Raw genomic sequence first — 134,502 nt, forward strand, 5'->3', positions numbered from 1 at the left:
AAGTTAGCTCGCATATTGTTTAAGTCTTGTGACGTTGCTATCACTGTAAAAAATGTTGTTGGTTTAACTTAAAAAAGTAAGTAACCTGGTTGCCTTAAAATTTTAAATTGATTGAACTGGAAAAAGTGAGTTAATACAGTGAAGGAGATTGATTTAATCATCAGAAATTCAAAATAATAAGTTACCTCAACTAAATAAATTATTTAAGTTGATTTGACAAAAGAAAAAAATGTTGTGATAACAAATCTTGAAAATATATTTTTTTACAGTGTATTGAAACAATGATTATCTTACAGATTGGGCCCCTTCACTTCCATTGTAAGAGGCTTAATGCAACCTACATTTTTTGGGGGATATCATTTATTTTTAGTCAAAATAATCAACATATGCCACAAATGCGTTCGAATTAGCTTAGCTTGTACTGAACCCAGAATATTTCTTTAAAACGCTAATTTCGTCACAGTTCCGACACATTTTGGATTTTGTATCCAACATTTTCATATAGTCAAAATCAATCTGTGATTAGAAAAATCAACTTTGTTCAATGCATATGCAACGGCAAACTGTCACATTTGTGCACACTTTAATAAAATGTACTTGGATGCGTGTATCTTTTTCAAATGATTCTTGGAGTTAAGGCCATAGAGCTGTATTGTTGAGTCATGTCCCGTCGGTCACATGTTTGTCAGAGGGCTAAAGGAGGAAACTTAATCGAGGGGGGAGGGACAGCTATCAGTGGGTGCCTCAAGGTTGGAAGTGAACGGCATGTGTGTGTAACAGATAGAGAGAGAGGAACAGAGAGAGGTTAGGTAGAAAGTGTAGTGTGTTTCTACTTCCAGAACAGCTTTTCTGTTCTCCAATCACTGCCTTTTTTCACCTCCTGTCCCTCCTCCTCTGTGTCTTTTTCTTTCTTTCGGTGGCTGTTTGGCTTCAGTGGGTCTTTGCCATCACACTACAATGACTGCTGTAGCTGTTGTCTGCCTGCAGTGAGCATTCTGAGGTAAGTCTGTCTCTCTGTGTTTCTCTGTTAGCACAGCTTTTCTTCTCTGTAACAAGGTCTAGTAAAGAGATAGTTCACCCCAAAATTAAAATTAGTTTTATCCTTATGCACACCTTCATCTTCTTCTAAACCTGTACGACTTTTTTTTTTCCCCACCGGGGAAAAACCAAAGAAGATACTTTGAAGAATGTTGGTAACCAAACCATTTAGGTGTCTGTTGACTTTCATTGTATGGACAAAAAAAAGATGCTCTCCAAAATATCTTCTTAAATGGTCCACAGGAAAAAAGGTAGCCATTGGTTTGATGTCTTTGATTTTCTGTTGGATATTCATTTTATAGAAAGTGTACTGTATGTTCATATTTTTATAGAACAGCCTCATAAAGTGTTTGCAGTTGCATTTAGCTACAAATGTAACTACAGCCCTCCCTGTCTTACAAAGTGTTTCCTGCTGGAATTTTTCAATTTCGCACACACTATCAGGGAGAGAGGAATGATACACTTGGAAATATGCTTGAAGGAATCGTAGTGATGTTTTTGCCTGTTTTTGTTGTTGTAATTGGACTGTGATTGTCTGGAATCCGGCACTTTCTCGCTTTCTCTTTGGCCTCTCATCCTCTGTATCCAGCCTAGTGGAGATGAGGATCTAGAGTTACTCTTGGTATCAGAGCAACAATGACTTTGGCCCAGATTAAGATCATTAGATGACTCAGTGATTTTCTAATGGACTGAAATATTGAGGGATTTAGTCTGACAAACCTTTTCTCAACAACAAATCTGCTCTATTTAATGCTCCTATCAAATAGTTGCTAGTAGTAACATACAAATTTTGGCTTTGATTTCTAGTGAATGCATGGACTGATAAAATATATTAGCTTCAGCTTGAATGGATAATAAATCACTTTTCCAAGTAAATACATGTAAATGCAAATGAATCTGAAGATAGTGCTATGTAATGCAATGTTAAGTGTCTACATGGCTCTGACTTTTTTCTATTTCTGACTGTCTAGTGTCATCAGGCCAATGGCACAAATAGCATAGCAATAGGCAATGTTATTGTGATAATTGCATGCTGTAAAGAAACTGCACTATTGTACTGTTTGAGAAACTATAATTTATATCACATACTTCTGTATTTAACGTTTACATGGTGGTATTTGAGCAGCATAAGAATAAGCCTCAGTGTGGATGTTCAAATAGTCTCTGGGGAGCATCTTTGCTGAATCACTATCCTCAGTCACCTTTAGAGTACAAACACACAGTGCCACCCAAAACTCTGCAGATACATTGGAAATCTGGGCTTTTTTTTTGTTGAAATCTAAATGAAAAGAAACGTTTGGCACTAATATAAAACAACAACAAAAAATTGGACACAAAGAAAACAAAGAAAAGTTAAGAGAAACGATGCATTATACTTTTAGGACACATTGCAAATCTTTTTTTTTTTAAATTTAACTCTGCACATAAAGTAAAGGTTTTGAATTTTCAATTAAAAAACTAAATTAAGCAAAGAAATGCTGTAAAATATTTGAGATTGTACAATATTTCTGGGTGACTAAATGAGCAAATTTATGACATTGACCATCCTTTGTATTAAAGGTCAGATTTTCTTGTTGGATCATTCTCAAATCATTTGCATTTTACAGTTACATTTTATATTTACAAAACATGCTGGACAATATGATCATCAGTTTTTACTCAAACATGTGGAGTTAAAAGTAGGGTTGGTTATTTTTGGAGAGGCTAGCATAGCAAGCTAATTTGAAAGCATAAGATCCCACCCTCCCTTCATAGGGTCTCCAAAGCCACACCTCCTCCAAAACATGCATACAGCAGGGAGCAAACAAAAGCGTAACGAGAGAAGGCGTTGTGCTTGTGTCTCCAAGCAGATAACATTACAATAATAATGAACATAAACAACTTAAAGTCCCCATGAAAACAAAATTGAACCTATTTACTTTGTTAGCGCATATTACTAGTCTTGTGGTGAACAATTAATCCGTGCAAGTGAATATATATTAAAAAAATGTTTTACCTTAGTAATCTTTAATCAAAATCTGAAAAGTTACTTCCGGTCTGGAACGGTTTCTTTTTCTGATGACGTAGGTTTCACAGTTTGGGTGGGGAAACGCTTAACCACTCCCCTCAAACCGTTAGTTTGCTATGGGCGAGAGATGGAGAGGAGGAGCGCTAGAGTAAAACCCTGCCCTCTGTTCAATATTCCGTTTCACTTGGAAATACGTCACAGCACTGGAGAAAAATCGTTTGCAACTTCCGGTTCACGGGGACTTTAAAGAAATTAATATTAAGTCATTAATTACTTACCCCCATGCTGTACCAACCCCGTAAGACCTTTGTTCATCTTCGGAACACAAATGAAGATATTTTGCTGTTTTGCTGTATTTTGCTACATAGGCATGCGTCGTGGAAATCTCTTGAACTCTCGTCTCAGGCCCACAAGGAAGAAAAGGAATAGTCGAATAAAGTCGCTATTTTTGTTTGTTTTTCGCACAAAAAGTATTCTCGTCGCTTGATAAACTTATACTTTAGCCACTGTTGTCACATGGAATATTTAAACATTTTCTTCATTGACTTTCTGGGCCGTCAAGTTTCGATCCCTTAGGCAGCCTATGTAGCAAAATATCTTCATTTGTAGTCAGAAGACGAACGAAGGTCTTACGGGGTTGGTACAGCATGGGGGTGATTAAATGTCTGGGATTCGGCTTTGCATTCTACAGTCACCATTCATTGTGTGGCAAGCAGGACGAGGATAGGGTGGGAGAGGTTGGTGCCGTGATTAACAATGAGCGACACCTTTGAGACGCATCGGTCTCGTATCTCTCACGGAGGAGTGGGGATTTTTTTTTACAATGTTAAAACGCACATCAATCGATCACTTGTTTAGCTTTCATGTTAACACTACATTCAGATTCACCAATCGGAATGAATTCAGTTAGATTGAAACAAAAGCTGTGCATGTAAACAATGAATGGCGTCTGCAGAAAGCAAAAGCTGAATCCCGGACATCGACGGCGAAGAGGATGGTAACCCTACTACTCGGCTTTCTCCACAGAACAAGAGCCTGCTAGCTTAGCTTCCAAAAAAAGATGTGTTTATGTGTACATTCTGTGAGTGAAATCCCACCCTCTATGGGCGGGTTGAGAACATGCGGAACAGCCCCTACCACTGACTGTAGTCTTTAGCCTCTGGCCAAAAAACCCTCCGATGATGCAAAATGACGATTTTTGCGTCACGGAGGATTTTTTCCAAACAAAAAAATGCATAGATCTCTCGTCTCAGGGGGATATGAGGGTGCAAAGCATGTTAATTAGACAATACTACAGGTTTTCTAATACAAAGCTCAATGCTAAATCCTGAAATATCCCTTTAAGAATTAAGCATTGTTTGTGAAACCAGGAAATGAAGAATACGTACACGAACAGGGCACCTTAACCAAAATGTGGTCATATCATTTAACACATGGCTCTGAACAATATCATTGCACAGTTTAAAATGGTACGTTGATGCAAATAACATTTGTAAAACTTTTTCGTGATAAAGCTTTGAAGACACTTTATATCCTAATAATAAAGGAAACAGTGCACATGAACTCTAGCTATTATAACTACTGAGCCTTGAAAAGAGTGTTCTCTGTTTAGGCAAGTGCATGCTTCACCAACGTCACACACATTATATAACTTTTGAATGGAGGGTGCCACAGGAAACTTTAAGAAAGAGTCAGGGGAAGTAGATAAGCAGAGACTGCTGCAGCAATGTTTTCTCATACTTAGGCCTTCACAGGTATGAATTATTATTTTGAAGTTGTTTGTATTCCATAGTTTCTCTCTCTCTCTTAAATGTAATGGCTTGGTGTTAAGCTGTAAGTGGAATATTTCAAAAAGTGCTGATGGTTCTGTAGGAAGAAATGCATTATTTGACCTTTCACATACTGCGATCTTACACCTACATCTTTATCGATTCGAATTAGGATGTGACTTCTATTTTTGGTGTTTTCCATTGAGTAATGTTGCAGAATTTCCTGTGATCTGCCCAATTTATATAAAATGCTGTTACTGTGATATTGTATCTGAGCTTTGACCTTGTTGTTGACTGATGCTCAGACAGTGTCTGAATATCTCTCTAACGGAGTGTACAAACATCAAGTTGAAGATTAAATATAGGATTGAAAAGCACGTCTTCAGTTTTCTTGAAAACTCAAGGATGGGGAAATGCCTTTCATGGAAGTATGATTTATATTTCACAATTGAGAATGTATTTTTAAACTTGACAATGTGCATATGTTGCAATTGTTTATTTTATTATGTGGTTTACTCTCATCATAATGTAATGAAATGCCATATGAGAAAAATATAGTTCTGCTGGGTCTTTAAAAGCCTTCCAGCAATATGCATTTACAGCTATTCACAGAATTGATCATTTATGTTACTATTTAACTCTATGGATCTTTACTTTAGGGCTTTAAAGCCATTAATGGACAGGCTTTAATGGCCATTAAAGCCTAGCAATCTCTTTAGAATTGAGAGCTTTCTCAGTGCTGAATTTCTAAATAAACTACAAAAACAATCTCGTGGAGGAAAAAAAAATTAAGGTTGTCTGTAAGACATTGCTGCATGTCATTGTTGAGTTTATATATATATTATATATTATCCATTTTCATGGAACTTTTAACCATTTTCTGTGTGTCACATCAGGTTATGCTGCCCGAAAGTTCCCAGTTGAGTCTGAATGAAAGAGAAAAGGGCTAAAGCCAGCGCACTTTACAGCATCACCCACAAACCTGACCATAAGCAATGAGTGACCCTCAGGACGCCAGTGACGTCACTTCTGCCGCAGGCTTGACAAGACATTTGGTAAGTAATCTTTAACTTGTTCATGTTTTAATTTTTAGATTTGATTCACGAGTTTTCATCCATCTTACACACTAAATGTTAGTAAATCTGGCAAGTTTACAATGACCTTGATTACTTTTTTAAGGCATATTCCTGCTGTAAATTATACAGGGAAGTGTTTCAGACTGATTAATATGGGTAAATTGTCTTTTTGAACTATTCATATAAGAACTGCATCATAAAGAGTCATTCTGTTCGAGAATCGGACTACACTGGTTGCGGTGTATGTTTTTAAACATACAGACTCATAAGAGTCCTTTGCTTGTGAATCTAATTACACTGGTCCGTTGAGTTTTTGGCATGAAGCCCTCAAGTACAGCTCAATAGAAAGACATGTTGTGGTTGCAAAGTTTTGTACCCACTGTAAAAAAATAAAATAAAATGGAAAATGTATTGGTAATCTTCTACAAGGACATTATCTGGTAATTTTATGGACAATTTAAGGCATAGTGATGTTTAGGGACATCATTAGGTATCTGTTTTGCTGATTTGTGGAGACTCAAGCAGTTGTCAGATCACTTATTGAAACAATTGCCACTTATCCTCCTGGGGTCTGATTCACTATGATTTAGAAACAATCAGTGTAGCCCTGGAGACAGAGCCATCCTAATGTGCCGTACCCAGAAATCAATTTACATCTGAGGAACATCTTGTGCTTGTTGTGCTATTATACAGCTGTGATGAAGACTTGCTGTGCCGATTGTGTCTTGGTTTTTAAATATTTTTATATAAGTCCCTGAGAAACTGTAGTGTTTAATTAGCCTTTATTTGGGTGGTTTTCTGTTCCTCGTGGCTTAATGGACTTCCTCCTTACGCTCAAGGTGGGTACAGGGGCTCTCAGCAGTGACATTAGAGAATTTAAACCTATAAACAAAACTGTTGTTGATCAAGGCTCATATTGATGACTTCAGAGTGAATAATGTTGCATAATAGCTCCTTAAATAGGCTAATAATCTCAACTGGAGTAAGACTTTAATTACTTTAACTTACTAGACTGTTGTAAGTTAACAGTAAGACTGTAATTTACTTTAGTCCCAGACTAAATGCATGTTTGAGCTGAGTTTTAACTAAAAGCAACTTGCTCTGGCATCTTAAAATATGTCAGTGCCATTGTTTTGTATCAAGATGCACAACAGTAATGTTTTTTTTTTCTAAGGCACATTTAAAAAGCTACTTAAATGTCCTAATTGAACTAAGGCCTTGACATGACTTAATCTAATCCTTGTCTGTGAAACCAGGCCTAACTGTCTTCTAATTTAGGTTATATATCAGTGTTACAGTGAAAATTGCATTAAGATGCAGAGAAACAAGGGTTGCAAACAAGATACCCACACTGCAAATATAATTTTTGTCTTGTTTAATAGACAAATCTTTAAACAAGATACATTTGCATCAGAAGCAAATTTTTTAACATATTGGCCTGGTTTCACAGACAGGGTTTAGATTAATCCAGGATTAGGCCTTAGTTCAATTAGGACATGTAAAACTCCAGTCCGTAAAAAGTGAATGAACTATTAACTGACAGCCTCACAGTCTCCTCAAACAATATGTTCATTCGCACTGTGCCGTGCCGAGGTACAACTCGCGTAAAGTTGATAATTCTGCGAATAACTGAAATTGCAGATTTCGAACAGAGATGGCGACAAAGACGAAAAACTCTGAACTGCAGCTTTAAGTAGCTTTTAAAAACATGCTTAGAAAAAAACATTATTTGGTGTGCAAAAAATGGCACTGACATATTTTAAGATATTTCAGTAGAAGTTGCTTTCAGTTAAAACAGCTTAAACATGTATTTTAGTCTGGGACTAGACATAAGTCTTGTCTGTGAAACCGGACAATTAATACTTATTTTCAGAAAACCCTGAATTGATTATACTTTTAATAACCCAGTGACATTTTTCTAGGCATAAACCTAAATAATGTATTTAAAAAATATGTAATTCATTCATAAAATAAATATTTTCCTAATTTAAATTATTTACTTGAGTACATAAAATATAGAAATAATGTTTCATTATAATAAGTGAAGTGTAGTCAAAAAAATGACTGACAAAAATGATTACATTATTTAATGTAAAACCAGACAAAATTCCTAAACAATGAAAAAATTCAGTGCAGTTGATTAACAGTCTTTAAAAGATGATGGGATGATGTCAGTTCATTATATCATTTCAGACATAAAGTGGAAATTGTTACATGAAATGGCTCTTAAAATAAAGATCTCCTCAAAGTGGATGGAACAGAACATCCTGAAACGTAATTTTAATTCCTGATTAGATGGTGTTTAAACATTATGCAGAAGATTAGGGTTTTTTTGTGTGATGAGATAAAAGAGCTAAACAAATGTCAATCAGCGGATTCTGTGTGAAGTCATTCTCTTTCTGGTAAAACGATCATGTAATTCTGCAGGATCGTAGCTCATTCATTCATTGTTCCAGAAATTAAAACGGTGCTCAGATCGCACAGAGGCAATTTCACTTCTGTGGGAAAATGTAAGTCAGTATGAGTCTCTTACTGTGTAAATGGAGTGATGAAAGTGAAGTAATAGGAGCATCATATTTCATCCTTTGTAAAGAAAATAGAGAAATCCTGTGTAGAGAATTCAGTATTCAGGAACACAATACTTTGAGTTATATCACAAATATTTGAGTCAGGTGTCCATAAGAGACCAAAACAGAGAGGTGGAATGTGTGTGTTTACAGGGGCCTCATGCGCCTGAGGAACCAGTAGCAGTAAGAAGTAAGTACACATACTCTTTACCTCGCCCAAGGGACCAAGTTGGTTCCCCAGGTGCATGAGGTTCTAACCAGGGGGTCACAACAAGATTCCAGGGACATATTTTCATACAACTTTAGGGATTTAGGGATTTGAGATAATATACGATTAAGCGTATACACAATCAGTCCCATCATCCATGTTTGAGATTTAATATAAATGAGGAGTGGTCTAATATGATTTTAGTGTAGACGGAGCTCCATGACAAAATCTAGTATCACTTGTCCTGTCAAAAGTTTTTTTGGGTTGCCATTGATTAGGATATGATGCAGGACATACTGTATAAGGGGCCATTAACACTGAATGTTTTTTGTGTTAAAACGCAAGATGCAGGGCAGTGGAATGGAAAAAAAATCGTCAATCTTGGGCATGTTTGCATAGAAAAGTAAAAATCATAGCAAAAACATTCTGTGTGAACAGGTCAGAATAGGATTAAAGGGGATCTGGGTTCAAATCCCAATCTATGTACTGTATGTGTTTGCCTATTAATACCAACTTTACTTGATAAACAGCGAAATTTTGTTGTTTTGAGAAAAGCAGCTTTGATATTTTGACTTCTTTTATGTTCCAAAATATTATGCAAATGACTTGTGGGAGGTGAAATGTCTTTGGATGGCCTAAATTTAGACGTGTGAATGGCTGGTTTCAGTCACAGTATTTATTTCCTAAGAACCGGTAACTAGTTCTTCAAATAGGAAAAAGACGACACGACACATGGAAGGGATCAGGATTTGACCATAGATATGGTAGATGATGTCATAGGCTGGGGGTGTAGATAAGTGTCTGATTACTTCATGCTGCTTCCTTTACTTGACAGCTATCTAGTATGTGGTTGCCATGGTTATATACTGCAGATACCTTTCGGTGTCCTGACTGTCAGCTGGTCACTGTGTGTGTTTTCTGGTTCACAGCATTGGGTATTTGGTATTCTGATGTCTTACCAGGCTTCTTAACAAGGCCCAACAGTTTTACAAGTAAGACAATACTTCATCTGTGTCCTCGACACGTTTAGCATCCCGAACTTGACTTCATGTTCTACTTGAGCAACAGCTTCTGTGAGTGGCTGTAGGAGTGCTGACTCACTCTCTGTGGCATAGGGGGAATGAACTACATGAAGCTGTTTCTTGGTTGTGTGTGCGTGCCAGAGCCTGGTATCTGTGGGCATGTTAGTTTTACCCGGACAGGGCCCCCCCCCTGTCAAAACACTGAATTAAATTGAGCACAAGATCACAAGCCTCAGTTTATCCTCAGGATAGCATACCACAGACAGCGGGGGGGAAGAAACGGAATGAGAGAATGAGTGTAGAGAGGGCAAAAAAAAAAAAAAGAATGGATGTCCATAAACCTACAGATATGAAATTTACTGTGTAGTACCTGAAGAAAGCATCCATTTGCATTCACTTTTATTTTATTAGGTGGCACAAGACCCTGGAAGTGTGTGATTTGGAATCCGACTTCTTTATGAGGGCTCAGTTCTGCATCCAGGTTTTATTTTTTACCAGTCACCTATGACTGATCATTTGGCTGATGACACTGATTCACTGAAGGCAAAAGTACATTTCATTGTTTCTTGTGGTGGACGAGGTCGAGGGACGTGAGAGGACAGCACTGGTCGAGACTTCCTCTCACGTCCCTCGACCTCATTCCTGCATGCTCACCACAACCCTTAAAAACCTAGACCATTTTTGGAGCACCTGCTCTGCCTGTTCTTTTCTTTGTTTTTCTAAGAGTTCACCCAAAAATGAAAATTCTGTCAGTATTTACTCACCCTCAAGTTGTTCCAAACCTCTATGTGTTTATTTGTTCTGCTGAACACAAAGGAAGATATTTGGAAGAATGTTTTAATCAAACCGATCTCATTCCCCATTGACTACCATAGTATGTATTTTTTCCTACTATGGTAGTCAATGGGGAATGAGATCTGTTTGATTAAAACATTCTTCCAAATATCTTCCTTTGTGTATAGCAGAACAAATAAACACATAGAGGTTTGGAACAACATGAGGTAAATAACATGAGTAAATACTGACAGAATTTTCATTTTTGGGTGAACTAACTATCTCAAGTCTATCTAAGTCTGTATCATTTAAATAATCCAATTTTTTTCCAATAAAATTTTACAATTTTACTGTTTTACTGTATTTTGAATCAAATAAATGCTGCTTTGGTGAGCATAAGACGTCCCAAACTTTTCAACGGCAGTATTTTCTTCTTTTTTCTCCTTATTTGTGTTAAAAACATTTTAAATAACTTTAACTAAATAACTTTAACTTTAACTAAATAATTTTATGTAAAGCACTCTGAATTACCATGGTGTGTTAAATTTGCTATAAAACCAAACTCATCTCACCTGGCAATAATAAAAAAAAATTGAAGAACCTGAGAATCCATGTCTGTTAATATTTTCTCTTTTGTTATGTGTAGCCTGTTGCAGTGCATTCTCCCCCCCAGCGATGTGACGATGATGACGAAGGGGACTTGAACAAGACACTGGGAGTGCAGCGCTTCCAGCAGATCCTCACTCCCGCCCCGCGCGTGCCCATCGAACAACACCGCACATTTAATGAGGAGGACTTTGAGTGTGAGAGCTTGACTCCTCATGCATTTGATCTATTGCCTCAATATAGAGAATGTTATCATAAACCATTATATTAAATGAGAATGCATATTTATGTGACTGTTCACAGTGTTTATGCAGTGTTTAAATTAAAAATGTAGATATTTATCTCCAAATGTGAACTTTAAAGACAGTGATAGAAACAAAATTAGATGGGAGGGAAAAATGTATTTCAAGTATAATATGAATTGTGTTCCCCTGAGAAACTTTGCTATCAAAAAAACATTTTGCATTCTCTCCCAAAACTATTGTGTTTCCACTTTCCAGAGAATCTTTGCATTCACTCTCAAAGCCCTGAAATATAGTTTTTCATCCTACCTCATATTATTTCCATCACAAAGTTTTCTGAGGAAACTGAGAAGTTTTGTGAGAGAACACAATATTTCCTCCCATCTATTTTTTTTACCATCACCATGTCCCTTAAGGGGCTCCATAGTAAGGGTTTTTCTAAATCTGTGATGTTTGTGGTATTTGTAGATCACCGTCACACCTCTCTACACGTTCACCACCCTCTGTCTAAACATCTCCCAGAGGGCCGGAGGAAAAAGCCCGGGCGGAAACGGAAGGACTCAGGACGGAGTAGGAGTTCATCCATGGGAGCAGCTCCCCCGATTGATGAGGATGATGAGGATGAAGAGGTGGATGAAGATTCCTGCAGCCAGCAGGAAAGGGAGGAAAATGTCACCACTACACCTACACCGGACACAGACACAGAGGTCATAGAGCGGGCAGAGGTAATCAAGGGTCACATCATGCACATACACACACAACATATCATGACCTTGCTAACCTTTTTCTCTTCGGCCTGCAGTTTTTTGTATCACAAGATGACCCCAACTCCACTGTAAAAAAGAACGGTAAAGCCTCGGCTCATCGAAAACTGTCAATCATACCCCATTCTACACTTCACACCAGTATCAGCATCCCAGAAGATGTTGCAACAACTGTGTAAGTTAACACGCACGCACAGATAGATTACCTGCATGTTTGTGCTCACCCTAACCTTGTTCTGTTAATTTTGCAGGGGCAGAAATTGGGTTCGTAATCTACCCAATGGCAGACGAGTGTCCGCGCCATGTTTGTTTCCAAGTTCTCCAGACGGCAGCTCTAAGTCCGGTCACAGCTATGATCTGCAGGAGCGCCGCCGCACGGGCAACATGACGGGCACTGCGCTGGCACACTACCAACACATGCCCACTGATGAGAGCGAAGCACAGACGCTCGCCACGGTTGACCTGGATGGCATTAAGAGTGAGTATGTTTGGGTAAAATCTGACATAAACTTGACAATGTAAGACCACTGGAGAGTTGTATCATTTATTTATATTTAAATATATATTATATTTTATTAAACTATGCAATGCCCCTCTAAAAATTGGGGACCTGAAGAAGTCTCTTTTCACCAAGGCTTCATTCGATAAAATATACAGTAACAACAGTAATAGTATGAAATATTTGTTTTTGGTTTAATATATTTTTAAAAAAAAATCCTGTAATGGCAAAGCTAAATTTTCAGCATCATTACTCATCTTCAGTGTTTTACATGATCCTAATATGCACAATCATTCTAATACGGTGATTTGACATTCCATTGATTTCTTAAAATCAATGTTGAATATTTATATGAAAACTGTGATAATTTTTTTTATGAATAAAAAAAAAATACAAAAGAACAGTATTTATTTGAAATATATATTTTTTGTAACAAAAGTCTTTCTTTCAAATAAAATCCTACTGACCCCAAACTTTTGAACGGTAGTGTATATTTTTATATATATTAATGTCTGTATGGAAATGCACAGCCAGCTGTGTGGGCTTTAGTACATCAGTGTGAGCACAGATACTAGTAATAACAATGATTAGAAGAAGAAGAATGATGATGATGATTATTATTAAATAGACAATGATATACGGTTTCTCAAAAAATAATATAGACAATTCATAATAAAATACAACCTATAAAATATTTCCAAAATACCCCTGAAACCTGTTTAAATGCCTTCTAGGCCTAGGGTATATAATATAATAATAATATAATATAATATAATATAATATAATATAATATAATATAATATAATATAATATAATATAATATAATATAATATAATATAATATTATATTATATTAGTTTTTAGTTAGATTGTTTTTCAGTATTAAGTAATATGCCTTGTCAGTTGATCTTAGATCATCAATGACGTGTTTTGAGACCAGGAAAATGTATTTGTTTCCCCAGCTTCTTTTCTTTTCTGTTTTTTTTTTTTTTTTTTCCTAAGGTTACAAAGGACTTCTTTATTTACCTTTCTGTTCTCATTCTTCTGAGAATAAATCATGTTTTCAGTCTGTACATCTAACCATCTATGGCTGTGATTCAGGAATGTGGACATTCTCAAAGGGTACAGAGCTTCCCACTACAACTGTGCCTTTGACGTCTCTTTTGTATCCGTGTGTGTGTGTGTGTGTGCTGAATATACAGACAATTTGACCAAACAATAGATCATTTTGATACATAAAATTGAGTCATGTTCTAGTGACGGCTCAGTGGAGTTTTTCAGTTTGTGTCTCTGTGTTTGGATACTGAGTATTGTGTGTAATGAAGCCAGTATTGTCGAGGAAAGGTAAGCACTAAGTAACAGATACTCACAGACCTTCTGGTGTTTTACAATGGATTCAGTGTTGTACTGACTTGATTGTTGTTTTCAACTCTTGGTTTAGTATTTAAACATTGTCTTGCTGTCTTTCTCGCAGGTCACCGATTTGAAGATGTTCCTGGTGTGCGGCGACACCTGGTTAAGAAGAGCGCTAAAGGTCAGGTGGTTCACATCGGCAAGGACCACAAAGAACCCAGCAGTCGTATCCGTACTAAGCTGGATCGAACCCCACATGAGGTGAGACGGCAGCCAAATAGATAATCTTTATCCTGTCCACTTGGAGCTGTTTTCTAGGTGTTGCGTGTTTGATGTAGTAAATACAAATATTTGCATATGATGTCATCAGTATCACCTTAAAGCTGAAGTGTGTAGTTTATATAGTGTCACTAAATGGAATTGTAAAAATATGATTATTAAAATCTTAAAGGTGCCATCTGGGAAAAAAAATCAATTCATACACCATATTCCATACCAGATGGAGGCAGTATACCTCCAGAAAAATACCTCCGCGGCCGCGCGCAGCCGCGCACTCATGTCTTCAAACAACACGGGCGAGCGGGTCTCCCTCACGCATATTAATCAGTAAAACTAATAGTAAAAGGTTGGAGGACCGCAGTTTCACGTGGATCATTTGGAGATTTTCAGAGATTAGAGACTAAATGAACAACATCTCAATACTAAATTATAAAGGCCGTCTCATTGACAAGCCGGTGCATTTCGACGATATGGGAAAATTAAAGACCAGGCATTTTTAGTTTATGGTATTCGTTTTGTTCATGTTACATTTTTATCATTAGTTTGAATTAATTTAACAGACAGCATTCCCTGATGTGGACCAAGCTAGCGCCTTTCAGAGCTGCCCACTCTCACAAATTCACCGTGAGACACACAACTTTTCACACACTCACGCCACATCCATTTTGTCATGCACAGAAAAGGACACAGAGACCGATCTCAGCTCTCAGATTCTGTTAATTTTATTACGCAATTCAAACAATAAATGCAGTTTTGGCGCTTGTAAATGTTAGACGACAGATCCCTAACGCACGTGAACCGATCATCTCTACTAGCTAATGGTAAACGAACACGAACACTGTTGAAAGATATGTTACAACTTACCAAAATGTATTCCTCATGCATAATATCGACCAATCTTTTATTTAACTCATCCCTGAACTGAAATTTAGTAGCGGGCTGTATTTCCACACGACATCACGACATGACATGCAGGTTCAAGTACACACAAGCTGGCGCGACTTACTCGTGTTACTGCAGTTTGGCTGGTGGTAACGTTGCCCGCCCGCATACCGCCTCCCATGGCCGAAACTGGTATTACGACACCTGCCGGGCCGGGGCTAATAATTTAGGTTATATCTCGGCAGCACTATAACTTGCCAGTTTTTTAATAACATCATTGCACTTATTTCTTCTCATTCTTTTGATGTGTGTAGCTCATTTTTTGGATATTTGTACCTCAATTATTCCATATGGCACCTTTAAAGTCAAATCTTTTTTTGATCGTTTATATATCTGTTGTGTTTTTAATATACTTTAAGACAAACCATGTGCAAATTTATAAGTCAGCGCTGAGTATGTTCTCCTTAAAACTGCGGTGAACCAAAGACATTGGTTCTGACGCCACAAACTACATCGCAACCATTCATGTCACGTGTGATCGTCAATAAGTGAATCTCTGAGCTGGTGTGAGTGAGTGGAGGCAGGGCTAATTTGCATATTCATAGAACCGCATATACTAAATGAAGCAAGGCATGAAGAAAAACAATTTCAAGGAAAAAATGTTTAAATATGTCATTTTAGTGATCAAAGATGAGAAGATAGACAGTTATTGACTACAGGGGGACTTTAAAAGAGTATTTCTCAAAAACTTCCCCATCTGTCACTAGTTGGTCAAACAGCCACACCTCAAACTCAAACACGATTGTTTGAGTCAATATTTCTGTGTTTGCCTGGTCAAAATGCTTTGACACTTTGTAGGAAATCAACACAGTAATACTTTAAATATCGAGCAAATTTCACTCTTTAGCTTTAATGCTTTCTTATACTGGGGAGGACATACGGTAAAGAATAGTTTTAGATTGCATGCTGTACAAATAATGCTGCAGTATCACTACTTGGCTCACTGAGCCTACTGTTGTTTATTAGAGGAGATCATGGCCCTGCTACATGGACCACAGGGCTCGTCATGCCAAACAGCTGAAGGTAGGGTGGCAGAGGGCTGGTATGATTGGTTTGTGGAACAGCTGAAGCTTGTGTTTGGTGTTTAACTACCACTTGTTTGCTGATACCACATCTACCTCTGGTGTTGTGGAAGGCAGAGAATGATCACAGTATCAGAACTGTGTATAACCAAGCTCATACTGGGAAAACTGTACTCGCATAGAGCTGTTCTGTTATTCAATTTTGAGTATTTATGAGTAAAATAAGTTCTTAAAGTACTTAAAGAAACAGCCATTATGTGGATTAAAAACCTTTACAGATTTCACAAAGATGTGAGTTTATGTAGTTTTCCAATCAGGTGACCATTGTAGTCCTTATTATACACTACCAATTAACAGTTTGGGAACAGTAAGATTTTTTTCAAAAGAAATGTATACTTTTAATACTTTGGGAAAGGATGCATTTAATTGGTCAAAAGTGACTTTAACATTGTTACAAAAGATTTCTATTTCACTTAAATGCTGTTCTTTTCAACTTTCTTTTCATCAAAGAATCCAGAAAAATGCCTTTCACAAATATATTAAGCAGCAAACGCGTTTTCAACATTGATAATCATAAAAAAAATGTTTTTTAAGCACCTAAACAATGATTTTTGAAGGATCATGTGACACAGAAGACTTGAGTAACGGCTGCTGTTTGCCACCACAAGAATAAATTAATGTTTTGGGAAATATTTAAATAGAAAATAGTTGTTGCGTTTATAAATTGTAACAACATTTTACAATAGTACTATTTTTACTTTATTTTTCTTCAATTAAATGCACCTTGATGAGTATAATACTTCAAAAACACTAAATCGTACCAAACCCAAACTTTTAAATGGTAGCGGACCTTATCTTATAATTGCTATTTTCAAAGCACACATATTCAGGATTCATATTTGAGGTGTAGAGTTTAAAGTCTCTTCAAGTAGTGTCAACCACATACTGTATTTTACTGATACATTTAAAATTCTATTCTAAAAACCCATTAGAAATTACCTAGGGAACTTCAAATGCTTGAAATTAGTTTTAGGACAACAAATTGAACAGCTCTACTGACAGCACAACAACAGTTGAAATATGCAGAGATTTTTGGCTGGCTTGTCTGAAAAGATTGCTCTGAACTGCAGAAACAGTCTGCTTCCTCTAACAAATGTTATAGCTTTAGCTGCTATGATGCATGAACTATAGAAAGGTTGTGAACCTATAGAAAGGCTAAAGGTTGTGATGTGTTGTAAACCTTTTGCTTAAAGCGTTTTGCATTTCAACCCTGACTCAATTAACACATAATTCCTTATAACTTACTCTGATGACTTTTCATCAAAATAGCTCTATTGGAAATCTGTATAAGAATGTTCATGTAAATGATAAGTGCATGTGCTCTCTCAGGTGTTTGTTGAGCTGAATGAGTTAGTGATGGATAAGAACCAGGAGATGCAGTGGAGGGAAACGGCTCGTTGGATAAAGTTTGAGGAGGATGTGGAGGAGGAGACCGAACGCTGGGGAAAACCTCATGTAGCTTCCCTCTCATTCCGCAGCTTGCTGGAGCTCCGCAGGACCATTTCACATGGTGAGAGAGAGGACAGAGACCAGAGCAGACAGAAATGACTGAAATACAATTCTTTTATTATTGAATCAAATATAACAATATTTTATCTTATATGTATTTAAAGAGGACCTATTATGCTTCTTTACATTTTCAATTTTTTTTTTTTTTGTTTGAGCATGAAAACGTTCTGCAATGTTAAAAAGCACACGGTCCACTCCAAAAGGAGTTATTCTCTATATCAGTAAGCACTGATTGTGAGATCCATGAAACTTTTCGATTGTAGACTTCAGCCAATTCTTCTGGGAATATACGCGTCACAATATTCCTCATTTAAATGGTTTAAATAAAGCGGGAGAAAGAGAGTGTGTGCTCCCCATACATAATAAAACGTACTTTTGTGGAAATAAAAAACATGGAAATAATTTGTATCCTATTGTTTAATATGTTTATTTTAGGGCTGTGAAACGATTAATCGCGATTAATCGCATCCAAAATAAAAGTTTGTGTTTACATAATATATGTGTGTGTAGTGTGTATAATTATTTTGTATATATAAATACACACATATGCATGTATATATTTAAGAAAAATGTGTTATTAATATATCAAATATTTATATATATTTATATATATTACAAATATTTATAAATATATATAAAGTATATACATGCAAATATTTCCAAATATATATAATGCATGCATACATGCATGTGTGTGTATTTATATATACAAAATAAACACTACACACACATATATTATGTAAACACAAACTTTTATTTTGGATGCGATTAATTGTTTCACAGCCCTAGTTTATTTACTTGGTCAGTGTCATAGAGGGTTTTTTTTTTTTTTTTTTTTTTTTTTTTGCAGTTGTTCAGTGATATAAATGAAATCATTTGGCGAATTAAAATGGACCTGTAATGCAGGCAAGACCTACCTACTTTAGCCACGAGTTTCCCTGAAAATAATTGCACACCTAAGTACGTTCGTCAACCAATCAGATTCAAGCGTTCAACTGCCCCAAAGTATAAGTGAAAAATAATGTGTTTTTTAAAACATTCAAGCATGAAAACCTTTTCTAGTAGACCCTAAAGACAAAACCAATCAAGACTTTGTAAAAGGGCATAATGTGGCCTCTTTAAAATATATTCTGAGCACTATATTACAGCCTGCTTGTAACTAAAATGCTTTCGCTGTAATGTCTTTTGGTGTGTCTGATGTATCGATGATATAATTTTACAGGTGCCGTGTTGTTGGACCTGGACCAGAAGACCCTTCCTGGTATTGCTCATCAGGTTGTGGAGCAGATGATTATCACAGATCAGATCAGAGCACAGGACAGAGCCAACGTGCTCCGAGCACTGCTCCTCAAACACAGGTTAGTTCATAAGTTATGTGAACATAACATAGCAATAAATAATATCCCCTTAAAGAGACTCACCTATTCAGGAACATCTCACTCATTTGGATTATGCAGCTGAATCTTCTGCTTTTTGTTCTTCTGTTTGTCAGTCACCCGAGTGACGGTAAGGAGAACAGCTTGTTTAAACGGAACATCTCTGCAACCAGCCTCGGGTCTCTCATATCTCATTACCATAGCAATAACCATATCGCCGCACCCGAGCCCCCTGCCACAGACCCGCTTATTGGAGGACTGCGTAACTTTGAGTCCCGCGGTAGTGTAGACTTGGATAAGAATGAGGTACTGTGTTCATTACAGTCTGGATGTGTGTTTTTGAGAGTCAAAGAAAGGTAAAATAGACAAACAATAGACCCTTTCCTCATTTTTTCCACAGAAAGACACACCCCAGTTTTTTGGTTTGCACAAGGCCAAATCTAAACATGAACTGAAGTTGCTTGAGAAGATTCCAGAGGATGCAGAAGCGACTGTTGTCCTTGTGGGTGAGTTCACTCTCTTGTTATTAGCTTAGTGATAGGCATATGACATACTACTACTACATCTGTTAAAGTCTTGATGCAGATGATCTCGATTTTTACAGGTAGCGTGAATTTCCTGGACCAGCCCACCATGGCCTTTGTGAGACTGCAGGAAGCAGTTCTGTTAGAGTCAGTTCTAGAAGTGCCGATTCCAGTACGGTTTATATTCGTGCTCCTTGGCCCACCCAGCGCCAATGTTGACTACCACCAAATCGGCCGCTCCATATCAACGCTTATGTCAGATAAGGTAAGCACATAAGATATTATCAAGTCTCATTAAATAAATGTATATTCTGGCTTGTTCTATATATATATACACACTACCAGTCACACAAGGATCATGTGACACTGAAGACTGGAGTAATGATGCTGAAAATTCAAATAGAAAACAGTCATTTTAAATTGTCATAATATTTCACAATATTACTAGGTTTTTTTTTTTTAGTTTATATATATATATATAATAAATGCAGCCTTGATGAGCAGAAGAGACTTCTTATAAAAACATTAAACAATCTAAAACTTTTGACCAGTAGTGTGTGTGTGTATATCCTTTAAACAAGACTTTCAGAGAAAGTATTCGACCCGATGTTCTCTTAGTCTCTTATGCTCACCAAGGCAGCATTTATTTGATCAAATATACAGTATTTTGTAACAATGTAAATATCTTGGCGGTCACATTTACTAAATTTAATGCATGCTTGCTGAATAAACTTTAAAAAAGAAAAAAAAATACAAATACAAAACTTTTTGAACAGCTTTGTTGTCTAACTGCTCTGTGAGACATTTTTTCCTCTAAGTAAAAATGTTTTTTCGAACGTCCATTCCAGCACTTTCATGAGGCGGCATATTTGGCAGATGAGCGCCAGGACCTGCTGACAGCAATCAACAGCTTCCTGGACTGCAGTATTGTGCTTCCTCCATCTGAGGTTGGAGGAGATGAGCTGTTGCATTCTATCGCTCGCTTCCAGAAAGAGATTCTGAACAAGAGACATGAGCTAGAGGTCAAACTACAGGCCAAGGAACTTAAAAGCCCCGAGGACATGGGTACAAGGCTTATATGCAGTATTCATAAGTGAACAGTTTCCTGTTTATCCAAAAGTAAATGTACTGAATGACCATTTTTATTGCCCTTTTATTCATTCTAAATGTATTCTTTCAGCCCTTCATGCACCTTTGAAACCTTTAGACGATCCTCTTCAGAGGACGGGTCGGCTGTTTGGCGGGGTTATCAGAGATGCACAGCGCCGCTACCCCAAATACATCAGTGATTTTAAGGATGCCCTAAGTCCTCAATGCATGGCCACAGTCATATTCATTTACTTTGCTGCCCTTTCCCCTGCTATCACCTTTGGAGGACTATTGGGTTAGTTAAAGCTGTTCTTCATATTATTTAAAGCGTTGTTTTTCTGATGCAACTAAAACAAGGCACCATTGCCTGATCAAATAATTTCTCTCTTCCCCAGGTGAAAAGACAGATGGTTTGATCGGTGTGTCAGAGCTGATTATTGCCACAGCCATGCAGGGAATGTTGTTCTGCCTGCTTGGGGCTCAACCTCTGCTGGTGGTGGGCTTCTCTGGACCCCTTCTAGTATTTGAAGAGGCCTACTATTCAGTTAGTGTTTATAATAAATAAATACAAATTCTACAAATTCACTAAGATCAAATTGCGCCCATTGATTTTTGTGCTTTTTAATGATGAACAAATTGCACTGAATTGTGAATAAAGTGCAATTTATATTTAGCCTAATTTGCTTTAGCATTTAAAAAAAACTATGGATTTTGCGTAAGAACAATGTCTCTCTGACAATTTACATTTGAAACGCTTTACAATCAACTCTGTTTGTGAGCTACATATGGCAAGTTATCTATTCACTAAAATACCTTAATCACCTCTTGAGTAATGAAAAGGCCATCTCTGCGTTGCTTTTACAACATTTCAGATCCCCCAGTTCATACCATCTCCGAAAAGCCAAGCCAATGTTGATTCTTGTTTTATTACGAGCTCTGTTTTCGTTCTCTTTTTCAGTGCTTTTTTCAACTCGCCTCTGTTCAGTGCTTTTTTTTTCCCCTGGAGGTTTGATATTTAGCTGGTTTATGTCTAACTGTTAGTTGTGACAACCAATTTATGGCTCACCCACACCATAAACACAATAAACATTAAATAAATTAAAGACACGCACAGGCGAATGATGCATGTATGCAATTTCCTGCAAAATCCATTCTGATAGGACTAAAATATAAACGCTTATAATAGGCTTACCATAGTGAATCAGGGTAAGACTAAAACACTTTTTGGAAGAAGGATTAATGATGTATTGACTGAAGTTTGTAAATTAGAAAAAAAAAGTTACAATTGCTGCATGAAAACTGTTTAGTGAATTCGCCCCACAAACAAATTCAACTGTAAAATGTTTCACTGGAATGATATAGCAGGAAAATCTGAATGTGACCATGAATCCATGTGTTTTTCAGTTCTGCAGGTCCAATGAAATCGAGTTTCTGACAGGACGTGCATGGATTGGAATTTGGTTGGTCATCATTGTAGTTCTCACGGTGGCCTTTGAAGGGAGCTTTCTGGTGCGATTTGTGACACGCTTCACCCAAGAGATCTTCTCCATCCTCATCTCTCTCATCTTCATCTACGAGACCTTCTTCAAGCTGGGCAAAGTATTGAGATGCTATTTGCTGTTTAAACTAACGTTCAATTGTTTGGGGTTGATACGATTTTTAAAATGTTTTCGAAATGTTTTTAATGTTTATGTTCACCCAGGCTGCATTTATTTGATCAAAAATACAATAACATTTGTTAATTTTTTTAAATAAATGTATTCATTAATTAAAATATTACTTTGAACAGTAATGAATGTTTATGAGAGAGGTTTAATTGCAATTAGCAGGTATTCAGACAGTCTTTGTCTACTTTGCAGATCTTTATGGATCATCCTCTCAAGGGCTGCTATATGCCAGAAGAAAATGACACTGCTTTAGCTATACCAACACCCACCAGTGACGGCAGACCTGCAGATACCTCTCAAACCCTGAACCAGCCAAACACAGCTCTCCTCTCCTTGGTGCTCACGTCAGGCACCTTCTTCATTGCCTTTTATCTGCGTAAATTCAAGAACAGCCCCTTTTTCCCTGGCAGTGTAAGCTAGTATCCCAATATGGCATTTACTCGATTCTGTGTGTGATGAAGTGTTAATGACCATAGTGAAATTGAATCTTATTTTTTACACAGCTCCGAAGGGCTATTGGGGATTTTGGAGTTCCTATTGCAATCTCCACCATGGTTCTGTTGGACTACAGCATTAAGGACACTTACACACAGGTGACACATGAAGAATTGATTATATATTTTGATTTATGTATATTGTAACTAGTTTAGTCTTAGTATTGTCCACACAAACATTCAAATTCATTGTACATCAAGCTAGATTTTAAATGACACATTTCAAAATTATTAAAGACCAGCATGATATTAAAGGGATAGTTCACCCAAAAATTGTAATAATTTAAACACCTCATGTTGTTCCAAACTTGTAGGAATTTCTTTGTTCTGCTGAACACAAAAGAAGATATTTGGAAGAATTTGGGTAACCAAATACAAATTACATATTCTTCGAAATATCTTCTTTTGTGTTCAGCAGAACAAAGATATTCATACAGGTTTGAAACAACTTGAAGGCGAGTAAATGACAGAATTTTCTTTTTTGTGGGAACCATCCCTTTACCATGTTTTTTTTAGACATATGGCATTTTGAAGTACTTGAAATTGTAGGAAAAGTTTAATGAAATTAAACCTATAAAATGTTTCTTTTTTAAAATAACGCGCACACACACACACACAAGTTAAGACCAATTTTGTAACTATTAGAAAGTTAGGATAGATTTAGATAGATTTAAAACAGCAATTGAGTTTTTTTCTATGCTTTTTTAGAGACTTTTGATAAGGGACAATTTTGAAAAGTGAATTTAAGACATTTTAATACTTTTTAAACATAAACCCTCCATTGATTAAAGTCCCATTACCATTTACCATGATATTAGATATCATCTCAGTACTTGTTTGTAAAGATGCAGTCACATTTACTATTGTTCAGTGAATTTTTTTCACAGGCCATGTTTAGATATTTTAATAGGAATCAACATTATCTGCAATTTTACATGATTCCCCATGTTGACCAACAGAAAGCTGCTTGGTTTCAAATGAACTAATTTGTGAGCTGTGCTTCATATATTGCTACACTCTAAAAAATGCTGGGTTGTTTTAACCCAATTTTGGGTCAAATATGGACAAACCCGAAATGTTGGGTTAAAAATGTAATGTAAAAATTTAACCCAACGGCTGGGTTAGTCCATATTTGACCCATAGTTGGGTTAAAACAACCCAGCATTTTTTAGAGTGTACACTATCAATATTTTTGCCTGTGAAACTTCGCTAATGTGACCGTGCTTTAAGGGTTGCAAGTTACCCCAAGCTTGTTATTTGATTAGAGACTGGAATATCTCTGCATGTCTTTATGGTCTTTCTTTCCTCTCCATATAGAAACTTAGTGTGCCTGATGGCTTCTCTGTGACCAGCCCGGACAAGCGCGGTTGGTTTATACACCCACTGGGCTCTGATGGCCAGTTCCCCATCTGGATGATGGTTGCCAGCATTCTACCGGCTCTGCTTGTCTACATCCTCATTTTCATGGAGACTCAGATCACTACGTGAGTCACAGGCATTCACTATTCTGATCTGACCATGCCTTCTAAAACCCCTTTTTAATTTTTGTTTATTTTCCTTTACAGTCTTATTGTGAGTAAGAAGGACAGGATGCTGGTTAAGGGGTCAGGGTTTCACTTGGACCTGCTAATCATCGTGGTCGCGGGTGGGATTTCAGCGCTCTTTGGGCTGCCATGGTTGACCGGTGCTACTGTTCGTTCTGTAACTCATGCGAATAGTCTTACGGTCATGAGCAAAGCCGTTGCTCCTGGTGACAAACCTCGAATTAAGGAAGTAAAAGAGCAGAGAGTAACAGGATTTCTGGTGGCTTGTCTTGTAGGTGAGTGGCTTCATTTCAAGGTTGATAAATATATATCTGCACCATATTTGTTAGCCGACAATTTAGTTTATCTCTATCAATTTATATTAGATGTACTGTATAAATTTGTTACATGCCTATTTCTCCTATTTTTACATTTTGTTTAAATTGCCATTATCTAACACTCAATCTAATTTCAATCCAATACTCAAATTAATCTTTAAAATATGAATTATTTAACACTTTAATAACATTTAATACTTAATAATAATTAACTCAATAATACTTTATGATACTTTAATAATTTAATCCAATTAAATTAAATCTTTATCAAATCTTTATCTCACAATGATTTTTTTTCTCCCATACTGTACATTATAATGTTGTAATGCCTAATTCAAAACGCTTGATGTTTGAAATTAAAAATGGTATTCAAAATATTATATAATTTTAATACTGACATTAATTGCTTATAAGCCATTACATGAAAATAATTATTGGTTTATAGAGTGCAACAGTGCCCACTTTTTCGGTGGCGTTGGTTCCGGAAGTATTTTTTTTTTCATTCATTTTTCCTATAGGGATTTCAAAAAAGTATTTGTTTAAAGAATTATAAACCGTGAACCAAGCCAACCAGCTACAATGAGAATCATAACATTACAAGCTTTGATTCGAAGCACAAAAATTATTTAAATCTTAACGGCTTTAGTGATAGAAAGAACTACAATCCCACGAAGCATTGTAAACAGCACAATCCGATTAAAAATATTAAAATACATAAAAGTGTATTGCAAAATATGCATGCAAATATTGAAGTATTTTGATAATGTAGAGAGAACAACTCGATTACATTTTTTTTTACATTACAACTCTATTTGCGGTGCTTCATGGGAGTGGGCGTTTTGGCTCTCTGATGGAATTTTCTGTACAGCAACATGGGTAATGTTTCAACATGAAATCTGCTATTAAACACAATTATTTTAAAATGAAGTTGAAAGAATGCTGGCTAAAAGCTTTAACAGAAGCAAACACTTATCAACCTCATAGTTCACAGTAAGGCTGTCTTTAAAGGAGCTGTATGCAAGAAATTTATTTCAATTTATCATAAATTTTCCCTGATATGTCACTAGACATTAAGAAATCATGAAAGACATTAAGAAATCACCACTCTACAGTAATTTGAAAATGATTGCAGTACCAGTTTTGGCCACAATCTTGCATATGACTTTATATAAGGTTTATAATTTATCATTGAAAGTAATTATTTTTTTTGTTTTTTACTTCTGGAACCTGACAGTTGCTCTCTATTGGTATCAGCTAGAATTTAAAATCAGTGCGTCTCTAGATACATTAGTAGTGAATTACTACTGGTTTCCTTTATATGTTCAGAACTGACAGTAAACCCTCTTCCATCCAAAGGTCTCTCGATTGTAATTGGAGATCTTTTGCGGCAGATTCCTATCGCTGTGTTGTTTGGTATATTCCTCTATATGGGAGTGATGTCTCTCAATGGGATCCAGCTAACAGAACGCACGATGCTGCTATTCATGCCACCGAAGTACCACCCTGACCACACCTATGTCCGCAAGGTTCGTTTCAGAGATTTCAGCTAATCAGAGTATTCACCGTTCTTAAATCAATATTCTGTCGACATTAAGACTGGAATGGCGTTCTCGTCAGATTTAGCTGTGCTTTAACCTTTCGACTCGTCTATTTCAGGTGCGTACTCTCCGCATGCACCTGTTCACGTGTTTGCAGCTGGTGTGCCTGGCTGTGCTGTGGATTGTAATGTCAACCGCGGCCTCTTTAGCCTTCCCGTTTGTCCTTGTCCTCACTGTGCCATTCAGGAGGTTCCTGTTGTCCCGAATATTTACTCAACGTGAGATACAATGTGTAGGTGTTTCTTTTCTTTTAGTTTAAAGGCTAAATGCTATTTGTAGCTATTGTGTTTAATATAGTGTGTTCAATACTAAAATATAAACCTGTTTTAGTCTTACCCCTACAAATACACTTTAAGATGCATTCTCTAAAAATGTGTCTAATTATATCTTATGTAAACATGTTGTATTACAGCTATAATGGTTAATAGTATATATACAAGACTAATAATACAATGTGAAACCTTTAACACTGTTCATTTTGTCTGTGCGACAGCTTGACGCAGATGATGCAGAGCCGTCATTTGATGACAGAGAAGGCCAAGATGAATATACAGAGATGCAAATGCCAGTATGACCTCATTCCTCTTCTGTCACTACCTGATTTTCTTTTCAGGCAGAGATGCCCAAATGTACTGCCTGTCTTTTTTTTCTTTCTTTAATCAATGTTTGTCTCTTTTTTTTTTTTTGCTTAATTCATGGAGATGTTATATTTATACATGTGTTCAAGTATTGAATAGTTGCTCTGTATCACCTCTATCTGTTGCGTGAAGAAATATTTGTCGCCTGTACTATTAATATTTTATCAGTTTATTTATCAGAGTTGAAATGTTATTGTGCAATGTGTGTTGTGGAGCGTTAAATGAATTTATGATCTCGTCAGCTCAAAATGGTACAGGAAGCACTTAAATGAAGCTATTTTTACTGCCCATCAGTTTGTTTGTTTCATTGGAAGATTGCATATAGTGTACTGCTAAAAATGAACAACTGTACAGAATAACATTAATGCAAATTGTGTACACTGTATGTATGTATATCTGTGTTCAATATTTTTGTATCTAAACAGAGATATATATCTATAATGCCACTAGTGATGAAATACAGGTTGCAGTCACAAGTTTAATTGGAAGAAGAAAAGATATATTTGTCACAACTGTGAATATGTTGTCTTTTGAAAATGGTTGCATAGCTATTTTGAAACCAGTTTTCTCACCAGAGCACCAAAGAGGAATGCATTTATATCTCACAAACACTAAGGGAATCTAAGGGAAGCAGTCTTAAAAAGTTGAAATAATAGATGAAGACACAAAAAGAGTCATTTGATTATGGTTGATTTTTATTTACCCAGTTTGTATGAGAGAAAAGCCAGTCGTTGTTAAAAGGAATGTTTTATGGAGTTCGAAGGGTTGTGTTTTACACTATCTCTGCTATGTTGAATAATGTTGTTATGATTTAAATATCACCAAGCACACTTGTGAAATGGTTTGATCGTTCACTGCACTACTGTTTAGTTTTATTAACAGGTTCCATAGGTGGATATTTGCTGTTTGAGGTACTGATTTAGAATGTAAACAATTAAGAAGCAAGTGTAGATCTGGTATAATTATGTATCATGTGTATCAGGTACATTCCAGTGACCAAGATGATCTTGCGAATAATTAATTTTATAAAGAAGGGCCTACATCTAAGATGTCGTTTAGTCTGTTGTGTATGGTTTAAAGGTGTCAAATTGTGTATTTTCCTTTTTTAAAACAGTTCAATCTACTGTTTTCTTAACTATCCCACACACTGTAGCTAGTAGTGCCTTTATTCACTCGATTGTTCCTTTCAGATAAAATATTGCTTTTAAAAAGCTGAAGTGACCTTAGCAAGAGAACACAGCAGATGTGATTGAGAAAGAGGTGTTCAATAAGAGATTTTTGTGATTATTAATTATTATATTACTGTGGAATGTCAATGATTTGGGCAAATGTTTTAGTTTTAGCTCTGTAAATATTTAGAGTACAGGCCCAATAAAATAAAATAATGGATCTGATTTTACATAAGACTTTTTGACTCATTTTTTATTTTACACACATCAACTAAATTAATTATTAGACTGTGTTGTTATATCTTGCTGAAGTGCTTTCTGTCATATTGACTGAAATTAGTGCATTTCAAATGGTAATAACATTACAATATTGTCTTTTAATCCTCAAATTTTAGAAACAACCAAAAATATCAGTCATTGACATCACTAAACTCCACATATCATCTAACATTTAGCCTATGTTCTCTCTACTATGCTAGAATGCTATTTTACAACTCGGTGTAACCTGAAGCAAGACAAACTGACAAGAAAGCACAATGTAGTCATATGCTGGATATGAAGTGAAAAGCTTTACAATCATGTGTGTGTTGTAGTGGTATGATCTGCTGCCATCTTATGGCCACTCACTACTGGTAGCAACAAGATGTCTGTAAGCACAGAAAATGCAGAGAAACCAAGAGTACATGGCCCAAACATACTACACGTTGACTTACACACTAATGTAGCATTAATTGACATTTAATAATAACATTTTCAGGGATTTAAAAGCAAAACAAAACATTTAATTAACTTACTTTGATGAAAATGTATGAAACAATCGACTCACAACTGACCACCATTTCATAATGGGCGGAAAATACTGCAATTCACGAATACAATGACTTAAACAGTTTACATAAACATGAGGTGAGCCTCAAGTATTAGTCACTTTGCATGTGTTTCTTGCATACATTGTTCCATGACTTTTAAATTCATTTTCATTTTTAAAATAAAGATTTTTCTTTTAATATCCGAAAAACCACGACTGTGGGAAACCTGAGAAATATTAGAAATGACCTGACCATATACACTAATAATCTTGGATAACTCACTGTTCATGCCTGTTCAGCTCAGTACCTATAACACTGACATGTGACAAAATGCTGCATAAATAAATACTAATCATAGTAATCCACGAATGATAGACTTTTCTTTTTTCTCAGTCACTTCTGTGATCTGTGTGAAGCTGAAGCATCTCTTTCAGTCTTGGTCAAGCTGAAGGGGTTGAGTCAGTCACAGCTGTCTCCTCCTTTCCTCATGCCATTGGTCAGTTTCACATAAAGAAATCTCGTGACGACTGTGTACAATCGAGCATGAGAGAGAGCGAGAAACAGTCAATGGCACTTTTACTAAGGCTGAGGAGGGAAATTGGTGCCCGACTGTGACAGTGATTTAAACGATGGGAACTATAAGCACAAGCAGGCACCAGCGTCTCTGCAAACATATGAAGATAACCTCAACACACTAATTACAACCGACTGTTTTGGGGCTGCAGAGACGGGATTTCTGGAGCGCGGAGGCCGTGCGAGTCTCCGCGGCAGCAGAATGAATGTGGGCACCCAAACTAATCGGTTTCGCACTTGAAGTAGTTGCAGTGTTGGCAGGCTTCTTTTGGCAACCAGTAGATATTTTGTCCTGTTAAATGACCAGCCATAAAAAGAGCTATATAGCAATTGTAAACTAATATTAACGTAGTTTATGGTTGTTAAATGGATGTACGGTAGATTATTACTTTGTTTTGCGAGTTGAGATTTTGAGCTTTAAAAGGTCGAAAAATACATAAACATTTTATTAATATAATTTAGAAATGTATCATTGTTAAAATTAAATATTATTTTTTAAGTTTTAGCCTCCGCCTTTTTTTCTCTCGCATGTTTTCCCTCGGAGTTCCTCCCCCTGCGGCGCTGGGCGGAGTTTCATACCGAACCAGACGCTCCTTTTGTCGGATTCGTTTCGACCTGACTCCCCGGGGTTTACGGCTAAAAAACAGATACTTAAACACAATAAAATCGTTTAACACGAACACATCGCTAATTAAAAAGCACATCCGTGCCGGATTATTGAAAAAGGTAAGAGATTTGATCATTTTTTAGCCCGTTTGGAACGGTTTTCAATTCGCTCGTCCCCGAGTCTTTGTAACATTCATGGCGGCTCTGCAGTGAGAGCTCTGGGGCGAGAGAAGGCACAAGCGCCCGCTCATACCTCTATTTTTAATTCTGATTCGCTGAAACATTGTATTATTCAACTGATATTTAATATATGACCAGAAATAAACATTTAAGTATTTTATTCATGACAAAATTGATTTTATAGTGAAATAATGCATTTTATGATAGCCACAATCCCTGCTAAAAAACAAGATCTGCATGCAAATACACCTGCATTTTCAGTAAGGATGCAACTGATGTGCGTATAAGACATCGATTCACATTTTTTAATCGGCGTAAGCGCTATTGGTCGTACTTTCCCAGTAGCTCGCGCGCTAGCTGAGGCGTTCGTGCCAGCGGAAGCTGCGTGGTGACTCCTGCCGGAATAAAGACGCCATTACCGGGTTGCAAACAGACTAACGGTCGGTGCACTACGGGGAACGTATTTTACACACATTAATTTAATCAGTTATAGTGAGCATCACACGGATTATTAAAGTAAGTAGGTGAAAACTTTGTTACTGACCGTGCTTTTAATAAAACGTATTTTTCCACTTTTATCACACATTTGGTCTCAAAGCGATTAGTGCAATAATTCTTGAACATAACACGACTATTGATGTTTATTGTAAATAGAGACTCTAACATTCCAGAAAGAATACCATTTTTGCGTTTTTAGCCTTTTTGGCTCAGTTGACCTTGCGCGCGGGTGGGGATGACACTGTAACCGGGAAACCGGCGCCTCGTGCGGGCGCACAGCGAGACACACAGCTCGAGAGGAACGCGGGCACGTGCGAGGTGCATTTATCGGTGATTTTGCGATAAATTGCATGATATATAACATAGCATATAATACAAGACAGTAAATATTGTTATACTGTAACGTTAAAGTAAAACTAAACATGCGAGCCTTTTCTCAACATAAGAATTGTAATATCACGTTAACGTTACATCACGGAAGACATAAACATGCAAGTAACGAATGCCAGTGAAACACTGGACTTAAAGTTTGCTCGTTGTTATTTATTAAATGCGAAATAAACGAGAAAATATTATAAAATCAGTGAAACGTTTAAATAAGCAAACCTTGTGTGTTGAATTGTAACGTTATGTCATATCTCTTACGGATCAGAAAATAAAATGTCTACTATCTTCTATCTATTCGTTTAGTGAAGTACTCGCCTATAAATGTGCTGCACTGGCAGAATGTAAACAGTGAGCGCTCGCGGAGATCGGAAGGAGGGACCGACACCGACACTTCCGCGGACACTGATGCGCTCGAGCAAGGGTCGTGTTCGTCCACCTCGCGTCTCGCAGCTCGTGGTTACATAATCCCAAAGGAAAGTCTTTCCTGCCGTTCCTTGCCAAGATGACCCCCGACACCATGTACGTGCGTTTCTTTCGCATCCTCAAAACCGTGCCATGAATCGGGCAGGAATCCCGGATAGCAGTCAGTCCTTTCTGGTTTTGCCGGTCGCTCTAAGTGAACCAAGATGAAAATCGCGACTTGCTCATGTATAACGTTAGGCGTTGGAAATATGCGATCAGAGCATCCCGTCATGGTTTCTCGCCTTTCGCCGCCGCTGGTGCACTGGTATGGCCACGGCGTGATGACGCGTCCGTGTCGAGGTGCTCCAGAGGCGGGGCATGGGCACATGATGTTCCTCTGGGTGGCAGTGATGACATCCAGTTCATTTCATTAATCTTTCACAATTAGACGACCATTTACAAAACTAATAAATGAAGTTGAATAATTAGTTTGATACATTAATTGTATATTCCCTTTCATTATATTCCGTGTCAGTGTTGTTTTTGGTAACCAAAACTATTCAAAATAATGAAACAAACTAATGAAAATATTGAAATAAAAGCTACTTCAAAATATTTATACTACTAATACTAAAGTAACACTGCTATGTAGAGACTGTTTTATGTATTTTCATTTTATGATATGAGTTTATGAGAAATCATTTATCTTATTTCCATTAAAATGGCAATGCTTTTTTAACATTTATTGATTAACTAACTAGCATCTGTTACTTTTAATGTTTACTGTAGGCTACTTAATTGCTATTAATACAGTAGTGACTACTATCATTCATTTTCAATTTCACTAGAACCTGTTCTTTAGATACTAGTATTTATGTACTTCAGTTGTGACTAGTATTTATTCAATTATAGTCAGTAGTGTGTTATTCAAATCTAGTACTTATTTCTTTGTCATTAGATTCTTAATAATGACAAGTAACTAGTTACTGGTAACATATTGCATATTAGGATACATACAAGGATCCCGAGTACAAATATCTATGGAAGCTTGTTTCTGCCACAGAAAAGAACATTTTAAAATATAATTGCAACTTTTGCAAGTTTACAATTCTCGCAATTCTGACTTTTTTATCTTGCATTTCCAAGAAATAAAGTCAATTCTGCAATTCAGACTTTTTTTCTGGCAATTGCAAGGTTTATATTGCGCTATTCTGACTTTATATCTCCTAACTGCGTATTATAAAGATTGCAAGATATAATCATGCTATTCTGAAGACAAAAGTCAGAATTGCAAGTTAATTTCTCGCAATTGCCAGTTTATATCTCACAATTCTAAGTTTATAACACACAATTGGGACTTTATATCTCTTCCATGGATATCAGCTATCCTCTTCCAACTAGTATTTATATTACAACTGACTATTCATGTGGTTCTAGTGCTTATTCTTTAGTTACTATTCAGATAGTTATCAGTATCTCTACTATGTACTAATATACTATGTACTAATATAATTTTATATAATAATAATAAATAACTTTATTAGATATTACAATGGTGACTGGTTGCAAAGGAAGCAGTAGTATCTAATGAATGTCACCACTGGATAAGTGCTTATTTAAATTAATAATGTTGAGGTTTGCCAAATTCAGTAGCCCATATTTACATCCTAACTTTGAATTATCTCTCTCTCTCTCTCTCTCTCTCTCTCTCTCTCTCTCTCTCTCTCTCTCTCTCTCTCTCTCTCTCTCTCTCTCTCTCTCTCTCTCTCTCTCTCTCTCTCTCTCTCTCTCTCTCTCTCTCTCTCTCTCTCTCTCTCTCTCTCTCTCTCTCTCTCTCTCTCTCTCTCTTTGCAGCCACTTGGCCAGTGAAGTGTCAAGGTGGAGATTGGTGAATTCTGTCATCATGAATGGCAGCACCAGTGTGTCTGGCACCCAGGCAGGACGAATCAAAATTGAGTCAAGTACGCTTGCACGTTGTCAATAAAGGACATATTCACACAGCAATACACAACAATTACACTGATTTCGCCAGCGTTAAAAAAACACCCATTGTTTTTGATCATTCAGCATGCTCAATGCTTTGGTGTTGGTTTTTGCTAGATGCAGATACATGGAGCAAAGAAGACTGCATGACACTGCTGGAGAGGATACGCAGTCTGTTACCTGATGGAGACACAATGAAGTATAAAACCACAGAGTCTCATTTTGACTGGGAGAAGGTGGGGTTTGGGGCTTTCACTGGAGACATGTGTAAGCAGAAATGGCAGAAAGTTTCCACAGAGGTGAGCCAAATTCCAGTGAGCTAAAGCAATAATGTGCCTGTTTTCCAATTAATAAACACTGATAGGTGTTTATGTGAAAGACATTCTGTTTAGATTGTCTATGTAAAGATTATTTTACTTTGAACTTTGCTGGCACAATAATAAGCAGAACATTAAAATTATTATTTGCCTTAAATCGAACGGAGTTGGTTTAATAATTTTCCCACCCTAGGTACGTAAATACAGAACGATGACAGAGCTCATTGTTGATGCTATTGAATATGTGAAGAACCCTTATAAGGGGAAAAAATTGAAGGTGAGAATGCTTTATCCTAATCAAATTTCGTGTTTTACCCTAATGTGTTGTGTCAACTAATAGAGCATTTTCATAGTGTTTATGAATTTGACTCTGTTTAGACACATCCAGACTTCCCAAAGAAACCCCTTACTCCCTACTTTCGCTTCTTTATGGAAAAGCGAGCCAAGTATGCAAAAATCCACCCCGAGATGAGCAACTTGGATCTCACCAAGATTCTGTCCAAAAAATACAAAGAGCTTCCTGAAAAGAAAAAGGTTAGTTTTTGTGGGTCGTAGACATGATGAAATACTTTTGGGAAGTTTAGTTGCCCTTTAGTGTAACATGCTTTCCTTAAAACTTCTGAATATTTCACTTGAAGACTGTATTTTTTCTCATTCTTTTCTAATTATTATGCATGCTAACTCAGTGATGTTATATATAAAACGAATCAAATATTATATTAAATATAAAATATTACAAATATTAAAATATATTATTAAAAATCAGTTTTGGTAATTGCTGTAAAGATGAACTATTTTAAATTGTAAATTGATTAGATGAATAACTTAAACTTAATTAAAAAAAATAGAAATGCTACTTTGTAACTATCTGAAATAAATAATTTTTAAAACTAAATTTACATTTTTTTTTAGCTAAAACTGAAAAATTCAAGCTATAGAAAATAAATGAAAACCAAAACTAAAAAAGTTCATTCTAAATATTAATAAATACTAAAATATGATATAAATAATACTAAAAGAACACTTCACATCATAGTTTCACATTAATTGATAATATTTTTACTGAAAAAAAAATGTTTCACTGCAAAAATATGATTAACAGTAGTGAAAAATTTAACCGAAATTGTAACCTAATGGAATTATAAACATTATTTTGTACATTCACATACATTTTAACCTAAATTGTTGTTGTTCATTTCAAAAAGTGTAGTCCTACTATACAGTACAGTATGTGAAGTGCTGGTGTTTGTAGAATTTTATTCTTTTCAAAGATTAAGTTGTTGTAAATATTACTTTTGAAGGTAATTTGTTTTGCTTTTACATTTGCATTATATTTTTTGTCAGCTCAAGTACATTCAAGAATTCCAGAGAGAGAAAGAGTCTTTTGAGAAGAACATGGCACGGTTCAAGTTAGTGTCCACGTTCCTCTGCACAAAAATACCTAACACAAGTATGTCAGTTTTTTGTACTGGTAATTCAGTGTGAAGCTTCTATTGTTATTAGGGAGGACCACCCAGATTTAATAGAGGAGAGAAAGAAGTCAGACCTCCCAGAGAAGCCCAAGACCCCTCAGCAGCTATGGTACAACCATGAGAAGAAAGCCTACATGAAAATTCACCCAGAGGTAAAAAAAAAATGTGGCAGGGAAAAGGCCCTAGTTGTCATATAGTCTTGGTACAGCAACTCAAGTACAAAGAGTTAGAACTGAAAAACCGAATCAAAATCCAGCTTATGACTAAATAAAATTCAGTCTCTGTGTTTTTACCTATTTTTGAGTGCATTTCATCATAATCAACTGTTTATGGATGGACCTACACTCACTTTTCCATGTTTTATACTTGTAGGTAAGCCAGAAGGAGCTGAAGGAAGTATTACGTAGACAGTGGTCCCAATTACCCGACAAAAAGAGGCTGAAATGGATAAGCAAAGCTCTAGAGCTGCAGAAACACTACGAGGTATGGCTTTGTGTTCTGTCTGAGGCTAAGGTGATGAAGTCTTTGTTGATAAGATGGATAAATTACATTGTAAACTTTGTGCAATATTACTTCTTCATACAGGAAAGCATGAGAGTATATTTTGAAGCTCATCCAGATGCAAACTCTGATGAGCACGTCAAGTCTGTCTTAACCAAGGCTGAACGGCAGCTCAAGGACAAGTTTGATGGCCGGCCAACCAAACCACCACCGTATGTTTTAAACCGCTAAGTAACATTTGGTTTTCTCAGGAATCTCTTAATTTAGATGTTTTGGATGGCTTATGCTGACTTATCTTACCAAGATATGCTGCTCTTACAAATAATGTTGTTGACCGTTTTGAAATCAACTAGTGGTTCTTGTCTATACATTTGCTGTGTTTGTCATATATACGTATATATGCAGTTTTATAAAGGATAATTTTATGGTTTTGTTCTGCAGAAATGGCTATTCGCTGTACTGTGCTGAACTAATGGTAAACATGAAGGACGTGCCAAGCACGGAGCGAATGGTGCTATGCAGTAAGCAGTGGAAGATGATGACCCAGAAAGAGAAGGACATGTTCCAGAAACGATGTGAACAGGTCTTGTAGACCCATCTACTCTCGGTTGTTTAAAGCAAAAAAGAAAATATTAAAAGTCAGTATCAAATATTAGTTATCCAAAAAGGTTTCTGTGGTTGACTATTGGCTGACCCCTTTTGGGGTGGCTAATGGCCATAATGGTTGTTTTATCAAAAATACAATAAACAAGTAATATAGTTATTACAATTTAAAAGAACTGTTTTCTATTTTAATATATTTTAAAATGTAATGTATTCCTGTGATGGCAAAGCTACTAGTAATATTAGTCTTCAGTGTCACATGATCCTTCAGAAATCATTCTAATATGCTTTTTGGGTGCTCAAGAAACATTTTGTGCTGCTTAATATTTTGAGGAAATAGTGATGCAACTTTTCAGTATTGTTTGAACAGAAAGATTTAGCATTTATTTGAAATAAATCTTTTGTATCATAATACATTACTGTAACATTTGATCAATTTAATACATTCTTGCTGAATAAAAGTATAATTTCTTTTAAAATTCTAAAAATTAACTTAAAAAATGATTCTTTATTGACAAAGGGGCAAGGTAAACTCTTAGGTTAATTGACAAAGCAGGCATGTTTAATAATAAATATAAATTCTTAATAACACAGCTGTTACATTAACACTGGCTCAGCTATAACTAAAAAAATACAATGTTTATATGTCTCATCAGAAAAAGAAACAGTATGAGATTGACCTTCAGAGGTTTATTGAGGTAAGTACAAGTGAACCACAAAATCATACTATTAAAACGGATCAAGCTGCTTATTTTGACACTTGTGTCTTGAATGTCGTCTCTCTGCAGAGTCTCCCAGAAGAGGAGAGGGAGCGTGTGTGTGGAGAGGAGAAGCTGGGAGGAAAGCTGAGCATAGGGGGTGCAGGCAGCCCCCTGAGGGCCAAATCCCCATGTGTGAAGGTGGGCATGTGCAAGATGCCCTTGTTTACATGCATGCTGTTATGCTCTTGTGGTATGCTGTCTGAATCAGAACGAGTAGTAGTTTCTTCTTGTTGTGCCGTAGGAACGGTGTCGTGACCCCGAGCTGGATCAATGGGGGCATGGCCTTTCAAAAGAGAAGCGAGACAATAAGAATAAGAAAACACGGCTCCCTGAAACACCGAAGACTCCAGAGGAGATGTGGCAGCAGAGCGTGATAGGAGACTATCTGGCTAAATACAGAGTAAGAGACCTCGTACTGAATTTGTGTTAAACATTTCTGTGACATCATGCGGAATCTCATTGGTCTAATACGCTTCACATATGAAGCATATTTTACTGATTGGCTTGCTTTGCACAGCCTTTCCAAAGTACTTGAGCTACCATTACATTCTTTTCTAGAAACCACGAACTTAAACTGCTGTTCTTTGCAGAATGACCGGAAGAAAGCGCAAAATGCAATGGATGCTGCTTGGAAGGCCATGGAAAAGAAGGAGAAGATTCCTTGGATCAAGAAGGCTGCAGAGGACCAGAAGAGATACGAGGTTCAGTACCGGACCGTGGTCAGTGACCAGACGTTTTGACCACTGTCTTCTCACCTGTGCTGAAGAAATGTCAAAATGTTGGTCACCCCTAACTTTCCTCCTCCCCAGTGTAGAGGTGGAGGGGTCTGCAGTGTATGCACTTGTATCTCACTGTGTGTATGCTTAGTGTGTGCTGAAGTTGGTGGAACTTGCACTTTTGTTTGATGAGTGTGACTCAACATCATTGCAGTGATGTTTAAATGTCTTTTAGTGTTCAGTCACTTATTCTACCATATTCTAATTAACCTGGCAAATTGATGTGTTAACTTTTGTGTGTGTGTGTGTGTGTGTGTGTATATATATATATATATATATATATATATAGTGCAGTGGTTTATCAGCCTGCTCATCTGTTTTCATGAGCATTTTAACATAGACTTGTCTTATGTATTGTCTTTGCGTTTAGGGTCAATAGAAAAAGTCTTTTTGCTAATGTTTCTTCTTGTTTTTTTCTTTTTTATTCTACAGAGGGAGCTTTTAGAGATGAGGACAGTTCTGTCAGGACAGGGACAAAGGAAACCAAAATTTGACGGCGAGCCTAAGAAGCCCCCGGTGTAAGTGTCTCGTTTTTAGGTTTTTCCTTCCAGAGAGACTTTCCTTCTTGTCACTTTGTTTAAAGGTGTCCTTGTTACAGTGTAACTATACATTTAACTACTGAGTAATATTAATTACCAACAGGCACTTACAATAGGGTTAGGGTTTAGTTTAGGATTAGTTCCATCTGAGTAATTACCTTACATCATTTACTGTTATTACTACATTAACTTAGTACATGTAACAAGGACATTGTAAAATAAGGTGTTATCAAAACTTTTCTTCTTTTCCTTTCCAACCTCAGGAGTGGGTATCAAATGTTCTCTCAGGAACTCCTAACTAACGGTGAGCTGAATCACTTCAGCCTGAAAGAGCGCATGGTGGAGATCGGCAAGCGATGGCACAAGCTTAGTCAGAGCCAGAAAGACAAATATAAAAAACAGGTGGAGGAACAACAGCTAGAGTACAAAGCTGAGCTTGAGGCTTGGGTAAAGGTAAGAAATTTGTTGAATAATCCAGTTTTGCTGCAGATCAAACACACTTTGTTTATTATTGCGTCAATGGCATGATGCTAATTTATTGTCTTATATATTAAGTGCTTCAGAAATATATTAAAAGTGAATTATATTTCAACCAGTATGAGCATGTTTTCAATTTATAAATAAAAAATAATTTTGATCATTTTTGGGGGGCATACAGTAAAACAAAAACGATAGAAAAAGATCCTTGTTAAAAGGAAATGAAATTATTTAGAAGAAAACCTTAAGTAGTTTGGCATAATCTTTTTTTTATATGTTATTATTCTTATTATATATTTTTTGAATTTGAACAAAGACTTCCCTACTTTTTAATTTTTGAAAAACAAACCAGATTGTTCAGGTAAAATATCATGTTGTGTGAATCTGCAAAAATTGTACAAGAAGTACTGTAGTACAAGAAAACTTCACATCCTGTGACGTTTACACGAAGATGAATTTAAACCCGGAAGTTGAAAATAGTGCAAAAAAGACTAAAATAAGATAATTTTCTCCTACAATTAAATCCAACGAATGGTAACATCGCCTTCTATCATGTTCAACACACTGTTAAACAATACTAAAATCTCAGAAAATTTCGATTAGGGTTTTTGACCCTTTCAGACACATGTTTTAAACTAGATTTTAAAAACATTTTCCTTTTCTTTAACATAGACATTTTTTTGTGTGTCTTTGACTTATTACAAAAATAAATGTGTGAACAATGTGAGTTTGGAGATTTGTCGTGACGTATTTGCCTCTCGTTTTTGTTTTTTTCCCCAGTCACTGTCCCCTCAGGAGCGTGCGGTTTATAAAGAGTTCTCCACTACGGTAAGTAATTGCGCATTTTTGGAGCTGTAACCTGTGCTTTATAATGCAAAGCTCTGTATCTTAGAGTTACTTCTCACACAGCATTCATATAGCTGTGATTTACTCTTCTCTATGCCGTCACCCTCTGCACTGCATGGCAAGATGAGGCACTCTGGTTAATTTAGTTGATTGATTTTGCTTATAGAGGCTATTTCTGTCCCTGCCAACACATGTGGCTTTATTCTTTCCTTTATGTCTATTCCGAATCACATACGTCTCTCAACTCAAACTAACATGACTTGAATGGATAATGTTCCTAGGGCTGTACTGTGGGCCTAATAATCATTTCTTAAGCTTGAACGTGTTTTTTCTCCTGTGCTGCTCTGTCTTTGCACCCCCCTACCCCACCTTCTCTTTACCCTCATAGAAACGGCGAAGCACGACAAAAGCACGGGGTCCTGGGGCGAAAGTCCGAGTCACCAAAGTGAAGGCGGTAGGTGCCAGACCCGTGACGGTGGGTCCTGGGGGGGGCAAGCGTTCCATGGCGTACCGGGCCAAGGTAACGCCCGCTCTCTCTGGGCAACTCACCCACACAGGCTTGTGGACTCAGTATGAAGTGTCTTAGGGTGTTAATCATCTTAAAGTTGGCTAATTGATGTGTGCTGATGGTGTGTGTGTATGTGTGTTTGTATGTGTGTACACAAACAAATACAGCGATATACATGCATAGCTGCTTGCTTGAAAGATATGTGACTCTTGGTTTCCAGCAGGACACGTCGGACTCCGATGACGATGATGACAAAACAGACACCTCAGACTCAGAGGATGACGATGATGAGTCATCTGGCAGCACTGATAGTGATGACGATGATGAAGATGATGAGGTTAGTTTTGCTTTTGTTAAATTTTTTGAAAATCTGCTCTATTATTATTGACTGTATTATTATTTTTTTCTAACACTGACACATGATCCACAGAATGAAGATGACGACGATGATGATGACCGGTCGGACGGCTCCAGCAGTTCATCATCAGAAGATAGTAGTGACTCTGATTCAGACTAACCTGTCCCACCCCCTCTTAGAGGGGGCTGTGCCGGACACGCCCCCTTGTAATACCCCTCCCAGAAAACAGGGAGGGGGTTCAGTAGCTGTGAGCTCACAGCATGCAGTAATCTTGCTCCCTATCTTTACAGGGCAAGAGACAATATGGGGGCCAACAGCTCTCCCCATCACTATGTCCATGCAACAGACTTAGTCAATCAGACAACTTTCTTTGTTGTTTTTTCTTTTAATGGAGCTGTGTTACATGTGTGGTAATCGCATCAATTTTTATTGCCTTTATATAGGTGTGTTATTAAAATCTGTGTTGGTTGTTTTTTTGTTCTTTTTATTTTAACTTGAAAATAATTTGTTCAAAGCTAGTGGAGCTTTTATAAGTTTCGAAAGTATCAGGGTTGCTTGGAGGTGGATGTTGGGGTTGAAAGACTTTGGAATGGAGATGAAATCCCCTGTTCTCCTGTTTATATTTGTTTGCCTCAGCTAGTTGCCGGAGCGCTGAGGACTATACGAGCTGCTCAAGTCTTGTTTAGAACGTTCTGTTGCAGATCCTCCATAATAAATGCACTTTTTCCCCTCTTGTACTTAATTGTGCATTTTCAGATACTTCAAAAAAGCGATATTTTTATTACTGTTTTACTATGGGACTTTTAGTATGTGGATGAGTGTGTGCACAAATGTGCCAAATGATTCACTCCATTGTTATAAAAACATGAGTGATGCATTTAAGAGCAACAATTTTCAACCTTTACAGATCAAGACCTTCAAAATAGAAATGCTAGATTTCTTACTTTTCATTTTTTTAGAATCATAATAAACTTAAAAAAATAATATTTATAAAAAGACTTTTATATTATATATTCCTTGAAGGTCCTGACTCCTGCATATATGATATATATGATGAACTATATACAGTATATAATAAATGTATTTAAATAATATTGAACTTCAAGGAGATGGAGGATGCTGATTTGATCTTCGCCTGATTTAAAACATTTGCAAAAAACAACAAAAGTTAACTTAATTTGACATGTAGTTACTATGTATTGTAGCTGTTTTCCGAATACGTGATTACTTTAAAAAAGTTGATTTATTAATTTAATTATTATTATTTTTTTTTTAATTTAAATTCTTGTGTCTGATGATCTTAATATACTTTAATTATTACTTTGAGTGAGTACCATTGCTGATCAGCATTCTCAGGGAACAAGTTTGTCATTTCTGTCAGTGAGGCTGAATTTAATACTGTATAACGCGTTCAATTCACCAGTGGTATCAGATTTCCATTTAAAAGTTTAGCGTTCCCAGTTCCAGCCATTAGTTGTGGTCCTGTGCAGGATTCCCTCCTCCGGCCCCCTCCAGCACACATGCTTGATTTTCGCTTCCTGTCCAGCAGCTCCAGATGGGGCAGATCAATGCTCGCATTCCAGCTCATTGTAACTGTAGCGGCATGTGATTTCAGCCCGTAATGTCCGCGCGCTGGATTGAGCACAATGCAGTGAATATGGTGCCACTTGGAAACACGGACCTCTACGCACAATCGGCTTTGCAAGTACTTTTTAATCTATTAATACGGAGTGAAAGCGCGGCTGCCTCGGTAAGTTATAAGGCGTGGCTTTTTACCCTGAGTGGCAAAAATGCTTTAGACAAATGTGATGTCAGCAGCAAACAAACTTTAGGAGAGGCTTATTTTTAGGGATTGTGTTTTTCATTGGAAAGATGAGAATCGCACTCAATTATTGAAATATTTATTTCTCTGGAAAATCCATCTTAAACTGGAGAAGTTGTGTCTTGCAACATGCAGTTGGTTGACCAACTAACATGTTAAAAAACAACAACAACAGATTGACCAGTTCAAGATGCTGGTTTTGTTGATGGCCCAAAATTGGTTTAGCAGCTTGGACCAGAAACCAGCTACTAGCTTAAGCTGGATTTCCCAATAGGGAGTTGACATGTTCATCACTGATATTAATGTATTTTTATTGTCTCAATTTGAGGCTGTTTTATTGAGGTGACTACAGAGATGAGGTCCTCATCCTCGCGTTTATCAAGTTTTTCCTCCAGGGATTCTTTATGGAGTCGGTGAGTAGAAAATGCACTGCTCTTTTTTTATATTATATCACTAGATATTCCATCTGGATATCATATGTGCTTCTAGTGAGTTTATTCTGCCTCCAGATTTGCACATCAATCTATACTAGTCAAACTATTTTTAAGTTTAATCAAAGAACTGCCTGAACCCTTAAACTGTTTCATGCCCCCATGGACAGATTGTGATCCTGTGAGGCCCTGGGCACCAGCCTCTTTGGATGCCCCCTCTCGTCACAAATGATGTGTAATAACATTGCAGTGCAAGAAACTGTGAGATATATACTATATAAAAAGTTATGTGCTGAGCTGAACTTCCTACAAAGTAAAAATGTGTACATTTTTGAGACAAACCATTACATGCTTGTGTTGTGCTCTATAATAAACAAATGACTGTCATAACATCTTAAACATTTCTTGCTTCGATGCATGAAACCGCAAATGCATGCCCGGTGCATGAAACCGTAAAACCGTACATTATAGACTACAGTAAATTTATGATCTATGAATGGAATAATAAGAAATATAACCTAATGCATAAATAAATTAGCCAAGATATTTTTTATAAAAAAAAAAATATCACTGAAAAAAATATAACCTAAATAAATGAGCCAACTGGACCCTTTTTTTTTTTGCACAATTTATTTATTGCTAACATAATATAATTCACTTTACTAATAATTTATCATTTATTCTTGCGTTTATTTAATTATTTATTATTATGATTATTATATGAACCATGCTAATTTATTTATTCAATTGATAAATTCTTGATTTAAAAAAAATGTGTAAGGCTGCTAAGGTTAAGTCTTCTGACGCATGCGCAGTTTCTCCTCTTTTTTATCCCGTCATCAATGGTGGGAGGAGATGAGCGTGCGTGCACGCGCTGGTGTCAGGGAGCTCAGACCGTCAGGACGGGGGGGAAACGGAGGAAAGAGACAGGGAAAACAGAATGAAACCGCTTCCGAAACCGGAACAACAATAATTGAAGGAAATACTCAAATTACCATACTATTTTAAAGCTAAACTGTGGAATGAGGGCATTTTGAACCAGCATCTTGTATCTTACATTGGGAGTGAGAACAAGGAGAGGAGCCTGAGCCGTTTTATGTAGATGCAAGTGGATAATTAAGACAGGGGAAGAGGAAAGACGTGGAAATTACACACTGCGACCCTCTCTAGGGACGGGAATTGCACACTGAAGAAAAACGTTTCTTTTCATTTTACGCATTGCCTTGCCATTCAACCTTCCCCAAACTGAGACATCGCTCCGTTCTTGACCACCCCTGTCTAATTCATGGTGCTATTGTGATTTTTCTCCCCTCCATTTTTATTGGGCGACTGTGTTTGCAAGGATGCCGGATCAGATCTCCGTGTCCGAGTTTCTCTCGGAGACGACGGAGGATTACAATTCCCCCACGACATCAAGCTTCACCACCCGCTTGCAGAGCTGTCGGAACACGGTCAATGTTCTGGAAGAGGTAAGGCCGCTCTTTTACTGTTAAATGAGGGAGGCTCAACTCGCACTAATGTGCAAGACACAAATAACGGTCCTTGAACGAGCCCAATCCAATGGAGGATCCACTTTAAACACACTTCACGCTCATTTCACGCTCATTTCTGTCCTGCAACCTCTAAATTCTCCTTGTCTTGACACTCTCTTTCTCGTTTGAAACACCGGTTCGTCCCCGTTGGGTTGCATGTGGTTCGGTAGATTTACAATACACAGAATGCGGCGCTGATGAACAGTCATACATGAATATAACCATTGTTAACTGTAACACTTTAAATTATTCGACACCATTGTCTCCGTTTCTGATTTGTATTCGACATTTCTGCTGTTTTAAGCTATTTTATTGTTTTATGCGTATGTTAATTGCGATATTATTTTTTAATAACAACGAAAAGCTGTGTTCTCTTGATTTCATCAATGGGTTTATAAAAAAATGAATTTTGTTTATCTAGAATTGCATGTAAGCTGAAAGAGGTCCGTTGGGTTTAATATAAAATGTTAATATTTAATACATTTTATTGATTATGTGCACACAAGAGAAAACGTCATATTTTGGAATGTTGGTGCAATTCTCTTGAATAAGTGATGTCATTGAAGCCGTGGATGTGCAGTGAATTAGGAGCTTGATATGAGTCAATAGGAATTTGATCACATTTTTATTTGGCATGAAATTAACGTTACAGCTGAGCCTTCAATATATTGTTTTTCTATAAAGATGATGATAACAGCACTTTTGAGGAATTATCGTTTTTAGCTGTTTTATTCTGGAGCCGTTTGCCCCTTAATGGTAGCTATGTGCCATGTTGACATCACATGACCAGCCATGTCATGCAACTGGCATAGTTGTTATTATTAATAATATTAACTATTATACCAGTATTATATTTACTCAATAGTGCTTTACAAAGCAAACAAGTTTAAAAAAAATAATCAATAAAATGAAAATACATGTAATATTTTTGTATGTCTTATTTACATGTTTGGAGTGAGCATGCTTGTGCATAATATCATTCAAATATGCATTAATAAATCTTTTTATTTAAAGTCAATAATAAATTACATTATATATTTGACATATATATTAAGGGATATCCAGAGATTGTAAACAACCTCATACAAGTGAAACTGTGATTAGATCAACCTCAGTTAATTAGTAAAAGGCAACAAATGCACTGGAACATAAGCAGAGACAGATGGGCTAATGGTCCGCATGACCTAGATGCCTGTATGTTATTATGTTCATAGATGAGCATGGACTAGCAGTCAAATGGGATTTGGGAATCTGCATAACTTTACTTGAAAGGGGTTTGTAATGTTTATATATGTCATTTGGGATAATCTATCAAAGCCATCATCAGCTTTTTAATTTCTCTATGTGAAACTATTAAATAATTTATCATAATGAATCAAGCTCTTTTTAGTTCATCCATAGACGTAAAAAAATGCATTAGTTTAGATTATTTGCACACTTTGATGTTTTGGAGAAGGAAACGTAAGACTCAGGAACAGCCAGTTGTGCTTCCCTAATTCTCAAAAGGCAGAAATCCCACAAGTCACGCCAGCAACTCTCATCCTCTGTGGATCTGAGATTTGTGATGTTCTAAGAATAGTTCATGTAACAAGGAGAGGTTATTCTCCTGAGCAGTGGTTCCAGGAGCAGAAAGAGTGAGATAGAGAGAAGGGATTAACCTACTTACACATGGGCCAGTGAACACCTGACTTGCCAAGACAACAGAGAGCTCTGCAGGCGGATGAAGGGGCTTCCTTTTGCTCTGCCACAGAGTGAGCCCACTCTTTATTGACACACGGTTTTAATGGCCAAGACAGACATGGTGATCTCTGAATGACTCTGAGAGACATGAATGTCACCACCATGAATTAGCAATGTCCATGGCAGTGATAGGAGGTATTGTGAGGCAGAATGAATGGGAGGTGAATGAACAGCGCTCTGAATAATGCACATGGGTTGGAACTTGGCTGCTGACCGTATTTTTTTATGGTGAGGGTGTTAAGGAGACCAACAGAATGCTCAGGCTGGGTTGTGTATAGAGCCCATTAGTGGTTTTAGCTAATGATGTTTCTGGTGATGTGAGGAGAGACTCCTCCTTGTTTTGGCAGCTCCACATGTTCTTTTGACCTCTTTTGAATACATCATCTGGAATCCAAAGGATTTATTCTCTCTTATTTTATTCAGAACATAGACTGTAAAAAAAGATGGACGCGTCTCTCACTTCCTTCCACTGTAGAATAAAAACCAAAATATCCCAAAAACGGTCATTGCCGATAAATGGTGTAAATCGGACAGTTTGTGACTCTACACGTTTGTGACTCTCCTGTTCGAACTCGTTCATCAAAATGAACAAATCTTTTTCCGAGTCATTTGGTTCATTCACTGAATGAATTGACTCAGAAAAAGATTTGTTCGGTTTGATGAACGAGTTCGAACAGGAGAGTCACGAACGTGCATCGCAGTACAGAGCAAGGCGAGCATTTGAGCTTATAAAACTTAAACATTGTTATTTATTTATTAAATGAGTGATCGTTTCGCTTGATAAGACCCTTATTCATTGTCTGGAATCGTTTAAAGCCCTTTGAACAGTTTGCAGTTTGTACTGAAACTGTCTTTTGGACCTTGAACTATTTGGTTCCCATTGAAGTCCATTATATGGAGACAAATCCTGGAATGTTTTCATCAAAAACCTTAATTTCTTTTCGACTGAAGAAAGAATGACATAGATATCTTGGATGACATGGGGGTGAGTAAATTATCAGCAAAAGTTTTTTCAAAAGTGAACTACTCCTTTAAACGCAAAACACGTTCTGTGTGAATTTAATCTTTTTAGAGCAATTAATGTAATTGTGTGAAATTCAGGTTTTCTCCTTTTCATATCTTTTCAGCCTTCCCCCAGTTTTGCTTTTGTATTTATGTATTTGGCAGTTACTTTTATCCAAAGCGACTAAGGTCTATATTTTATCAGTTCATGGATTCCCTGGGAATCGAACCATGACCTTGGCATTGCTAGGACTCGAACAGTAGTTTGTTCTCATGATATAAAATAACACGCCTCAACATTTGCAATGTCCTTCACTCCATTTTGTCCACAACATATTTGCCCTAATCCTGCATTCCATACAAAGCCTCTCCATCTTGATAATGGTTTCAATGGCACTGTGCTCATATATTATCATCATGAGGACCAGATGGCAAGGTAATGAAGGTAGATGTATAGAGTGCTTATCAACAAGCTGCTGGCATGCATACTCAAAGACAGTATCTCATTTCTGCCCATTATTTCCATTTGAGATAATACTTGTGGAAATGTCAGAATGGTCAGCTTTGTCTGGAGGGCTTACATGGAAACTTGCTCTTCATTTCTTGCTTGTCGTATTTTATACAGCACAATCGAGTGAAGGACGAAAGAGATTATCTGTTTTAGTAAAGCACACACTGATAATTCTCTCAGAAATGTCCCTGAGTGCTTAAGGGAGAAGTCCCCGGTGACTGATACTGCAGTTAGCGCTTCATTTACATGGGCATAGAATAAATCCCTTGCTCAGAGACACGCAGTTATATTCTGCACTGCAGCAAAACCCATCCAACTATAGACCGGATTCACTTGTTTTATGCCTGAGGTGGAGCTTAAAGCATTAAAGGGAACCATAGACAAAACAGGACAGAAACTTGGGTATTTTAAGGTCTAATCTGTTTAGGATGAGATCACACTCCTCTTCAGTAGTCTGACTCTGTGGGTTAAACAGGTCGGTGAAATACCTCTTTTACTTGACAACAATGATGCTCATATACTCCTGCTGCCTAGTCATTCCTGTCTCTTGCACACACAAAAAATGAATAAGGCCATCCTTAAAAATATTTTGGTTTGCAGTAACAGCAATTTTTTTTTTAAAAAGGGTCGGTAGGTAGGTCTATATTTTTTTTTCCAAGATTCCGTGTAAAAAAAAAAGGTACAATTTTGGAGATGGTGATCGCGAATTTTAAAAAAAATGCATATTGTGACGTCACTGACTGGGTCTTCAAACTGTGCATCCACCGCTAGGTGTTAATGCAAAATACGACCAGTTACATTTTAGGCAAGTCACAAAATGTGTAAAATATCTATTTGTTATGCATATATACATGAGATAAGCAAAAACAAGTACAAACACATGGTCAAACAAAGAATACAATTAAACAAAGATACAAATTAGCCTATATACACAGTGCTTTCATTTCAAGAAGGTCTAAAATTAGCTACTTTTCAGTTAAGTCTGTCGCTCTCTCTGAAAAGAAATTTAATTTAGCTAGTAATCAAATGTAAAATGACACTGCATAGTTTATCATAGTTAGATTAATGCTTATTAAAGTTTAAGTTATTCATTCAAGAGCTGTAAGTGATTTGTATCTGCCTTTTGTTGTTTGATTCGCATTGGCTCAATCGTCACGTTTATTAGACTACTGCCCCTTTAAGACCGACTGCAGAACTCTACTGTAATAGATGACTGATGCACCATCATTTTCTCCCAACTATTTACGTCCAAAGACATAAACTGTGTTTAAATGAATCTCAGAGCAGGTCATTTTATATTTTATGTATATTTGATGGTTTAGATGCGCACATGAAGCCCAAAATGAGGCGATAGCCTACTTTTCTTGTCTCGTTTTAGTGCATTTCGGAGCGCGCGTCCCGCGTCGTGAACAACGTATCTTGCGCAGACTTTTGTGCCTTTAATAGCTCTTTTAATGATTGAACGCGTCCGCAGTTTAGCAACAGTACAGACTGCATTTTACAACAATCACCGATCGTGCTGATTCTGACGGTACGTTTGGGTTTTAGGAAGAAATGACAGCGCAACGCTGTGAAGGGAAGGAAGTTGCGCTAGACAGAATGCGTCTGTTATGGTTTCATCTCAAATGTCTTCTTTTTATAATCTTTGAAAGCGGAAATCTAAAATACAATTAGAATTATATCCCAGATCTAAAGTGTAACCACGTTTTGTCCTCATTGTCACTCATTAAGCAGGGCTGTCGTGCTGTGCGCGCTTTGGATCCGAGTGAGAGATCGCTCTCTCTCTTCTGGACTGCGAATAGCAAAATTGCATCACAGACAAATTGTTTAATATTTTTATTATATATAGAAATGGTTGATATTCAGCCCCGTTGCCCTTTTAATACCGGGTACCAAGCGGGAACACTGAAACGAGCGAACGTACAAGCCATAGTGACACGCGTAACGTTAAACCAATGGTGTAAACATAATCTGATGCTTATGACGCCACGGGTTTTTATTTAAGAAAGAACGTAGCCTACGTTTGTAGGCTATGTAGACACAAGCAACTTTCACAATACTAACTAAAATATAATTAATATTATTTTATTGAATTTGAATTAGTCGTTTGAAGAGTAAAAAAAAAAATCGGTCGGTCTGAACGCAGGTTACAACCGGCAAGTCGGTCGGACTAAAAGGAAAAAAAAAAAAAAATTGGGTCGGCCCTAAATTGACAGGGTCGGTCGGGTTACGGCAAACAAGAATATTTTTAAGGGTGGCCTAAAAGATGTCCACCCATCACCATTTGCTCATAATATGCTGCATTGTTTGCTCCAAGTGAATTAAACAAGGAGGCACAGCAGCACTGTATTGAGTACAATAGTTTTCTTTTGAGTAATTCTGGACTTTATATTTATTTGCATATTTGGTATCTCTTGTAATTTTGTGTAGTTTGAAGTACAAGCGGAGATCACGACAGTATTGAGGAATCTCATCATTGCTTTTCATTGATGGCTCTGGAAACAATGAGTATATTTGCCTTCACAAAAGACCACATGCTAACAGTTCACCATACAAATGTGATTCTGATTTTATAACTATATAGCTTTTACCCCAAGGCATTTTTATTTATTTTTTTTTTTTTAATGTTTATTATATATGTTGACACCTGCTGGTTTGGCAGCTGTTTGCTTTTTTTTAGTTTACACATTTATTTTCTCTGCATTCATTCATGCGTTATAGTGCCTGCATAGTAGTCATGGGAACAACGATAAAATGCTGTAGTGACCTATTTTATGGCAGACCTGATCTGCAGCCATTGATTTGTAGCCAGATGGGAAATCAGATTTACACCACATTTGGTTGCCTTGAAATTCCTGGTGCATTAGCTCTATGGTTTTGTATGGCTTGATGTTTCAGTGCTGACCAGATTTTTCTTTTTCACAGCATTATGTTGTCATTTAGCAGGAGCAGATTGAGCTGTTTAATCTATTTCTTTTAATGTACACTTACTGTACACATATTCATTTAGCAAAAGTCCAATTGATTAATTTTCCAAAGCCATTTGATTACCCTATCCTGGTAATTTAATTAGAATTCAGCATTGAAAGCAGAGAAGGATTATAATTACCAACCTTTTACAAATCAATACAAAATAACTTGTGGACCAGTGATAAAGTATAGCTTCCTTTTTATAACATTGAAAAATTTGTTTAGTTACATCAAGGAAATCTTTCTATAATACTACTGATCGGTTAATTCTGTGGATTTCACTTTTATTCGGAATGACCATTAATGCCTGTTCCCATCAAGAACGACGACTAGCATCCACAATAACACACACTGTTTATTTTAAGAAGTTGTCTACACTTTAAATGCTTGAGTTATTTAAAGCTGCAGTAGGTAACTTTTGTAAACAAATATTGTTAACATACTGTCCTGACATTACAATTTGAGACAGATAATCTGTGAACAAATCAAGCTCCTCTGGCTCCTCCCAGTGGTCTTATTGCCATTTGCAGAAATGCACCGCTCCTGGTCAGAAACAGCCAATCAGAGCCAGGAGGAGAGTCTTGGCAATGTCAATCACGCTCGTGTACGCGCTGATCACACCTCTCTCTTGCACAACGCGCCATCATTCAAACCAAAATCAAGATTGCCGGTGTGCCGCAGCTGTGCTAATGGCAAACAACCTAAACTGCCAATTTCTCGAGAGACACGAGCTCATAAAACAAAGACGGGTAAAAAGAAAAAAAAAATGATAAAAAAAAAGCGAAAAAGAAAGAATTAGACAAGAGCCCATTGACTCGGTGTCAAAACTCTAGCCGCGTAACATGTAGATAAAATGTCTCGCACTGTGCAAAGCAACAATTGAAACCTGCTAATTCACTGGCTTTTCATGTTGCTGAAATTATATTGTGGCGAGCAGGGCGAGGCCGAGGGGCACGAGGATAATAAACGACTCACTGGTCTCGCATCTCTCACAAAGGGACGGAACTTCGAAGCATAAAGGAGGAGCGACGAAAGTGGAGAGAAGGAACAGGCCTGATTTTACGTTGTGATTTTATGTTCTGTTTTGTGTGTTGTCTGTGAGGGGCTGCTGGCTTATACTTTCATTTTGTATTTGTTTTTTTATTATTAAACTTGTTGAACGTTCGCCGGCTCCGGCCTCCTTCTTCCCGTAACGACTGAACCCCATTACAAATGTACAAATCGCTAGAATAATTACTTGAATTATTTTATATATGAAGATTTCAGATGCAAAAGCCTCTAAGTGCCATTTGAAATTTTCTTCTAAAATGATCATTTTTTATCAAGCTTGTATATTTAAGTTCAGTAATTTCACTTAAATGGCAATGAAGATTAATTGTAATTACCCATTAATTGTCATTTAAGTGAAATTACTGAACTTAAATATACAAGCTTGATAAAAATGGTCATTTTAGAAGAAAATTTCAAATGGCATTTAGAGGCTTTTGCATCTGAACTCTTCATATGTTACCGTTATATTATCTTACTAGCTATTTATAAGTAATAAGTAGCAAAATAAGCAAAATAAGTAATTATTTGAGGACCTTAGTCAATGTAAAGCATATTGTTGAATGTTGATGTTCCGTCTCTACTATTGAATGTGCCGTAACTGGTTATCCGCCATCATTGGTGTCCATGCTTACTAGCCTGTGCATTCATGGCAGGCTCCGCTGTATTGTAGCAGAGAGCAAGGGGGTGGGACCTGTAAGTTGTGCTTGTTCAAACTTTCAGGCTTAGTCAACGTTTTCTTAAGTTACCTACTTGCAGCTTTAATGTCAGGATGGATTATGATGCCTGTCAATTTTTTTAATGTTCATCTGCTGGAAAAAATGTTCTGAAAGTATTTCCAATGATATTGTTGTTTCTGTGTTGTTGTTATGGTTATAGTAAGTTGTTGTGGACTTTTTTTATTATGTGGACTTTGTCTTTGTAGTTCTCATCCTTGGTGTAAATGGGCCTTTAGCATTGCTGCAGCTTGCAAAACACATAAAGAGGAACTCCGCTTTGCTTGATCATCTTGAACATGAGCTGTCGACTGGTGGTTATGTCATTATCAGTCAGAAGTAGCGCTCTCTGTAGCAGTCTGTGATTACTGAACAGTGGCTGCTTAGTGTTAGTCAGCAGAATAATAGTGCTGCTGCTGTTGGCTCTGACTCTGCTGCTGTGTGATTGTGCTGTGTGTCTGTCATTGGAGAATTGTCCAGGCCGAGCTCAGCTGGACGGTTATACAAGCGCATGCAGCAGCTGAGGGAGAGACAGTGTGCCGCGTCTCGTGTCCTTGCGTTGAGGTCACCAGACGCACTCTCAGGCATGGACAAATTGTCTTCTTCACCGGCCTTCAGGGCTGACCAGCCCCTCTGTCAACAAAGGCCACCCTGCTCAAGTTATTGTGCAACTCTGCCTGGCACTGATATAAAAATTCTGGCCAAAACCAGTAACTAATAATTAGAGATGCATCGATTGCAATTTTCTTGGCCGATTCAGATTTTTATTTATTTTTTTATTTATTTTTTCTGTGTAACCTGCGGATACCGGTTTTTGCCGATTCCGATTTTCCTTCAAAGAACTATACATGACATATACAAACAAAAATCTACTTTTCTTCAATTCTAGATTGTAGTTTCATTTAGATGTATATGGTAAGAAAATTAGAAGAAATAAGCACATAATAAATGGAACAGAATAAAGAGAGATAGGCCTGTGAAATAAACACGGCTTTAAGTTTTTCTGGTTGTTATACAGTTTATTCAGGTAGGAAATTCTACAGAAATTAAAATAATCAAATATAACACTGGGTAGTCTTAATTGGAAAAATGAAATACAGGTTAATGAATTAAAGTTCAATTAGTCATGAGCAGAGAGTAATTTTCTCAGTCATCACAACAATAATTAAAGACTAATTTAATAACACTATAAAATGTAGTGTTTTTTTCCACTCAAACACTTTTATTAATTTTATTTAAATACAAAAATTGTACTTTATTATTTGATTTAAATACAAAAATGTATCAACCAATGCATGTCTAGTGAGTGTTACTGAATTAGAAAATCTGTAATATGTGCCAGTAACGAATATGTCACACACTACAAAATCTGTCAGATTCATTGTTTTCTGACTGCATTTAAAAAAAAAAAAAAAACATTGAATCAAGTGTTTCTTTTAGAGTCCCACAAAAGTTTTCACCTGCCTCTGTGTTTGTTTATGTGTTTTTGTGTTGTATTAATCGGACGTGGACACAACATGGAATTCTCAGAACCAAAGGCATACCTAGCATTCTGCGTGAGTATCAGAGGGCCTGTTGCTATGGATACGAACCAAACAGACCATAATTTATACAATGACCTGTTCTTCTCATATCTAGAGCCACAGATTCAATCAGTGCCAGCACTGGAGTGGTTCTTGCCAGGCCTGTGGGTGTTCAGTGGCTCAGCGATTGGGGTGTTGACTTCATGCAATGTTTCCATTGCGTTTCTCTCAAACATTTGTATCTTTTTCTTCCTCCGTTATTGTTATTAAAACAGACAGAAGAAAGTTGGATCACCCTTGGCCTGAAGTTCTGACTCATAAACCCCATGAAACTTTGCTCTGAGCTTTTTTTTCCCTCGTGCTGTACACTCCAGCCTCTCCATATCCTCAGTCAAGTCTGCTGGCTTTGGCCTGGCAGAGAGAAGTAATTCCTTAAGGAGTTCATGTTTCTTGTGGCTGATAGCTGGGGCTCGTCTCTCCTGACCTAAATGTTCACATGGCAGTGTGTTCAAGTCTCGGAAAAGTTTTCTACTAAAAGACCCTTTTGGCAGGCCATAGAGAGTCTTTTCTTGCTTGGCAGGCCTATATTAGTCTTCTCGATTGGCTGTCTTGATAGTCCAATAATCGATCTGGTTGTTTGTAGTGTGAATCTAATGGATTGTGGTTGTTTTGAGTGGCAGTAAAAGTGTATTATAGCTCTGTTTTTCTACCAGTATCTTGTTTCTGAGGGATCTACAGCTTTGAGATTTGTCCAAATGAATGCTGTGCTAGGTTGTGTCATTTTTTTTTTGGGTTTTTTTTGCCCAGTGAAAAAACATTATTTGACCTGTTTTGAGATATTCTCAAGAAAGGTGCTTTCAATTTAGGCTGGGATTACTGAGCACTCCAGGAAGAGAGCCAAGGGCTCAGTGATGCCCATCGGTTGAGTGGGTGAACAGAGGGTCAAGGTTTGTTGTGAGTGAGCGTATTAGTGTGTTACTGCAGTCTATCCAGTCATAAAGAAGCAAATGCTTAGTCATGGTAGGACAAAGTAACCCTTTATTGAGAGTGTCATATTGTTCTGGTGCCAGTGAGTGTAATGTTACATTTGTTCTCAATAGAGCACTTAACTTTCTCTGTCTATATAATAACTGTAGTGCTGCATTTAATTTTTGGTCTCTCTTCAGGTTCCAGATGGTGGTCTGAAAAAATGTAGCTGACTGACCATAAAGGAAATAGTTCCCACAACATGAAATTTCTGGCACATATTAGGGTGTGCTCACACTTGGCATGTTGGGTTCAATTAAAATGAACTCTGGTGTGATTGCTTTGTTAGTGTGCTTCATTTGAATAAGTGTGAATGCTGCCATCTGAACCCTGGTGTGCTCCAATCCAGAACTCTAGTGCAGTTTGACTGAAATGTAAACACAACATGGACCAAAGACATCTAAATGAAGCAAAAACAGGGCGTAATGTCACAAGATGACTCTAAAAAGGACACACTCTAAAAAATGCTGGGTTGTTTTAACCTAATTTTGGGTCAAATATGGACAAACCCGAAATGTTGGGTTAAAAATGTAATGTAAAAATTTAACCCAATGGCTGGGTTAGTCCATATTTGACCCAAAGTTGGGTTAAAACAACCCAGCATTTTTTAGAGTGCATAATGCTCAAGGAATACCTGTTTTTTTCCTGTCAAAGGAGCTACATTGCCCATTACAGTTCGTAAACAGGCGTTGGGAACTCTGTCTTCTTGCAGCTAATCTTTCTTTGTGTGCGGATTCTTTGCACTGTTTTGACTCCTTGACACATTTTATAAGCTCTTCTCGAGTTCTCAGCAGGTAAAAATACTGCCATATGTATGCAGTATGCACAGCATTTTTTTTTTGTATATAGGTTCAGACAGTTCAGTCTTAAAAATGACAGTCTGAACACTAAGACCCCGTTTACACCTGGTATTAAAATGCGATCTGTATCCAGATAAGTTATCCGGATAATAAAAAACGCATGTTAATGCAAGGTGTAAACGCGTTGTGATCGGATCGTGATCGGATCTGCCTGACCACATCTGGAGGTAAAAGTGAACTAAAAGTGTTAAACCTTACCCTTACTCACCTTCACAGACATCCCATCTCTCCCATAGTTCCCGGAGTCACTTGCATATTGATATAGCATCTCCCTAAATGCCAGCAAATGATCTATTGCAGGGTGTAATATCTGCCTCCATGCTGTTCTGTACGACTTTCCTTCCTCGATGGAACACAGAAGGTGAATGTTTTAAGAATGTCTTGTCTGCTCTTTTCTATGCAATATAAGATATAAGGCAATATCCGGCTGTACTTGTAAATGATTATTTTAAGTGTGGGTTAGGTTAAAGCAGCTAAATGTTTTTCAAGTTGGATCAAACTCATAAGGTTGAAAGATTATCCAGATCATAATGGAGATGTCACCTGCTGAGCTTTATCTTCTCTGCAGTGCTCAGATTTACTGTTCTGTTCTCTGTGGTCACGTTTAATAGCCTACAAGACCTTTTGAGGATATGGTTAGATTGTTGTAATTAGTTGTGTAAGGAAATTACTTTCTTGGTCATACATCAGAACTGACTGATAGTTCACGCTTACACGCTTACAATTAGCTGGAGACCCTAATATATATATATGTGTGTGTGTGTGTGTGTGTGTGTGTGTGTGTGTGTGTGTGTGTGTGTGTGTATAATATATTATATAAATATTTAAATATTTTTTATATTATATAAATATTATATATATATATATATATATATATATATATATATATATATATATATATATATTTTATTATATACACATACAGTCACTGTACCGTTCAAATGTTTGTGGTCAGTATAATTTAAGAAATTGTATTCAGTAGAATGCATTAAATTGATAAAAATATAGTTTATTGTAATTATATACTAATTATTGTTAGTAATTTATTTATGTTAAAAATATTTCTATTTTAAATATATTATGTTATTTTGAAATGCTGTTCTTTCTATTCACCCAATAACTATATCACAGTTTCCATGAATATATTAAGCAGCACAACTGTTTTCAACATTGCTAATAATAATAAATGTTTCTTGAGCACCAAATCGGCTTATTATAATGATTTCTAAAGGATCATGTGGCACTGAAGACTGGAGTAATGATGCTGAAAATTCAGATTTGCCATCATAAAAATAAATTACATTTTAAAATATATTAATATAGAAATTATTTTAAATTGTAATATTTCATAATATTACTGTTTTACTGTTTTTCTTTATCAAATAAATGCAGCTTTAGTGAGCAAAAGAGACTTATTTCAAAAACATTTCCAGTTGGTTTATTTGTGTTGTGACTTGCTTGCCTGCTAAACTTCCATCGCAAGTGCATGACTTATTGCTTTTACAAACGATTTTGTTAACCCTTGTTTTTCATTAGGAAAGTTGCCCTTTCCACTATAAATGTTCCTTTAAATCCCGGTATAGCTACAGGATGTTGTTAACCATAACAATGAAATAACAAGGGAAATGACCAGGGATAAAAAAAAAAAGCTCTGAAGAGTCTCGACCTGGCGAGTCTGTCGGTCTCTGGACCGCAGTGGGCAGTTCAATTTTGGTGTACCAATGTCCAAACATAGCTGCAAGAAAATGAGAGAATGGCCGCAGAGGGAAATCATTTATCACATGAGCGGGACAGAACTACTACTTTCATCACCACAGATTCTTGATCAGTGTGCTGCAGCTGTCCAAATGCTCATTATTTCTCTGCCTCAGCATGCCCTGTGTTTGCTGTAGGAGGAGGTAAAGGAACACATTGAGTGGTTTATAGAAACACAACTCATCTTTAAATGTATAACAGGACATCAGTCTACAGATTGGATTAGATTTCCTGTCATGTTTTCTCAACCAGTTCAAACAATATAAAATACATAAATACACCAACCGACACAATCACAGCAGCAACATAAACTCATCATAAAGCACATCATAAAATTACATTTGACCAAACACTGAAGAGAAAAAAATAAGTCTTTATTAAAGATTTAAAATTATCAACAGTTGGAGATAGCCTTAGATGTTCTGGCAAATCATTCCACAAACGTGGAGCAGCGACAGAAAATGCACGATCCCCTTTTAATTTCAGTCGTGGCACAGTAAGCATCAACTTGTTTGAGGACCTTAAGGGTCTTGAACATTTCATGTGGAGAAGATCTGTAGCGTATTGAGGCGCCTGGCCATTTAAACCCATAAACAAGCTAACCTTATATCTCAATGGTTGAGCAAACAAGAGAAATGATGGGTCTTCAACATGGGGTCAGCTATGGTCTTTTCAGAGAGCCGTCGTGAATGTTGAAGGATTTGTTTTAAATTGTGGCCTTAAGCTCTGGTCTTTCTCATTAATCACAATTGAAGGGTTTCTTTAAAAACTCAAAAGATTATTTTTGGTTACATTTGGGTGTGTTTGTTTGGGTTTGTATTGGTCACTGTGATCTGTTAGTCACCAGCTGGAACAGAGCACATGAATACAGTATGAATGGCAGAGCCTGTTGGTCATGTTCAATGAATGCACTCAATCTGCTTTCCGTGACTAACAAATTAAATTAGCAAAATACAATATATTCATATATATTTGCTTTTTCCCCACGATAACAAGTTAATTGCTCTTGAGTCAGCCTGCCTGTATTCCATTCACTTGCATAATTTCCTTTTCATCCAGAGAGATAGAATTGGGGAGGGAGGAGGGCATCAGTCAGGACACAAGTTCAAAGTGTCTAAAAGAGTAAAGCAAAGAGTTCACATACAGGAAATGTTGCATGTTTCCCAGGAGTTCAGATTTGGGTTGAAACAAATAGATAGAGGAAAGGAAACAGGATTCGTTGACACCTTGTTGTTTACTGACATGCATTAAAATATTTCCAAAGGAGATTTCCAGAAGCGGAGACCCTCAGGGGCATCTCCAGTTTCACAGCGGTTTTGATTTTTGAAATGATATCCACAAGATGACAATGAAGTGCGGTCGAGGGGTTCGCCCCATCCTGTGCTGTGGTTTCTTGGAAACTGCATGTCAAGGGTCTGTCGTGGTATTATGTTAAGTTGTGTACCGTCTCATTTAGCCACCCCATGCTGTCTTGTCTGAGGAGATTTTGTCTAATGTTTATTAATTAGTTGGATTACTTTTAATCAATATAATTTTAATGTTTAAATATGTCCACAAGCGTATAAGCTGCTTTTCTGTTACAAAATTTGGTGTTACAGAGAATATATCTGAAATTTTTTTTAACACCTGTCGGCCCATCTAAGCATTGGAAATTCCTTCAAGACTTTCCATCTGCTGTGTTGTCATGGTTACAGTGTGATTATAGGATTCCCAATGTTTGGTTTTGCTCCTCGGATAGGTGTGGCCAGTGATGTGATTGCTTTGGAATTCTAAGATCATGAATCATAAATGAATCACAGACCTTTTTTAGCCATGTTTTATATTAATCACCCCATTCTCTTCTCTTTATCTCTGTCTCTCCAGGCTTTGGACCAGGACCGCACAGCTTTACAAAAGGTCAAGAAATCCGTCAAAGCTATTTACAACTCGGGTCAAGGTGAGTTTTGACCCAGCTGAGGGTCTTCAACAGTAAAGTTCTGTGAATAATAAAAATATGGCCTTAATCTTTGATAAAATGTGTGGTTGTGGTTGGGTTTAATTGGCACATTCATGGTGAAGTACCAATCTAACCCACAATCCTGAAGTAAGAAGTCGCTGTTACCATGGAAACGGGAATTGCCATTGCACTTCCTTCCTATTGTCTCTTCCCCCATTCTGTCTTGGCAAGCTCAAATGCTTACTTGCCCTCTAGGGTAAATCAGCATGAAAGGTCAGGAAATCCTCCAGATCAATCCTCCATAAGTAACATCTCACAGTGGTTTCTGGCTCATGCAGTCGCATTATCAGCTTGTAAGTGTTCAATGTCATATCGCTACTATTTGCCAAGCTCACAGTCTAGATGCCAAATATTAATGGCTGTTTGATCAGGGCTTCATAATGCCTAATGTTTACACTCAGGCTTCTCTTGTGGACCTGAAATAGACAAAGACATAGGCATGTTGAGAAGGGATCAGGGCTAGAGATTGAGAAACGAACAGTGTTTGAATAGAAGCATATTTAGGACTCTAAAACAGGGCAGACATCTGTGTTTTGCTGCTGTGTGACCTAGAGATGGGTCACAATGGCCGACTACATGATGATAAAAGCATAAAAAGACTATGAAAGATTTCAATGCACAGCTACAGCCATAGTGCCATACACATCCAGATAGATGACTATGGCAGTTGTCATATCTTGTGCTTATATTTTATCAGCAACATGCTATGAGTTTTTATTTTATTTTTATCAAACGGTCAAACGTCTTGAGAAATTCATTTGATTGGAGTCAAAACCAGACTAATTATACAGGGCTTTCATTTCAGAAAAGAAGAATGATTTTCAAGAAATTCCAGAAATAATGATTATTATTATTATTAACAAATTTATTTTTTGTTAATACATTTTTACTCTTCCACACTGTATGACGTAACAGACAACCAGTTGTCCAGTCCGGTTCCATTCACACAGCGCAGAGAATGTAGTTGTCGTTCCAGTAAATTACTGAAATGTGTGTAAATGGTTCCATAATAAGTTCCTTAAATACAGGACTAAAAAACATATTCTGTTGCTGTGTGAAGATGGCCAAAGTCTCAAAGTCCTTCATAATATAATTAGAGAGAGAGAGAGAGAGAGAGAGAGAGAGAGAGAGAGAAAAAAAACATTGTAGAAAGGAAATTTGTTTTGATCACTTTTGTGTTATTTTAAGTAATAAATATGCCTGTCCAATATTTTGAGTGGACGTGTATGCATTTGGTAGAGATTCATAAGCTCATAACAAAGACAAACAGTCAGAAATGAGAAACTAAATTTTTTTGTTCCATGGGTTGTTTACACAATACCTTGAATGAGCACTTTTATCACACTGAGATTCCCACAGATTGTTCCTCTGAGTTCATAACTGCTGCAGTAAACTTTCCCATCTGTTTGTTTAGAGAAGGTGACAGTCCCCTTATTTCAGGTTACCAGCTCGCTTAGTTCCACTTAACAGGTCAAATGTACCTTTTGCTCACATTGCCGTTATATGAACTTACGTTGCCTTTGATTGTTATACTAATAATAGGACATGGCTGTGACTACATGTGGTGATTTAAGTCTTGTGCATTCAATATGTAAGACTTCCTCTTGTGAGCTGCAGCGCTTGATTAGATTGATTGGCTGACCTCTCTCTGACCTCAGTATTCCTAAGAGAGCACACAGCCTCTACGCCTGTTGACCAATACAGGGACATCTCCATCATGATTCAGCAAATAGCTGCAGAAATGTCCCCTTTTCAGTTTGTTAATGAAAGCAGCCGCTCATGTTGCACATCACTTCGCTCTGTGATGCTGTCTTCCTGAAGTGTGCAGTGTATTTTACTGTGTGCAGCAGGCAGAGGATGTAAACTGGCTCCCGCTGTGTTATCCACTCTCTGCTGTGTGTGTTGCAGGTGGCCCCAGTGTCATGATCCTGTTTAATCAGTGACTGTAAGCACTCTAATCAGCTCCAGATGATTAATACCTGAGCTCTTGACACTTGGCATGGGGCGTTTGTTCTCTGTTGAATTTCAGAGGTCTGCTCATGTCACTTTGCTCACAGTCTTGTCTGTAACTTTTTAATCCAATTGTGGCATGGTATGATGATCTACTTATCTTTTCTACTGACATCAGTGGACCATGTTCACCTGTGTTTACCCTAAAAGTCTAGATTAAGAGTTTGGTTATCATGATCTTTTTTAAAATATATATATATTATGATATGACTGGGTCTCTGTGTGGCGATTGGTCTTTTTTGCTTTTATAGTCTTTTTTTGCATCTACACTTAAGAAAATTATAAACGCAACACTTTTGTTTTTGCACTCATTTTTCTTGAGCTGAACTCAAAGATCTAAGACTTTTTCTTTGTCTAAAGGCCTATTTCTCTCAAATATTGTTCACAAATCTTTTTAAATCTGTGTTAGTGAGCACTTCTCCTTTGCTGAGATAATCCATCCACCTCACAGCTGTGGCGTTTTCCAGATGCTGATTAGACAGCAGGATTGGCTTGGGTGGGCAAATGCTCACATTCGATGACGTCTGGCACTTTGGAGAGGTGTTCTCTTGATGAATGGATGAATCCTGGTTTTCACTGTACTGGGCAGATGGTGGTCAGACCAGATACTGACTGGTTTTCGGACCCCCCATTTTTTATAAAAAAAACAAAAAAATAAAAATACTACTTCTACTAACACATTTATTTAAACAGCTCCTATCACAAGTCAGTGTTTCACAGATCAGACTATACAAATATATATATATATATATATATATTTTACACTTAGACCTTTTGTGTTATTTCATAGTTTTGATGACTTCACTATTGTTCTAAAATGTGGAAAATAGTATAAATAGTATAAACAAGAATAACTATGTCCGTCCAATCTTTTGAGTGGAGATATATGAATTTAGGAGAGATTCATATGCTCATAAATAGGAGACATAAACTGTCAGAAATTAGCTCATCTATTTATTTTTTGGTTCATGGGTTGTTTGCACAATACTGTCGAGTCCATAACGGCTGCAGTAAAACTTCCCATCTGGTCATTTAGAGAAGGTGACAGCCCCCTTATTTCAGGGTACCAGATCTCTTAGCTCCACTCAACAAGACAAATGACCTAATAACGCCACTGTGCCATGGGCTGGGGTCCCAGTGTGCAGATATGGGAAGATGATGAAGCAATACCAGATGATGTGGTCTTCATACTGTGTTTTCAAAGTAAAGATCAGTATGGAGACCCTAAACTTGTACAGCACTAAAGTCATATTTAGAGATGGTCATGTTAGAAATTCTCTTCATTTTTCTTATTACACAAGAGACTGTTGTTTTGCGTTTTATTTAATGGACAAATTGTGAATGGGCACCTGGATTATTTTCCTATGGGCACTGATGACGTTGACCTGTGCCCAGTGGGGAGCAGTTTTTGCACATATGTTTATTGAAAGGGCTATTATTGGTTAGCTTGACATCCTGTGGGCTGGGATTCACACAGGAAGCTGCCCTAGTTGACAGATGTGCAGGGAATTGAGGAATTGTTTTCTTCCTCCACATGGAATGCTATTTAAAATGTTTTTTGTGTGTGTGTTATATGACATAACTCCATCCTCTTGGGTAATTTTTTATTAGTTGTATGGTTTAATGTTAACCAGTAGGTAGGGTAATACATTCTTGAAGCTGAATGTTTTGTTTTCTCAAAATACTTTCTTTCTCCTATTTCAGCTACATTTACAGACAAGACAGTGTTTATTCATAGGTTTATTAAGTAAAAAAGGGTCCACTGTGAAATTGAAAATGTCCAGGAACGTGTTTCAAAAAAGTATTTAAGTCATTATTTTTGCAGTTCCATTGGTGATGAAAGAAATTACACCCTTCACCTTTGAAATAAAGTATATTTCAATTCTTTCATAAAATGCATGGTCTGTTTTTCTTTACAGATCATGTGCAGAATGAAGAGAATTATGGGCAGGCACTCGACAAGTTTGGCAGCAACTTCATCAGCCGAGATAACTCTGATCTGGGAACAGCTTTCATCAAGTTCTCTGGCCTTATCAAGGAGCTGGCTGCACTCCTCAAGAACCTGGTGAGGGATAATGTACTGTTTTATGTATTAATAATTAAAATGTTTTTATGTATTGTAATATTATAAAAGCATTTTTTCTAAAAGCATTTGTCACGATTATTTATATTTTAAAACCAACAAACATTCACAAATAAAAAGCATGTTTAAACTAATACATTTAGAAAGTAACAGCAATTTTGACATTCACACACATTTAATTTTTTATAAATATCCTAAAATAGTCCTTTAAAGCTTATAATTTGGCTATTACCATTCTTGTACAGTGCATGTTGTGTGTTTTCTTGATCATAAGCTGTATGAAACTGGTTCTGATTTTTTCCCCCTTTTCTCCTCAGCTCCAGAGTCTCAGCCACAATGTCATCTTCACCCTGGACTCTCTGCTCAAAGGAGATCTGAAGGGAGTGAAGGGGGTAAGATTTACATCCCTGTCTCTGGACTGAACTTATTGGAAAGACCCTCTCTGAGGAACACCCTGATTTACTGCCCCATACTGGTCTGAAATGAGTCCCTTTGGACCAAAAAATGCACACTGTAAATTACGTTGGAGTTAAATTACAGGGTTCTTCATGCCACTGTCGTCTATGAAACACAGCGCTGAAGGAATGGCCACATTTAGTGCTAGTAAACACTGTGGGAGTGTTTAACACCCTTTGACTCAGTCGGTTTGAAGTGTTTACTGGTTGACTGGAGGATAGAGCTCAGGCGTCAGACTGACCACTCTTGTTAGCAGGCTTGATGTCTCAGGCTTGAAGGCAGATATGTAGTGATTGTGAAAATGACTTGCACTAAGTGTAGGGCCGTCTCACACTGAGCTGTTTTGGGAGGGCTGTCTGATTGTTTTTACATTAGCATGACCCAGGCTTAGAGCTTCAGCAGCATCAGCTGAATTTCTGAGTAGAAGTGATGAGGCTTCACTTTTTTGCTCAGTAGACAGAGGTTACATACCTTCCAGCCCCCACTCTTTCTCTCTCACTCTCTTATCTCACTCATACTTTGTCTCTCTCTTTCTTTCACCCTCTTACTCAGCGGAAACGAAACCGTTCTCTAAAGCCCTTATTGACAGAGGCAGAGGCAGTTGAAGGGTATAAGTGCAGTCCCTGGAGGACATTATCAGCTCTCTCTAAAATCTTTCCTGCAGTGGAACAGATGCCTCATAATAACCCATTAACAAGCACATACGCCAATGCTCCTGTACCAGGACTCACTCAGTGCATCTTAAAGGAATAGTTCACCCAAAAATTAAAACTAGCCCATTATTTACTCACCCTCAAGTCATCCTAGGCATATATGACATTCTTCTTTCAGACGAATACAGTCGGAGTTATATAAAAAATGTCCTGGCTCTTCCAAGCTTTCTAATAGCAGCGACTGGTTGTATCTGTTTTGAAGTCCATAAAAGTGCAGTCTATGCAGTCTATTTGCGCCCAAAGCGCAACTTGATTAAAATCGATTCAATCGATAAAAAAAAAAAAAACAATCACACATTTTTCTGTAATTAATTATGATTAATTGCACGTAGCATTAACTTTTTATTTTATATTGTAACAATCTTTACATTTTTCTCATCATTTAATCTAAAATGTGAAAAAGTAATCTTAATTTAGAGACAACATAAAGACAGTCACCTATATTTTAAATATTTGTTTAATGGCATCTTTTTATGAAAGAAGGCATCACTGATATCATTACTGCTACTGATGTCTCTATGAAATAGATTTTCTCTCAATTATAGCCATTAATTATAGGCATAACAGTATAATTGAAAGCTATCAATTTTAACATGTATTAGGTTTTAATAAAATATGACAGCTTTAAATTTAAGTGAACTTAAAACAATCTTCACATAAAGCCATTGTAATAAATGTCACATTTACCTGTGCCCATCAATATATAATTTTTTTCTATTGGCCCAGTTAGACCAGTTCAGCTTTTTACTTGCCCTTTCAAAATGGACAAAAAGTTATTGTTTTTGTTGTTTATGAACCATATAACTTTGAAACAGTGCTTTGAAATTTTCAGGTTGGTGTAACAGGTAGTAGGAATACTGTATATTCATGCTGTGAGCACGTTCGTGCTTAAACCCTTGCTAAGAATCCAGCAAACTGATACACTTCAGATAAAGTAACACACTCCAAAAGGACTCAGCCAAAACACCTGTGTGTGTTTCATGATCCATTATTATTTGAGCAGATGAACATTTGGGTAGTTGGAAAGTGGATAACGTCATTAAGTCTAGAGAATAGGTTCCTGAGAGTGGGAAAATCTGATAATAAAGAAATTGCATTACCGCAGTCCATGTCAGTCACTACTGTACATCAGCAGTCTGAGCCTTTTATAGTAGTGTTCTGATCAAATCTCTTGATGTAGATGATTTCTTTGTGGTTCTTTATGTGAAAAATATAGAAAATGTTGAAAATGGTCTATAACAGTCTGCACAGTTAACCTAATTGCTCCTTGCACTATTTATTTTATTTTCCTCAACACAGGATCTTAAAAAGCCTTTCGACAAGGCCTGGAAAGACTATGAGACCAAGTTGTGAGTATCATTACCATGTGTTTATTCTTTGGCCGCTATATGAAGAGTTCAGATGCAAAAGCCTCTAAATGCCATTTGAAATTTTCTTCTAGAATGATCATTTTTATCAAACTTGTATATTTAAGTTCAATAATTTCACTTAAATGGCAATGATAATTACCTATTAATTGTTATTTAAGTGAAATTACTGAACTTAAATATACAAGTTTGATAAAAATCATCATTAAAGAAGAAAATTTCAAATGGCATTTAGAGGCTTTTGCATCTGAACTCTTCATATATAAAATGTTGTTTAATGAAATGTGGCAACGTACAGCAGTTTTATTGTCAAGCACAACAATATATCATTATCATCATAGTGAAAGAGCCACTTGCGGTAACCTCTGTCTGAACTTCTGCTTATTGTTTCTCTGTCATCTTTTGTTTCTTGTCTTTTTCGCCATAGCACGAAGATTGAGAAGGAGAAGAGGGAACATGCCAAGCAGCACGGCATGATCCGTACGGAGATCACCGGCGCAGAGATCGCAGAAGAGATGGAGAAGGAGCGAAGGATCTTTCAACTGCAGATGTGTGAGGTGTGTGGGCATGAGGATTTAAACTTTCGGTCTCTTTCCTCCTCGTTCTTTCGAGAAAGTTAGCTTGACGGCTAGTTTTGATTGTTCAGCAACTTTAGGTTGTTTCCTTGCTCTCTTCTGCCATGATGTCTGCTCTAACTTGAGGTGTTGTGAAAGGCCAGGCGATCTTCTGATGTGTTCGTATTTTTCACCCAGCAGCAAGTTTTGAAGCAGTTGTTTGAGACATCATTGCTCGACAGTGTCTTAGCTCATGAATATTAATTTGGCTGTTGTGACGTTGCTAGGTAACATTACTGAACTATCCATTAACACAACCTGATTAATATTCATGAGGCAAGCCTTTAAAACAGTGGGCTTTGTATGGACCATTTCACAAGATGTAAACAACACTGGTCCAGAAGCACTTCCTGTTTCAGTTTAACAATGCAAAAAAACCTGGGATAAAATACAACCAACAGAACATTTAAAACTGAATAAAAAGTTAAACATCTTTAAGATGTTTGTTTACATGTGAAATAAAGAAAACAGTTACAAACTGAAACAGGAAGTGCTTCTGGACCAGTCTTGTTTACGTCTTGTGAAATGGTCTATAATCAGGTGCAGAATATGCTTATACAGACATACCAAGATAACAGACCAGCTTTATGTTTGATCACGTTTTACATGATATTTTACTGTTTTTATAAATATTGTACACATATATTTCCAAGATGTATTGAATTGGATATCAGGTCTGTGTTTGGTCATCTTTGAGATGCAAACAAAAATTGTATATCAACAATTTAACAGTAAATTACATAGAACAAACCATTGAATCATAACCAATAGTTTTCAAGGCTCACTTCAAACAAATCAAAACTGCTTTTATTGAAATTGGATTTCATAATTTAAACAATATACAAAGAAACTTAAAATACAAGTCATTAAATGTGTATAATATCAATTGATGCAGGCTGAAGTGTCCCCCTCAATATTTCTGTTTGAACCAGATGTGTTGGGGTGGAGCATTAAAACACAATTCTTATAGTTGAGCCACTTTAACCACTTCAAAGCAAGTGTGTTTGTGTTTAGAAGGGAGCAGCATCTCAGAAGTTCCTTCCTATTAACAAACCAATGTCTCTATGCTTTATTATCTGTGGTTCCCAACAGTACCTGATCAAAGTGAATGAGATTAAGACCAAGAAAGGAGTGGATCTCCTCCAGAATCTCATCAAGTATTATCATGCACAGTGCAAGTGAGTGTCCCAGAGTCCCGTTTTTTTTCCTGATTTATGGGTATTCCTAAGAAATGTCTCCCAGATTAGTTAAGATTTCAGTATTTTGATATTAAATTGAGATATATTATCTTTAAAGAGTTTGTAATTGCACACAGTTATTAAATGTATACAACCGTTGGTAAGATAAAAAAAAAGAAAATAAATAATTAGTATTTTTATTCAGCTGGGAATGCATTCAATTAATCAAAAGTGTCAGTTAAAGGCTGTAATACACTACACGACTTAAAATCTAAACATATTTTAGACATTTGTACTGGTCATAAGTCTGGAGAAAACAGCACAGACTCTGGAATAAGATGAAACTTTCTGGAGTGCATGTGTCAACCGCCTCCGTTCGCACATGCTATCAAATGGAGTAAACTTTGAAAGGCAACGAGTTCGCCTGTTCATGTTAATGAATGTGTAAAAAAAAGAAGTATACTTTGGGCTTTAGATGTAGTTGTTTTTATCTGTCAAATATTTAATTGCTATACTCACTGGTTGATCAAGGGCAGCTTTGGTTTCAGTATTGACGCACCATACACTACGATGTGTGTTCTAAAATTAGCTCAAAATATCAAACATGTTTTGATATTCTCTGGCTCTATGGAATCATTGTCTGAAGCTAAAAAATCGGAGTCTGTGCCCATCACGGTTGCACCTCAATGCAGAACATGAGATCCACGGGGAGGAGTCGGATCACGATCCAAGGGGTGGAGATGGGAAGGATTAAGGTTGGGTTTAGGGATTAGGGGGCCGAGTTGGTTAGGTTTAGGTGTATGTAAGGTGGGAGGAGTTGGATCTGGATCCGACTCCTCCCCATGGATTTCATGTTCTGCAGTGAGGACCATCTCGCCCATTTTATACTATGCGATATTCTGTGAAATTTGCCAACTCCGACTGCCCTGCAGACTTTTGGCAACTATTGTCGACTCATCCAGATACCAAATCGTGGCAAATATCTGAGCACAATTTGTGTATTCCAGCCTTAAAGACGTATAATATTATACAATTTAAAAAAAAAACTTTTAAAATGTAATAATATTTCATGATATTACTGTTTTTACTGTATTTTTGATCAAATAAATTTAGTCTTGGTTAGCCATGAGCGTAAATGACTAATTTAAAAACAAATTAAACGTATAACAACCCAAACTTTTCAACGGTAGTATACATAGTGTTGAACATTCATTTGTGCTTGTACTTTCTCTCAGTTTTTTCCAGGACGGCTTGAAAACCGCTGACAAGTTGAAGCAGTATATTGAGAAATTAGCAGCTGATCTCTATAATGTTAGTAAACCCTTACATTCGTGCTTCTGTTTTAGTTTTCAGTTGTGTTTTTAGTTCTGTTACTATGCATGCAGCGCTGCTTATGAGAAGAACATTATGATTATATTAAATATGATATCATAAAACATAAGCGTTATTAATATGTGAGTCTATGAGTGAAATATGATCTCATATTAAGACAGCTCAATCCAACTGTTCCTTTGAAAAAGTAATAAAGGTTTACTAGCAGTGCCTCCTCAAGAAATAGTTTTCTCTTATGCAGACATCTTAAAATGAGGAAATTGCAGCCTGTTTGTTTTATATTGTTTATTTCTCTCCATATTGAAACACTGTAAATCTGAACTGTCAGATCAAACAGACCCAGGACGAAGAGAAAAAACAACTCACAGCTCTCAGAGACCTCATCAAGTCGTCCTTACAACTGGACCAGAAAGAGGTAGGTACATCACCGGAGGATGTGACCTCTGCCTTTAATCTGCAAAGACTTAATGAGACCCTTTCGTCTTTGACTGATCACTGAGGGTAATCTATCAGAATAGTGCAATCACTTCCATACATGTCTTGCAACAATGGGTTTTCTGCATTGAAGATATGAATGAGTCCAGATGTGAATATGCTTTTCATATACAGTTTGTCCTGACATTTACTGCCTCTGAGAGACTGTGAAGTAGGTTTTCAGTGTTTGTGTGCGAGCGTGCATGTTCTCACGAGAGAGAGGAAACGTGGACATGAGGATCAGACAGTGACAACACAAGCTCTTTTGTAGAGCCCAGCGTTTGATCTTTTATGTGTTTTGTTTGGAGTTGATGTCCATTTGAACCGGACGTTTCTGGTCTCGATTGAATAACAATGCCCTGTATTGTATTATCCTCGGGACACTGCTGTGAACATTGCAACGCTAGGTTTGCTCTTATTTTTATTCAACGCACGCTGCAATAACAATAATCTGACATCTGCATTTCTGACTCCTTTCCTCCTTTCTCTTTCACTGCCTTCCAACTGAAGTCTAGGAGAGTAAGTTCATAAAAGTGACGTTTAGTGTTGCCTGACTTTTTTTTTCCTTTTCTGATTTTATTTTATGTACTGTGTGCGCAAATGTTTCTTTTAATACAATATAATTTTATTATCATATTGTGGTTACATTTGGTGCTAGAATAAAATACTGAATATTTCTTCTTCATTTTACATATTGTTTCTTTATTTAAAATCCTTTTTTTTTTCTTTTCAATGTATTCTCAGACTTTTGATCACACTTTTTTTCTCTTTATGATAAGGTTTCATTTACTACATAATTGCATGCTATGCTAATTTGCTTGGTACGGTTTATTCATTAGATTTTGAATATTTTTGCTGTGATGTGCAGGATTCTCAGAGCAAGCAGAGCGGTTACAGTATGCACCAGCTGCAGGGCAATAAGGAGTTTGGTTGTGAGAAGAAGGGCTATCTCTTCAAGAAAAGTGATGGGTGAGCTCTCACACTGATGTGAAATGTAGTCAGATGAGTAATGTGACTTAATTGTCTCTTGATTGTGTCTAATGGAATTGGCTACACTGTAATTGATTGGTTCAACACCACATAGCTTCCGATCACTGCTTCTTCCAGCTCTAAAGTGTCAAGTCACTTAAATATATACAGTATAAACATCAGGCATCCCGATGCTTTACCGTAGAAGATGCATCATTAGGCACTCCCCTTGAAACTCTTTTAAAAGCATTAATGGCACATATCCCATGTTTTACTGTTTTATTTTTTAGTATATTGAGCAAAAGTGACAGATTTTAATAATGTTAAAAAAAATCTATTTCAAATAAACACTGTTTAAATAAAAAAACCATAAACAGCATTCAACACTGATAATAATAATGTTTCTTGAGCACCAAATCATCATATTAGAATGATTTCTGTAGGATCATGTGACACTGAAGACTGGAGTAAAGATAAAAATTCACCTTAGCCATCACAGGAATAAATTACATTTTTAAATATATTAAAATAGAAAAAGGTTATTTTAAATTGTAATAATATCTCACAATATTACTGTTTATATTGTATTTTCTTATGTAAATGCTGCTTTAGTGTGTGAGACTTGAAGACTCTTTTCAAAAACATGAAAAAAGTCCAACTAACTTCAATTGTCAATGTTACGTGTTTTTTGTTGTTTTTTTCAATTCTGTTTTTTCCAATTAATTTCCAACAATTCTGTGTTGAACCAATTAAACCTGTAATAAAAATGTATTCTATGAAAAATATATCAAATAAATATATTTTTTGTAGTTTATGGGAATTATGAGTTTAGCAACTATAAACCAACATTTGGTAAGAAACAAGCATCACTTTTTCTCCTTTGTTCCAAAGGAGAAAAACATTTCACATTTTCCTCCTTTGTTCCAAATACCAAGCCATCTTAGAGATTCTAAGGATGGGTGTAATGATTTTCATTCACAGGATCCGTAAGGTGTGGCAGAGGAGGAAGTGCTCAGTGAAAAATGGCATCCTCACCATCTCCCATGCCACAGTGAGTACTTCACATACTCACAGAATAGGCTGATATTTACTTTAAAAGGATGTTTGGTCTCATTTGATTACTACTTACCTATTGAATGTTATATTTTTAAGTTAGATTTTTTTTAAATTAAGCATAACTGTAGCTTTTAAACTGTTTTAAGCTTTTAAACACAATTTAAAAATCTTATGGCTTTTTGTTTCCTCACTTTAGTACTTATTCAAAACGATCTCTCACCGTGTAAAGGTGAACATGGGGGTAGTGCTGCCCAGTTACCATAGAAACATGCACCCGGTGCGATCTGACTCATACACTAATGATATTAGCACGAACGAGACCCAGCATGCTCCGGGCCCCAGGTGGTCGATGAGTTTCCTGGTGTAATCTGCTGTAAGGACACTAATGCTCAGCAGAAGCCGTGTGGAGCAAATGAATTTTGCTTTCTTGTCTCTTTGGCAATGTGCTCATATTCCTGTCTGATAGCATTTTAATATGCTCCAAACCCTAACCTAACAGTCTACTAATGTAGTTTACGAATAGTTGCAAAGCTACTTATAGTTAGTAGAATGTCTAAATCGGACCATCGAAATAAAGAGTAACATACCTGAATATTGTACAATGTACAGTGTTTACTGAATATATAACGAACATTAATATTGTGGGTTGTACATACATCATTGGTTTGTCTTAAAACTGAAACCGTTGATTCTGTGTTGGATACTCTTTTGTAAATAATTACGTTTTATTTCTTATAAAACGGAAAAATATTTTCACATGTTTCTGAAGTATGATTTCTACAATGCTGACCATGTCATGCATGAACTGTGTTGGCAATCCTCCATTTCACCAAGGCTGTTATTGTTACCAATATGGAGCTATCGCAATCTGTTTTACCACATTACTTCCAGCAAAGGCTTTTGTCCCTATAGAGCTTTTTTAGGTTTTCTAATTTTTATTTCCTCATCAAAACATTCTCTCTGGGATTTAAGTTAGACAGTAATATATGGAAAAAAACATTATTTATACGATATTCTAAATTATATAATTAAATATTGTTATGACTTCTCATATTGACATGTTTTTAGTTACATGCATCAATTAATATATAAATCAAGTTGAGTTCAGCCTCCCCTATTATTGTTTTGTTTTCTTATTTCTCTTATCTCTCTTATTATTCTTATAATAACACTACACAAATATATATATATATATATATATATATATATATAAATAGGTTGCTGAAATAACAAATTTATATAAATTTATTAAAATTACACAAATTTATATAAATTTGTGTAATTTTAGTAAATTTGTATAAATTTGTTATTTCAGCAACATATTTCTATGTGGGAGGAAGAAACCTGTTTATTTTTTCCATAAATTTTTTGAAACAAATAAATAATAGTTAAACTAAAATAAATAAAATAAGAATATAATAATAATAAAATAACACACCATTGACTTAATGGAAACTATAAACTCATAAGCAACTGGTAAACCATGTCATTTGATGATTTTCCAAGTCACTCTTCCAATTTTCACAAAGTCTCATCTATGTTAGCCAGGTAAATGCCTTTACCTTGGTGATGAGTCCATAAACTGGCCCCAAAACTGACTGTAATTACTCTGTCCAGTCCAACAGGCAGCCGGTGAGACTGAATCTGCTGACCTGTCAGGTTAAACCCAGCGGAGAGGATAAGAAGTGCTTTGACCTCATCTCCCGTGAGTAACTACACAGAACCTATGTCCCCTGCCAAACTTCAGAGTACTTCCATCCGTGCCAAGTGCTAGCAAGGCCTCCAGAAGTCTAACTCCATTACACAGACAGAGACTCCTAAGTGCAGTGTTCAGAGGCTGAAGAGCAGTTAACATAATGCACTTCTTCCCCTAATAATCTCTTTCCCTCTTTCCCTCTGCAGATAATCGAACATATCACTTCCAGGCAGAGGATGAACAGGAGTTTGTGATGTAAGTGTGAATGTGTTAGTTCGAGAGTTGATACCATCTGTTATTTTTCTGTGCTTGTGAATGAGAACAAGATGTGAGTGTATCAGTGCCTCTGTGTTAAGGAGAAGAATATATAAGGACTGGGCTACATATAACTAAAAAAAATAAGAGAGAAAACATATACTACCATCAATTATTTATTAAATAGATAAAAAGTCACAATAAAGACATTTATGATGTTATAAATTATTTCTCTTTCGTAAAATCGAAACTTTCTGTTTTATTGAACTTTCTTTTCCTCAAAGAAACCCAAAAACAATACATCACCGTTTTCACAAAATATTGAGCAGCACAACACTTTTCAACATTAAGAATTTGTTTCTTCAGCACCAGATTAGCATATTAGAATGATTTCTGATGGATCATGTGACATTGAAGACTGGAGTAATGATGCCGAATATACAGCTTTGCCCCATGACAGGAATAAATTACATTTTATAATCTATTAAATTCAGTTAAAATCAGTTAAAGTGAAGTCTTGGTGAGCATAAGAGACTTCCAAAAACAAGAAATAATTGTATGAAAAATGTCAACTTCCACAGTTTTTTTGCATTACATGAATTAGGTGAAAATAATATTAGTACTAATAAAACAAATAGAATTTTCATAATGTGTGTTCATATATTTTTACTATTATATTATAGACCATTTCACAAGATGTAAACAACACTGGTCCAGAAGCACTTCCTGTTTCAGTTTTTTAACACTACATAAAAGCTGGGATAAAATACAACCAACAGAACATTTAAAACTGAATCAAAAAGTTAAACAAACATCTTTAAGATGTTTTCTTTACATGTGAAATAAAGAAAATAGTTACAAACTGAAACAGGAAGTGCTTCTGGACCAGTGTTGTTTACATCTTGTGAAATGGTCTATATATTATATTATATTTATTATATGTATTATATATTCTGCTTTGGATTAGTAAGCTAGTGTGTGTCTGTTGATATTTAAATATCTGTATAGCACATATATTGATACATAAATATGTGTTCGCATGCAAATCTGTCTAGTGTGGGTGTCTTATGGCTTAGGCTGAAACGTGTCTTTGTGGACATGGTATTAATAAACATATGAGATATAACTAGAGAGTGTGGTTTTTCATCTTTATTTGTGTGTGGTATTTCACATAACTTATCACATGTGGTGCGCAAGCTATTAATGCATATATATGTTCATGTGTGATGAGCAGATGGATTTCAGTGCTGACCAACAGTAAGGAGGAGGCTCTGAACATGGCTTTCCGTGGGGAGCAGAGTGCTGGAGATGACAGTTTGGAAGACTTGACCAAAGCCATCATCGAGGATGTGCTGCGCATGCCTGGAAATGAAGTCTGCTGTGACTGTGGAGCACCAGGTTAGCCAAGTTTTGTAGCAGTGGCATCTGACACAGTCCCCATTTTATCAATGCAGTGAGTTTCATAGATTCATGCGCCACCTTGTGGCTAAGAAGTGAGTGGTAGGACACAGCGCTCATCTACTACAATATAAAATCCAATTTTCTCCCATTTTATCTGCTCTAGAGCCTAAATGGTTATCCACTAACCTTGGCATCCTGACATGCATTGAGTGTTCAGGGATCCACAGGGAAATGGGTGTCCATATTTCACGCATCCAGTCCATGGAACTAGACAAACTCGGCACCTCTGAACTCTTGGTAATGTGAATGTAAATCTTGTAATTTACACTACCTTTTTAGAAGTTTAAGGGTCTTTTTTTGAGGTGGAGAAATTTATTCAGCTTAGATGCATTAAATGGATTATAAATGATGGTAAAAAGAGCTCTAAAATGTTTCAAATACAAGTTTTTTTTTTTTACTTTCTATTTATCCAAGAATTATGAAAAAATAAACAGTTTCCACAAAAAAGTAAGCAACACAACTGTTATTATACAACTAATAATAAATGTTTCTTGAGTACCAAATCAGCATATTATAATGATTCTGAAGGATCTTGTGACATTGAAGACTGTAGTATGATACTGAAATTCAGCTTTGCCATCACAATAACAAAATGTTTTTAAAATATTTTAATATACCATAGAAAAGTTAAAATAACATTTCACAATATTACTGGTTTTACTATATTTTTGATCTGATACATATGCCTTGGTGAGCATACGATTTTTTTATGCATCATTGCGGACCACAAATTTTTGAACGGTAGTGGGTGTGTGTATAAATTAAAAAGTGTTGACTTTTTAACAATCTCTTTGGTGAATGTATTACTAAATTATAGGTATGCTATGATCTGTTAACATGATAGTGACTGACATACGATTGCTATCTTTCTACAGCTGGCTAAGAATGTGGGTAACAGTAGTTTCAATGAAATTTTAGAAGGGAATCTACCAAGCCCTTCACCAAAGCCAACACCATCAAGTGACATGTGAGTACCAGCTTACCTAGCATACATTAACAATTGCAGATAGTACTACAGACTTTAACTATTGGAATGACCCTTTGTTTAGTAGTTAATGCACCAATTCATATGTAAAGCAGCATGTTCTTTTTGAAATGAACTATTTTAGGACTGAGAGGAAGGAGTACATAAACGCAAAGTACGTGGAGCATAGGTTTGCTCGGCGGACAGCCACTACAGCCACAGCCAGACAGGGCGACTTGTACGAGGCTGTGAGAACTCGAGACCTGATGGCTCTTATTCAGCTCTATGCAGATGGAGTGGAGCTTATGGATCCATTTCCAGAAGCAGGACGGGTATTGATCTTTGTCTAATAGTTTTTCATTGATTAACTGATTTATATGCTTCTTATTTAGAGTTATATATATATATATATAGTCATTTACTTACCAGAGTGTATATGAACTGACCTCAGGTCAGATGAGAAATATGGTCCCCAAGGGTTTGTCAAGCCACTTACTATTAGTTTTAAAGTATCTCAAACCTGCTTTTGGTCAATTGCAAGAGTATGCTATATAGCATATTTAAATGAAATGAATGCAAATATATTTTTTAGTAATGTTGTCCTGATTCTGGTACTGAATTACTGTCGACAGGACCCGGGAGAGACAGCGCTGCACTTTGCTGTGCGGATTTCAGACCAGACCTCGCTGCACCTGGTGGACTTTCTTGTCCAAAACAGGTAACGGACAGAACATTCTGTAGTGTGTAGTAGTCCACTGATGCTCATTAGCATATAATTAAGCTGCAAGATGGTAAATATGGATCTGTGTGTACAGTGGAACTCCAGACAGACAGACGGAGAGTGGAAACGCTGCTCTCCATTACTGCTGCACATATGAGAAGTCAGAGTGTCTCAAACTGCTGCTCAGGGGAAAACCATCTATTGACCTGGGTAAGTGGGTTATCTTTAGCAATAGTGTTTCAACAGAGATAACATCTGCAGTTATTTCAAAATAAATAAAGGCAGCTGATTTTTGATATTTATCTAAAGTTAAAATTCTACAATTGCTGTAAATAAACGTTTTAATAATGATAGAAGTCTGATAATTTGTAATATAATGCTTTGTAGTTTAGACCACAATGCTTGGCCATGTGAATTTATTAACATATATTTCCTTTATTTAGAATCTATATTAATTTGTTGATTAAGTGTGTAAATGCAGTATTCATTATATATATAATAGTAAATAGTAAAATACTAATAGCATGGATAACAATTTAAAAGAACTGCTTTCTATTTTAATATTTAACAAAAAAATCCTTTAATGACAATTAAATGCATGCTTGCTGAATAAAAGTATTAGTTTCTTTAAAAAAATCGTACTGACCCCAAACCTATGTAGAAGTAAGCAATAAGGTACGAGAGGCTGTGCTGTTTTGTGAATAAGTAACGACTGAACGGCGTTGTTATGCACGACGTGAAGCGCAGTACCTGCAACCTATTGTTACTTATTCACAATACAGCTCTTGCCTCGAGTACCTTACTGCTTTTATAAAACGGTTACCACACAATAAAATATTAAAGCAAAAAAAAAAAAATGGATTAGTGCGACATTCATGAATTAAAATCACTAAAATCCTTCCTTCCGCTAGAAAAAAATAGTCCCCGACCATGAACAGCAACAGCGTTCCAATGTGTAATATGCATGAAAGCTCAAATAAAAACAACATAGGAACTGCAGTGTTGAGCAGTGATCAATAGAACCGTTGGCTGAAGCGGTCATAGCCGTGTTTTGTCATGAATAAAGCACAGCTATTGACCAATCAGAATCAAGGATTGGAACTAACCATTTTCTAACATCACGCACACATTTCATATAAAGTCATAGAATGATTTGCAAGAGATTATTGGATCTTTTGCAGAGGTTTAAAAACCTCAGCTGTAAATACAGGCCTCTGGGACCCACATGCCGGTCTGAATGCTTAGAGGATCATCTTCTAGTTTCAAGTTTCATTCCTCAAATTCTTTTCATTTCTGCTGAATAATACACAGGTGTCCCCACACCTAACCTGGAGGCAATGATTTTTGCGTCTTGCTTAGTTTTAAAATGTCAGTTTTTTCCCCAAACTTAATATAATATTACTAATTTTTTATATATATATATTTTCTAAATTGAATTACTGTACCATAGTAGTAGCAAGGCTGTACCTATGTGCTTTATGTGTTTTATTTCAGTTAATCAAAATGGGGAGACTGCTTTGGACATTGCCAGACGAATGAAAAATGCACAGTGTGAAGAGCTAGTGAGTGTGATACTTTATCTTCAATGCTTAATTTCTGTGTTGCTGACAGTGTGGCAATTACAGTAGAATTTTGCCATACAACCACCTATAATTTCACTATACACCCATGTAATTGTTCAAAACATGACCTTTATTTTTTGGCATTAATGTCAGAGGAGACGTGTATTATGTTAATGGGTTTGTGATTGGTTGTGCAGCTGATGGAGGCAGCAGCTGGGAGGTTTAATCCTCACGTGCACGTGGAGTATGAGTGGAATCTGCGGCTGGAGGAGATTGACGAGAGTGACGATGACCTAGATGACAAGGTTTGTGCGCCCACTTTTTGCTTTGTCCAATATCTCCCTATACTAGAGATCCACTAACTCTCCCTCTTCATGCTCCTGTAATAAGCATTGGTATTATAAGTTATTTTGTAAATAACTGAATACTTGTGGCTGGTACCTTCACACCTGGATCGAACATGGTGCAACACTTAAAGGGTTAGTTCACCCAAAAAATGTAAATTCTTTCATCATTTACTCACCCTCATGTTGTTTTAAAACTTTAAGACTTTCATTCATCCTCAGAACACATTAAGATCTTTTTGATGAAATCAATTATGCAACTACTACTTTGATGCTTCAAAAGGTTCATAAAGAGATCGTAAAACTAATCCATATGAAATGAGCTGTGCAGAGACAATTTTCTGAAGAGACACGATCGCTTAATATGATGAACAGATATAATTTAGGCTTTTATTCAAATAATATGAACAGAAGCTCAACCGTAACTGCTTGACGCGTGAGAACAAACCTCATTGGTTCTTGAGGAAGCACAAACGTGCTGCTTAACACGAGAACAGACCTCATTGGTTCTCACACATCAAGCGAACATGCTTGAGCTTCGGTTTACCACAACTGTTGAGTTGATGAATGTTTATATGTGAGTACAAGCCTAAATTTAATCTGTTCATCATATGAAGCGATCGTGTCTCGAAAACTAAACTAAACAACACCTAAACTGAACTGAACTACCAAACTGTTCAATTCAAATGTATTAGTTTTACGAACTCTTTATGAACTTTTTGAAGTGTCAAAGTTGTGTAGCTGTTGATGGAAGGACAGAAGGTCTAAGATTTCATCAAAAAGATCTTAATTTGTGTTCTGAATATGGACGAAAGTCGTACAGGTTTGGAACAACATGAGGGTGAGTAAATGATGACAGAATTTAATTTTTTTGGTGAACTATCCAAGAAGTTATTAAAATTAAGCTTTAAACTATCCCTAAGCACAAAAGTTATATATTTTTTAATTGGATCAAACTAAGATAATGTACAGGTTTCTTCAAAAACACAACAAAATAGTATTTAAAAAAACTTGACAAAAAAGTTTCTGTAGAAAACAAAAAGTATATTATTGCCATTAGGGTAATGCACAAATAAAAATTGTGATAACTGAAGTCTATATAAGAATATATATATATATATATATATATATATATATATATATATATATATATATATAATGGTTGTCGCATTAGTCTTTTAACAAAATGCTCTTGGTCCACTGTGCGAACAAAGCTGTCAGCCACTCAGAAGCAAAATGATCTGATAAGCAACCAAGTTCCTTGTAGCGCTTTAAATAACACATTTCATGCCATCATAAAAGTGGAACCCTAATCTGCAAAGATCCATGACTCGAGAAATGAGAACCGAAATCAAAATATTACCACACTTGGATGTGCCTGAAAGCACCACCTCAACGCCACATATACACAGTGCCTCTTAATGCATTCAATTGTAATCACAAGGTTTTGGAGAGGCTGTGGACTAACCTTAAAATCAAGTGATGTGTAATATTTTTCCATCTCCAGCCCAGTCCGGTAAAGAAGGAGCGTTCTCCCCGACCTCAGAGCTTCTGTCATTCCTCGAGCGTGTCCCCTCAGGAGAAGCTGTCTCTCCCGGGGTATTTAGGACACAGGGACAAACAGAGACTCTCCTACGGAGCCTTTGCCAACCCCGTCTACAACACCTCCACCGAAACACCTGCATCTCCGGTTTCAGAGGGGCCCACAATAGCCAGCAAGACCACTGGGAAAGGTATACATGCCTTCATGCATGATGCTGCAGATAAAAAAGAGCAGCCCATGTAGCAGGAAAGGTAAAACATGATGATAGGTTGAGTTGTTTGCATGTACTATACTTGACGTCTTTACATTAACTCTAATTGCGGGGGAGGTATAATGTGCAATCGGTTGAGGCTGACCCTTAGTGATTGTAAAACATCCTCTCACACCACAACCACTGTTTGCTTGCAAACTGAGCTGGAATGTGCAACCTTTGGCTGTCGTTTGATCTAATCTAATATCAGCCTGCACCTGCATTCTGCGACCATGTTAGCTGGCGTTTTGTTGACTTTTTTTTTTTTTGGTTGTGCTTTTGGAAATCACTTTACACTCATCACTCCTGACATAATGGGAGTGTTGTCTTTGCCCTTGTGTTCCGGTGCGCTCGGGCCTCACTTGCTTCTCGACCAATCACGTCATCTCGTCACTCTTTCAGCTCCGTCCTCTGGACCGCCCACCTCCCTGCCGCTGGGATCGCAATCGAGTGCAGGAGGCAGCTCCACTCTGTCTAAGAAGAGAGCGCCTCCTCCACCTCCCGGACACAAGCGCACCCACTCAGACCCCCCCAGCCCTGTACTGCAGGGCCCGCAGAGCAAAGGTGCGTCCAGGTGGCAACACCTCAATTTTGTGATTGCAGAAACAAAAGTTTTCTGTCAACACCATTGAAAAATTCTTGTAATTTTGTTGTTTTGTTGCTCATAGTGGTGGTGGTGTTGGTGTGAAATGGGTGGGTAGGAATCAGCCTGACCTCAAATGGCCATTACATAATAAAGTGATATTCTGAATAATTGATTTAGGGATCTTGTTCTTGAGTGTGTTAATATTCAAAGACCGAGAGCTTTCTGGGAGGACGCCTGACACATCAAACCCCCAAAAATATTAATATAACTAGCACTTAATGTTACATTTTCTTCAGTATTTTCTCTTTACTCACCTCACAATAAGAGTTAAAGTGGTTTTTCTTAGCAATTAGCAATTTTGTTTTGCGATTTATGAGCTTTGCAATTTAATAATTATCATTCATTTTGTTTGTGTTGTTGCATTGTATCAAATGAAAATATCATATTTAAATTGTTTAAAGGAAAAATGTGTAATGTGTTCTATTAGCTTCACCTAACAGAATAACTCAAATTAAAATAGTGATTAAAATGAGTTAATTATTATGATTAGATAAAAATATGAATTTATGAGTTTGTCAAAATTATAACATTGTTTTATCAACATTAATTATTTTTAAAAAGTCTTGGGACTCCAAAAGTCTACTGTATTTGTGAAAAGTGCCCATTTTCAAACTGGTTTCCCCAAACACACTTTCATTGTTTGGATAAACAAATAGTTGGCCGCTAACGTATGCCATTAGTTGAGGTAATTGGGCTGGTGAAGATCTAATAGTGCCACAGAGCTTATTTGATTTATTTTTTCAGAGAAATCAACTTCGTTTACTCGATCTCATGTCATTCCAAACCCATAAGACTTTCGTTCAAGTACAAATGAAGATATTTTAAATGAAATCTGAGAGATACTGGTCCCTCCATTAACAGGCATCATAAAGAGATTGTAAATCTATTCCATATGAATTGAGCGGTTTAGTCCAAATTGTCTTATTTGATGAACAGAACTTTCTCTTTATGAACATTTTGAAGTGTCAAAGTAGTAGTTGCGTGGACTGTCAATGGAGGGATCCTGAATCTCTCAGATTTCATTTAAAATCTCTTCATTTGTTTTGAAGATAAACAAAAGTCTTTGTAATGACATGAGGGTGAGTAATTTACAAAATTTTCATTTTTGGTTGAACTAAGCTGTGATTTGAGGAGATATTTTAACATTCAAATAAATAAAATGTCTTGGTGATATCAATGAAGATTCCTGGGACATAAAAACAAAGAGTGTAAGTTATGGCCAAAGCTCTTAATGAAATACAGGGACTTCAAAACCACTTTAAACCTCTTCCCCCTTTTTATTTTGAACCTCATAGGAAGTGATTCTACACCTCCTTCTGCGAATCGGACATCCCCGGCCAATAAGTTTGAGGGAATTCAGCAGCAGCAAAGGTGTTGCAATACACTGACATTCAGACATTGAATAGTCCAGTATTGCACAAAAAACATTTGTCCATTTTACAGTATGTGCAGTAGATCTTAACTGTAAACAAAAAATTTAGACCATTCCGATTTTCATGTTATCTTCATAAAACCATCATGACTGTTTTTTGTTTTTATTTTCTAGTCTGTTATAGAGAAATTAATCACAGGACCTTTTTGATTTCAGCACTACTTCTATGAACACAAAAGCAGCATTTGGCCCAAGAGTTCTTCCCAAACTACCTCAGAAAGGTAGATTTAACATGGCATTAAATACAATGGATTTACTTACATTTTTTTATCTTTACATTGACCTGCCCATGTCTGTATTTTTTCAGTGGCACTACGAAAGATTGACACAATCCACCTCCCCTCAATGGACAAGTCTGGTCCCGACGTGCTGCAGAAACCCCCACATGCCCAGGACACGCCTCCCACCAGAGCTTCAGATACAATAACCAGACCCACTGAGCCTCCACCTAAAATCCCACAACCCGCAGAACGCTCTCAGCCCCTAGAGGTGCCACAGAAACCTCACATCTCAGACCTTCCCCCTAAACCGCAACTGTCTGATCTTCCCCCGAAACCACAATTGTCGGATTTACCCCCAAAACCTCAGCTTTCTGAGCTGCCCCCGAAACCACAGCTTAAGGATCTTCCCCCTAAGCCGCAGCTCTCTGACCTCCCATCCAAGCCTATGATGTCTCCAGCAGCTGAGACCACACAGAAGCAAATGACACAGGAGGAAACCAGCCCGAAGCCCCAGCTGACGGAGGTGCAGTCATCCAGTCAGCAGGAGGAGCTCTCTCCCAGACAGGCCAGTGAAGACACTAATGGTGCGCCTGCAGGAGCTGTGGAGATGCCTGTCCCGATGCCACGGAAAATAAACACAGTAGTGAGTGAAATATATTTTAGAGAGTGTTGTATATGTACAGTGGACCCAAAAAGTACACAAATATATTTTTTCCTCATTTCATGACCTATATCTATTGTTTTATCATTTTAAACCTAACAAAAAAATAGACCAAATATTTAGCTTTAAAAAAGTGCTATTTAAAAGGCATTATTTTATTAATAAAAAAAATGCACTCATTTTATTTTTTTTTTAAATACTCAACCAATCAAAAAAGTTTGATCACATTAGATTGATCAAAAGTGACCGTAAAGAGTCTTTATAGAAGAGACTTTTATAATGTTACAGAAGATTTCTATTTCAAAGAAATGCTGTTCTTTTGAACTTTCTACTCATGGTTCTCAAAAAAATCAGTTTCCACAAAAATATTAAGCAGCACTGTTTTCAAAACTGTTTTCAACATTGATGATAATATATAAAATATATATAAATATAGCTGCGAGCAGCGATGACGGGCCCAATCTGCGGGTTCTGACCCATGTCAGTTTTCGTGCATGTTAAGGGCCCCAAAAGTGCCTGAATAGTCGATAGAACATTTTTTTTTTAAATGTATCCTAAGGAAAACAATAGGGCGTTCGCCCTTCCAAAAATTCTTGAGCACCAAGTCAGCATATTAGGTAGCCTGGGTTTCCCCATCCAGCCTTGCCGCAGCGCGATTTTATTCACGCTGCTTGGCAGCCTGGACACCATGAACCAAATTTTCGCCTGAGATTGGGAACCAATCACAGAACGGGGAGGGAGCAGCAAGACTATGACGGCGTACACCGCGGACGCGAAGTTACCTTTTGATACACCCTTTGTGTTTACATAAATCTCCTAAATCTCTGACCCATAGTTTTCTTCCTTGTCTAATTTTCTGTCGCTCTACATATGTCATCTGGTATCATTGAACCGATTGGCTATGAGCTACTGTATGTACAGGCACATTTGGTTGACATTCGTAGCACCCAATAATACGGCTCTGGGCATTTGTAAACCACGCCTCAAATATGAGAAAATGAACATGTGGTTTCCAGGCCACGCCTCATTCTCAATGATGCTTGGTCTGGCGTTAGCCAGGCTACATATTAGGGGGATTTTTGGAGGAAAATGTGACACTGAAGACTGGAGCAATGACAGAGTTACAAACTACGCGCCTAGAGATACTGTATAAATATTAGAAGATTTAACATTTTTATTGAAATGTTTATATCCACATAAAAAAACTACTTTATTTTTATTTATTTATTTATTTTTATAATTATTTACTTATTTGTATTCTATAGTGTTAAGAGTGCTTTGGCAATGTAAAGATTTATTTCACCATGCCAATAAAGCTATTTGAATCTTGAATCTTAATGATGCTGAAAAATTTGAAATAGATTTTAAAATACATCAAAATAGATTAAATTGTCACATTATTTCACAATATCACTGTGTATACTGTTATTTATTTACTATGCCTTGGTGAGCATAAGAGACTTCTTTCAAAAACATTAACAAAATCTTGCATCCAACTGCAAACTGGTAGTTTATACTGGAATAGATCAACAGGTGTAACGCTAAAATAACTGAAGATCATCTCTTTGCAGGCAAAGAGCAAAATAAGGCGCGTGAAAACCATCTACGATTGCCAAGCAGATAATGATGACGAGTTGACTTTTGTGGAGGGGGAGGTTATAATTGTTACAGGAGAGGAAGACCAGGAGTGGTGGGTAAGTAAGTCTGTGCTGTGTGCTTGCTACTAGTATGGTTAATGCCGTTTTAGGGCATAATGTCACATTCATCAACCTGCCTTTTTTACAGATTGGGCACATAGAGGGGCAGCCTGAAAGGAAAGGGGCCTTCCCAATGTCCTTTGTGCACATTCTGTCAGACTGACAGTGTATAAGTGGTGGCCGAGAGGCTTTCTAACTAGCACAAGCTCCGCTCTCTCTCTCTCTCTCTCTCTCTCTCTCTCTCATTCTCTCTAGCCTCACACTGGACTGTGGGCATTGCCTCTGTACATAGCTGCTGAAACCCAAACGGTCTCCAAACAAACGTAACATGAAGAATCAAACCCATGCTCCCTTAATCCTCAAGGGGGAAATGTGTAAACTATGTGTTGTTCATAAACTGTGTTATCCTGCCTACCAGTATTATCGTAGCCATGGCAGCCCAGCATGCCAAACTGGGTTTGCAGTAGCTATACATGGAAATCTAGCACTTAACATGTATGCTGTAACTTTGTGTATGTGTACACATATAGAAAATATGTAAGTCCATTTAAAGTGTGTCTTTGTACATACATATGCACAGATGTAAGTGTATATTTATGTACGTATGTATAATGTACAAGTGTGCAAATGTATGTTAACCCTGCTTGCTTATGGAGCCAGAGTGACTCTAGACATTTTAGTGTACTGTTTTAAAAGAAAAAAAAAGATCATCTCTTAAATTTTTGGATGGCATAAGTGATAAGTGAGAATACAATAACATACCAGTGTTTAAATTCCCAGCATAGTGGCATGCTGGTCAGGGATCAAAACCAAAATGTAAAGGTTTAAACATATCATCTGCTATACATAGACGATCAAAATTGGCATTCATTACGTTTGCATCACTCACAAAAAAAGAAGCCGCCAGAAATCTTTATTCTGAACACGTCAATGAGTAGGAGACCAATTTACAGCCCTTTTGAAAATTTCTGGTGTAATGTTACCACTTTGTACCCATGCTCTCTCCATGCCAGTATGTTAATATGACGGTCAAGAACGTCACTACATATAACCAGTTATAATTTAAAAATAAATAGTTAAAAAGCTCATATCGATCAAATATTTCAGTGTCTATGGTGGTTACGGCCTTGGTCGCATTTGTGGGAATGCTTCATTTCTTCCCCATTGTTGTTTAACGCCAAATCTGACAAAACTAATGCCTCAGCTCTGGGAAAGTGTCCTTGTCGATATTGTTTCATTAGATCATACAATAACCTACCTTATCCACCTGGTCTCATGGATAAATTATGAATCTTCTCTCATACATGGATATGACTGGTCAAACGTTGTTGGCTTTGTATAAAAATGAACATATGTTGAGCAGAACACAATCTGTTATAGGTTGCTTAGAGTGAGTTTTATTGTTTGCTTACAGTGACTGTGGAATGTGGTTTGTTTTGTTGAATTAAGTTGAATTAAACTGCAAGGGGACCCGGCAGTGAGTGACTGACTCGATATGACTCAGAATGAACTAAAGCTGCCTCTTTCTCGTTACCCTATCAGGGAGACCAGCATTCATTCTTGGTTTTTAACTGTTGTTGTATTGATGATAGAAGATGTATTAATGAATGCCACCTGTACTATATTTGATGATGATAGTATTTGACATTTATAGGGCTAAAGTGTTTCCGCATGGAGAGGAATGGACCCTTCAAGTGTAGTTTATTGTGGGTTTTGTTCCTCTGTTTTAGGTTATGTTACATTAAAATAATTTTAACTAAAGGATAAAAAACAAGAATTCAGCACAAAGAACATCTCTGCTCAATGAACAAGACAAAACGACTCCGAGATTGTGGTATAAAGTTGCCGATGCACCGTTCCCGGACTGTTTTGTTTAGACCCCTATGCTGAGCCCACTGTTGGACGATGTCTGTCTGTTTAGATGTTCAATCCAGCACAACTCCATATGATGGATTCTTGTGTTTGCTAATATTGTAGCATACTGAAGTCTGGAAACAGTCAATGTAACATCTACAGTACGTGAATAAACTGGATTCAGTCCTAATGTTACATTTAGGATGAATTTTGCCACTCTCTTCCTTTTTTTCGGTCTGTTTGCTACACTGTAAGTTCAGTCAGAAAGAAAATCAAACTTGGCTATCAAGTCTTCAAATAAAGTCTTTAAGTTGAAACCATGTAGACTCAATGTTGTTTTTTTTTAATTAAAACTGGGTTATTTTATCTGCTGAGGGGTCATTCTTGAAGTGCTGACTTTCTGACTACTAGAAAAATTTCCGATTTTCTCTGATAAAGGCTCATGGTATTAAAGGAGTAGTTCACTTAAAAAAAAGAAGAAGAAAAAAAAAACGTTTGCTGATAATTTAGGCCCCCCCCCCCCCCCCCCCCCGTGTCATCCAAGATGTCCATGTCATTCTTTCTTAAGTCAAAAAGAAATTAAGGTTTTTAAAGATTTGAGCGATCATTTCACTTCACAAGACCCTTAGTTCATCGTCTGAAATCGTTTAAAGCCTTTTGAACAGTTCGCACTGAAACTGTCTTTTGGACCTGTTTGGTTCCCAGTGAAGTTCATTTATCTGGAGAAAAATCCTGGAATGTTTTCATCAAAAACCTTAATTTCTTTTCGACTGAAGAAAGAAAGACATGGACATCATGACATGGGGGTGAGTAAATTATCAGCAAAAGTTTTTTTTTAAAAGTGAACTACTCCTTTAATCAACAACTTTTAATATGGTAGAAAACTGCACATTGGAAAAGACTCTTTTCCCCCTGAACTTGTAAGTGGTAATTTTTTGATAATAGTCATTTCCTCTTTCAATGCTGAAAATCAGCCTATAGTAGATCGGGCTACGGTCTAAACATGTTTTTACTCACTTTGTGTGTGTGTATATTAGAAAATGACCCATACCATAACACAACTTTACCCCTATTTGTGACAATACAGTGCATAAGAACTAGCGTTTTGTCGTTTCGCTCGCGAAACAATGTCAGAGTGACGCAGAGTATAAAATAAATAATAAAACGTAAGTGAAAGCAACCTACAGTGCGAACGCAAAAGGCATAACACAACTAGTCTGCTTCCTTCCTCTCTCGAAATCAATTCCTTTTATAGATGTAGGCAGAGCCTCTTCAACGCTCTCGTAGTCGAGTCGAGCTCAACCTGCGCGTCAAACGCAACACTTCTGATTGGCCAATCCGGAAAATGTAGACACACGCCACATCTTCACAATGATCCGCTGAGCAGGGTGTTCTTCAGCGTTTCCCTATATTTACTTTTCACTGAATTGACTGGAAATTGAGGTAAGAATCATGGATTAAAATGCATTACCTTTACTCTATGCAACCTGACACCAGGCGCGAGAGAGTGTTTGTTTCCTTCAGCGCTCAGGTGAGATGAGAGGCTACAAAAGACAACCTGAGTGTGTAGGCTACAAATCTCTCAACCTAATAAACTTAAAGAAAGATCAATCATAGGCCTACTTTAAGTTCTAGTTTAAAGATTTGAAATAAATCACATTTATTCATCAAGCTTTTACGTTACTTTACAAAGGCTGTTGGGAAACAAAGCGTATGATCACTTTTCATTTCACTTGACTTGACGTGTGTATTTTTTGTAATGGACGGTAATTACAGATATGGCTTTACATTTTGTGCCTGTATTATGTTTTACGTGTATTGTGCGTGTTTGTCTGCTGCTTAGCAGGAAAAGTGAATTGTATGATAAAAACCGAGACTAATCTTGTGAACAAAAGCAATGGTGCGAGTTTTCAGACTTCCTCTGTGTTCAAATAGATCATGCCACTTCCTGATTTTGTTTATTCAAAACACGCATTTCAACGCACAGTAAGTTCCTACATTTTCACTGTCATAGAGCCAGCCTCCGGTTCAAATCTAGCTTATTCGATGTACGGAGATAACAATTTATTTTGCAATTGCATGGCTGTTTATTGAAATATTTTTTTAGTCTTTGTAACATGTAATAATAAAAATGTAACATGACAATTGCGCGGTTCATTCAAAGTAGGCTATAAGCAATAAAAAGGGTTCCCACTCTTTTAGCCCAATAAATTCCCATAACTTTACATTAACTTTCTAGATATTTGTGATTTGACCATTCTGTGAACTGATTTAAACCTTTCATTGAAATAAGCACGTTTTAAGCAAGCTCTACAAAATAGAAATTGCTGATGTAATAATTTAGTAGATCGACCAAAAATTGTTTTAAACCCCCTTTCTCTTTCACAGGTACATGTTCACATAGGTAATTTGTCTATTTAATGTATTGTTTACATAAAATAATAACGTTTTTTTTGTGGGATACATAGTAATTTATGCTTAACCACTATTTAGAGATTAAGCATATACATTTATTTTTATTCGTTACTCCTTATTATTGTGTTACAAGCAAAGATTATTAAATTACATTTCTGGATATTGGTCATCACACACTAAACACATAAGTGTGGAGGTGCACCGATATAAAAAAATCGGCTATACAATAACCGATTTTTTTTTTATATTTGAAAGCAGATAACCTTTATAATGGCAGATAAATCAAAATCCACGTTTGTATAAAATTGTTGAGAGCCTGATTACAAAAGCAAATGTCTTACTATTAAAAGCCATGTCAAGAACATAATTATAATGTTCTCATGTTAATGTTATGTAGCCTATGACAGACTTGCTCTGCACATGTTGCAATTAACGGTATTTTCTTTTTTTGAAGTGATTTCAATCATATTTTAAGCAGTTCAGAACCATCATGTTGAACAGTGCATATCGACGTGGAGGAAATAATTCATTATTTATCGGTTTTAATGTTATCGAGCCGATAACAATAACATTAAAAAGGAAGATATATTATCGGCCAATACTGATATGGAGGCCGATATATCGTGCATCCCTAAAAAAATAAATAAATAAAAAATAGTGGAAATTAACTTTATTTTAGAGCAGAGCATTACTAGAAACAATATATTAACTATAAAAATGTATCATAGGGACCCTTAATAAATCCACAGAAACTACTTTTTGCATAGTAGCAAATTCTTTCTTGTTTGTTTGTTGTTCATGTATGAATCCATTAGCTCATTTGTTCAATGTCATTGTCCTCCTCCGCGGGAAGTGTTTGTGATGATGTGCAACGCCACTGGTTTTAATTAAGAACATGATCTATAAATACTGACACAGCAGCAACGGACCAAAGCAGAGCAGTGGTCAGCATTAAAACACCAAGACGTGCAGATGTCCAGACTAGGTTATGGCAGATATTAATACTGTATATTAACATCATTTATAAAAGCTTATTATAAACTATATTGCATATATTAACATGATGTGTTACATGTTTTAAGTCAATATTTAAACTTGGCACGTATTCCCCCGGTTCGACAGGCAAGGCTTAAAGGGTTAGTTCACCCAAAAATGACAATTCTGTCAATATTTACTCACCCTCATGTTGTTGCAACCCTGTAAGACCTTCGTTCAACTTCGCAACACAAATTAAGATATTTAAGATATTAAGATCACTCCTGCATACTAGTCCATAGGCTTCTTGAGGGAATGACTTGCTGTCCTCGAAAAGTCATTAAAGACATCGTTAAAACAGTCCAAGTGACTACAGGGGCTCAATCTTAAGTTTATCAAACGACGAGAACACTTTTGTGCGCAAAAAAACAACAAAAATAACGACTTTATTTCAACTATTCGTTTATTTCTCCCTCTGCGCGAGTCAGGTTACTAGTTTAATAGCGTAAGCTTCTGTTATTGTACATCACACGCATCACACACATGACCAGCGTCGGCCAATAGTGAGCCTACGTGTGACGTAGCTTTACGCAATCAAACTACGCTAACTGACTACAGGCCCATGGAGAAGGAAGTGAATAGTTAAAATAAAGTCGTTATTTTTGTTTGTTTTTGCGCACAAAAAGTATTCTCGTCGTTTGATAAAGTTAAAATTGAGCCACTGTAGTCACTTGGACTATTTTAACGATGTCTTTAATGACTTTTCGATGCCAGCAAGAGTCATTCCCTCAAGAAGCCCATGGACTTGTATGCAGGAGCGATCTTAATATCTTAAATATCCTAATTTGTGTTCCGAAAATGAACGAAGGTCTTACGGGGTTGGAACAACATGAGGGTGAGTAAATACTGACAGAATTTTCATTTATGGGTGAACTAACCCTTTAAGCTAGTCTCAGACTTAAATGCATGTTTAAGCTGTCTTAACTGAAAGCAATTTGGACTGGCATATCATAAAATCTGTCAATGCCCATTGTTTTACCTCAAGATGCACACCAGTAATGTTTTTTTGTAAGGCACGTTTATAAAAGCTGCTTAAATGCCCTAATTGAACTAAGGCCTAATCCTGGCTTAGTCTAAGCACTATTTGTGAAACTGAGCCGTTATGTAAAAGGGGAAAAGACCAAAAATGTGTTTGTTCATTGTAATTATTTCCTAAAAGCTAATATTGATGGACTCAGTAGTCTTAAACAGCAGTGTTGCCACCTGCACAGCTCTAAGATGCTGGTCAATGTAAGATGCTGATCAATCGCATCTGTTCTCTGCAAACAGATACATTGTGATGTCTGCTGTTCTGATTGTGCTTCTGGAATTAGCGGAGCATTCCTGTACTGCAGGGTTTGTGTAGTGGCACTTTACATGCCCTTAAGGCATGTGTGACTAACTGAAGCAGTACGCCCTTCAGAAGGAAGCCTTGTCTAGCAAGGTTTTTTTTTTTTTACTACATTTTGATGCAGTGTCGAAAAACAGTCTATATTGTTTCTTTATCTTTTTTTTGCATTGAAGTACATGCAGAAACTGTTTGTTAAATAATGTGTTGAGTGTTTGCATATTTACATGTTTACAGTGAGCTTATACTAACTAGCATTCAGTTTGAGAAGTATTGTGAAGGAGGTTACCCTTTTTTAATGTTGGTTCAATTTCCTGGTTATGCTTTGTGGTAGGACAGGCTCGCTTTATCTGTCTTCACAGTCAAACAAATCAACAGAAAGATGACACCTTTTTGTGGTCGGACTCTCTTTAAAAATGCTTCTGCACATTTTTGCACTGTACTGTAATGGCTGCAACAAATACAGTCACATGGCCAGCCTATTTTCTTTTGCTGTCCTAAGAAGAAAGAAAGAAGCTAGAAGTAAATGTATCTTGTTCTTTTCAGTTTCAAGTATTATTTGGAATTTCAACTTTATTTCTCACAGAATCACATTTGAAATAGTATCCGTTCCCTCAGGTCATGCTGTGGTAAAAGTGCAAAAATGATCTTTAGACACTGTCTAAGAACAACAACATGTGTATTTTTCAGCAGTACATGCGCAGAAATAAAAAAGCACAGGAGAGAACAGAAACACCTGTGCTGTCATGCCAGGGGAAGCGTGTTCTTACAGGCCCGATAGCTACGGCTCACATTAGGTTTCTCGTGTTCCTGCCTGTGGCATTTTTCCATGCTGCTTGTTTTTTTTTTTTTTTTTTTTTTTTGGAAATAGAGAAAAAGAGGTATAGAGAAGTGAATCCAGCGTTTCAGTAGCATGCAGAAGTTATGTTCGTGAGTGGAAGAAGAAAGTGTCATGGCATGTTTGACCTTCTTAACTCGGGGATTTATTTATTTTTGAATGGTTTGTTTCAGTTTTGTCTTTCCATTGAGTCAAATAGTGTCAATTTCATGAATCTTGGATTCGATTTGAAATTGTCTCTTTGTGTTGTTAAAGGGGTGGTTGATTATGATTTCACTTTTTAAACTTTAGTTAGTGCTTAGGCTAATTAATGTTTCTGTTTGAGCAAAAACAACATCTGCAAAGTTACAATGCTCAAAGATCAAAGCAAAGGGAGATATTTACAAATGCAATAGCATGTAACCCTGTAGGCGTCTTACATGCGATTTTATAGATTATCATGACAGAATATGCTAATCAAAGACTTGAAGATAGTTAATACATTCATCAACTAACCATTCAGAAACATCCTGTTGCATTCTACGTTATCACTTCTTTAGTCGGTCCATTTGTCCGATTCCTGCTTGAACATAAAAGACAGAACAGTTTCTTACATTTTAGTGTGTGTCTGCAAGCTGTTGTAGCTCCGCCCTCTTCTTGAATGGGGGCGGGAGCAGCAGCTCATTTGCATTTAAAGGGAACACAAAACAATGCGTTTTTGCTCAATCTCAAAAGGGACAATTTTAACATGCTATAAAAAATTATCTGTGGAGTATTTTGAGTTAAAACTTCACATACACACTCTGGGGACATCAGAGACTTAGAGGTATTACCACCCCTTTAAATTAAACTGATACAATGCAGTTTCTCATTTAACTTGAAAGTTAATAAAAATAACTAAGTATGTTTTAGAATTTATTTTTAGAAAAAGAAAAGAAAAGGTGACCAAAGCATGCACATCACCGGCAAAAAAATGCTCAAGTTGGTTGCTTGACAAAGGAAATAATAAAAAACAGAACACAAGTCTCCAAACAATGCTAACATTTTACAATGGACTCTCGCACAGGCAACTTTCCAAAAGCGTGCTTGAAACATTGCCTGTGTGTGAGTCATACATATCTGTAACATTATTCCTTAAACCCTACATGAATCTTCTGATTCACCAACATAATCTAGCAATTTATAAGTATTTCAGGTTTTGGCGAATTGGTGTCTAATTCGAATTCATACAATCTGCTAACACCCCACTGATGGTTATGTTATTTATGGTTGGGGTTAGAGTTAGAGTACCTACTTTTTTCTTCATACATTTTCGTCCGTCTCACAAACTTGCCACCTTGTAAATAGTTAAGTTTTCTCATGAGATCAGGTTGGACTCATCCTGGAGTTCACAAGGGATTGCAACTGCCTTTCCCTGTGAGATTTAATGCTAAATGTAATCTAGAAATCGAAATAGTAAAGGTGCAAAATAACTGAAAACTGAAGCTGAAAACTCAGTATAAGTGCAAAAATTCACAACAAACTTACTTGGCTGGCAGTTGAGAATTCATTCTTTCTGCATCAGTGTCACTTAATGCTGCTTTGGTGTTTTTTGTAAACCAGAGGTGTTAAACCATCATTTCTGCATCTTATTATCAACCCTAAACAGTGCTAACACAGAAACCTAAAATTCTCGGGACAGCAGCATTTGTCCAAATGTCAATCTTTAACCGTTCTATTTCATCAGAAACAATCTTAAAACAGGGCTTTAAGTGTAAAAACTAAACCTTTAAATCTGGGAAGGTTATTCTAACGTTACATTTTAAGTTGTGATGATTGCTATTGCAGTAATATTTTTTACAGTAGTGGCTAAACAATTTAGGTCATCATCTATAAAGTATATAAACATTTAAAATTAAAGGCTTTTTATACTTTTTTACAAAACTTTTGTACATCGATTTAAAGGAGAACTCATTGAGCTCATTGTTTTGTACATTTGGAGTGCTGTCAGTACAGACAAACAGTGTAAGGCAACACTGATTTTTGTTGTTTTTGTCTGTACTGACAGCACTCCAAATATACAAAAAAAAAAAAAAAAGAGTTCAATGTTAAAATTGACCGGAGTTCTCCTTTAAACCAGCATTTAAAGTTTTGACAAATGTTCCTTTTGAAATTGAAAATTACTTTGTATTTCTTTGAATTTGAATTCCTCTATCTTATATTCAAATTGCAATGCATTTTGATTCAGTTTAGGTTCAGTAATTAATTTAGAATTTACAGTGCATTCTCGATTGGAAATTGTGCATAAGCCTGAATTAAAAGGGTGACAAAACCTGTCATATCTACGAATGTCCACCAGGAGGCAATAAAACCCTTCAATTTCTAGTGTCTGTATACTGATACTGTAACCTTCATATTACAGTCGATATGTAACGTAATAATTTCTGTAGCCTTTTCAAGGTCAAATTAGCTTGACGCATATCTTGATCCCATTTTTAAAGTGAAAACAATATCATCTGTTGGGTCATATTAGCTTTACGTTTAAAGGTCATCATGAGTGTAGTGTATGTGAAAATTCTCTCTGGCAGTTTATTGACACCTCTGAGTGTTTCAGGGAGAATGATGGGGATGAGGGTGGATGTTGTGTCTGCATATGGCTCGTGGGCTGACGGGCTCAGTGTCTCTCACATCCATGATCGCACGGGTGGAACAGAAGAGATTCACAGGCGATGTGGGTTTCATTTTTAGGTTCATGTAAAGTTCAGTTGTGCTCCACACATAAGTTATTTAGAGATTTTATACAGCTTTAGATCTAAATTACAAATCTGCTCTACAGAAATATGGGGCTATAACAAAAAAATCAACAAAAATATTGTCATAAATATTGTTTCAGCAGACAGATTCTTAACCAGTGTGTCATTGCTAATATACAAACGTTTATTTGATCAAATCTGGGTGTCCTGTGGTATTTCGAGGGTCTAAATGAAGGGTGCAGATGTTAGAATTTCCATCATTCGGCGAAAGGAGTGACCGCTATTTCTCACTGACTCGTGCCTGACGCTTCCCAACCCTGTTACAGCTGGCCAACCATGCATGCTTGTGTCCATGTGTAGACTATCTGTCTGTCTGTCCAGGACACGTGCCTGTGTCTCTCTTGCCCTCCTGATGGTAGGAAATCAAGCTCTAGTGGTGGGCTCACACATAATCAGAGCACAGTGCCTTTCTGAACTATTGATTTAGTATTAATAATATTATATAATATTATAATTTATATATTAATAATATTGTATTATTATTTGTAATAAAATATGCATAATGCATGAGTTCAATAAAATACACTCACACACGCATATATATATATATATATATAATTACTAAAATAGTGAGAGAAATGACGACTGTTAGTGTAAATAATTTCATTTGAAATTTAGATTGTGTGTGTACATTTTAAAGACATATATTTATTATTGTTATCTTTATTATCATTTTAATAAGTGGCGGTAATAAAGGTGGTGTTAGTGTTATAAATTTCATGTGTTATTTATATTAATATAATATATAATTCAACTAAAATATAAATAATTTAATAATAAATAGAATATTGAATTGCCATTTGTCATATATTAGATCATATTACATGTATTATTATTATCACAATAAGTGTTATTAATTAAGTTAATATAATGTAAGTTAATTAAGCTTTTAATGAAAGGCACAGCTAAAGGTATGTGTGTATGATTGTTAGCCATGTCTGCCGAGGGCAACCTGCCGCGTATTTGCCCATGTCTTGCTATGCCAGGGTTAATGTTAACCCAGTGTGACGTGGCACGGGTGGAATCTGGGTCAAGAGGAGCGCTATCTGCACTCTCTGCACTCTCTGCACTGCCGCAGCAGACCGGCTCAGACTGCAGAGCCTCCCCTCTCCCACGTGACTTCCCTCCCCACACTCTGTCGGATAAGTGGAGAGTACGGGCGGGGTCATATTCTTCTCTGGTTGGGTGGTAGTAGTAGTAGTAGTAGTAGAAGAGGGAAAAGCACGTGGAGGCACATGCTGCCGAATGCTGCAGTGGGGTGGAAACTGCATTCACACCTATAATCTAAAACACTCTCTCTATCTCTCTCTCTCAGACCAGCAGAAACTGTGACAGCTTCACATTCTTCTAATTGGAATTGAGATTTTACTCATTCTCACTGAGATCATCACCTAATTTAAATTTGGAAGTATGTACTTTGCCCCACTTCAGATGTAGGCATACTAATTTATCATTTAACTCTTAGATGCATGCTGTTTAAATCCATTTTGTAAATAGTTTTGGTAATTTTGGTAAGGAAGAATTTCATTCATGATTTATAAATTAATATTTAACCATGAATTATTATGCATAGATTCTCTCTCTCTCTCTCTCTCTCTCTCTCTCTCTCTCTCTCTCTCTCTCTCTCTCTCTCTCTCTCTCTCTCTCTCTCTCTCTCTCTCTCTCTCTCTCTCTCTCTCTCTATATATATATGAAGAGTTCAGATGCAAAAGCCTCTAAGTGCCATTTGAAATTTTCTTCTAAATTGATCATTTTTATCAAGCTTGTATATTTAAGTAAAGTAATTTCACTTAAATGGCAATGAAGATTACCTATTAATTGTCATTTAAGTGAAATTACTGAACTTAATGTGTTAACTCACTTTTAATCCAACTTAAATGTTCCTCAATATATGAAAGTTCAGATGCAAAAGCCTCTAAATGCTATTTGAAATTTTCTTCTAAAATTATCATTTTTATCAAGCTTGTATATTTAAGTTCAGTAATTTCACTTAAATGGCAATGAAGATTACCTATTAATTGTCATTTAAGTGAAATTACTGAACTTAAATATACAAGCTTGATAAAAATGGTAATTTTAGAATAAAATTTCAAATGGCATTTAGAGGCTTTTGCATCTGAACTCTTCATATATATATAATTGATATATATTTATATTCATTATCATAATAAATGTTAGCCTTATTCATTTATTTATTTATTTCATCTAGCAGTTCATAAAAGCTTTGCAGGAACACCCTACACCGTAATACCCTTATTGTAGTAAAAAGTTTTGCTTTAATAGTTTGTTCAACTCTAATTTGAATGTATCTTATGCAGAACTTAATTAAATGACATTTGTAAACATTTAAGAAAGCTTTGCGAGGTTTACTTTATCAAACTGTTCCACTTGTGTCCAAATTAGTTTTTGAGTCACGTGTCTCTTTTCCTAGTGCCGCACTCATGATTCATTTATTCAAGTCCTGTTGAGTACTCCTGTGCTCCGCTCCTATTGGCTGTCGGCACATTTTGTGTTGAAAAAATATTTTAGGCTCCATGGAAACAGCAGAATGTTCGGTCTCTCTCCTTGGCCAATAGGATTGCAGGTTGTGTATGTTGTAGTCAAATGAGTAACCTCAGTTTGGTACCATCCCTCCCCATTCTGAGGGGTGTAAAGCTGACAGGGGGGGCTTAGGAGGTTCAAGACAGCAGTGCTTATATAGCCCTTTGGTTGCTTAAATCCGAAATTGCATGTGAACATGAGTATGCCAAGATATAAAGACAGCACACCCCCGCTCACACTGCAGCATGTGCTGTAGGTCAGTGAGACATTCTAGCAACCCATTTACCTATTTTCAAGGCAGTTTGTTTAGAGGACAAGGAAAGTTTCCTTCCCGTTTGAACACAAAAGTCTGTCCTTGGGCTATGAATGTGTTGACATGCTGTTCAACTCTAAGGGCTATCCGTTCCTCTTGAAGATCCTCTGTTGGTTTTTCGTGATGTTATTTAATCTGTTATGCTCAGTGACTCGCTGTGGGAGCGCTGACTCCTGCGCTGAGCGGATGAATAAGAATGAGAGGGCACTCTTTTCAGGGAACATATTCTTACAATGATTTAGCTCTGAGCTCATAGGGAGGGGTACTTCAGAGTGTCAATTTTGTAATATAGAGACCCTTTGACTGCTAGAGGGCGACATGATCCTGCAGTAGAGTCCACCCATGCGTGCTGCAGTCTTACTGCATTCTCAGCAGCATGTGTCCTTTCACCTGCAGGAACTAGGGTGTGTGTACAGGAGGGGAATGTAGCAGCATTTGGGTCTTTCCTGGTTTCTGCACTGCCCCGAGCAGATGTTCCCTGTCACGCTCATATGTATGTGTCCAGATGTTGCTGTTGAAAGCACAGGTGTCACAGTTCTTGATGCGAATTGAGTCAACCTGAATGTGTTGTATTTGAAAGAAAATAAAAGGGTGTATACACCTTGATTGACATTCAAAGTGCCACGAGCAAAAATTGTAATTTGCATTTATTCATTTAGTTGACGCTTTTATCCAAAGCGCCTTACAATTGATAAATATGTCAGAGGTCGCACGCCTCTGGAGCAAAGTGTCTAGGGGTTAAGTGTCTTGCTCAGGGACACATTGGTGTCTCACAGTGGATTCAAACCCGGGTCTCTCACACCAAAGGCATGTGTCTTATCCACTGCGCCATCACCAATTCTGAAGGTTCTGTTCACTTTTTCCTTTCTCCTTCTCTTTTAGGTGTCTGACAGGTCGGGATGGGGAATCTGATCAAGGTTCTCACGCGGGATATTGAGAACAATACAGGGAACTTTTTCCTGGACTTTGAAAGTAAGTGAATAGCTTCACAAGTAGGGCTGCACGATATGTCGTTTTAGCATCGATGTCTCTATGTGTGCATCAGCTTTTGTCACATCCTAGGGTGTTTGATGTCAAAGATAAGGATTGTATTAGATAAGTACAGACCAAGCACCACGGAATGGTTCGAAATGCACATGATTCTATTATAGAGCGCAAGTTTATCATTTAGAGGTGTTTTAGGTCCTGTCAGTTTAAACATTAAAGCTATTTTAAACCATATGAGCCGAGAAGGCGTGAAAGAGAACTCCATTTGGAACCCGCACACTGTTTCCTATGTCTTCACACACTGAGCAGCACAGACAGAACGTCTGCTTGTGCTTGAACGGACACATACACGCAAAATTGTATGTCTTTTTTGTCTTATGTGAACGTAAATAATTGAGGAAAAAATGGATGCTTATCATCATTTTGGATCCGTGCATTCTGTCTTAAAGTGACAGCAGCAACGATATACAAAAAGAAAATCACTTTTGTAGCATTAAGAAAGATTAATTATATTTCATTTATACAGTGATAAAGATGCAGTGTTATTTTACATTTTGATTATTCAATTTCTGTACCTGAATGCTTTTAGACTTGCTTGAAAAACATAAAGCACAGTTGATTAAATTTTAATCTTTGTGCTATTTTATTTATTTAGATTCACTCCCTAAAAAATCACCCCAATCCACTCCAAGAATCATTCTTTGGAAAGAATGATTCATTCTTTCCAAATACACTGTAAAAAAATATTTTCATGATTTGTAATCACAACATTTCTTCTTTTGTCAAATCAACTTAAATCATTTATGTAGATAACATAATATTTTGAGTTTGAGTGATTAAATCAATCTCCTTCATTGTATTAACTCAATTTTTCAATTTCAATGAACTTAAAATTTTTAAGACAAGGGGTTACTTATTTTTTTTAAGTTAAACCAACAATTTTTGCTCAACAAGTGTAGGGCGATTCAAGACATCTGGTTAAACTATTATTGCAATAATAGACAAAATATTGCAATGTCAGTTTTTTCAAGTATCGTGCAGCCCTAATCAGAAGTTACAACCTGTATATTACCTAAAGTCAAGGGCTGGGCGATAAATATTGTAATAACAATAATTGCTGTTATAAATAACAGTATTAATATTTATCATAAATAATTAATAATTATTTGATTATTATAATGATTAATAATAAAGGATTCATAATTATTAATATTACTAGTTACTATTTGCTTATTAGAATAACTGTACTTAAATATTTATTTTAAAAAGAAAATATATTTTAAAATAATGACTATAACCAATTGATATGATAAAAATGACGATTGCAGTTCCAGCCACGATTCTGAGCTGATCTCTTCTCTGCAGATGCCAAGCCCACAGAAGCCGAGAGGAGAGTATGGGAGGAGGTCAACGGGGTGCTAACAGAGGCTGTGATTGTACTACAGGAACTGCAGTCATATAGCGGAGCTGGTGAAGCCATCAGACAGGTGAGTACATCTAGAGTCCACTGCAGGTCCTTCTGACATCAGCCTGTGCTCTGTCTTGCTATTCATGACACAAACTCCTTTTATTTCTGTTGTCAGTAATGTCGTCCCCAGTTGTGATTTAAGTGTGCGCGTGTTGTGTCCTCAGGCCATACAGCATCCCAATGATGAGCGTGTGCAGGAGGGAGCGTGGGCCGCTGTGGTCCCACTGGTTGGCAAACTAAAGAAGTTTTATGAGTTCTCACTTAAACTGGGTATGTCATTTTTTTTCTCTTTTCTTTAATGTGCACAGCACACAAAACTATATATAATAACACGTACAGTTATTTTTACCTAGAGGCTCAGGTGATAAATGAGAGGTCATTTTTAATGTGTGCCACAATTCCTCACAAGTGTGTGGTCCACTGACCCATTTACCATGTACTGTAGAATTTGAATCTGCTTTGGAGTGTTTCGATTTTCAGTGAGACTTGATTCATCACTATGAACAAACATGTACCAGTGCACATACATGTCAGGTGCCGACAATAGTGAGATTATCATTACTAAACTGTCCTTTCGTCAGCTCATATGCTCCTTCACAAGCAAGCCTTTCTTGATTAGAGAAAATCCCTTACTGTCATATAGCTAGAAGTAAGTAATAAAATAAATATAGGGACTGTGTGACATAATAATTAAGCAATGTCACATGTGCAAAACTGCTGTTATACAGAATATGAGCAGTCTGTGGACTCGTACCCATAGCTGAATCAAAGCTCTTTGGTGATTCATGCTCTTTGGTCAAGGCCAGTTTCTTTCACCACATCTAGCAAAAACTCAGCTCTCATCATCCCTGACAGACAGCATACACCACACATCTACCGTATCATTAGTGACAAATACATTACCCTGGAAAGAAATACATTCTCTTCAAAAGTTTGGGGTTGGTAAGAATTTATTTAAAAGAAGTCTCTTTATATGCTCAGAAATGCCGTAAAACCGGTAATATTGAAATACGATTACTATTTAAAATAGCTATTTTCTATATGAGTCCCTAAAGGGATGGTGAAAAAGGAGAGCAAAAAATAGACAAGAAGAAAAAACAACATTGCAATGATTTTGCGAGATAGCAAAAATATTTCGCAAGTGAATGCAACTCGTCTGGAAAATGAGTATTACACGCCACTGATGTATTATACATATATAGAAATATTTTGTTGTATAATCTTGTATGTCTCAAAGCATCTGCTATGCTCCTTGAATGAATGTGATTGCTTTCACTTTTGTGTCTGTCTGTGGGTTTAAATGATTTCAGATGGAGGGTCTGTTGTTTAGAAATAGGTCATGACCTAATTAAACATGACATAGCCCTTAATCAAACATTAACACTTGCCAATGACTGCTCTCTGGAGGAGAGGCTTGGGTGAAACATCGAAGGGCAGACTGTGCCCTTGTTCAAATTTTGGAGACCATAACCTAGTATGCACACCTTTATTCAGCATAGTTCTGTTTCTTCTGTCTCTTGTAGAAGACTCTCTTCAGGGCCTGCTGGAGTTCCTCACAAGCTCACGCTGCAGCCCAACTCAGCATCTGGAGCAGGAGCAGGCGCTAGCACGGCAGTTCGCAGAGATTTTGCATTTCACCCTGCGCTTCGATGAGCTGAAGGTAACCAGGCAACCTCTGGTCACAAGCACTCTGCACTTTTCTTCCAGTCTAATCCTCCATGGAATTATCTCTTACTAACCTGGCTTGGAAAACAACTGCGAAATCACAACAATTGGGTATAATAAAAGGATGTGGAGCAAAGGTGTAAGGGGCAAAGACCCTGGATTTTTATTGAAAATCCAGCATCCTGTCTCATCTTCTCAGCCACCTAAAATCTGCAGTTAATTGACCATTAAAAATCTGTAAATTATATTTATACGTATTCATTTATTAGACTTAAAAATGAGAAACATCACAAGTAGTGATTATGCAATCTCTCTTCAAACTGTACCCTTGAAAATGGATCAAATGGAAATAGCAACAAATGTTTTCTTCCATATTATTAAATGTGATGCGATCTGTTAATTATATGTTTATTACAATGTAATTATATATTTATTACAGTGTAATTATGAAAATTGTACAATGTAATTGTTTATTACAATGTAATTATATGTTAGTGTTATTTTACATTTATTACAGTGTTTTTATACATTTGTTACATTATTTTTGAAAAAGTATCAATTCACTTGAAAAAGTAGTGATTCTTTTTTGAAAAAGTAGCAATTGTTTTTGGAAAAAGTAATGATTCACTTTTGAAAAAGTATTGATTCTTTATAAAAAGTATCATAGTGAAAAAGTAGCAATTTTTGAAATAAGTAGCGATTAAATGCATAAATGTAAATGTAAAAAAGTATCGATTCAATTTCAATAAAGTATCGTAGCGATTCTTTTTTTTTGAAAAAAGTAGCGATTCACTTTTGAAAAAGTAGCGATTCACTTTTGAAAAAGTAACGATTCACTTTTGAAAAAATAGCGATTGTTTTTTGGAAAAAGTAACGATTCACTTTTGAAAAAGTAACAATTAATTTTTGAAAAAGTATCAATTCTTTTTTGAAAAAGTTGTGATTCTTTTTAAAAAAGTAGCAATTCATTTTTGAAAAAGTATCGATTTAACTGAATCTCTAAGTCAGCTGCTCTGTTTAATTCTGAATTATATTTTTCTGGTGAGCTTAATATTATCGTTTTCGATAATATTAATATTATCGAGTTTAGGCTCCTGTGTAATAGTAGCAACCTATTCAGCAACTCAAACGTACCAAACCAACAATTACTGAAAACACTCAAAAACTTATTTTGCACGGGCATTGCACTAGTTTGCACTAGAACTAGTAAAATTACAAACCACACAAAGTATAGTGTTATAAAATTATATTACAAAATATATTATGAAAACCTTTACTAGATTTACGATGTTGATAACTATGGAAACACATCTTTTTTTCAGTTATTGAAAAGGGTCCATTATTAATAAAGAAAAAGGGTGGAGAGACTTGGTCCTTTGCATCGCTTGTTGATTGGCATGAATGAATACATACTTTCAAGGCCAGGGTTTAAGTGGACTAAATGATTCTGATATCTCTGATATACGAATCTGATATACGTCAGCAGAGTCAAGTCTGACGTTTTCTCCGGAAGATCGCGTTATGACATTTTGATTAAAGATTGCATGGTCAATTCTTCTCTTTCTCTTTTACACACAAATTTAACTTACATGGACAACCATTCGCAAAATCTATAACGTGCATTTCAGGTGAATTTTCATTTCATGCCAACGGTTAGGTTAAAGTTATGTTAAAGTATCATACCGTAAAGCTGCTTTATTTTTTGAACCACAAAAGTCAATTTTCTACTATATCACACATAATCCAATTGCTCTAGAGAACGTGGATGACAGAATTGATTTGTAAGCCACTGAATTCTGTATCCAATTAGTTAACTTAATTTGCATGTAAGTGATTCAGCTAATTAATTGAACTATTGGAACAGAAAGTCCAGTTGCAACCAATGACAAACCCATATTAATGGAAACCCATGTGCAGTTGCTTTCAAAGGTGTGACTAGATTATTGAACTGATAACGTCTGTCACTAGACCCAGCACTGAATGAAATGGCCATATGTTCATTGGATTTTGAAATTGTTCACTTGAATTTATAGTCACTGTAAAATGAAAAATGCATGAATGCGGTGTTTACATGTTTCCAATTCCCATATTCAGCAGAAATACAATTTTCAGCTGCCAGTTCTGCATTTAAATGCTCATCTGCTCTCTCACCAGATGACCAACCCCGCCATCCAGAATGACTTCAGCTACTACAGAAGGACCTTAAGTCGCATGCGTATCATCAACCAAACAGTGAGTAAACCTGCTCTGAATGTAAATATGCCTCATTATCAGACGGCTTATGTTTTAGTAATGCCCTGTTCCCCCGTGTCCCAGGGGTTAATGGGAGCTCTTCTGTTCTCTAATGGTCTGGATCATTAGGTGGCAGAACGGCACGAGATCCTGACTCAGGGATACATGAGATATCGCATTCATCTCGTTCTTTCCATCTTTTCCTGGTTTTTATTTTGTCCGTCTTCCTCTCGTATGGCTGCTTTTATCTTTTAGCTGACACAAGGCTTCAGTGCGTTTGGTTGACGTTGAGATGGTAACGTGCGCTAACGACTTGAGTCTCATTAGAGTGTGCAGTATCATCAGGGAGCGGCTCAGCAGGGGTTGACAGAGGATCGTTGACCTTGCCTCGCCAATTAAAAGCACTCTCTGTGAGGAATAATTACGACAGTCGCTTTCATCTCATGAAACATGAGCTCGGCTGGGGAAGAGCACGTATTAGGAATTCTGGACATGTCTGCAGTCTGTGGATTTAAGCAGGATTTACATTCACTTTTTAGCATACAGTAATGAATGAAATGTTTCAAGTCAGCTAAAATGCTTTTTCAGCACACCAGAATGCCCAATTTCCACATCCATTTCCATGATTAACTACTTAAGTAAAGCTGAGCAAGGAAAAGCGCATCCATAACCTCCAAAAAGCCCATTGCCTTAACTGACCCCTTTAGTTTAAATCTTCAAAAGTATGGATTTTTCACATGTAGATGCTGACAAAACTCATGTGTTTTCTTTCTGCAGGCAGAAGAGCATAATGAGGTTGACAACGAACTGGCCAATCGCATGTCTCTCTTTTACGCCAATGCCACGCCCATGCTGAAAACGTTAAGCGATGCCACGACTAAATTTGTATCAAAGGTAGGTGGTTGTAAAACTGTTGAAGTTTGATTATAACATGCCTTACACAACCACGCAAATGGATGTAAACTAGATAGACAAACAAGTCCAGATGCTCATGAATACATTCTACTTAATTAGTCTCAGAAAATGCATAATATACTTCAGTAACACATCTATACAAGAATGTTTCTTATTCACTTTCACTTACAAATCACTGTTTTCTCATTACAAACCAGCATAACCAACACATTTCGCTCTCTCTCTCTCTGATCAGCATGCAGAACTACCCGTAGAGAACACAACAGATTGTCTGAGCACAATGGCAAGTGTGTGTAAAGTCATGTTAGAGACACCGTAAGTTAAAACAATTCTGTTTAATCTTTGTGCTTTTGTTTCTTCTGTAGCAGGCTGTAAGTTAACTTTGTAATTCATCCTCTGTGTGTGTATGTTTGTGTGTGTAAAATGATCAGGGAGTACCGCACTCGTTTTGCCAGTGAGGACACAGTGTTATTCTGTCTGCGCGTGATGGTGGGGGTGATCATCCTATACGACTATGTCCATCCAGCTGGAGCTTTTGTAAAGTCCTCCAAAATCGATGTAGGATTTTAGTCAAATGTGTTTCATTTAAATATTTTTATTTAATTATGCTGATTGATTCATTTGTTCAGTCCAACTTTTTTAAATCTGATTTTAGATTTGTAAATAGTTTAATTGGGGCTGTCAATTTAACACAATGTTAAACATGTTCAAAATTTTAGTACTTTCTCATTAAATGCAAAATGTATTAACTAACATTAACAATTAACAATGAGCAATACAATTGTTTCAGTATTTATTCATATTTGTTGCCATTAGTTAATAAAAATACAACTGTTCATTGTTTGTTCATGTTAGTTCACAGTGCATTAACTAATGTTAACAAATACAACTTTTAATTTGAATAATGTATTAGCAAATGTTGAATTGAACATTTAACTAAGGTTAATAAATGCTGTGGAAATATTGTTCATTCAACATGGACAAACCTTATTGTTACCAACTAAATTAATCTGCTAAATAGACCACCCTAATTAAAAGTAAACTATATAAAATTACAAAACCTGATTTAAAAAACAAGTACATAATGTGATTGTGTTTTTTTTATTTTTATGAAACAGATGAAAGGATGCATTAAGGTTCTGCGATATCAGCCGCCCAACAGTGTGGAGGGGCTTCTCAATGCTCTCAGGTCTGTGAGCTTTACTCTTAAAAAAAAAAAAAGCTTATAGCTTTATACCTTATAACATCACATAAGTGTTGATTAGGGTTGGGTATCGAGAATCGAGTATCGATTGGAACCGGGACTAACTTTTCGTTTTTCCCGGAATCGTTTAAAAGTTAAAATTTCGATTCCTAGTTTCGATATTCACAGTCTGCCGAGTGGAAGAAGAAACAGCTGAACAACACCAACGAAGAGCATAACCGCGTGAGTCGAACATGAGTAGCTTACATCGGTGGTCCAAAGTGTGGCTTCACTTTTCTAAAAATAACGAAATCTCGGCAAAATGCAAAATTTGTGACAAAAGGAGTATTTTTACAGAAGGAGTATTTCCTTCAGAAAGACCATTCGTTAGCAACGTTAGCTAAATTTTTTGACCCTGCCTCTTAAAAGAATCGAAATCGAGAATCGTTAGGAACCAGAATCGAAACAAGGAATCGGAATCAGAATCGTTCAAATTCAAACGATACCCAACCCTAGTGTTGATGGACATCCATATAAGTCTCTGATTCTGTTGAAAAGATGATGTGGTAAGATTTTCAGTGCATTTAAATGTTCTCGCTTGACTCTCACAGGTATACAACAAAACATTTGAACGATGAGACTACCTCCAAGCAAATCAAAAACATGTTACAAGCTTGACTGTGTCTGCCAAAAGTATTACTTCTCCAATACATCGGATGAGACGCTTCATCAGTTTGAGTAATACGAAGAGAATAGCCATGTATCTTGTGGCAGCTACTGTTATCAGTCTAATTTTACTGTTGTGTTTTTTTTTACTTTTACTGTTAGACTTAAAGTCAAATGTGGCCTTTAGATTTCAAACACGCTTCTTTGTTGTGTGGCCGTCCAACAAAGATGAGCTTAGTTCAGTCCCTTCCCATATTTTCTCCGGTTAACTGAGTGCCCAGACATTTCGCTTTTTTTAACGACATAATTTACTGTGATTTTTATTAACATGACTCTTTTGAACTGAATAAATCTATTTTAACCAAATGAACTGTGAATGCCTGACAGCAGGGCTCCTTTGAAACGGGACATTGAAATCACACTGTACTCTCACCACTTTACAATGTACAAAATAATTAGCTATAAACCCACATCCTTTTGCCCTACTGAGTTCAGGATTATTCATCTCCCCTGGCAGTCTACTCCAGCACGTCATTATATTATAACATACAATCCAGATGGTTTTCCTGTGTTTTTTGGCTTTCTCTTTTGAGAAAGTGTGCTTAACATTCAGCCCTTGTTATGAGTAAGCATCTCTTGAACTTTCTCCCAAAAACCAAAACCAGAATGTTCAGAAATTCCAGGTTATCCATTTTATGGTCAGCTGACTCAGCTGGATTAATCAGAATGAGGAAAAAGAATGCGATTCCCACATCATCCAGCCCAGAAAGTGGGAGTTTGTTTTATAGAAGTATGAGTAATACATTCCCCGCTCTAACACTCTGCGGAGTATTTGATCCTGCCCCCTCTGGGAACGCGCTCCATCTGCACGGGATACGCCTCCCAGTTTGTATTACCATCCTATCCGTGACCTCTACCGTGTTTTTCTCTCACGCATGGACTCGCGCACACGGTTTCCTCCTGTTTGTCTGGCTGCTCAGCGTGTGTCATCAACAGGCTTATCATTTCCCCACTGTGGAGTGTGTGATTCTTGCCCCCGTAGTCCTCTCTCCTAGTCGGAAGCACACTGTTTTTTTTAAATGGGTTTCCTGATGAGCTTGGACACTTTTCCCAGGAGGCTGTGTGGGGCCAAATTCTTGTCTATTCACTGCTTCTGTGTGTTCTGTGAGAAGGGCAACGTCTGATGACTTCCTGCCAATAACACTGTGTGTGCGATCCAAAATTCCAGAGCACTACCTCACCATATGGGTGCTGTAATGTAGAGAAAACACCATATGTTCATTAGATTTCCCACTGTGGCCTAAAGTCTGTCTTCAAGTAAAGTTACTAAAGACAAGCACAAAAAGACAAAGAAAAGTACTGTAAATGCTAGTTTAAGAGGTCACATGATATGATGGTTTTGATAAATGCACATCCGTAGGATTTATCTAAATTCTGAACCTATTGAACCCACTTAATCGGACAACACTTAAATATTCGTTTTTATCCATTTCAATTATTCCATTAACAAAAAAATTGAACTGAATCAAAACTTAAAGGAGTAGTTCACTTTAAAGATGTCCATGTCATTCTTTCTCCAGTCGAAAAGAAATTTAGGTTTTTGATGAAAACATTCCAGGATTTTCTCCATATAATGGACTTCATTGGGAACCAAACGGTTCAAGGTCCAAATGAGAGTATCAGTGCAGCTTCAAAGGGCTTTAAACGACACCAGACAATGAATAAGGGTCTTATCTAGGACCCTTCATGTCATGACTCGAAAAAAGATCATCGTTCATTTTGATGAATGAGTTTGAACAGGAGAGTCACAAACGCTCATCACAGAACAGAGCAAGGTGAGCATTTGTGCTTATAATACTTAAACTTTTTTATTTATTTTTTAAATGACTGATCGTTTCACTAGATAAGACCCTTATTCATCGTCTGGTGTCGTTTAAAGCCCTTTGAAGCTGCACTGAAACTCTCATTTGGACCTTGAACCAGTTGGTTCCCATTGAAGTCCATTATATGGAGAAAATCCTGGAATGTTTTCATCAACCTTAATTTCTTTTCCACTGAAGAAAGAAAGACATGGACATCTTGAATGACATGGGGGTGAGTAAAATATCAGCAAAAGATTTTTTTTAAAGTGAACTACTCCTTTAAATGACACTGACAACAATAATGAAGATCGCTTGTCAACACCATTTTTTCAATATAAGGAAATTAACTGTTATATTAACTATGTAAGTGCAAGTAAAAATTGAATCATAGTATAATATCATCAACCAATAATAATTTATTTATAATAATTCCTATGAATTATTATAACAGTTTAGTTCAATAAAATAAAAGTTTATATTAATTAAATAATAACAACTATTAAGATTATTTACCATTAAACATTTCTAATGTCTAAGGTTTCTGAACTTAAATGGGTGAAAGAAGATGAAACTGAGGAATGTTTGACCTAAAATTCATCTGAATCTTATTACATGTAGAAGTGAAACAATCCAATTTTGGAACAGAAATGGGAAAATGATGCTGGAAACTAATGCCGCTGTAATGTTTGGACTGAGTAACTCAGTGGGATCTGAGAACACGAGGAGGACTGCTGGATTTGGTTTATATACTCCTACATCCTGTTATCGGAAGCATTCTTTTGGACTTATCTTTGCTGTGCAGAGACAGTAACAAAGTACATTTACTTGAGTACTGTACATAAGTACCCTTTTTGAGTATCTTGAGTATTATTTCTTTTTCTGGAAACGCTTTACTTTAACTTCACTACATTTGAAAGACAAATGTTGTACTTTTTACTCCACTACATTTCCGTCAAGGTCCTTGAGTTGAAAGTAGTAATGATTTTAGTAGCAGGGGTTGCACTTTGGTTGGAAATGAAAGTGAGATGTCAGACCTGACTGATGTTGGTTTCTGACGTTAACCCATTTTCAACCATCAACATCTGTCCAACGTTGGAGAGTAACGCCAATCTGACATTGGATTCTGACAGCAACCTGATTTTCATTTTCCTCGTTGGGTTTGGTTTTTAAAATGCAAATTGTGTCATTGTTTTGGAGCACACTAGCTTATAGATAACAGTAAGGCTAACATATTCATACTGAAACGAAAGCCAAAAAACTTTAAATAGGACACTATTTGAGGGAACAGCTATTTGGGTGTCTGAAACCATTGTGGACGTTATTGAGTGCACTTATTCAATCCCACATTCAATCCCACTACTGGAACTGTGTTCTAGAAATAAATTTGATGTGAGAGTAGGCAGGCATAGATTCAGAGGTATAAGGTACTGGTAGTATTAATATACTAAACAATGCAAATGACCTTTACTTTTGATTGGGGTTACGTACTTTTAAACAAGAGTACTTCTGTACTTTTACTTAACCCCCTCAGACCTGAATTATGTTTCAAGTTTCTGAAAAATATAAAAGTACATTTTCCCAGCTCATGAGGTTTCTATAAATGAAAACAAATGAAAAAAAAAAAATATATATATATATATATAATTGCTTTCATTGTGATTTTTTTGTCCATTCCAATAAACATCAGGTCAAAATTTCCTAAAAATGTACCAACCTGAAATAAATTAATAAACATAAAATTTGTTGGTCTATACTTTAAGCTTTTTCTCAAGGTCAAAAAAATTCCAGCAGTATACCATTTCAACTATAATTTTGAGGTTTTTGTTTTACAGATTGCACATTGTTTGTAACAAACTAAATATATTCGAATCAATCAATCTGCTCATATTAGAGTCATTTTCTGTGTGCATCTTTCTTTTTTTAGAACAAAAACAAATGTGCAATATAAAGGAAAAACCTTACGATTAAAGTTGTAATGTTACAATGTTCAAGTTTATTCATAACAAAATAAACCTAGGAATCAATCAATACATTCATGTTAGAGCCATTTCCTGTGTGCTTGTATGTTTGTTTTGTTTTTTGGTGCGAAAAATAAGTTTCTCCAATCTTCTTGAAACTCTGGATTCTGATAGAGGGCCATGAGACTTAGACCTGAGAGCAAAAATGGAGGCTCTAGACCCTTCCAGAGCTGAGATATTGAGATTTTTATAATGGCATAATGCTACGTGGGATCTCAATATCTCATCTCTAGAAGGGTCTAGAGCCTCCATTTTTGCACTCAGGTCTAAGTCTCATGGCCCTCTATCAGAATCCAGAGTTTCAAGACGATCAGAGAAACTCAAAATTTTGACCCCCCCCCCAAAAAAAACGTAAGGGGTAACACTGTCGTTTTTTTGGGGGGGGGTCGAAATTTTGAGTTTCTCTGATCTTTTTGAAACTCTGGATTCTGATAGAGGGCCATGGGACTTAGATCTGAGTGCAAAAATGGAGGCTCTAGACCCTTCCAGAGCTGAGATATTGAGATCCCACGTAGCATTTATGCCATTATAAAAATAGTGGGTTCGTGGACGGTGGAATTATGGGATGGCGCTTGGTGCTACGGACTAAGGGCCCCAGCTAAGTGCAGTAAAATAGTTTTTTTTTTTTTTTCATGAAGGAAACTTTAATTAAAATTTACAAAAAATACAAATAAAAGTAACCATCACAAACAAATGCATATACAAGTCAACACATGAAACAAAGCTTTATTCAAACTGCAAGCATGTATTTACAGGTGCTGAAAACCACATCCTACTGCAAGCGCTTCACAATCTGAGGCAATAAGGGCAGATGGAGCGATAGAGGTTCTCGTAAGGGCAGGTGGAGAGATGGAGGGACTCATAAGGGCAGATGGAGAGATGGAGGGTCTCATCCATGGGACCACTTCCAGGATTCAGCTCTGGGCTCCTCATCCTCAGTGCTCACACCAGTCTGCAGACATTTCCGATCCTACAAAAATGCACAAACATTACACAAAAGCAGTCATTTTAACAGCACAATGTCATTTGATTTATGTATTAAAAATAACCTTACTTTATATTTGAAAAAATTCCCTAAAACCTTTTTTTCCCCCAACAAATGCTGTCACCATCTTTCCTTGCAGGTCCTGCTCCACCACAAAAGCTCTGCACTCTGCAGCAAATGCACAAAAATCAGGAATCAGAAAAGTGTTGTAATTTCTCCATTTGAAATTACAATCATTCAAATAAACTACAACTTAAGATTTAATAGATGTTGTATCCATTTCTGTAGTACACTCACTCAAATCCTTTGATGACATGATTCAGCATCATGAGTCTCTCTCCACTGGATAAACACACGTGTGTTATCACAACTATACAATATTGTCTAACTCCTTTATACCTTCAACAGTTAAAATGTTTACTCTATAGTAGTTTAACACATACGAGTTAAACACAAGGAACCGTGTTTACTTACATTTGAAAACCTGTGCCGCTGATCTCCGCGATGTTGATAGTGACGTATCCTCTCGCGTGGTCTCCTGGGATAGATGAGTACCATCGGAGAAGCACTCAAATATCTGGGCGAAAGCAGGAGATCATCCGGGAACTTCTCGCCTACCCTTTTATGAATACTGATTTTCGAACGTACAGCTTCTTTTACGTCCTGTTTTCGCCTTCTATATAATAGGAAAGTGGGGATAGTCGAATGCACTATCGTCCAAATCCCGCAATAATTAGTATGTCAACCAGGTAATTCTCGCCTACTCTTATATGAATACTGATGATTCGAACATACTTTTTTGCTCGGCTACTCTTTTCCCCTACTATATAGTAGGGAAGTTTGCGATTCCGAACGCAGCCAATATCTCAGCTCGGGAAGGGTCTAGAGCCTCCATTTTTGCACTCAGGTCTAAGACCAATGGCCCTCTATCAGAATCCAGAGTTCCAAGACGATCAGAGAAATTAAAAATTTCGACCCCCCCCAAAAAAAACGTAAGGGGTAACACTGTCGTTTTTTTTTCGGGTCGAAATTTTGAGTTTTGATATCTCGGCTCTGGAAGGGTCTAGAGCCTCCATTTTTGCACTCAGGTCAAAGTCTCACAGCCCTCTCTCATAATCCAGAGTTTTGAAAAGATTGGAGAAACTTAATTTTCGCCCGAAAATGAAAAAAAACAAAAGGGGTAACACTGCCGTTTTTTTTTTCGGGTCTAAATTTTGAGTTTTGATATCTCAGCTCTGGAAGGGTCTAGAGCCTCCATTTTTGCACTCAAGTCAAAGTCTCACAGCCCTCTATCATAATCCAGAGTTTTGAGAAGATTGGAGAAACGTAATTTTTCGCCCAAAAATGAAAAAAAAAACGAAAGGGGTAACACTGTCGTTTTTTTTTCGGGTCGAAATTTTGAGTTTTGATATCTCAGCTCTGGAAGGGTCTAGAGCCTCCATTTTTGCACTCAAGTCAAAGTCTCACGGCCCTCTATCATAATCCAGAGTTTTGAGAAGATTGGAGAAACTTAATTTTTCGCCCGAAAATGAAAAAAAACGAAAGGGGTAACACTGTCGTTTTTTTTTCGGGTCGAAATTTTGAGTTTTGATATCTCGGCTCTGGAAGGGTCTAGAGCCTCCATTTTTGCACTCAAGTCAAAGTCTCACAGCCCTCTATCATAATCCAGAGTTTTGAGAAGATTGGAGAAACTTAATTTTTCGCCCGAAAATGAAAAAAAAACGGAAGGGGTAACACTGTCGTTTTTTTTTTCGGGTCGAAATTTTGAATTTTGATATCTCGGCTCTGGAAGGGTCTAGAGCCTCCATTTTTGCACTCAAGTCAAAGTGTCACGGCCCTCTATCATAATCCAGAGTTTTGAGAAGATTGGAGAAACTTAATTTTTCGCCCGAAAATGAAAAAAAACAAAAGGGGTAACACTGTCGTTTTTTTTCGGGTCGAAATTTTGAGTTTTGATATCTCGGCTCGGGAAGGGTCTAGAGCCTCCATTTTTGCACTCAGGTCAAAGTCTCACAGCCCTCTATCATAATCCAGAGTTTTGAAAAGATTGGAGAAACTTAATTTTCGCCCGAAAATGAAAAAAAACAAAAGGGGTAACACTGCCGTTTTTTTTTTCGGGTCTAAATTTTGAGTTTTGATATCTCAGCTCTGGAAGGGTCTAGAGCCTCCATTTTTGCACTCAAGTCAAAGTCTCACAGCCCTCTATCATAATCCAGAGTTTTGAGAAGATTGGAGAAACTTAATTTTTCGCCCAAAAATGAAAAAAAACGAAAGGGGTAACACTGTCGTTTTTTTTTTCGGGTCGAAATTTTGAGTTTTGATATCTCGGCTCTGGAAGGGTCTAGAGCCTCCATTTTTGCACTCAAGTCAAAGTCTCACAGCCCTCTATCATAATCCAGAGTTTTGAGAAGATTGGAGAAACTTAATTTTTCGCCCGGAAATGAAAAAAAAACGGAAGGGGTAACACTGTTGTTGTTTTTTTCGGGTCGAAATTTTGAATTTTGATATCTCGGCTCTGGAAGGGTCTAGAGCCTCCATTTTTGCACTCAAGTCAAAGTCTCACGGCCCTCTATCATAATCCAGAGTTTTGAGAAGATTGGAGAAACTTAATTTTTCGCCCGAAAAAGAAAAAAAACGGAAGGGGTAACACTGTCGTTTTTTTTTTCGGGTCGAAATTTTGAATTTTGATATCTCGGCTCTGGAAGGGTCTAGAGCCTCCATTTTTGCACTCAAGTCAAAGTCTCACAGCCCTCTATCATAATCCAGAGTTTTGAGAAGATTGGAGAAACTTAATTTTTCGCCCGAAAATGAAAAAAAAAACGAAAGGGGTAACACTGTCGTTTTTTTTTTTCGGGTCGAAATTTTGAGTTTTGATATCTCGGCTCTGGAAGGGTCTAGAGCCTCCATTTTTGCACTCAAGTCAAAGTCTCACAGCCCTCTATCATAATCCAGAGTTTTGAGAAGATTGGAGAAACTTAATTTTTCGCCCGAAAATGAAAAAAAACAAAAGGGGTAACACTGTGGTTTTTTTTTTCGGGTCGAAATTTTGAATTTTGATATCTTGGCTCTGGAAGGGTCTAGAGCCTCCATTTTTGCACTCAAGTCAAAGTCTCAAAGCCCTCTATAATAATCCAGAGTTTTGAGAAGATAGAAGAAACTTAATTTTTCGCCCGAAAATGAAAAAAAACAAAAGGGGTAACACTGTCGTTTTTTTTTCGGGTCGAAATTTTGAATTTTGATATCTCGGCTCTGGAAGGGTCTAGAGCCTCCATTTTTGCACTCAAGTCAAAGTCTCACGGCCCTCTATCATAATCCAGAGTTTTGAGAAGATTGGAGAAACTTAATTTTTCGCCCGAAAATGAAAAAAAACAAAAGGGGTAACACTGTCGTTTTTTTTTTCGGGTCGAAATTTTGAGTTTTGATATCTCGGCTCTGGAAGGGTCTAGAGCCTCCATTTTTGCACTCAAGTCAAAGTCTCACAGCCCTCTATCATAATCCAGAGTTTTGAGAAGATTGGAGAAACTTAATTTTTCGCCCGAAAATGAAAAAAAACGGAAGGGGTAACACTGTCGTTTTTTTTTTCGGGTCGAAATTTTGAATTTTGATATCTCGGCTCTGGAAGGGTCTAGAGCCTCCATTTTTGCACTCAAGTCAAAGTGTCACGGCCCTCTATCATAATCCAGAGTTTTGAGAAGATTGGAGAAACTTAATTTTTCGCCCGAAAATGAAAAAAAACAAAAGGGGTAACACTGTCGTTTTTTTTCGGGTCGAAAGTTTGTGTTTTGATATCTCGGCTCTGGAAGGGTCTAGAGCCTCCATTTTTGCACTCAGGTCAAAGTCTCACAGCCCTCTATCATAATCCAGAGTTTTGAAAAGATTGGAGAAACTTAATTTTCGCCCGAAAATGAAAAAAAAACAAAAGGGGTAACACTGCCGTTTTTTTTTTCGGGTCTAAATTTTGAGTTTTGATATCTCAGCTCTGGAAGGGTCTAGAGCCTCCATTTTTGCACTCAAGTCAAAGTCTCACAGCCCTCTATCATAATCCAGAGTTTTGAGAAGATTGGAGAAACGTAATTTTTCGCCCAAAAATGAAAAAAAAAACGAAAGGGGTAACACTGTCGTTTTTTTTTCGGGTCGAAATTTTGAGTTTTGATATCTCAGCTCTGGAAGGGTCTAGAGCCTCCATTTTTGCACTCAAGTCAAAGTCTCACAGCCCTCTATCATAATCCAGAGTTTTGAGAATATTGGAGAAACTTAATTTTTTTGCCCCAAAATGAAAAAAACCGAAAGGGGTAACACTGTCGTTTTTTTTTTTTCGGGTCGAAATTTTGAGTTTTGATATCTCAGCTCTGGAAGGGTCTAGAGCCTCCATTTTTGCACTCAAGTCAAAGTCTCACGGCCCTCTATCATAATCCAGAGTTTTGAGAAGATTGGAGAAACTTAATTTTTCGCCCGAAAATGAAAAAAAACGAAAGGGGTAACACTGTCGTTTTTTTTTCGGGTCGAAATTTTGAGTTTTGATATCTCGGCTCTGGAAGGGTCTAGAGCCTCCATTTTTGCACTCAAGTCAAAGTCTCACAGCCCTCTACCATAATCCAGAGTTTTGAGAAGATTGGAGAAACTTAATTTTTCGCCCGAAAATGAAAAAAACGGAAGGGGTAACACTGTCGTTTTTTTTTTTTCGGGTCGAAATTTTGAATTTTGATATCTCGGCTCTGGAAGGGTCTAGAGCCTCCATTTTTGCACTCAAGTCAAAGTGTCACGGCCCTCTATCATAATCCAGAGTTTTGAGAAGATTGGAGAAACTTAATTTTTCGCCCGAAAATGAAAAAAAACAAAAGGGGTAACACTGTCGTTTTTTTTTCGGGTCGAAATTTTGAGTTTTGATATCTCGGCTCTGGAAGGGTCTAGAGCCTCCATTTTTGCACTCAGGTCAAAGTCTCACAGCCCTCTATCATAATCCAGAGTTTTGAAAAGATTGGAGAAACTTAATTTTCGCCCGAAAATGAAAAAAAACAAAAGGGGTAACACTGCCGTTTTTTTTTTCGGGTCTAAATTTTGAGTTTTGATATCTCAGCTCTGGAAGGGTCTAGAGCCTCCATTTTTGCACTCAAGTCAAAGTCTCACAGCCCTCTATCATAATCCAGAGTTTTGAGAAGATTGGAGAAACTTAATTTTTCGCCCAAAAATGAAAAAAAACGAAAGGGGTAACACTGTCGTTTTTTTTTTCGGGTCGAAATTTTGAGTTTTGATATCTCGGCTCTGGAAGGGTCTAGAGCCTCCATTTTTGCACTCAAGTCAAAGTCTCACAGCCCTCTATCATAATCCAGAGTTTTGAGAAGATTGGAGAAACTTAATTTTTCGCCCGGAAATGAAAAAAAACGGAAGGGGTAACACTGTTGTTTTTTTTTTCGGGTCGAAATTTTGAATTTTGATATCTCGGCTCTGGAAGGGTCTAGAGCCTCCATTTTTGCACTCAAGTCAAAGTCTCACAGCCCTCTATCATAATCCAGAGTTTTGAGAAGATTGGAGAAACTTAATTTTTCGCCCGAAAATGAAAAAAAAAACGAAAGGGGTAACACTGTCGTTTTTTTTTTCGGGTCGAAATTTTGAGTTTTGATATCTCGGCTCTGGAAGGGTCTAGAGCCTCCATTTTTGCACTCAAGTCAAAGTCTCACAGCCCTCTATCATAATCCAGAGTTTTGAGAAGATTGGAGAAACTTAATTTTTCGCCCGGAAATGAAAAAAAACGGAAGGGGTAACACTGTTGTTGTTTTTTTCGGGTCGAAATTTTGAATTTTGATATCTCGGCTCTGGAAGGGTCTAGAGCCTCCATTTTTGCACTCAAGTCAAAGTGTCACGGCCCTCTATCATAATCCAGAGTTTTGAGAAGATTGGAGAAACGTAATTTTTCGCCCGAAAATGAAAAAAAAACAAAAGGGGTAACACTGTCGTTTTTTTTTCGGGTCGAAATTTTGAGTTTTGATATCTCGGCTCTGGAAGGGTCTAGAGCCTCCATTTTTGCACTCAGGTCAAAGTCTCACAGCCCTCTATCATAATCCAGAGTTTTGAAAAGATTGGAGAAACTTAATTTTCGCCCGAAAATGAAAAAAAACAAAAGGGGTAACACTGCCGTTTTTTTTTTTCGGGTCTAAATTTTGAGTTTTGATATCTCAGCTCTGGAAGGGTCTAGAGCCTCCATTTTTGCACTCAAGTCAAAGTCTCACAGCCCTCTATCATAATCCAGAGTTTTGAGAAGATTGGAGAAACTTAATTTTTCGCCCAAAAATGAAAAAAAAACGAAAGGGGTAACACTGTCGTTTTTTTTTTCGGGTCGAAATTTTGAATTTTGATATCTTGGCTCTGGAAGGGTCTAGAGCCTCCATTTTTGCACTCAAGTCAAAGTCTCACAGCCCTCTATCATAATCCAGAGTTTTGAGAAGATTGGAGAAACTTAATTTTTCGCCCGAAAATGAAAAAAAACGGAAGGGGTAACACTGTCGTTTTTTTTTCGGGTCGAAATTTTGAATTTTGATATCTCGGCTCTGGAAGGGTCTAGAGCCTCCATTTTTGCACTCAAGTCAAAGTCTCACGGCCCTCTATCATAATCCAGAGTTTTGAGAAGATTGGAGAAACTTAATTTTTCGCCCGAAAATGAAAAAAAACAAAAGGGGTAACACTGTCGTTTTTTTTTCGGGTCGAAATTTTGAATTTTGATATCTTGGCTCTGGAAGGGTCTAGAGCCTCCATTTTTGCACTCAAGTCAAAGTCTCAAAGCCCTCTATCATAATCCAGAGTTTTGAGAAGATAGAAGAAACTTAATTTTTCGCCCGAAAATGAAAAAAAACAAAAGGGGTAACACTGTCGTTTTTTTTTCGGGTCGAAATTTTGAATTTTGATATCTCGGCTCTGGAAGGGTCTAGAGCCTCCATTTTTGCACTCAAGTCAAAGTCTCACGGCCCTCTATCATAATCCAGAGTTTTGAGAAGATTGGAGAAACTTAATTTTTCGCCCGAAAATGAAAAAAAACAAAAGGGGTAACACTGTCGTTTTTTTTTCGGGTCGAAATTTTGAGTTTTGATATCTCGGCTCTGGAAGGGTCTAGAGCCTCCATTTTTGCACTCAAGTCAAAGTCTCACAGCCCTCTATCATAATCCAGAGTTTTGAGAAGATTGGAGAAACTTAATTTTTCGCCCAAAAATGAAAAAAAACGAAAGGGGTAACACTGTCGTTTTTTTTTTCGGGTCGAAATTTTGAGTTTTGATATCTCGGCTCTGGAAGGGTCTAGAGCCTCCATTTTTGCACTCAAGTCAAAGTCTCACAGCCCTCTATCATAATCCAGAGTTTTGAGAAGATTGGAGAAACTTAATTTTTCGCCCGGAAATGAAAAAAAAACGGAAGGGGTAACACTGTTGTTGTTTTTTTCGGGTCGAAATTTTGAATTTTGATATCTCGGCTCTGGAAGGGTCTAGAGCCTCCATTTTTGCACTCAAGTCAAAGTCTCACGGCCCTCTATCATAATTTAGAGTTTTGAGAAGATTGGAGAAACTTAATTTTTTCGCCCGAAAAAGAAAAAAAACGAAAGGGGTAACACTGTCGTTTTTTTTTCGGGTCGAAATTTTGAGTTTTGATATCTCGGCTCTGGAAGGGTCTAGAGCCTCCATTTTTGCACTCAAGTCAAAGTCTCACAGCCCTCTATCATAATCCAGAGTTTTGAGAAGATTGGAGAAACTTAATTTTTCGCCCGAAAATGAAAAAAAAACGGAAGGGGTAACACTGTCGTTTTTTTTTTCGGGTCGAAATTTTGAATTTTGATATCTCGGCTCTGGAAGGGTCTAGAGCCTCCATTTTTGCACTCAAGTCAAAGTCTCACAGCCCTCTATCATAATCCAGAGTTTTGAGAAGATTGGAGAAACTTAATTTTTCGCCCGAAAATGAAAAAAAAAACGAAAGGGGTAACACTGTCGTTTTTTTTTTTCGGGTCGAAATTTTGAGTTTTGATATCTCGGCTCTGGAAGGGTCTAGAGCCTCCATTTTTGCACTCAAGTCAAAGTCTCACAGCCCTCTATCATAATCCAGAGTTTTGAGAAGATTGGAGAAACTTAATTTTTCGCCCGAAAATGAAAAAAAACGGAAGGGGTAACACTGTCGTTTTTTTTTTCGGGTCGAAATTTTGAATTTTGATATCTCGGCTCTGGAAGGGTCTAGAGCCTCCATTTTTGCACTCAAGTCAAAGTCTCACAGCCCTCTATCATAATCCAGAGTTTTGAGAAGATTGGAGAAACTTAATTTTTCGCCCGAAAATGAAAAAAAAAACGAAAGGGGTAACACTGTCGTTTTTTTTTTTCGGGTCGAAATTTTGAGTTTTGATATCTCGGCTCTGGAAGGGTCTAGAGCCTCCATTTTTGCACTCAAGTCAAAGTCTCACAGCCCTCTATCATAATCCAGAGTTTTGAGAAGATTGGAGAAACTTAATTTTTCGCCCGAAAATGAAAAAAAACAAAAGGGGTAACACTGTCGTTTTTTTTTCGGGTCGAAATTTTGAATTTTGATATCTTGGCTCTGGAAGGGTCTAGAGCCTCCATTTTTGCACTCAAGTCAAAGTCTCAAAGCCCTCTATCATAATCCAGAGTTTTGAGAAGATAGAAGAAACTTAATTTTTCGCCCGAAAATGAAAAAAAAACAAAAGGGGTAACACTGTCGTTTTTTTTTCGGGTCGAAATTTTGAATTTTGATATCTCGGCTCTGGAAGGGTCTAGAGCCTCCATTTTTGCACTCAAGTCAAAGTCTCACGTCCCTCTATCATAATCCAGAGTTTTGAGAAGATTGGAGAAACTTAATTTTTCGCCCGAAAATGAAAAAAAACAAAAGGGGTAACACTGTCGTTTTTTTTTCGGGTCGAAATTTTGAGTTTTGATATCTCGGCTCTGGAAGGGTCTAGAGCCTCCATTTTTGCACTCAAGTCAAAGTCTCACAGCCCTCTATCATAATCCAGAGTTTTGAGAAGATTGGAGAAACTTAATTTTTCGCCCGAAAATGAAAAAAAACGGAAGGGGTAACACTGTCGTTTTTTTTTTCGGGTCGAAATTTTGAATTTTGATATCTCGGCTCTGGAAGGGTCTAGAGCCTCCATTTTTGCACTCAAGTCAAAGTGTCACGGCCCTCTATCATAATCCAGAGTTTTGAGAAGATTGGAGAAACTTAATTTTTCGCCCGAAAATGAAAAAAAACAAAAGGGGTAACACTGTCGTTTTTTTAAATTTTGTGTTTTGATATCTCGGCTCTGGAAGGGTCTAGAGCCTCCATTTTTGCACTCAGGTCAAAGTCTCACAGCCCTCTATCATAATCCAGAGTTTTGAAAAGATTGGAGAAACTTAATTTTCGCCCGAAAATGAAAAAAAACAAAAGGGGTAACACTGCCGTTTTTTTTTTCGGGTCTAAATTTTGAGTTTTGATATCTCAGCTCTGGAAGGGTCTAGAGCCTCCATTTTTGCACTCAAGTCAAAGTCTCACAGCCCTCTATCATAATCCAGAGTTTTGAGAAGATTGGAGAAACGTAATTTTTCGCCCAAAAATGAAAAAAAAACGAAAGGGGTAACACTGTCGTTTTTTTTTCGGGTCGAAATTTTGAGTTTTGATATCTCAGCTCTGGAAGGGTCTAGAGCCTCCATTTTTGCACTCAAGTCAAAGTCTCACAGCCCTCTATCATAATCCAGAGTTTTGAGAAGATTGGAGAAACTTAATTTTTTTGCCCGAAAATGAAAAAAACCGAAAGGGGTAACACTGTCGTTTTTTTTTTTTCGGGTCGAAATTTTGAGTTTTGATATCTCAGCTCTGGAAGGGTCTAGAGCCTCCATTTTTGCACTCAAGTCAAAGTCTCACAGCCCTCTACCATAATCCAGAGTTTTGAGAAGATTGGAGAAACTTAATTTTTCGCCCGAAAATGAAAAAAACGGAAGGGGTAACACTGTCGTTTTTTTTTTTCGGGTCGAAATTTTGAATTTTGATATCTCGGCTCTGGAAGGGTCTAGAGCCTCCATTTTTGCACTCAAGTCAAAGTGTCACGGCCCTCTATCATAATCCAGAGTTTTGAGAAGATTGGAGAAACTTAATTTTTCGCCCGAAAATGAAAAAAAACAAAAGGGGTAACACTGTCGTTTTTTTTTCGGGTCAAAATTTTGAGTTTTGATATCTCGGCTCTGGAAGGGTCTAGAGCCTCCATTTTTGCACTCAAGTCAAAGTCTCACAGCCCTCTATCATAATCCAGAGTTTTGAAAAGATTGGAGAAACTTAATTTTCGCCCGAAAATGAAAAAAAACAAAAGGGGTAACACTGCCGTTTTTTTTTTCGGGTCTAAATTTTGAGTTTTGATATCTCAGCTCTGGAAGGGTCTAGAGCCTCCATTTTTGCACTCAAGTCAAAGTCTCACAGCCCTCTATCATAATCCAGAGTTTTGAGAAGATTGGAGAAACTTAATTTTTCGCCCGAAAATGAAAAAAAACGGAAGGGGTAACACTGTCGTTTTTTTTTTCGGGTCGAAATTTTGAGTTTTGATATCTCGGCTCTGGAAGGGTCTAGAGCCTCCATTTTTGCACTCAAGTCAAAGTCTCACAGCCCTCTATCATAATCCAGAGTTTTGAGAAGATTGGAGAAACTTAATTTTTCGCCCGAAAATGAAAAAAAAAACGAAAGGGGTAACACTGTCGTTTTTTTTTTTCGGGTCGAAATTTTGAGTTTTGATATCTCGGCTCTGGAAGGGTCTAGAGCCTCCATTTTTGCACTCAAGTCAAAGTCTCACAGCCCTCTATCATAATCCAGAGTTTTGAGAAGATTGGAGAAACTTAATTTTTCGCCCGAAAATGAAAAAAAACAAAAGGGGTAACACTGTCGTTTTTTTTTCGGGTCGAAATTTTGAATTTTGATATCTTGGCTCTGGAAGGGTCTAGAGCCTCCATTTTTGCACTCAAGTCAAAGTCTCAAAGCCCTCTATCATAATCCAGAGTTTTGAGAAGATAGAAGAAACTTAATTTTTCGCCCGAAAATGAAAAAAAACAAAAGGGGTAACACTGTCGTTTTTTTTTCGGGTCGAAATTTTGAATTTTGATATCTCGGCTCTGGAAGGGTCTAGAGCCTCCATTTTTGCACTCAAGTCAAAGTCTCACGTCCCTCTATCATAATCCAGAGTTTTGAGAAGATTGGAGAAACTTAATTTTTCGCCCGAAAATGAAAAAAAACAAAAGGGGTAACACTGTCGTTTTTTTTTCGGGTCGAAATTTTGAGTTTTGATATCTCGGCTCTGGAAGGGTCTAGAGCCTCCATTTTTGCACTCAAGTCAAAGTCTCACAGCCCTCTATCATAATCCAGAGTTTTGAGAAGATTGGAGAAACTTAATTTTTCGCCCGAAAATGAAAAAAAACGGAAGGGGTAACACTGTCGTTTTTTTTTTCGGGTCGAAATTTTGAATTTTGATATCTCGGCTCTGGAAGGGTCTAGAGCCTCCATTTTTGCACTCAAGTCAAAGTGTCACGGCCCTCTATCATAATCCAGAGTTTTGAGAAGATTGGAGAAACTTAATTTTTCGCCCGAAAATGAAAAAAAACAAAAGGGGTAACACTGTCGTTTTTTTAAATTTTGTGTTTTGATATCTCGGCTCTGGAAGGGTCTAGAGCCTCCATTTTTGCACTCAGGTCAAAGTCTCACAGCCCTCTATCATAATCCAGAGTTTTGAAAAGATTGGAGAAACTTAATTTTCGCCCGAAAATGAAAAAAAACAAAAGGGGTAACACTGCCGTTTTTTTTTTCGGGTCTAAATTTTGAGTTTTGATATCTCAGCTCTGGAAGGGTCTAGAGCCTCCATTTTTGCACTCAAGTCAAAGTCTCACAGCCCTCTATCATAATCCAGAGTTTTGAGAAGATTGGAGAAACGTAATTTTTCGCCCAAAAATGAAAAAAAAACGAAAGGGGTAACACTGTCGTTTTTTTTTCGGGTCGAAATTTTGAGTTTTGATATCTCAGCTCTGGAAGGGTCTAGAGCCTCCATTTTTGCACTCAAGTCAAAGTCTCACAGCCCTCTATCATAATCCAGAGTTTTGAGAAGATTGGAGAAACTTAATTTTTTTGCCCGAAAATGAAAAAAACCGAAAGGGGTAACACTGTCGTTTTTTTTTTTTCGGGTCGAAATTTTGAGTTTTGATATCTCAGCTCTGGAAGGGTCTAGAGCCTCCATTTTTGCACTCAAGTCAAAGTCTCACAGCCCTCTACCATAATCCAGAGTTTTGAGAAGATTGGAGAAACTTAATTTTTCGCCCGAAAATGAAAAAAACGGAAGGGGTAACACTGTCGTTTTTTTTTTCGGGTCGAAATTTTGAATTTTGATATCTCGGCTCTGGAAGGGTCTAGAGCCTCCATTTTTGCACTCAAGTCAAAGTGTCACGGCCCTCTATCATAATCCAGAGTTTTGAGAAGATTGGAGAAACTTAATTTTTCGCCCGAAAATGAAAAAAAACAAAAGGGGTAACACTGTCGTTTTTTTTTCGGGTCAAAATTTTGAGTTTTGATATCTCGGCTCTGGAAGGGTCTAGAGCCTCCATTTTTGCACTCAAGTCAAAGTCTCACAGCCCTCTATCATAATCCAGAGTTTTGAAAAGATTGGAGAAACTTAATTTTCGCCCGAAAATGAAAAAAAACAAAAGGGGTAACACTGCCGTTTTTTTTTTCGGGTCTAAATTTTGAGTTTTGATATCTCAGCTCTGGAAGGGTCTAGAGCCTCCATTTTTGCACTCAAGTCAAAGTCTCACAGCCCTCTATCATAATCCAGAGTTTTGAGAAGATTGGAGAAACTTAATTTTTCGCCCGAAAATGAAAAAAAACGGAAGGGGTAACACTGTCGTTTTTTTTTTCGGGTCGAAATTTTGAGTTTTGATATCTCGGCTCTGGAAGGGTCTAGAGCCTCCATTTTTGCACTCAAGTCAAAGTCTCACAGCCCTCTATCATAATCCAGAGTTTTGAGAAGATTGGAGAAACTTAATTTTTCGCCCGGAAATGAAAAAAAACGGAAGGGGTAACACTGTTGTTGTTTTTTTCGGGTCGAAATTTTGAATTTTGATATCTCGGCTCTGGAAGGGTCTAGAGCCTCCATTTTTGCACTCAAGTCAAAGTCTCACAGCCCTCTATCATAATCCAGAGTTTTGAGAAGATTGGAGAAACTTAATTTTTCGCCCGAAAATGAAAAAAAAAACGAAAGGGGTAACACTGTCGTTTTTTTTTTTCGGGTCGAAATTTTGAGTTTTGATATCTCGGCTCTGGAAGGGTCTAGAGCCTCCATTTTTGCACTCAAGTCAAAGTCTCACAGCCCTCTATCATAATCCAGAGTTTTGAGAAGATTGGAGAAACTTAATTTTTCGCCCGAAAATGAAAAAAAACAAAAGGGGTAACACTGTCGTTTTTTTTTCGGGTCGAAATTTTGAATTTTGATATCTTGGCTCTGGAAGGGTCTAGAGCCTCCATTTTTGCACTCAAGTCAAAGTCTCAAAGCCCTCTATCATAATCCAGAGTTTTGAGAAGATAGAAGAAACTTAATTTTTCGCCCGAAAATGAAAAAACACAAAAGGGGTAACACTGTCGTTTTTTTTTCGGGTCGAAATTTTGAATTTTGATATCTCGGCTCTGGAAGGGTCTAGAGCCTCCATTTTTGCACTCAAGTCAAAGTCTCACGGCCCTCTATCATAATCCAGAGTTTTGAGAAGATTGGAGAAACTTAATTTTTCGCCCGAAAATGAAAAAAAACAAAAGGGGTAACACTGTCGTTTTTTTTTCGGGTCGAAATTTTGAGTTTTGATATCTCGGCTCTGGAAGGGTCTAGAGCCTCCATTTTTGCACTCAAGTCAAAGTCTCACAGCCCTCTATCATAATCCAGAGTTTTGAGAAGATTGGAGAAACTTAATTTTTCGCCCGAAAATGAAAAAAAACGGAAGGGGTAACACTGTCGTTTTTTTTTTCGGGTCGAAATTTTGAGTTTTGATATCTCGGCTCTGGAAGGGTCTAGAGCCTCCATTTTTGCACTCAAGTCAAAGTCTCACAGCCCTCTATCATAATCCAGAGTTTTGAGAAGATTGGAGAAACTTAATTTTTCGCCCGAAAATGAAAAAAAACGGAAGGGGTAACACTGTCGTTTTTTTTTCGGGTCGAAATTTTGAGTTTTGATATCTCGGCTCTGGAAGGGTCTAGAGCCTCCATTTTTGCACTCAAGTCAAAGTCTCACAGCCCTCTATCATAATCCAGAGTTTTGAGAAGATTGGAGAAACTTAATTTTTCGCCCGAAAATGAAAAAAAACAAAAGGGGTAACACTGTCGTTTTTTTTTCGGGTCGAAATTTTGAGTTTTGATATCTCGGCTCTGGAAGGGTCTAGAGCCTCCATTTTTGCACTCAAGTCAAAGTCTCACAGCCCTCTATCATAATCCAGAGTTTTGAGAAGATTGGAGAAACTTAATTTTTCGCCCGAAAATGAAAAAAAACGGAAGGGGTAACACTGTCGTTTTTTTTTCGGGTCGAAATTTTGAGTTTTGATATCTCGGCTCTGGAAGGGTCTAGAGCCTCCATTTTTGCACTCAAGTCAAAGTCTCACAGCCCTCTATCATAATCCAGAGTTTTGAGAAGATTGGAGAAACTTAATTTTTCGCCCGAAAATGAAAAAAAACAAAAGGGGTAACACTGTCGTTTTTTTTTCGGGTCGAAATTTTGAATTTTGATATCTTGGCTCTGGAAGGGTCTAGAGCCTCCATTTTTGCACTCAAGTCAAAGTCTCAAAGCCCTCTATCATAATCCAGAGTTTTGAGAAGATAGAAGAAACTTAATTTTTCGCCCGAAAATGAAAAAAAACAAAAGGGGTAACACTGTCGTTTTTTTTTCGGGTCGAAATTTTGAATTTTGATATCTCGGCTCTGGAAGGGTCTAGAGCCTCCATTTTTGCACTCAAGTCAAAGTCTCACGGCCCTCTATCATAATCCAGAGTTTTGAGAAGATAGAAGAAACTTAATTTTTCGCCCGAAAATGAAAAAAAACAAAAGGGGTAACACTGTCGTTTTTTTTTCGGGTCGAAATTTTGAATTTTGATATCTCGGCTCTGGAAGGGTCTAGAGCCTCCATTTTTGCACTCAAGTCAAAGTCTCACGGCCCTCTATCATAATCCAGAGTTTTGAGAAGATTGGAGAAACTTAATTTTTCGCCCGAAAATGAAAAAAAACAAAAGGGGTAACACTGTCGTTTTTTTTTCGGGTCGAAATTTTGAGTTTTGATATCTCGGCTCTGGAAGGGTCTAGAGCCTCCATTTTTGCACTCAAGTCAAAGTCTCACAGCCCTCTATCATAATCCAGAGTTTTGAGAAGATTGGAGAAACTTAATTTTTCGCCCAAAAATGAAAAAAAACGAAAGGGGTAACACTGTCGTTTTTTTTTTCGGGTCGAAATTTTGAGTTTTGATATCTCGGCTCTGGAAGGGTCTAGAGCCTCCATTTTTGCACTCAAGTCAAAGTCTCACAGCCCTCTATCATAATCCAGAGTTTTGAGAAGATTGGAGAAACTTAATTTTTCGCCCGGAAATGAAAAAAAAACGGAAGGGGTAACACTGTTGTTGTTTTTTTCGGGTCGAAATTTTGAATTTTGATATCTTGGCTCTGGAAGGGTCTAGAGCCTCCATTTTTGCACTCAAGTCAAAGTCTCACGGCCCTCTATCATAATTTAGAGTTTTGAGAAGATTGGAGAAACTTAATTTTTTCGCCCGAAAAAGAAAAAAAACGAAAGGGGTAACACTGTCGTTTTTTTTTCGGGTCGAAATTTTGAGTTTTGATATCTCGGCTCTGGAAGGGTCTAGAGCCTCCATTTTTGCACTCAAGTCAAAGTCTCACAGCCCTCTATCATAATCCAGAGTTTTGAGAAGATTGGAGAAACTTAATTTTTCGCCCGAAAATGAAAAAAAACGGAAGGGGTAACACTGTCGTTTTTTTTTTCGGGTCGAAATTTTGAATTTTGATATCTCGGCTCTGGAAGGGTCTAGAGCCTCCATTTTTGCACTCAAGTCAAAGTCTCACAGCCCTCTATCATAATCCAGAGTTTTGAGAAGATTGGAGAAACTTAATTTTTCGCCCGAAAATGAAAAAAAAAACGAAAGGTGTAACACTGTCGTTTTTTTTTTCGGGTCGAAATTTTGAGTTTTGATATCTCGGCTCTGGAAGGGTCTAGAGCCTCCATTTTTGCACTCAAGTCAAAGTCTCACAGCCCTCTATCATAATCCAGAGTTTTGAGAAGATTGGAGAAACTTAATTTTTCGCCCGAAAATGAAAAAAAACGGAAGGGGTAACACTGTCGTTTTTTTTTTCGGGTCGAAATTTTGAATTTTGATATCTCGGCTCTGGAAGGGTCTAGAGCCTCCATTTTTGCACTCAAGTCAAAGTCTCACAGCCCTCTATCATAATCCAGAGTTTTGAGAAGATTGGAGAAACTTAATTTTTCGCCCGAAAATGAAAAAAAAAACGAAAGGGGTAACACTGTCGTTTTTTTTTTCGGGTCGAAATTTTGAGTTTTGATATCTCGGCTCTGGAAGGGTCTAGAGCCTCCATTTTTGCACTCAAGTCAAAGTCTCACAGCCCTCTATCATAATCCAGAGTTTTGAGAAGATTGGAGAAACTTAATTTTTCGCCCGAAAATGAAAAAAAACAAAAGGGGTAACACTGTCGTTTTTTTTTCGGGTCGAAATTTTGAATTTTGATATCTTGGCTCTGGAAGGGTCTAGAGCCTCCATTTTTGCACTCAAGTCAAAGTCTCAAAGCCCTCTATCATAATCCAGAGTTTTGAGAAGATAGAAGAAACTTAATTTTTCGCCCGAAAATGAAAAAAAACAAAAGGGGTAACACTGTCGTTTTTTTTTCGGGTCGAAATTTTGAATTTTGATATCTCGGCTCTGGAAGGGTCTAGAGCCTCCATTTTTGCACTCAAGTCAAAGTCTCACGTCCCTCTATCATAATCCAGAGTTTTGAGAAGATTGGAGAAACTTAATTTTTCGCCCGAAAATGAAAAAAAACAAAAGGGGTAACACTGTCGTTTTTTTTTCGGGTCGAAATTTTGAGTTTTGATATCTCGGCTCTGGAAGGGTCTAGAGCCTCCATTTTTGCACTCAAGTCAAAGTCTCACAGCCCTCTATCATAATCCAGAGTTTTGAGAAGATTGGAGAAACTTAATTTTTCGCCCGAAAATGAAAAAAAACGGAAGGGGTAACACTGTCGTTTTTTTTTTCGGGTCGAAATTTTGAATTTTGATATCTCGGCTCTGGAAGGGTCTAGAGCCTCCATTTTTGCACTCAAGTCAAAGTGTCACGGCCCTCTATCATAATCCAGAGTTTTGAGAAGATTGGAGAAACTTAATTTTTCGCCCGAAAATGAAAAAAAACAAAAGGGGTAACACTGTCGTTTTTTTAAATTTTGTGTTTTGATATCTCGGCTCTGGAAGGGTCTAGAGCCTCCATTTTTGCACTCAGGTCAAAGTCTCACAGCCCTCTATCATAATCCAGAGTTTTGAAAAGATTGGAGAAACTTAATTTTCGCCCGAAAATGAAAAAAAACAAAAGGGGTAACACTGCCGTTTTTTTTTTCGGGTCTAAATTTTGAGTTTTGATATCTCAGCTCTGGAAGGGTCTAGAGCCTCCATTTTTGCACTCAAGTCAAAGTCTCACAGCCCTCTATCATAATCCAGAGTTTTGAGAAGATTGGAGAAACGTAATTTTTCGCCCAAAAATGAAAAAAAAACGAAAGGGGTAACACTGTCGTTTTTTTTTCGGGTCGAAATTTTGAGTTTTGATATCTCAGCTCTGGAAGGGTCTAGAGCCTCCATTTTTGCACTCAAGTCAAAGTCTCACAGCCCTCTATCATAATCCAGAGTTTTGAGAAGATTGGAGAAACTTAATTTTTTTGCCCGAAAATGAAAAAAACCGAAAGGGGTAACACTGTCGTTTTTTTTTTTTCGGGTCGAAATTTTGAGTTTTGATATCTCAGCTCTGGAAGGGTCTAGAGCCTCCATTTTTGCACTCAAGTCAAAGTCTCACAGCCCTCTACCATAATCCAGAGTTTTGAGAAGATTGGAGAAACTTAATTTTTCGCCCGAAAATGAAAAAAACGGAAGGGGTAACACTGTCGTTTTTTTTTTTTCGGGTCGAAATTTTGAATTTTGATATCTCGGCTCTGGAAGGGTCTAGAGCCTCCATTTTTGCACTCAAGTCAAAGTGTCACGGCCCTCTATCATAATCCAGAGTTTTGAGAAGATTGGAGAAACTTAATTTTTCGCCCGAAAATGAAAAAAAACAAAAGGGGTAACACTGTCGTTTTTTTTTCGGGTCAAAATTTTGAGTTTTGATATCTCGGCTCTGGAAGGGTCTAGAGCCTCCATTTTTGCACTCAAGTCAAAGTCTCACAGCCCTCTATCATAATCCAGAGTTTTGAAAAGATTGGAGAAACTTAATTTTCGCCCGAAAATGAAAAAAAACAAAAAGGGTAACACTGCCGTTTTTTTTTTCGGGTCTAAATTTTGAGTTTTGATATCTCAGCTCTGGAAGGGTCTAGAGCCTCCATTTTTGCACTCAAGTCAAAGTCTCACAGCCCTCTATCATAATCCAGAGTTTTGAGAAGATTGGAGAAACTTAATTTTTCGCCCGAAAATGAAAAAAAACGGAAGGGGTAACACTGTCGTTTTTTTTTTCGGGTCGAAATTTTGAGTTTTGATATCTCGGCTCTGGAAGGGTCTAGAGCCTCCATTTTTGCACTCAAGTCAAAGTCTCACAGCCCTCTATCATAATCCAGAGTTTTGAGAAGATTGGAGAAACTTAATTTTTCGCCCGGAAATGAAAAAAAACGGAAGGGGTAACACTGTTGTTGTTTTTTTCGGGTCGAAATTTTGAATTTTGATATCTCGGCTCTGGAAGGGTCTAGAGCCTCCATTTTTGCACTCAAGTCAAAGTCTCACAGCCCTCTATCATAATCCAGAGTTTTGAGAAGATTGGAGAAACTTAATTTTTCGCCCGAAAATGAAAAAAAAAACGAAAGGGGTAACACTGTCGTTTTTTTTTTCGGGTCGAAATTTTGAGTTTTGATATCTCGGCTCTGGAAGGGTCTAGAGCCTCCATTTTTGCACTCAAGTCAAAGTCTCACAGCCCTCTATCATAATCCAGAGTTTTGAGAAGATTGGAGAAACTTAATTTTTCGCCCGAAAATGAAAAAAAACAAAAGGGGTAACACTGTCGTTTTTTTTTTCGGGTCGAAATTTTGAATTTTGATATCTTGGCTCTGGAAGGGTCTAGAGCCTCCATTTTTGCACTCAAGTCAAAGTCTCAAAGCCCTCTATCATAATCCAGAGTTTTGAGAAGATAGAAGAAACTTAATTTTTCGCCCGAAAATGAAAAAACACAAAAGGGGTAACACTGTCGTTTTTTTTTCGGGTCGAAATTTTGAATTTTGATATCTCGGCTCTGGAAGGGTCTAGAGCCTCCATTTTTGCACTCAAGTCAAAGTCTCACGGCCCTCTATCATAATCCAGAGTTTTGAGAAGATTGGAGAAACTTAATTTTTCGCCCGAAAATGAAAAAAAACAAAAGGGGTAACACTGTCGTTTTTTTTTCGGGTCGAAATTTTGAGTTTTGATATCTCGGCTCTGGAAGGGTCTAGAGCCTCCATTTTTGCACTCAAGTCAAAGTCTCACAGCCCTCTATCATAATCCAGAGTTTTGAGAAGATTGGAGAAACTTAATTTTTCGCCCGAAAATGAAAAAAAACGGAAGGGGTAACACTGTCGTTTTTTTTTCGGGTCGAAATTTTGAGTTTTGATATCTCGGCTCTGGAAGGGTCTAGAGCCTCCATTTTTGCACTCAAGTCAAAGTCTCACAGCCCTCTATCATAATCCAGAGTTTTGAGAAGATTGGAGAAACTTAATTTTTCGCCCGAAAATGAAAAAAAACGGAAGGGGTAACACTGTCGTTTTTTTTTCGGGTCGAAATTTTGAGTTTTGATATCTCGGCTCTGGAAGGGTCTAGAGCCTCCATTTTTGCACTCAAGTCAAAGTCTCACAGCCCTCTATCATAATCCAGAGTTTTGAGAAGATTGGAGAAACTTAATTTTTCGCCCGAAAATGAAAAAAAACAAAAGGGGTAACACTGTCGTTTTTTTTTCGGGTCGAAATTTTGAGTTTTGATATCTCGGCTCTGGAAGGGTCTAGAGCCTCCATTTTTGCACTCAAGTCAAAGTCTCACAGCCCTCTATCATAATCCAGAGTTTTGAGAAGATTGGAGAAACTTAATTTTTCGCCCGAAAATGAAAAAAAACGGAAGGGGTAACACTGTCGTTTTTTTTTCGGGTCGAAATTTTGAGTTTTGATATCTCGGCTCTGGAAGGGTCTAGAGCCTCCATTTTTGCACTCAAGTCAAAGTCTCACAGCCCTCTATCATAATCCAGAGTTTTGAGAAGATTGGAGAAACTTAATTTTTCGCCCGAAAATGAAAAAAAAACGGAAGGGGTAACACTGTCGTTTTTTTTTTCGGGTCGAAATTTTGAGTTTTGATATCTCGGCTCTGGAAGGGTCTAGAGCCTCCATTTTTGCACTCAAGTCAAAGTGTCACGGCCCTCTATCATAATCCAGAGTTTTGAGAAGATTGGAGAAACTTAATTTTTCGGCCGAAAATGAAAAAAAACGAAAGGGGTAACACTGTCGTTTTTTTTTTCGGGTCGAAATTTTGAGTTTTGATATCTCGGCTCTGGAAGGGTCTAGAGCCTCCATTTTTGCACTCAAGTCAAAGTCTCACAGCCCTCTATCATAATCCAGAGTTTTGAGAAGATTGGAGAAACTTAATTTTTCGCCCGGAAATGAAAAAAAAACGGAAGGGGTAACACTGTCGTTTTTTTTTCGGGTCGAAATTTTGAATTTTGATATCTCGGCTCTGGAAGGGTCTAGAGCCTCCATTTTTGCACTCAAGTCAAAGTGTCACGGCCCTCTATCATAATCCAGAGTTTTGAGAAGATTGGAGAAACTTAATTTTTCGCCCGAAAATGAAAAAAAACAAAAGGGGTAACACTGTCGTTTTTTTTTCGGGTCGAAATTTTGAATTTTGATATCTTGGCTCTGGAAGGGTCTAGAGCCTCCATTTTTGCACTCAAGTCAAAGTCTCAAAGCCCTCTATCATAATCCAGAGTTTTGAGAAGATAGAAGAAACTTAATTTTTCGCCCGAAAATGAAAAAAAACAAAAGGGGTAACACTGTCGTTTTTTTTTCGGGTCGAAATTTTGAATTTTGATATCTCGGCTCTGGAAGGGTCTAGAGCCTCCATTTTTGCACTCAAGTCAAAGTCTCACGGCCCTCTATCATAATCCAGAGTTTTGAGAAGATTGGAGAAACTTAATTTTTCGCCCGAAAATGAAAAAAAACAAAAGGGGTAACACTGTCGTTTTTTTTTCGGGTCGAAATTTTGAATTTTGATATCTTGGCTCTGGAAGGGTCTAGAGCCTCCATTTTTGCACTCAAGTCAAAGTCTCAAAGCCCTCTATCATAATCCAGAGTTTTGAGAAGATAGAAGAAACTTAATTTTTCGCCCGAAAATGAAAAAAAACAAAAGGGGTAACACTGTCGTTTTTTTTTCGGGTCGAAATTTTGAATTTTGATATCTCGGCTCTGGAAGGGTCTAGAGCCTCCATTTTTGCACTCAAGTCAAAGTCTCACGGCCCTCTATCGTAATCCAGAGTTTTGAGAAGATTGGAGAAACTTAATTTTTCGCCCGAAAATGAAAAAAAACAAAAGGGGTAACACTGTCGTTTTTTTTTCGGGTCGAAATTTTGAGTTTTGATATCTCGGCTCTGGAAGGGTCTAGAGCCTCCATTTTTGCACTCAAGTCAACGTCTCACAGCCCTCTTTCATAATCCAGAGTTTTGAGAAGATTGGAGAAACTTAATTTTTCGCCCGAAAATGAAAAAAACGGAAGGGGTAACACTGTCGTTTTTTTTTTGGTTCGAAATTTTGAA

General features: G+C 37.0%; 4 protein-coding genes and 1 long non-coding RNA gene across 12 annotated transcripts; 4 read left to right on the top strand and 1 right to left on the bottom strand.

Annotated features, from left to right (window-relative positions):
- Positions 1 to 737: 737 nt before the first annotated feature.
- Positions 738 to 28,373, top strand: slc4a2a (solute carrier family 4 member 2a). The gene is made up of 23 exons (XM_039676195.2): positions 738 to 1,000; positions 5,712 to 5,870; positions 11,109 to 11,265; positions 11,779 to 12,035; positions 12,113 to 12,249; positions 12,326 to 12,552; positions 14,047 to 14,186; positions 17,558 to 17,738; positions 18,960 to 19,095; positions 19,230 to 19,419; positions 19,514 to 19,619; positions 19,718 to 19,902; positions 20,486 to 20,702; positions 20,818 to 21,021; positions 21,122 to 21,270; positions 22,131 to 22,325; positions 22,586 to 22,804; positions 22,897 to 22,986; positions 24,205 to 24,371; positions 24,453 to 24,706; positions 26,105 to 26,274; positions 26,405 to 26,578; positions 26,840 to 28,373. Exons 2-23 carry the CDS (start codon positions 5,811 to 5,813, stop codon positions 26,918 to 26,920), a joined length of 3,696 nt encoding a protein of 1,231 aa, XP_039532129.2. The 5' UTR covers positions 738 to 1,000; positions 5,712 to 5,810; the 3' UTR covers positions 26,921 to 28,373.
- Positions 28,374 to 29,258: 885 nt separating this feature from the next.
- On the top strand, positions 29,259 to 41,486 carry ubtfl (upstream binding transcription factor, like). Of its 7 annotated transcripts, none has more exons than XM_039676204.2 (20): positions 29,259 to 30,261; positions 33,463 to 33,569; positions 33,709 to 33,890; positions 34,102 to 34,185; positions 34,287 to 34,442; positions 35,253 to 35,317; positions 35,412 to 35,532; positions 35,753 to 35,863; positions 35,966 to 36,093; positions 36,323 to 36,464; positions 37,141 to 37,182; positions 37,273 to 37,383; positions 37,487 to 37,645; positions 37,836 to 37,964; positions 38,454 to 38,539; positions 38,824 to 39,013; positions 39,818 to 39,865; positions 40,272 to 40,403; positions 40,615 to 40,728; positions 40,822 to 41,486. In XM_039676204.2, exons 2-20 carry the CDS (start codon positions 33,512 to 33,514, stop codon positions 40,906 to 40,908), a joined length of 2,145 nt encoding a protein of 714 aa, XP_039532138.2. In that variant the 5' UTR covers positions 29,259 to 30,261; positions 33,463 to 33,511; the 3' UTR covers positions 40,909 to 41,486. The 7 variants fall into 7 exon arrangements, with proteins under 7 accessions (XP_039532138.2, XP_039532140.2, XP_039532142.2 ...); XM_039676206.2 differs by having other exon boundaries at positions 40,272 to 40,337; positions 40,612 to 40,728; XM_039676208.2 differs by having other exon boundaries at positions 40,272 to 40,337.
- A 779-nt stretch (positions 41,487 to 42,265) lies between these two features.
- On the top strand, positions 42,266 to 87,559 carry asap1a (ArfGAP with SH3 domain, ankyrin repeat and PH domain 1a). Of its 2 annotated transcripts, XM_039676199.2 has the most exons (30): positions 42,266 to 42,499; positions 42,900 to 42,984; positions 44,345 to 44,471; positions 59,548 to 59,620; positions 63,610 to 63,755; positions 64,091 to 64,165; positions 66,242 to 66,291; positions 66,737 to 66,866; positions 68,016 to 68,101; positions 69,337 to 69,412; positions 69,762 to 69,848; positions 70,776 to 70,876; positions 71,858 to 71,927; positions 73,550 to 73,637; positions 73,835 to 73,883; positions 75,118 to 75,281; positions 75,448 to 75,581; positions 76,220 to 76,311; positions 76,454 to 76,640; positions 76,941 to 77,026; positions 77,124 to 77,239; positions 78,524 to 78,591; positions 78,789 to 78,896; positions 80,443 to 80,668; positions 81,131 to 81,292; positions 82,670 to 82,745; positions 82,963 to 83,027; positions 83,114 to 83,670; positions 85,260 to 85,382; positions 85,474 to 87,559. In XM_039676199.2, the coding sequence occupies exons 2-30, from the start codon at positions 42,926 to 42,928 to the stop codon at positions 85,546 to 85,548; spliced, it is 3,456 nt and encodes a 1,151-aa protein (XP_039532133.2). In that variant the 5' UTR covers positions 42,266 to 42,499; positions 42,900 to 42,925; the 3' UTR covers positions 85,549 to 87,559. The 2 variants fall into 2 exon arrangements, with proteins under 2 accessions (XP_039532133.2, XP_039532135.2); XM_039676201.2 differs by lacking the exon at positions 81,131 to 81,292.
- Positions 87,560 to 88,544: 985 nt separating this feature from the next.
- Positions 88,545 to 107,961, top strand: cyriba (CYFIP related Rac1 interactor Ba). Its single transcript, XM_039675398.2, has 11 exons — positions 88,545 to 88,682; positions 99,362 to 99,451; positions 100,832 to 100,953; positions 101,099 to 101,204; positions 102,458 to 102,594; positions 104,754 to 104,831; positions 105,609 to 105,725; positions 105,982 to 106,061; positions 106,178 to 106,304; positions 106,865 to 106,935; positions 107,541 to 107,961. The coding sequence occupies exons 2-11, from the start codon at positions 99,379 to 99,381 to the stop codon at positions 107,605 to 107,607; spliced, it is 978 nt and encodes a 325-aa protein (XP_039531332.1). The 5' UTR covers positions 88,545 to 88,682; positions 99,362 to 99,378; the 3' UTR covers positions 107,608 to 107,961.
- Positions 107,962 to 112,575: 4,614 nt separating this feature from the next.
- Positions 112,576 to 112,864, bottom strand: LOC148981455 (uncharacterized). Its single transcript, XR_016168626.1, has 2 exons — positions 112,758 to 112,864; positions 112,576 to 112,628 (listed from the first exon to the last, which is right to left on the bottom strand). It is a non-coding gene; the product is annotated as an uncharacterized LOC148981455 (long non-coding RNA).
- Positions 112,865 to 134,502: the final 21,638 nt, after the last annotated feature.

Source organism: Pimephales promelas, chromosome 5, assembly GCF_988280905.1.
Source record: "Pimephales promelas chromosome 5, fPimPro1.hap1.1, whole genome shotgun sequence".
In the NCBI taxonomy this organism is placed as follows: domain Eukaryota; kingdom Metazoa; phylum Chordata; class Actinopteri; order Cypriniformes; family Leuciscidae; genus Pimephales; species Pimephales promelas.

Bases quoted from the DNA above. Each gene is read 5' to 3' on its own strand.
- asap1a (XM_039676199.2), top strand. From the start codon at position 42,926: ATGAGGTCCTCATCCTCGCGTTTATCAAGTTTTTCCTCCAGGGATTCT. The intron at 80,669-81,130 runs GTATACATGCCT...TCACTCTTTCAG, and splicing joins CAGCAAGACCACTGGGAAAG to CTCCGTCCTCTGGACCGCCC. The intron at 83,671-85,259 runs GTGAGTGAAATA...ATCTCTTTGCAG, and splicing joins CACGGAAAATAAACACAGTA to GCAAAGAGCAAAATAAGGCG.
- cyriba (XM_039675398.2), top strand. From the start codon at position 99,379: ATGGGGAATCTGATCAAGGTTCTCACGCGGGATATTGAGAACAATACA. The intron at 100,954-101,098 runs GTGAGTACATCT...TTGTGTCCTCAG, and splicing joins CTGGTGAAGCCATCAGACAG to GCCATACAGCATCCCAATGA. The intron at 102,595-104,753 runs GTAACCAGGCAA...CTCTCTCACCAG, and splicing joins TGCGCTTCGATGAGCTGAAG to ATGACCAACCCCGCCATCCA.
- ubtfl (XM_039676203.2), top strand. From the start codon at position 33,512: ATGAATGGCAGCACCAGTGTGTCTGGCACCCAGGCAGGACGAATCAAA. The intron at 34,443-35,252 runs GTTAGTTTTTGT...ATTTTTTGTCAG, and splicing joins AGCTTCCTGAAAAGAAAAAG to CTCAAGTACATTCAAGAATT. The intron at 37,384-37,486 runs GTGGGCATGTGC...GTTGTGCCGTAG, and splicing joins CCAAATCCCCATGTGTGAAG to GAACGGTGTCGTGACCCCGA.
- slc4a2a (XM_039676195.2), top strand. From the start codon at position 5,811: ATGAGTGACCCTCAGGACGCCAGTGACGTCACTTCTGCCGCAGGCTTG. The intron at 12,036-12,112 runs GTAATCAAGGGT...TTCGGCCTGCAG, and splicing joins AGGTCATAGAGCGGGCAGAG to TTTTTTGTATCACAAGATGA. The intron at 17,739-18,959 runs GTGAGAGAGAGG...ATAATTTTACAG, and splicing joins CCGCAGGACCATTTCACATG to GTGCCGTGTTGTTGGACCTG.